Source organism: Eurosta solidaginis, chromosome 1, assembly GCF_040869045.1.
Source record: "Eurosta solidaginis isolate ZX-2024a chromosome 1, ASM4086904v1, whole genome shotgun sequence".
Classification (NCBI taxonomy): Eukaryota; Metazoa; Arthropoda; class Insecta; order Diptera; family Tephritidae; genus Eurosta; species Eurosta solidaginis.
The window spans coordinates 38,360,202-38,504,380 of NC_090319.1; the positions used below are offsets into that span (position 1 = coordinate 38,360,202).

Consider the following 144,179-nt stretch of genomic DNA (forward strand, 5'->3'; position numbering starts at 1 on the left):
TCTCGGTTCATAAACGTAACTTCTGGTGTTCTCAAGGCAGCCATCTTGGTCCGGTTTTGTTCCTGTTGTTCATTAATGACCTTCCTAGTGTTTTGAAGAGCTGCAAGCCGTTGATGTACGATGATGATGTCAGACTTGTAATGCCTATCCGCTCACCCGTGGATAGGGCGTGTCTTCAGGCTGATCTGAATAGTCTTGGTGACTGGTGTAATGTAAACGCCATGTCACTAAACCTACCTAAATGTAAGTTCATGTGTTTTACAAGGAAGTCCTTTCAATGTTATGTTATTGGCGACTATGTAATCAAGCAAGTCACTAATTTTATTGATTTAGGCGATACAATGGACCCAAAACTCGATTTTAAACTTCATATTGAATCTTGCGTGAATAGTGCTAAAGGTACTTTGGCTTTCATTAAACGTTGGTCTAAAGAATTTAATGACCCATACGTTACAAAAACTCTTTTTATATCATTGGTCAGACCTACTTTGGAATATGCTTCAATAATTTGGAATCCGCGTTAGAGGTTCATTCTGACAAGCTGGAATCGGTCCAGAAACAGTTTTTGCTTTTCGCTTTAAAACACTTACCATGGGATCCTTCTAAAAATCTTCCCCCCTATTGCAGCCGGTTAAAACTAATACAGCTGCCCACATTGCAGAGCCGCAGGGAGATGCTTGGTGTCTTATTTATTGTTAAATTAATAAGAGGGTCAATAAATAGTCCATTTTTGCTTTGCGAAATTAAGTTTAACCTTCCTATTAGGCCATCTAGACATTTTCAAACAATTTTTGTAGCTACATGCAGGTCGAATTATGAAATGCACGAACCACTTCACTGTTTAGGTCGTGATTTTAATAAACACTGTAAAAATTTAGACGTCTGCGACTCGTTTCTTGGTATTAAAAAATACCTTTTAACTACATTAAATTTGTAATTCGAAATGAAGCAAAGAACGCTAAACCGTGATATACTGTTCAACCCTCTGTTTCAAATATGAAGTACCAGTTACTTGAAACTTGTTTGCAAAATTGCGTTGTGATCATTATTTTTATATGTATGCAATCAAATTTACTCTGTATAAATTCTATTCTGTATATATTTTATCTACTATTAATTTGCTTTATTGTCAATTTCATAAATTATTATTTACTAGCTCCTTCATGAGTACATTTTAACACATTTACATCATTTTAACTTTTGCTTACTTCTAAGTTTTTAATTGAAATTGTCAAGCGTTTAATTCAATACTGTTTAAATATTACTTTAAAATTGATGGCTGCTTATGTTGTTTATATCGTGTATTACATCTGAGAATTAAGTGTCGGTATATTTGGTCTGTATAATTGTTTAATTTGTAGACTGATAAATAAATAAATACACCTAGAATCTTGAAATTTGACATGTGGGCTGATACTAAGACTTTGATAAAAATTTCTCAAAATGGGCGTGGCACCGCCTACTTACGACAAAATAAATTTTACAAATATTATTAATCATAAATCAAAAATTGTTAAACCTGTCTTAACAAAATTCGGCAGCGAGGTTGCCTTTACTGTAAGGAATGATTTGAATTAACGAAATCGGTTAAGGACCACGCCCCTTTTTATATAAAAGATTTTAAAAAGGGTCGTGGACGAATAAAATAAACTATATCTTTGCAAAAAAGAGCTTTATATCAATGGTATTTCATTTTCAAGTGGATTTATAACAATAAATAGGAAAAACTTCAAATTTAAAAAAATTGGGCGTGGCACCGCCCCTTTTATGACTAAACAATTTTCTATGTTTCGGGAACAATAACTCGAAGAAAAATTAACGGATCGTAATAAAATTGGGTACACAAATTTTCCCTATAGCAGGAAATATGTCTAGGGAAAATGGACGATATCGGTTAAAGACCACGCCCCCTTTTATATAAAAGATTTTAAAAAGAGTCGTGAACTAATAAAATAAACTATATCTTTGCAAAAAAGAGCTTTATATCAATGGTATTTCATTCCCAAGTGGACTTATAACAATAAATAGGAAAAACTTCAAATTTAAAAAAATGGGCGTGGCAAAAAAGAGCTTTATATCAATGGTATTTCATTTCCAATTGGATTTATTACAATAAATAGGAAAAACTTCAAATTTAAAAAAATGGGCGTGGCACCGCCCCTTTTATGACTAAGCAATTTTCTATGTTTCGGGAGCCATAACTCGAAGAAAAATTAACGGATCGTAATAAAATTGGGTATACGAAATCTCCATATAGCAGGAAATATTTCTAGGAAAAATGGACGAGATCGGTTAAAGACCACGCCCACTTTTATATAAAAGATTTTTGAAAGGGTCGTAGACGAAAATAATAAGCTATATTTTAGCGAAAAAGAGCTTTGTGTCAATAGAATTTTACTTTCTAAATTGAATTATAACATTAAATTGGAAAACACTAAAATTTTTGAAAATGGGTGTGGCACCACCCCTTTTATGATCAAGCAATTTTCTATGTTTCGGCCATAACTCGAAGAAAAATTAACATATCGTAATGAAATTGTGTACACATATTTTCCTTATGGCAGAAAATATTTCTAGTAAAAATGGACGGGATCGGTTAAAGACCACTGGAACTTAGATATAAAACAAGTTTAAAAGGGTCGTAGACTAGAATAATAAGCTATAACTTACCAAAAAATAGTTTTGAATCAATGATATTTCACTTATCAAGTTTTATTGTAAGAGGAAATGGGAAGACATTTTTTTTAAACGGGCGGTGCCACGTGCTATGTAGAGAAGTAATTTGTCTGAAATGAAATGTACAATTGAAGCTCACGCTGAGTATATAATAGCCGTGTTTTTTAACACGCGTATATCCGTTTACGCTTAAACTTTATATTGACTGCTAAGAGACAAACTATAAATACACCTCTGAAATTGCTGCGCATAAATTTTGTCCTACTAAATTTCAATACGCATTATACTCAGATGTAACTGAAATATGTGTCTTTGTTTCACCCTGTACACTAATTCTATGTATTATATGTGTGTCCACAATTCATCGCAACTGATTCAGCTATATGTTATACCCTATGGCCATCAGAGCGTTGCGTCTCCGCTTTTCGGTACACCCTGTTGCTGTAGCTAGTTGTTTTACCACAGCCGCTAGATGGGTCTCCTAAGCATTATCTAAGCGAAGATAGGCGTTTTTTAACACGCGCAAACGAAACGTATACGCGCGTGTTAAAAAACACGGCTAATGTTGGGTTACACCCGAACGTAGACACCTTTACTTGTTTTCAAGGGTAATTTTTTATAAGCGCAAACGAAAGAGTTGTAAAGCTTGTATAGATAGCAAACGTTATCGATAATTTATCAGTTTAACATTGAAAAGTTATCGATATGTTTTGGAAATATTCTAGATTTTTTACAAAAAATATTGGTTCACTATCGAAAAATTATAATTTGGTTATAGAAAAATATCGATTTGTCATCGAAAATTTATCGATTGTGTATTCCAAAAAAATTTTAAACGTAATCGAAAAAATATCTATTTCATATCGAAGTTATTGAAAAAACATCGATTTTAAAATAAATCGACATTTTTTCGATAACAAATCGATGTTTTCAAACATTTTGGGTCTGTCAAGAAAAATTTGCAAATGAAATTGAAAATTTTCATGTGGGTGCTGTAATTTTGATGATTTTGTTGTACTAACAAAAAAAAAAAAAAGTGAACATATGTAATTGTTTTGCGCGGATATAGTTTTGGTCTCCAAACCCAGGGTAATTTTTTATAAGCGCGGCCGAAGGTCGCCAATGCAGAAAGGTATTCTGCGCAAAAATACTACGGATCCCACCTACGCTTTCGGAGCACTCCAGGGTCACTTTTCGGATTTTTGTTAATATCTTTTAAACGAAAATTACCAAAAGTAGGCTTCTTATCGACTTTGTTGCATGCAATCATTGTACGCCCGTATACATAATTCAATTTATGGAAATTAATTGAAAACATCGACCAATGTAAACACTCACATCCCCTATATTTGTATGTGGGTTGTTTTTTTATAAATTTGATAAAATTTCAGACAAGATGCTCTTAACAGTTGCGTTCCAATGAAGCGTAATACAGATACGGATAGCAATTTAACATGCAAATGCAACGTTAAATTGATGCATATTGATCACGCTGAACAGGAGGAATGTGTCGCACCACAATACTTTCCTGAAAAGTTGGATTTAGGAATTTCTGCAAAGACCAAAGATGAACGTACCTTTAGCAAGTCAGCTGATGTTGCGCCCGGCATAGCGATTTCAAACGGAAATTTTTAAGCTATCGATAATTTTACAGTGCAATCGCCGGTTGTGCAGTTTATTTTGTTATTGCTTATTTGATTTTATTTATTGGTACATATTTATTTAACATAAAATGATACGATTTCAACGATTGCAAACAATTGGTCGACAAATAGTTCGCGAAGAAGAGCGTTTTGTTTCCACAAGTAGTTGCAGAAACAAATCATTTCGCAAAATGTATCAAGAATTCTGGACACCACAGCCAATAACCAAACCTCCCTACGGGCATTTTACACAAGTAGGTGATCCAGTGTTACGGCGTAAAGCAGCCGAAGTTCCTGAAGACCAAATTCACAGTAAAGAAGTTAATTATATAATTGAACAAATGCTCTATGTACTGAAGAAGTTCGATTGCGTTGGTGTAGCTGCACCACAAATTGGAATATCGCTGCGCATAATTGTAATGGAATTCCGTGAAGAACTGAAAGATAAATTTAGCAAAGTTGTTTGCGAGGCAAGGAAAATGTCTACGCTGCCATTAACAGTAAGAATGTCTATAAATCAATGGACGACTAAGCATGTAATGTATGTATGTATGTATCTACAAACTTAAATTCACAGGTTTTAATAAATCCAACTATGACCGTTACCAACTATGAAAAACATAAACATCCTGAGGGTTGTATGTGTGTTCGAGGTTATTCAGCTGAGGTTGAACGTTATAATTCTGTCTTAATAAGTGGAAAAGATCAAAGTGGTTCAGACAAAAAATTTAAATTAAGTGGATGGAATGCAAGAATAGCGCAACATGAAATGGACCATTTAGATGGAAAGCTCTATATTGATCGCATGGATCCTTCAACATTTACGTGCACAATTTGGGAAACTGTTAATGCTAAATCTGGGCGTGTTGAAATACCTTTTTATAAATGAGTATGTAGAAGTAAGATGATTACATAATAGCGTATAAGCTCAGAGGTTTATGTTAATAAGAGCTACCAAAACATTACTTTTATCGAAAACAAAAATAAATAAATAACAGGAAGTCATGCTAATGTTGACCGTGGTGGATTTTGAAAGGCTCCTCTGCACATTTTTGAAAGAGTTAATTTCTTATATAGATATTGTGCCTGTAGAAAAGAGGATACATTAATTAACTCGATCTTGCAATAACTATCATTAAAACCTCATAAGCCATGACTTTTTGGTTCTCCTTAAAAGTAACGTGCTGGTAGCTCTTACTAACACAAAGGTATTACATAAAGTATACTAAGAACCATCATATGCTTAAAACTGTATAAGATACTGATCAGTTTTGAGCAGTTCTTTGAGCTTAAGCGATAAAATAAATCGCAGAAAAGTACCAGCTACAATTTTTTTAATTTTTATTTTTAAAAAATGACTTGAATACACGTTCGCGGTCCAAAAATTTGGTTAAAAACCCGTCATATAACTTATAATGGTATATGTAACTTCCTGGTGTGCAAAGCCTCTCATTTAGCTGAAACCGATCGAAATGACTTAGGTTCTGACTGACCCCTTGAGCGGGTTGCGCTACACAATCCCTTACACATGGAGTCAGTACAGGGCTTGGTTGACAAATCTAAAATCTCACACATCTTCGATCCACATTCTCCTGGAACCAATTACATAAATTATAAATTTAATTATATCAATAAACTTACTGAGGTCCTTTATGGAACATTTTCACAACACCCTTAGATAGGGCAGCACTAAACTGCCTAGAGTTCGGAACCTCGTGTTCACTGAGGCTGGTCCCACGGAGAGTAAAAGGTGGACTAACTCTTTACAACCGTCCTCATTACAGCTTCTCGAGGATATACACGGCACTGATATCTCTGCATCCACTCTGGTCCAGAGTCTCTGGAAAGTTGTTGCTATAAGCGTTCGTTCCAGTTTTCAACTGAATAGAGGGGTAGTCTCACGTGAGAGCAGAGAGTAGAATTAAATCTGTTACTGTACCAAAATCGAAACTGAGCCAGAAACAGTACGTATTCTTCAGAAGTGAGCTTTATTTTTCGAAACCGACTCTGTTTGGATAAGACTGAGGACTTCCCGGGTCTGAGTCCGGAACTAACACCGGAGGCAAAACTAGAACTGCAACCGTAACTGAAACTTTGAGGCAATTCCTGAAAACAAAGGAAATAAGGCTTCCGCAACCCAATTGTCAACTTCACTTACGCCTGTTTAGCAGGCGAGGCTCTCGGGACCCCAAGTTCATAATGGCACTTTGGGGTGGGGCGGCATGACCTAGAAGGTTTTATGTTGTAATATTAATCGTTCCCGAGATGGTCGGGCTAGTACCTTGATAGTGATTTGTTACCGGAACGTACCGGATCTGTATCCGCCAAAGGATCATCAACATCGATAACACTCCCCTAAACCGGTATAGCGCCAAATCCGGAATTAAATGGGAATCGAATTCTAGATTGAATTATAGGACCAATATGAAAACCGGGACCAAAACTGAAATCATGACCAAAACCGAAACAACATACGGAACTGAAACAAAACCAGATCGAAATTAAAACCAAAACTGATACTGCAAATAATACCAAAATCCAAACCGGAATCGTCCTCGTGTTCTTGAAATTAAAGTGTAAATGAAAATGGATGCACAGTCAGACATGAATTACAAATCTTTATCGGAAGCTTTATAACGAACTTAAATTGTGAATTAAAACTTCTATCAGATGTCAAATCTAGCTCGAAAAGGTAAAGCATCAGACTATGCTAAGTACCAGGCTATGCTATGGTCTATTAGTTATTGTGATTATCATTCGGTATAGTATAGAAAATACTGTTGTAGTCGCACTTCAAACTCTGGGCGAGCTCTTGTTTATTCAAAAAACATAACTTTTCTAACCTTCCTTTTATATGTTTTCACATCAAACTCCAGCGGTATTGGAACACGCGCGTTGTTTTTTTTTTTTAAATCACTAATACGTAATACGTTATTAAAACCATTTATTGGAAATGCGGATCGGCTTAAAAAAATTACGTATACACAATTACACATGCACATATAAGTGCATATTTCATATTTTTCTATATAAATGTTCTTAATTAATTCTATAATTTCGTTTCTTAAAATAGACCCTCAATTTCACCAGTTTCAGTATTCAAATCAATATCATATATGGCAGGACGAGTCGAAAGTCCAGGCATTTTGGAAATTTCTCCACACATAGCCACAACAAAACCTGCGCCTGCTGAGACATACAAATCTTGTACAGTTAGAGTGAAACCTTTGGGAGCACCCTTAATAGCAGCATCGCCTGTTAATGAGCCCGATGTTTTAGACATGCATATGGGTAAGTTGTTGAAACCCTTTATATACATAAAAATCAAAAATTAATAAAAATACAATATTGAAAAGTCGAAAGCAACAAGTCTTACAGCAGCATTTAGTTTTTGTAATGAGGCTACAGCTTTTGGTGTCAGTTCTACTTTTCCTGCTCCATACATATTTTTGGCAATCACTGTCATTTTATCCTCTAGCGGCAAATTGTTTTCGTATAAAAATTTAAAACCAGATGGACGTTCACAAGCTTTTATTACCGCATCGGCAAGTTCAGTGGCACCTTCGCCGCCATCACTCCAATGTGTACATAAAACAGCAGCGAAAGCGCCAGCTTTTAAAGCAGCATCCTTGATCAATTTATGTTCGGCATCCGTATCGGAACTAAAAGCAAATAGTTTAAAATTATTTACACTGACAGATATTTACTGGAAAATTGTCTGGAATTACACTTATCTCAATTAGGATGCATATACTATGCCCTAAAGTTAGATTTTCAAGTCAATTTTGCTCCTTTATACTGTCATCCTTGAAATCGTCATCGAGCTGTGAGCTATGGTCCAAGCATAGAGTATCTACACCTTTTCCAGTTTAAGATCAGAAAATTACAATTCAAGTTAAGAATTTCCAATTTAAATTCAGAAATTTACAATTTAGGTTCAGAAATTTACAATTCAAGTTCAGACTTTCCAATTCAAGTTCAGAAAATTACAATTCAAGTTCAGAAAATTACATTTCAAGTTCAGAAAATTACATTTCTAGTTCAGAAAATTACAGTTCGAATTCAGAAATTTATAAGTAGGGTGTTAATTTTCAAAAGTTATTTTAATTAATTAATTTTATACTTATATGTTACTTGCGGAAGTGTTGATGCTTCGTTGACCATGTTGCCAAAATGGTGGCTTGGGTATAGTAGTGTACCCCAAGTTTTCTTCAAGGTGTGTACATCCCGTACCTTGAAATCAAATGGAGGATAATTCTTTCCAACAAGTGCATGATGACGCTACGGCCAAAAAAGTACTTCAGTCGAAACAGCAGTTTGGAAGCAGTGGAAGGGAGAGACCTCCACAGAGTTGCGAAGGTGGAGGAAGACTTGACTTCTCATGGTGCTCCCAATCGCCGTCAGTTACCGCGAAACAGGGAAAGCTGGCATGATTTGTTACGAAAGTGCCAAAATCGCGATTAAGTTCATGATGAAATGCGATGATGGCGGATAAGTTGAGATATTTTGACATATGGCGCCAAGATCTATGCAGACAGTACCTCTACGTTACTTCCGGGGGTGTAGACGCTCCGTTCACTGTTTAAGTGGTCATATCTTCTGCATCACTGCTGTCATACTCAGTGCAGATCAATGGTTGTGACGCTAAGAATATAGCTGGATGGCATTGTAATTGCTTCTTATGAGCGAGACTTTTTTTCTTCGCTATCTCGCAAAATTGATTTAAACGAGTTACGATGTCCAATGCTTCCTTAACACATAGATACCATCTTACATACATTTATTTCCATTGGATGAAAAAAAAAACCCGACAAATTTTCTGAACTTGAATTGTAATTTTCTGAACTTGAATTGTAAATTTCTGAATTTAAATTGGAATTTCTGAACTTGAATTGTAATTTTCTGAACTTGAATTGAAAATTTCGAACTTGAATAGTAAATTTCTGAACTTGAATTGTAAATTTCTGAATTTGAATTGGAAATTCTGAACTTGAATTGTAATTTTCTGAACTTAAACTGGAAAAGGTGTAGTTTGCCGTTAAACCTTTTGCATTATTCCCCTATTTCGCGTCAATATTTTAAGATCGATTTTGTACCAGCTAGCTGTATTGTTCGTCTACTTACAATTCCCTAAATACAGGCGCCACCTATAGAAATTGCTTTTTACTTGGTCATCGGGCACAAACCTACATTTCTATTATCCAGTCCCTAGCTCACTGAGAAATAACTTATAATCCACATGATTTTCGAACTTCACTAGCTCCTCATTACCTCGACACGCGCGCCACCTAGCGCAATTTTTCCGCTTATGTATAGTATTTTCATCGGTTTCTAAAATATATTATATAACTCAAGTACCCTAAATTTAATATCAAGATTATCCAATGTTGCGTTGTCTTTATTGAAACGTTATTAATATTGTCACGGCTATTACCACCCCTATGTTATCCCATCACTAAGGCGATGCTAAGGCCATGCCAAGCAGTATTTACGTTAATAATCAAATCAAGTATACACATATATAAAGCAGCCCAGAGAGATGTCACACACAGATGCATTTACTTATACGGCTATGTGCGCGCGAGAGACTGTAAACTACAAACATTCACATCAATAATTCAATCTTTATGTGTTTACATAAACGAATAAATAATTGCGTCTACACATATGTACGTATACGAGCAGCGGAGCGGCAATGCACAAACACATGCATATATCTTATCTCAGTGGTCACAAGAGAGGGCAATAATTTGTGCACGTAGTTGTGGCTGGCGATTTTGTAGCCGAAACAACTAGTAACTTCTGGAAATCGAAGAGCCTAGAAGTATACAGCGTAAACTATAAAAGCAGTGCAGGCGAGTAAGAAGGAATTCAGTTTGATTTGAGTTGTCAAGCAGTTGCGATTAAGACGATATCTAGCAATAGCAGTATTATTTTGAATAGTAGAGTTTCATTGAGCTATCAATCAGTGTGGTTATTAAGCAAGCTATTCGTTGTACAGTTTGAGTGTTATTGTGAAGTACTTTAATAAAGGCCATTTTGCATTATTACAAATTGGAGTTATTAATTCAACAGTTTAGTGATTCGAACTTAGCAGAGGATTGCAAATAAGAGGATTTGCAAGTAAATTCGTTACAATTGGTGTCAGAAGAGGAATTGTTGAATAAATTCCAGAGGACAACAAGGACATGGCAAAGTTCAGTGAATTGAAGATCCAGCAACTAAAGAAGGAGTTGGAGAGCCGTGGATTGAATACAAGCGGCGTTAAACTTGAACTTCAGGCACGGCTACGAGAGGCAATGGAAGGAGAAGGAATTGATGTGGAAGAGTATGACTTTCATCTTGATGGCGAGGAAATAACAAAAATCGAAGAAACACCGCAGACAATGGCGAACACAGACTTGAACATGATTTTGGCTGCAATATCTGCTCAAACATCGACAGTGGCATCTCAACTAGAAGAACAGAAAACGTATATGTAAGCGTATATCCGAAATGTCGTCGCAAATGTCATCTCAGCTGGAATCGCAGGAGAACCGTATAACAGCGAAGATTGAAGCACAAGAGGCACGGATATCCGAAATGTCGGCTCAAATTTCAGCACAGATATCATCGCAGATCTCTGCTCAACTGGAAGAGCAAGAAGGACGTATTTCCTCGAAGTTGGAGGCGCAAGATACAAAAATTTTACAGTTTGAAGAAAAAATCGAGGCCGAGGTGGATGCTTTGAGAGGACGTATCGAGCAGTTGCAACTGAATCGCCCAGCAGTTTCAACTAGTAATTCAAAGGTAAAAACACCATCCTTTGACGGTTCTGTTCCTTTCCAGGTCTTTAAGCTACAGTTTGAGAAGACCGCAGCAGTGAACAACTGGAATGTGGAAGATAAAGTTGCCGCACTCTTCGTAGCATTGAAAGGACCAGCTGCCGAAATCTTACAGACTATTCCAGAGTACGAACGGAACAGTTATGACGCACTGATGGCTGCTGTAGAACGGCGATACGGAAGCGAACACAGGAAACAGATATTTCAAATAGAATTGCAAAACCGCTACCAAAAAGCTAACGAGACTTTGCAGGAGTTTGCTTCGGACATTGAAAGATTGGCTCATCTTGCAAATGCGGATGCACCCGTGGAATACACGGAAAGAGTGAAGATTCAGAGCTTTATAAATGGCATAAGGGACGTCGAAACGAAGCGAGCCACATACGCGAACCCAAAGCAAACATTTTCTGAAACGGTATCCCATGCATTGACTCAGGAAACGGCGTCATTATTGAGTAAACCAGCATACAAAGCTCATCGTGTGGAAGTAGAAAGGCCAGAGTGGGTAGATACAATTTTGGAAGCTCTGAAGGGATCACAACAGAAAAATGCCGGAGTTATGAAATGTTTCAAGTGCGGTAACCCAGGTCACATTGCACGTCACTGTAGTAGCAATTCCAATAGTTCCAACAATGTGGGTGGCCGTAAACGCAGAGCTGAAGGAGACGAGCAAATCTCCAAATCCACTCAATCGTTAAACTAAAGCGAGTCAGCCGCAAGGGGCGACAGCTGGCTCCCTCAATTGAATGCCCCATAATCTCTATCTCGCAAATTGGAAGAAGGTCAAGCAATCTTACTGTCGGAGGACATGTGGATGGAAAGGAACGTTTACTGACTGTAGATACGGGTGCATCCCATTCCATCATTCGATCAGATTTAGTCAACAAGAAGATAAGACCATTGCTTGGAGCAAGATTACGTACAGCCACGGGAGAGGACACCCAGGTAATTGGAGAAGTAGAATGTGAAATAGCAATTGGGAACGTCTCGGTACTTCACAATTTTATAGTGGCAGGTATTGTTAATGAAATCATAATTGGAGTGGACTTCTTAATCAACCAAGGCATCAAGATCGATATGCAAAGCAAGACGATGCGATATAAGAACATGGATGTGCCACTTAATTTCGGCTACGAGAGATTCTACAGCAGTAAACGAGTGCTGGTGGAAGAGAGTCAGCGAATACCACCAAAATCCGAAGCAGTCATCTGGGCAAAGGTTGATGGAGATTGTGGGACAAACAAATTGTGGGTTGTCGAAGCAGCAAACAAATCAGCACTAAACATACTTGTAGGAAAAACCCTGGCTATGACAAAACAAGATGGACGTATTCCGGTAAGAGTACTCAATGAGTTCAAGTCACCACTCAAACTGACTAAAGGAGCTATTTTGGGAAGATGCCAAGAGGCTGAAGTAGTTATTAACTGTGAACAGCTCCAGGAACACGTTTCAGCTAGTAATACTGATCTTTCAAATGACATCACGGCATGGACACAGGGGCTAGAGGAAGCATATCAGAGTAAGGCAAAACAACTGCTCCTAAAGTACGCGAACATATTTGACCAGGATGATTCTAAACCAGGCCGCACCAACGTTGTGAAGCATCAAATTGACACTGGAGATGCGAGGCCGATCCGTCAAGCTCCACGTAGTGTTCCACTGGCGAAGCGGGAAGTTGTGAGTCAAATCATTCAAGAAATGAGCGACAGCGGCGTCATCGAACCATCAGCTAGTCCATGGAGCTCACCGGTAGTACTTGTAAAAAAGAAGGATGGAAAAATGAGGTTTTGCGTGGACTACCGGAAGTTGAATGACGTAACGAAAAAGGATAGCTACCCATTGCCAAGAATTGACGACACTCTGGACTCGCTATCTGGTACGAAATGGTTTTCCACGCTGGACTTGAAAAGCGGCTACTGGCAAATGGAGGTGAAGGAGGAAGATAAAGAGAAAATAGCCTTCAGTGTCGGTGATGGTCTTTGGCAATTTACAGTGATGCCTTTTGGACTTTGTAATGCACCAGCTACTTTTGAGAGACTCATGGACCAGGTACTGAAAGGACTACATTGGAAAACATGCTTGGTGTACCTGGACGACATCATCGTATTGGGCAAGAACTTTGATGAACATCTTAAGAACTTAGAGGAAGTTTTCCAGAGAATAGCTGGCGCTGGTCTGAAGTTAAGTCCCAAAAAGTGTGCGCTGTTTAAAAAGGAAGTCAATTATTTAGGTCACAAGGTAACGACAGAGGGCATCTGCACTGCGAACGAAAAAATAGAGGCTGTACAGGATTGGCCAAGACCACAGAACCTACATGAATTGAGAAGTTTTCTTGGGCTGTGCACATATTACCGCCGATTTGTACCAAATTTTTCCAGCGTAGCCCATAGCCTCCATGAGCTTACAAGAAAAAACAAAGCTTTTGAATGGAAGAAGGAGCAAGAAGTGGCTTTCCAAACATTGAAGGAGCGTTTGTGCACTGCCCCAATGTTAGCATATCCGATTCCAGGAGCAACATTTATTCTAGATACAGATGCAAGTGGATATGCTATAGGAGGCGTTTTATCGCAACTGGTCGATGGACAGGAGAAGGTAGTTGCATATTACAGCCGTTCGATTGGAAAACCAGAGAGGAACTACTGTGTTACGCGGAGAGAGCTGTTGGCATTGGTAGACTGCATTAAACATTTTCACAAATACCTCTACGGCCAGCGATTCCGTGTCAGGACAGATCACGCAGCGTTGAAATGGCTTCTGCAGTTCCGTAATCCGGAAGGACAATTGGCACGGTGGATCGAGCGACTACAAAGCTACGACTTTTCCATTGAGCATCGAAAAGGTAGTACCCATGGAAATGCTGATGCAATGTCACGAAGACCATGTAGTTTGGAATGCAAGCACTGTTCAAAAGCCGAGGCTAAAGAAGACATTATAGATGTCCGGCTAATGAATATAACATGTACAGATGAATGGGACAAGGAACAGCTAAGAAAGTGCCAGCTAGAAGATGCAGATCTGTCACGTGTTATGCAAGGGCTCGAACGAAATGAAAGACCAAACAGAGAAGAGATGTCAGCAGAGAGTCCCATTGCGAAGTCATATTGGGCACAGTGGAACAGTTTAGAATTGATATCCGGTTGCCTTCATCGAGTATGGGAGAGTGAGGATGGTAAATACAAGAATAAACTGATAGTTGTTCCCAGAAAGAGGATTCCTGACGTGCTCAGCGAGCTGCATAATGGTCCAAGCGGAGGTCATCTTGGAATCACGAAGACGCTCGAGAAGGTTAAACAGAGATTCTATTGGGTTGGTTGCCGTCAGTCGGTCACTGAGAGGATTGCGAACTGCGAGGTTTGCAGCAGAGCGAAAGGGCCCAGAACACGAAGTCATGGCCAGATGAAGCAATATAACTCAGGTGCGCCATTTGAAAGGATCGCCATGGATGTCGCAGGTCCATTTCCTACTAGTAACCGCGGAAACAAATACGTACTGGTGGTTATGGATTATTTCAGTAAATGGCCAGAGGTATACCCAATCCCAAACCAAGAAGCAGAAACAGTAGCAGAAGTGGTTAAAAACGAATGGGTTGCAAGGTATGGTGTACCAATGGAGTTACATTCTGACCAAGGCAGGAATTTCGAATCAGCTGTGTTCCAGGAAATGTGTAAGTCATTGGGCATTCGAAAAACACGGACAACTGCATTGCATCCTCAATCCGATGGTATGGTAGAACGATTCAATAGAACATTGGAGGAGCACTTAAGGAAAGTAGTAGACAAGTACCATAAAGAATGGAATACCCGCATACCATTATTCTTGATGGCTTACCGATCAGCAGTGCATGAGACAACGGGCCAAACCCCTGCAAAAGTAATTTTTGGCAATGACCTTAGACTGCCAGCTGATTTGAAGTTTGGGATAGATGCCAATGCGGAGAGAAATGTCAGGAAATCCACTAGTGATTTGGAAGAAGAGCTAAGAAAAATACATGATCTGATAAGGCAACGAACAAAGATTATGAGTGACAAGATGAAAGCCAGATACGATAAAGCAATTAATTCAGAAGGTTTTCAGGAAGGAGATTTGGTGCTGTTATACAACCCACAACGTAAAAAAGGTTTGTCCCCGAAATTGCAGTGTAATTGGGAAGGCCCATACAAAGTTGTAAAACGGATCAACGATGTAGTGTACCGCATACAAACCATCGGTAAACCACGAACCAAAATGAAAGTGGTCCATTTGGAAAGGCTGGCAACGTTTAGATCGAGAGATTTGTCTGATCGGGACGATCAGACTTAGGTGGAGGGCAGTGTCACGGCTATTACCACCCATAAGTTATCCCATCACTAAGGCGATGCTAAGGCCATGCCAAGCAGTATTTACGTTAATAATCAAATCAAGTATACACATATATAAAGCAGCCCAGAGAGATGTCACACACAGATGCATTTACTTATACGGCTATGTGCGCGCGAGAGACTGTAAACTACAAACATTCACATCAATAATTCAATCTTTATGTGTTTACATAAACGAATAAATAATTGCGTCTACACATATGTACGTATACGAGCAGCGGAGCGGCAATGCACAAACACATGCATATATCTTATCTCAGTGGTCACAAGAGAGGGCAATAATTTGTGCACGTAGTTGTGGCTGGCGATTTTGTAGCCGAAACAACTAGTAACTTCTGGAAATCGAAGAGCCTAGAAGTATGCAGCGTAAACTATAAAAGCAGTGCAGGCGAGTAAGAAGGAATTCAGTTTGATTTGAGTTGTCAAGCAGTTGCGATTAAGACGATATCTAGCAATAGCAGTATTATTTTGAATAGTAGAGTTTCATTGAGCTATCAATCAGTGTGGTTATTAAGCAAGCTATTCGTTGCACAGTTTGAGTGTTATTGTGAAGTACTTTAATAAAGGCCATTTTGCATTATTACAAATTGGAGTTATTAATTCAACAGTTTAGTGATTCGAACTTAGCAGAGGATTGCAAATAAGAGGATTTGCAAGTAAATTCGTTACAATATGTATCTCGATTAGCGTGCCACCTAACGAAGTTTTTTTTCCTATATATTGCGTTGTCGCAGAGGGCTAAGCTGTGTTTCATTCTTTAAGTCTCTGTCTAACAGGGAAGGTATCCAACTTTTGATCGCAGTATGACTCAATTTTGCATTGTCAATTTCGGAATTATGTAAATATCCCCATCCGTACGCCATCTAGTGGTGTTTTTGCACTACACATTGCCATATGGAACTGGTCTAGTTATCAAATTTCAAGTTTCTCACCGCTAAGCTACTTAAAAATGTGATACTCCACAATCTCGCTCGAATTTCTAAATATATCGATCCGTGCGCCAACTAGCGGCATTAAGGATGGAAACAATTCGAATCTTACAAATAACATTACCCGACGAATAATTTTCTACTACATTTAACGCTCCAGTTCAGAAAAATATATCGAAGCGTTTTCAAAATAATTTGAAAATAGTCCCGAAATAAAACCCATAATTATCGTAAAACCAATCCCGATACGATCTTAAATATTGTATACGATAGCGGGTTAGGGGGCTTAGAATATACCCGCGGTAGGTATGCCTGTCGTAAGAGGCCACTAAAATAGCAAACTGATTCAAGGGGTTGCCAGCGCTATATATAGCTCCTCTAACCCAATTGTCAACCTCAAATATCCGTGCCCAATTCTGTTTCGTTAACAGCCGAGGCTCTGGGGACCCCAAGTTCTTCATCGAACTAGGGGGTGGGGAGGGCGGGATGGCCTTGAAGGTTTAATGTGGTCATATAAATCGTTCCCGAGATGGCCGGGCTAGTACCTTAATGGTGCTTTGTGGAACGTACCGGATTTATATCCGGCAAAGGACCATCAACATCGATAACACTCCCCAAAGCCTTCGGGGAGTGTCTTTATCGTTAATACAGCAACAGCATCTCGAGGCAGACAAGAAAAAAAACACCGGAATGATATACGAAAACAATCACAAATGGTCCTTAAATTATTTCAAAAACAACCCCAAATTATTTTTGATCTCGAAAGAGTTCCGAAAAAAGTACCGAAATTATACAAAATTAGTCCTTAAATGATCCTAAAACATCTGTTCTTGTTGTTGTATTAACGATAAAGACACTCCCCGAAGGTTTTGTGGAGTGTTATCGATGTTGATGGTCGTTACAAAGCACCATTAAGGTACTAGCCCTGCTTGCAATGTGTCCCCACATGACACCAACCATCTCTTCAACTGTATTGTGTATTATGGTCCACCCCTGTTGAAACAGCAAGTTGATGACAATTTGTGATCGGTCACACCTATTGGATGGGGCGAAGCACTGCTACAACAACAACAACAAGGTATTAGCCCGACCATCTCTGAAACGATCCTAAAACATCTCGAACATAATTGCGCAATGGTCCCTAAACAATTTCAAAAATTTACGAAATAGCCCCGAAACGATCCACGTAAACGTGAACAACTAAAAAGTGATCCTAAAACAGTCCCGATCGAACCACGAAAACAATCCCTAAATGGTCTGAAATTATCTCGAAAAATAACCCAAAATTTGTCTGAACTATGTATAGTCTGAACTATTCCCTAAAATTATTCATTGAAACATTCTCGAAATGATATCAAGGAGGAAAAGAGAAACCTTGTGTTTTGTCTTTATTTTATCGGCCTAAAAGCTCCAAATAATTACGATCTCACACTATGTCAACAATCCGAAAAAGAACCTGAAATTATCTTGAAAAAATCTGCAAAGCATACGGAAATAGTTCCCAATAGTTCTCCAAAAAGTTTCGAAGACAATTCACTGTAAACACAACAACTATTCCATAAAGGCCCCGGTAACAATCACGAAAGTCTTAAATGGTGCCAGAAAAAAATAACTTACGTATGGCGATTAATAGCGACGATAACCGGAAAACCGAACGTTTGACCATTGGATATGTGCTGTAGAAGATTTGGTAAACCTTTTTCTAGCAGCTCCAAATTCTCCTCCGTATATTGTTTGTTGAGTGGCGCACCTGGTGTAACAGCAGCACCACCGCCATGCATTTTCAGCGCACGTACAGTCGCTACTAATACCATAGCATTAGGTGTGAGACCAGATGAACGACATTTTACATTACAGAATTTTTCCATGCCAATATCGGAACCAAACCCAGCTTCGGTGCATACAAAACCTTTTGCACCTACCAATTTCAAACCGATTTTATCAGCAACAATCGAAGAACAGCCATGAGCGATATTTGCAAATGGTCCGGTATGCACCAGAACAGGTGTACCTTCCAAAGTTTGCATGAGCGTCGGCTCCAAAGCATCTTTCAGCAGTACAGCCAAAGCGCCAGTAACAGCCAAATCATCGGCAGTCACTGGTTTACCGTTGCGATCGAAAGCTACAACCATATTCGCTAAACGTTGTTTCATATCCTCCATATCTTTAGCTAATGCCAACACAGCCATTATTTCGCTAGCCACTGATATGGCAAATGAAGTTTTACGTGTAAAATTCTTTTCAGTTGGCGATTGTCCAATTGTTACTTCACGTAAATAGCGATCATTAATATCAACAACACGTTCCCACATTATTGTATCGGGATCAATATTTAAACGCGCAAAGCTACTTTGCTCTTCGGGAGTCAGCGTATCGGGATCAGTTTTGTTAATACCCAAACGTTGTAAACGACGCAATTGTATTTTGGAAAATTTACGTTGTCCCTTAATACGTGGCACGAGACGATCATAGAGCGCTTGATCCTTTTGTGTATTTTCATGGAAAATACGTGTATCGAGTTGTGCGGCTAGCAAATTGTTGGCAGCTGAAACTGCATGAATATCACCAGTTAAATGCAAATTGAATTCATCCATTGGTATAACTTGAGCATAACCACCACCAGCAGCTCCACCTTTGATGCCAAATGTTGGTCCCTGTGATGGTTGGCGTAAGCAAGCAATCGAATTTCGTCCTTTATGTGCACAAAGTGCTTGAACTAGACCAATTAGGGTGGTACTTTTACCTTCCCCCAAAGGTGTCGGTGTGATGCTGCAAAAAAAGGGCAAGAAATTAAAGATCTAAAATAGTAGTAAAATAATAGTAAATAAATGGACTCCAAAACTAACCACAAGCGGTCTAGGGACCGCCATATACCAAAGAATTTTATTTATGTCCTGATTTGCCTGAAATTTGGTACATAGGTAGAATAATTTTCTTCTGAGCAGGGGCCCTATGGCCCTATTGACGAATATAATTGAAGAATTGATACTTATTTTTCCGAACAGTGAGAGAGAGAGAAAAAAGAAAGAGTTATGAGTTATAATAACAGAGGGAAAGAAATGGAGACAGACAAGAAATGGGGAAAAAGGAGAGAAGAATTGGGGGAAGAGAAGAAGACAGGAGTTCCCCAGCGGGTTTGGGGATCAGAATATACCCGCGGTAGGTATGCCTGTCGTAAGAGGCGACTAAAATACCAGATTCAAGGGGTTATGTAGCGCAACCCTTTCAGGTTGCAAGCGCAATATATAGCTTCTCCAAACCCAAATGTCAACCTCACCTATCTGTGACGAATCCTGTTTCATTAACAGCCGAGGCTTTGGAGACCCCAAACTCCTCATGGATCTAGGGGGTGGGAGGGCGGCATGGCCAAGAAGTTCGCATGTGGTCATAACAAATCGTTCCCGAGATGGTCGGGCTTGGTACCGGAACGTACCGGATTTGCATCCGGCAAAGGACAACGACAACAACAACAGCATCGATAACACCCCCAAGGCCTTCGGGGAGTGTCCTTATCGCTACAACAACAACAACAGGGAGGAGAGGAGAGGTAGAGCGAGTTATGCCACTTTATGTAAAGTAAAGGTGAAAGTGAACAGAGGAGAAGTGGTGCAAAAAGGAGAGAGGAAGAAAGAAAGTGAGTTATGAACTTTTAAACTTTCTTGAAAATCTCTGGATAAACGAAATATCGAGCAGAAAAACGTACCCTTTCCAGGAAGTTTAAAATATCTTATTTCTAGTGCTACTGAATAGAAAATTTGTAGATAGGTAGCTAGGTTGATGTTTAGAATATCTTTGTTAGAGGAAATGAACCAGGGGCCGATATATTGGAAAAAAAGAAAAATCTTGCTTATGGTTAGTGAGTGAGAATTGTGAGGGAGAAGTAAAAGAAGAGCGCAAGGGTGACTGATAGATCGAGGAAGAGAACACAATAGAAAGAGAGAGATATGGAGATAGGATGAAAAAAGTGGCTTAAGAAAGAGTGATGGAAGGGAAAATGATTGAGTTTGCGTAAGTATCTACCACCGTCGGCATAGACTTACTATGCACCAATGCACACTGGTCAAAACAACGTTCCACCAACGCCCAAGACTCCAAATTGTGATGTGAGTGGATACACAATCACCTTGGTAGGTTTCGAGGCCTATCTAAAAGCTCTTCAAATATATGGGTCATGGCAACCGCTTGCAATGCAACTCAACATTCGAATTTACTCTTTCGCATTTGGATATCGACCACAGCCACCACGATGCTCCCGAAGGGCCTATCCCGGAATGAGCAGAAATGGAGCAAGCGCCACGGGCTTATCTGCTCTCCGTGGCACCAACTTTTAAGTCTTTCGCCTGACTTTGTAGAAGAGGAGAGGAGGACTCAGAAAAATAAAATTGAAGCTCTTTTAAAAAAGACTGGTAAACCTAAATCGAAGTTCGGGTAGCACAACGTTTACTGCGCCCGCTAGGTTACTCCTTTGGAACCCATAGATGTTTAGGAATCAGCTAATTATTCTGGAGCCAGTTACATTTTTGAACCGTTTGCTTTTTGAACAGGATCACTTTTTTGAACCCGTTACATTTCGAATTTTTTTTTGGTGGAATCCGTTAGTGTTTTGCAACCGACTATACAAGAAAGTAACGAAATAATCCGACCAAGTGCCGACCACTATATCGAAGTAGTTCTCAAAACAATCTCGAACTGGTTTTAAAACCAGTTATGCCAACAAATTTGGGATCTTGAACTTGAAAGGGTTTTCTTAAAATATACATTAACGAAACCAATTTATTTAACTTACCCAGCAACAACTACATAAGATCCATTTGCGCGACTCTGCAACCGGTCGATGGTGCTCAAGGATATTTTAGCTTTTTTATCACCATACAATGAGACCTCTTTGCCTATAAGTCCAATTTCTTTGGCCAAGTTAGAAATATGTTTGGGTTTTTGCGAGCGTGCAATAACGATATCTCTGTAAAAAATATAAGTGAATACATAAATATTCATCTACTCAATCCCTTATGCTGGCTCGAGAAACTTACGAAGGCACTGGCCTAACTTTGGTTAATGAGAGTGGCGCTAAATCCCATGTGGTTTGTAATAATTTGTCCGCTGCTGCTAAAGCTGAACGTACAGTATTTTTCATCAACATAGCTACTGTCATTGGTCCAACACCGCCAGGCACTGGGGTTATGTAAGCTGCAACTTCTCTTGCTTCGTCGAAAGCAACATCACCAACTAAACGAGTGCCAGACTTCTTTGTGGGATCTTTGTAAAAAGTTTTGTAAAATTAGCGTTCATTTTAAATTGATATGAATGCATTGAAATATAAGCATAATTAAGCAATTGCAGCTTATAGACATGCTATGCCACTTGTTGGTGGAATTTTATTTCCCATTTTGTTGTGATAACTGATAGAGCAATTCTGCTTGGAAGTTGCTAAAACCAACTAATTTACAAAACAGCTGAAAACCAGTGGCGCGTAAAATAAGTGGGAGTTACAGTCGCTCTTTGAAAATATATTCCAACCTGGCAAACTTTTAAGAGCTGACCATCTCCGCAACAAAATTCCGTCCATGGATGTCCTGCTCGACTAAAATATCGGGGGACGCCTGGCATGGGGCCCTCAGGCGGAGGAAGTATGTCGAAGATACCCGAGTAAGACAAATCGTGGGCATATCCCATCTGTCGACAGATCACAATAGAGATAAATCCCGCATATCGAGAGCTGCAATGCAAACGGGCGGAGACATACACCAAAGAGAGGGCTCGGAGAGTAACTGAGAAGCCAATACGGCTTATTCGGAGTAGCAAAAGAGAGATAACACGGATACTCCATGTTACTCTGGGAAGATGAGGTACATGACTAAATATTCCTAACCGTTACACTGCTTGATCACAGCCATTCCTATGGACAAATGTTGGCAAGAATGTGGATTTTCTGTATAACAACAGCCATTGTTATAGATTCTGTGCTTGGTGAGGTTGAAGGAACCGCTGTGCAAGGTGCAGGTCCTGATGTCGAGTATACCGACACTGGATTAGAAATTTAAAAAAAATTTCCTATAAAATGAAAAAAAGCTGTTCACGATCCGTAGCATGGCGCAACGATACAAGGTGGCAGCATGGAACAGCTGATTATAAACTTTTTTTATTTGATTTGATACATCAACTTCCGACGATTTTGACATTTGTCCATCGAATTTACAAAAACAAAGTACATGGAATTTTATTTGTTTGTAGGTATGTCACCATGCTGCCACCTTGTATCATTCCGCTATGATCCGTAGCTTTCATTTGCTATAGTAACGTTATGAATCGGAAAAAAATCAATCACTGAAAGGCAACATATCGTTCGCTTAATGTGAAAATGTGCTAAGTCAACTTTTACGAATTTTACAGGAGACGAAAAAAATGAATAACTTTTGAAATGACCTTTTTGCAAAACTGTGAATGAGGATACCTTAATTGCAATGCTTTTAAGTATAGAAGCTTTGAAAAAGATAAATAAAAATTATGTACGCAAACCCAGCAGCTATCTTATGACTTAGCACAATTTCCGCACTCATAACAAATTTTTTTTCCTCATTTAGCACTTTTTACTCAATATGTTTTCCCATCACTCCTCACCTTTAATGATTGAAATAATACACTAAAACTATATATTTCACGAAAAATACTATTTATTTGTCAAATTATTTCTAACGATTCTGATCTGGACTCTTTTGCCGGATGGTGCGCATAATAATAATAATTTATATTTAAATTCAAACAAATGCTGTGTTGTGTCTTATTCCAAAAAGACAACTGCCACATACTTTATCTACAAACTAAATACTAAATCTCTTAATCGTTTTTAAGAGAGTAAAGGCTTGAGTGTAATTTTTAAGTCCAAACTCTCTTTTTCAAGTACCATTGACTTGGTGACCGATACCAAGATCGAGTGGGCAGTGAAGACGTTTTCTAAGTTTAAATCGCCGGGCCCAGATGGTATATTCCCGGCCATGCTACAAGTCTCAAGTACGGAGGTCGTGGAATGGCTTAAAATAATATTCGATGGGTGCATATGACTGAATCATGTACCGCACTCTTGGAGAACTGCTCGTGTAGCTTTTCTACCAAAGGCGGGGAAGATCGGTCACGTGTATCCCAAAGACTATAGACCCATTAGCTTAACATCATTTCTGCTCAAAACCTTTGAGAGGCTGATAGATATGTACATAAAGTCCAACGTGGATGAAAAGCTGCTCTCCACAACACAGCATGCGTACACCAAAGTCAAGTCGGTAGACACCGCATTGCATAGGGTGGTAATAAGCATGGAGAAATCCCTGGAATATAAGGGGTATGCTCTAGGAGTCTTCTTGGACATTGCCGGGGCTTTCAATAATGTTGCAAAATGGGCGATTATGGATGGTCTTAATTACATTAAAGTACATCCTGCCTTAATCAGATGGATCGGCTGCATGTTAAATTGCAGAAAGATTACATCACAATGGGGATTGTACGAGGCCACGAAATCAGTGGACAGGGGCACGCCGCAGGGAGGGGTGCTATCACCTCTGCTGTGGACGCTGGTCATCAACCAACTGCTCAGGCAATTCGATGAGGGACCCGTAAAACTTACGGCTTACGCAGATGACGTTGCAATTGTCATAAGTGGAAAGTGCCTTCCAACGATTAGTTATTTGATGGATCGGGCGCTTCGCGATATTCATACCTGGGCATCTAATGTCGGGTTGAAAGTCAATGCAGAGAAGACGGATATGGTCTTGTTTACAAAGAGGTACAAGGTCCCAAATTGGACCAGGCCTAAGTTAGGAGTGGTGACCTTACAGGAGAAGCCTTGCACAAAATATTTAGGAATCATCCTAGACAGTAAGCTGTCATGGAAGCTCAACGTGGAGGAGAGGGTCAAGAAGGCCTCAACGGCACTCTACGCATGTAAAAGAATGCTGGGGTGTACGCGGGGCCTATCGCCCTCTCTTTCTCATTGGGTTTTTACAGCGATTGTAAGCCCTATTCTATACTATGGAGTTCTTGTTTGGTGGAAAGCCACACAAAAAACAACATACCTCAAAAAATTAGAGGGGGTATGCAGACTATCGATGCTTAGCATTACGGGAGCCCTGAAAATAACCCCGACGGCTTCACTGTATGCCATTTTGCACATCCCACCTGTAGACCTGGTAGCAAAGAACAAAGCGTTAACGACCGCAACCAGGCTCGGTGCTTCGGGGCAGCTTGAGCGCCGACCATATGGCCATAGTAGTATAGCGTCATCAATCACAAGACGAGCAGACTACATGATTCCCTATCTGCGCTTCGAGGGAGATCTTAAGGCCACAATAGAGGTGGACGGTTGGCGCAAGGGTGCGCAAATGGCGGACGAGGCGATACATGTGTACACCGATGGTTCCAAAGTAGTGGAAAGAGTAGGGTCTGCGGTATACTGCGCTGATCCGGAAATAAGTAGATCCTACAGGCTGCCGGATTACTGTAGCGTTTTCCAAGCGGAAATATTAGCCGTAACCAAAGCAGTAGAAACCCTGGAAGAGAATAGCTTAAGCTGCAACCGTGTTAACTTTTATACTGACAGTCAAGCAGCAATTAAGGCAATAATCTCGCATAGCACAGCATCTAAATGCGTGTTAGAGTGTAAGCAGTCTCTGGAGAGAATCGGGACAGGGAGAAGCATACATCTATATTGGGTCCCAGGGCATATGGGAATAGATGGGAATGAAAAAGCGGATGAACTAGCTAAAAAGGGCGCATCCCTTGAAGCTTGCTCCGTAGATGTCCCAATTAGATTGGGCTAGATTAAGCGAAGGCGAGAGGTGCACATGATCGACCAAGCGGGAAAGGCGTGGGTTCAAGCGCGGGGCTGTAAAGTGTCGAAGATTATGTGTAGGTCTTACAACCTTAGACTAACACAGTTGCTCCTATCATTAAAAAGAGAGGACTGTAGACTCATGACGGGTATTCTGACTGGACACTGCCTTCTGGCGTCACATGCCTTTAAACTAGGCTTGGTCAGTGATAGCAGATGTAGGAAGTGCGGGTTGGAGGAGGAAACGATCGAGCACGTTCTGTGCTTATGCCCTGCACTTGCCAGGCTAAGACTCCAGCTATTAGGAGTGATAAAGCTGTCAGATCTAGAAGCAGCAAGTGGCTTAAGTCCTAGGAAGCTTCTAGTATTTGCCAAGAGGACGGAGTTATTTTATAACATAGGTCCCGGTTTTTGATAGGGTTTTTCAGTTTGGTCGTTAAAACAAACTTCTGGCAACACTACGGACTCAGTCAGTCTATGTGAGGTCCTCATGGACCGGCCAGTTCAACCTACCTACCATTGACTTCGTTGTTTCAAAATTTGTTGCAATGGTTGGGTTCAGTAGACGTAACACCAGTGACTTTAAGAACCCTATGACGTTGAAGGCACTTTATATATCATTGGTCAGAAGTCGTCTTGAATATTGCTCAATAATATGGTATTCTTTCTATGAATCTAACTCCTATAAAATTGAGAGAGTTCAAAAAATTTTTACAAAATTTGCTTTACGCATGCTTCACTGGCCAGACGGCCTCCCATCATATACAAGCAGGTGCAAATTGCTTGGTCTTCAGGCTTTGCATGACAGAACAACTTGAATCTCACTAATGCTTGCCTATAATGTAATAAACGTTAGCACGAATTGTTCTGATTTATCTAATTTGTTCATTCCATATATTCCAATGCGTGATCTTCGGCATAATAGATTATTTATCTAAATAACTAATAAAACGAATTATGCTATGAATGAACATATAACTAGGACTATACATCTAGCAAATCGATTCAGTAATGTTCTTAATTTTAATAACAGCTTATATAAGTTTAAGCTTGAATTGTTTTCTATTTTTAACTAGACTGTTACAAAGCATCTAGTTATCGATATGTAAGAATTGAAGTAGATTATGCTCAGCGCAAAGCATTTATCAAACACCAAAGGTATGTCTAATTGGGTGAATCCAATTTAAACGGGTTGTGTAGGCAACCCTCTCAAGGGGTTCCCAGCGCAATATATAGCTTCTCCAACCCAATTGTCAACCTCACCTTCCCGTGGTGAATTATGTTTCATTGACAGCCGAGGCTTTGGCAACCCCAAGTTCCTCATGGAACTAGGGGTTGGGGGGGACGAGATGGCCTAGAAGGTTTAATGTGGTCATATAAATCGTTCCCGAGATGGTCGGACTAGTAGCTTAATAGTGCTTTGTTACCGGAACGTACCGGATCTATGTGCGGCAAAGGACCATCAACATCGGCCCAAAGCCTTCGGGGAGTGTCTTTATCGTTAACATAACAACAACAACAACAAAGCATGTACAAAAAGACTTAATGAATTAAATAAGTAAATAAAATGTGCGCGCAAAGAAATGACTAGTAATTCAGATTGATATTATTGACTGGTTGACTTAGCACAATTTTTTTTGAACAGTTGACGACTTAGCACATTTACAAATCATTGAAAACAGCATGTAAAAATTAAAAATTAAAATATTTTTTCTTGTGATCGACGTATTTTGAATTCAGTTTTAAAACTGCATTAATATACAATTTTTCAAAAAAAGTGACTTAGCACATTTTCACATTAAGCTAACGATATATTCACGATATGAATCGCCCTGCATTGATAGCTTAGAAAACCAAGTTGTTAATATAATAAAAATCGAATGACGGTGCACTGTACAAGTAGCACGAAAGATATATACAGTTACTGACAGTAAAATAGAATCATGTCCGCATTTGCGAAATAATTAGCAGCCTTTGCTTACTGCAACTTTTGCTTGTAATTGAATAATTTCACTATTTGTCATTTAGATGTCATAATTGCTATATTTTTTCGCACTTTCGTTATGTAAACAAGGCCGGAGGACTATCATTTCATGGAGATGTTACAAAACGTGACCCTTTCATATCGGCTGGGGCCATTCAAAAGGAAATGAACGTCGGAAAATCTCGAAGAATTGTTGCTCATTGCTATAGAGATGAATCTGTACTGTAGATCTTCACGAAAGGTCCCAATGTTGAGAAAAAGGCAAATACTTAGTTATGTTTAGAAACTCAACTAAATGCATGTTTTGAACTGGTTAAAAATCTTTCTGTAATACGGGAATAACATGCGATTTTATTGTACTGTCAGTAACTGTAACCGCAAACAGTCTGCGGACGACATAACCCAATATGGCGCAACTAGTTTAGTCTACAAACTCAAACTCCATTGCAACAAGAGCAAAATATGGCGAAGAAAACTGCATCAACAAATGTGAAACGAAACTAAAAGTAACCACGAAACCATAAACCACAAGCAGTTAACAGTACACCAGAATAAACTGTCGACAATTAACCTTGTTAGGCCCGATTTTTCACTGCTAGTTTAAACTACAGTTAAAGTTGAGTAGAGTTTAACCCTCCCTGCCAATGGTCGAACCTGAGATGAGCAGCATAATTTTATGTTATTGAACAAAGCGGGCCATACTGAAGCAACAATGACAGACAGTGTAACTAAATAAGGCGCTACATGCACAGAACCTGACTTTATACAAATATCTGCAAATAAGGAGTTTTGCAGCGAATTCACCGCCCTAAACGTAAACGTATAACAACAAATGCAAAAACTGCCGCACAACGCTGAAAACATTGGCTCATAGTCATAGTCAAAGTAAAGGGCTAGCTAATGGTGACTTATCCATAATCAGATAAAACAGCTGATCGAACCAACCTAATGGAAATCAATGTAATCGATTAAAGGGTCTGGCAAAGTTGACATAGTCATAACGCCATAGTCATAACCAGATTTTTACTTATCCATATCAATTGGCATCAGTTATTGGTGCCTTAACCTAAAAATCGTGATATTTTCATAAAAATGAAGAAAACGTAAAAGATTACCACAAAAAATAAGTCTCTTAGTCGAAACATATCCAAAACAGTAAATAAAATCTACAAAAAGTTAAAAAAATCTCCAACTGAAATATTTTTAGGTTATGGATATGGCGAAAAACCAAAAACCAATTGGTTGGCTATGGTATGGTTATGGCTTTAGCGTTTTAACTTTTTGTAGATTTTATTTATTGTTTCGGATACGTTTTGACTAAGAGACTTATTTTTTGGGGTATATGTTTGTAATTTTTTGCGTTTTCTTCATTTTTATGAAATTTTTACGATTTTTAGGTTAAGGCACTAATAACTGATGCCAATTTGATATGGATAAAAGTAACAATATGGTTTGACTATGGCGTTTTAACTATGTCAACTTTAACTTGGTAGTAAAATAGGTTTTATATTTAGTTACAGCTTGTTTGACATTTAGCTCATAGAAAATTAGATATGTTAAAAAGCTGTAACTTAATTTAAAACCTATTTTATTTTGACTATGACCATGCACCATAGTTTTTTTCATTCATTAGGTGGCGAAGTAAGTAAGTAAGTTGGCCATTAACGGTCAGCCGATTTTGACCGTTTAGTAGTAAAAGGCGTTATAATTTACTCCCAATACTATATTATCTTCTCTCTAACGGACCGTACACCAATATGGAGCGAGAACTATACTTTTAAAGACTTAACTGCATTCAATCAACTCCATTTAGCTTCGTCAAAAACTATTTTGGAGTCGATAAAAAAGTAATGCGAGCCGGTTCTCTTAGCGTGGGTCATTAGAATTTCGCGTATCGTGAAAATCTAGTAAATAGTATATTTAGCAGAGCTGAAGTCGCATTGATAAGGTCCAATCCGATTGTGCTTTGGACTTCTGCCTTTCGCACAATACTCCGCATTTAAGCGGGTTGATTCTGCAGTAATTAGAAAGGCTTTTTGGAGCGCATTTTCTTTGGATCGGACAAATCACATATTAATTATGGAGGCATGCACTCATCCCACCATATTATGCATAGCAGTTGATGTATGCTCTTTATCAACAATTCGCCTTTCTCTTTCTTTTATTTCTTTGCCGGGATGTTGGTAATTTCACATAACGCTATGGTGGAACTTAATTCCGTCCAACGTTTATCATCGTACCACTTCTTTTTCTGGGCTTTATAAACCTATGGTGTTCACAAGGGCAGTACGTATGAAAAGGAATGCACTCCAACTGCTCGGCTACATCGTCAGGTAAAATACTGCTCTCAGTGAGCGAGTGTGTACGCATACTTTCTCCGTCTTTTATATCCAATGTATTTAATTAATGTTTTTAATTATTTCTGTAGTACATTTGCCCATTTTTCAAAAACCTTAGCCCTTTTCTCATGTTCACCAGCCAATATCTCAAATACATCTGCCCGTTTCTCGAATACATTTGTCCATTTCTCAAATACATTTATCTTTTTCTAAAATACATTCGCCCTTTTCTCAAATAAATTTGATTTTTTCTCAAATACATATGATAATTTCTCAAATACATTTACCCCTTTCTAAAATACATTTGTCCTTTTCTCAAAAACATCTGCCCGTTTCCCAAATACATTTGCCTTTTTCTGAAATTCATTTGACCATTTCCCAAATACATTTTGCCAATTTATCAAATACATTTGCTAGTTTCTCAAATACAGTTGGAAAGTGTGTAGTTCCAATTCTGTTCTATCGCAGTGCTTTCAACTGATACCTTTAACATTATGATGTCCTACGAAATGGCAATTGTCCCCCTTTGCCAAGCACTTGAACGCATTTTTAACTCTAATATATTTCTCCAATAAAATTCTAACAAGCATGTCTCCTAATCCCTCTCGACTCGATTACTGCGCAAGTATTTTCATAGATATCGCACCTCAACGAAGACGTCTTATTGAAAGGAGCTTTTACGAATCGAGTCTCAAGCTCATTACACAAACCAGATACGAGATAGAGAGGCAAATTTATAGATCTTGCTCCAAGGGAATCGAGTGAAATCTTCGAGGCTTCTTCCCTTTGTGCCACACTCTTGGTGCCACACCGTGCGCAGTGTGCATAAATAATAGGGGGACTCATGTAACCGTATAAATGCCTTATAAAGTGTGTAAACGTATAAATTTATCTAGTTTACGCACGAGCTGTCAAATTTTGTATGAAAAATCATTTACACAATTTGTATAAATTTACGCGCACATTTCGTTGTGTAAACGCGTTAAACTCAAAGGAATGCAACCTTGCAGACATTACAGACGGCATTTTCATCAAAAATCTGCAACATCAGCAAGTAAAGGCGTTTTAGTTTTGATTTTTAACTTAATCTTGGTATTTTTTAATTTGTATAACAATCAAAAAAATTTTTTTGGAAATAATACAGCTGAAAAACAATCAAGTTTATCAAGAGTATTACTAGGTGCGTTCATATAACCGCGTGTGTAAATGGATATAATTTTACACCTTATAAGTTTATATGCTATCATGAGTCCCCCTAATAACTCACCAAGTCATAACGCATCGAAAACGAAAAAAATTCAAAAGTACGATAACTCCTAAACAAATACATTATGAATTCCGTCGAATACGTAAATTAACTTAGTTGGCTAGGTTAATGCGTTATGACATGGCCCTAATAATCATTTATTTTGATTTCTATAGGGTTGATGGGGCTGCAGTTTTAAATGGATTTTGTTAAGTCACAACTAATTAAACATTGACATATGCAAATTAAGGCAAATAACAATATTAGTTAAATTAAATGCATATCACCGGAATTGCTTATCAAAATATGTATATAAATCACATCCCTAGAACTACGTTTTTTTTGTTATTATGACTGACGTGTTTGAAGTGATGTTTATAAATACTAAACATGTAAATATTTTGATACTCTTTTTAAAATCATAATCACCACTTAATTTTTATAAATGCAATCTTAATATGTACGTCAGCGCTGACCGAAGAGGTCAAATCAACAAAACCGAACTGATAAGGAATAACAAAAGTAGAGACCCATGGCAACAATAACTTGAAAACAAAACGAATTATTATCTATTTTTTGTGTTGCATTAGTTACGGAAAATGCAAACATGTAAACGAATTATCTAAGAGATATATCTAAATGTTCATTTTAATCCTCGTAAACAGACTCAAAGCGAACTTGAAAAACAATAGTCATGCTTAAATAAGTACATTAGACTGTTTCAGAAGAAAAAACAAATGATTTGTGTCTTCTTTGAAGTACTCTCTGTTTGGGTTTTGAAGGAATGTTACAAAAATGTACATACTCTTAAAGTAAGTCGCTAACTCATTGTTTACTAAGACCTGCCCCCAAATTCCAACCTTCGATAACGCTAAAACTCAGTATCAAGTGCGCAGAAAAGCATCCAACATTTAGTACCATATAGTCGTAGGGAATAACCACCTAAGTCCAAGATATAAGTATAGGAGTTAAGGGCCAGTTAAACTTCCTTAAACCTAACGCCACAGTCGTAACCATACCTATATCCATAACCATCTCCATTGTGATCGATTAATGGTGCCATAACCTTAAACAGCTGACATTTTCATAAAAATGAAGAAAACGCAAAAAATTACAAACATATTCCACAAACAATAAGTCTCTTAGTCAAAACTTATCCAAAACAATAAATAAAATATACAAAAAGTTAATAAATTCACCAACACAAATATTTTTAGGTTATGGATATGGCGAAAAACCAAAACCACTTGGTTGGCTACGGTATGGCTATGGCTTTGGCGTTATGGTATGGCACCATTAATCGATTACATTGATTTCCATAAGGTTGGTTCGATTGGCTGTTTTATCTGGTTATGGATAAGTCACCATTAAATGGCCCTTAAGACTGTTATTTCTTATGACCGTATGGTACTAAATGTTGCATACTTTTCTGCGCACTTTATGCAGTTTTAGAGATCTTTGGCGATGGACCTTTAGCATTGGGGAAGGTTGAAATTTGGGGACTCAGCTCACTTAAGTTTTGTCTGGGCCTTATAATAGTTCGTTACAAACATACTGTTGTCCTGAATGTAGAACTTGAAGTCTGATCTCCGCAAGCTGGGAAAACAGGAGTTCCCGATATAACATAATTTTGAAGCAACATCCCAGGTTTTAGTCATTCTACACTACCATTCTACTCTTTGGGTAAGAAAAAGGCAACTCATGCCAAGATAATATTATATTACTAATTATACAACTATATTACTAATTTTCTGTTTAGCAAAATGTGTGATAAAGATAACGGTGAAACTTGTTCATGTGCAATTCATAGAAATTTGTATGTTATAAAAAAATTTTTAACTTAACCTTTCTCTTCATCAAACCTGTTAATTTAGTTTGAACTTAATAACAGGCGTCGTTCTAGAAGAGTTTCGCAAGGTCTAAAAAACTGCTTTACAACATGCCTTCTAAACGGGTTGTTTTTATTTAAAACATACATACTTATTTCTAAGTAGCTCAACCGAAGAACCTTTCGGAATTGTTAAAGCCGTTCCATGGAGCTTTTTTAAATACCTGTTACGAATATTCTTAATTTATGTTCCACAAGCGAATTGTGTTGTATTTATATATTCAATATTGATTTACCTGGTATAACATTGATGCCACAGTCAATGACGACAGCTCCTGGTTTAATCCAGCTTCCTTTCACCATGTTAGGTACACCGACTGCAACGACGAGAATGTCCGCGAAACGACACTGTAATAAATATTTAGTTAAAATACAGGTTTTAAATTATTTTGTTTGCTTTTATTAGGTAATTCGAAGCATATAAACCGAGCTCAAACTAGAACTACCATTATAAGTGGTCTTTGTATTTGACTGTATGCATCTTTTCTCGTGTGAGAACATAAACTTAATCTTCAGAATATGTCATAAGCCAACTGAGAACGGTAGGAATATTAAAAGAATAATGAAATAAATAAAAGAAGAAAAGTTTTTCACAGTCGTTGAACCCGGATGCGAAAGCTGTTAAACTTGTTTCGAATCGCAATACAGACTAAGGTGTCAGGCTTGCTTGGGTACTCTAATATTTTTAAATCAAAGAATGGAAGTTCAAAGGGATGCGTAACTTCATTCAAAAAAACAAATTAAGGTACTAAGTCACAGTTTTGTAGCAAAGTTAAAATGTGGTATCTTTACCCAGATAAAACACTCCATGATGAAATTAATATTCAAATGTTTTGATTCATTTGATCTAACAAGATTGCCATGAATATTTTAGAGGATTCATACATAACTGCTTTTGAATTCGGCTACGATCGGAGTAGATTTTATTATGCTCAGTACACTCAGAGAAAAACGCTGTTCTAAAATCCAGCACCACCGGACTCAATTCAAGCGTTTCATGTTCTTACTTTTCTGAACGACCTGTTCTTAAAACAACAACCTTGTTCTTCAACTGACACCATTTTCCTGAAAAGAGAACGACTGGTCTTAAAATATGAACAAATGTTCTATTAATGAGAACAATGTTCTTAAATTAAGTTCAAGAAAAAAGAAACGGTATAATTCGTGTGTACTACAATGTTAAATACAACATTTGGCACAAGCTATCAAGCAGTTGTAGTGGTGTAGTGACCCAGCGGCTACGATGTTGCGATTGCGATCGTGTGGCGCGAGTTCGATTACCGTCAAACTCTTGAAGTTTTTTAAAACAATTTTTTTATATTCTCTTTTTTTAACTCTTATTTTTCGTTGAGTTCCATTCACATATGCACAGGTAATTCCCAATCTGGTTATGCAATGTTTTAAATATATATTCAGATTGCATCATCAAATAAGAAGAATTTCTCCATAAGAGAAATATACGAAAAAATGCATATATGCGTTTTTTCTAACCTTTTGGAATTTTAATAATAATTTTTTTGTGGTTATTATTTTTAATTAATGACAAAAAAATTATTTATTAATAAACAAAATAAATAAATGGTACCTTGCCACCATTGTTTACTATATAGTTTGGCAGTTTAAATTGAGGTTATGTTGCGAATAGAGTGGAAGGCACTCGAATTCAGTGAAAGAGACACTCGAATGGAGTGGAATGAAGAACATTAGGAAGAGCAGACTTGCATTGGATTAATATAACTTCAATCATTGCATCAATATTAAAGACAAATTCAGAAAAAATAATTAAATACTTGAGTATAAGCAAACATTTTCTTTCAATTACTGCAATTAAGGTGTCCTAGATGCTATATATTCCAAAATTATAACATTTTATGTCTGTTTAAAAATGTAACTTCAATTACCCTAAGATTTCCGTAATATGGCCATTAGTGATGTTTGTGTGTGTGTGCAAATTTTGGGCGATCAGCTGTTAGTTGCGCTACTTGGTAAAGTTTACAATGCTTCCCACTCCCACCAATGAACAAGCACAAACCGTTTTTGAATTAAGACCGAAAAATGTTAAATCTATCACAAGTCGTTCTCGAAGCTTGAGAACAAAAAATCTTAAATCAAGCCCAAGCAGTGCTTGAAAAGAGCACAGAAGGTTTACACATCAATACCAAAGTGGTCATAAAATACGAACGGTGTGCTTGGAAAAACTGTTCTTAAAACAAGCCCATCGTACTTAAAAGACTTTTGTCAACGAATGTTCTTAATTTTGAACTTGTTACGTTCGTTTTAGAACGATTTTTACTCTGAGTGTAATTTGACTTAAAATCTCAACCGTTGTGTGGATCAAAAATACTCAACTGTGCGTTCAGAATGTTATCACTCAACGATTGATCAACGGTTGTGTTCGCTGAAGGCACTAAATGCTAATGACCTAAACAACAACAAAATGCAGTTATCAAAGTTAATACGACAAATTGACTTGAAGTGTTTAGGTGCGTTCCATGGTTCAACTATACATGGTTGGCTCATCTGTAAAGCAACAAAATATGTCTGTTCAAATTGTCAAAATCTGTGTATTGGTGTTGGTGCGAATGGTATGGAATGGGAACTAAAACTTGGCAGTTTTTGTATGTGTAAGTATAATGTTGCCAATGTGTTGGTTTCATTTTGAGTTTGCCATCTCCTTTTGACAATCCCTTCGACCATGCAATGACATAAATAAAATCAGCTGATGAGATGAGCCAACCTGTATAATTGAACCATGGGTGCGTTCCTACTAGGGCTCTTGTTTACAATTTGTTATTCGGCTAGTAGTCGATTTGTCAAGTGGCAAATTTTACATCAATTGAAAATCAGCTAGCTGGTACCTATTCATTTACTCTAACTCTTAATGCCTTCGAAACGCAGAAATCATTAAAAATTTCAAAATAAGGAACAAAAATATTCGAATAGTCCCAACTGTCACTAATCAAATGCAAACAACCATTCGATTAATGATCATCGAACATTTACTGAACAACGTGTGCTAATCGACTAATCGATTCGAATAGTTGATTATCAAGATCCCTAGTTTCTACAGATTTATAAGAGGTGTCAACTGCTTAACGCAATAAAACTTTCTTTACATTTCTTAAAAAAAAACCGATGAATGTGAACACTAAATACAGTGTAGTACTAGTGCAAGTCAATGTTTCCCCGAAAAATTCCACATATGAAGACTATTATGGATGCCTTACAAATCGACCCACTCTATTGAGCTTGAGTTTTAGCTCTGTCAAATTTCGAATTTTGATTATCATCTCTCTAATAAAAATAAAAAAATATTGATTAATTTTACTCACAAGGACATCCAAATGTTTCGTTTTTGAGTGACAAACTATTACTGTAGCATTTTCCCACTTCAACAATTGTGACACTGGTGTACCAACAATTTTGCTTCTACCCAGAACAACAGCTTGTGCACCAGCGATTTGTACACCAGTGCGTTTGATTAGCTCCATACAACCCCATGGTGTACAAGGTAGAAATCCACTCATGTCACCAATAGAGACACGTCCCTCGTTCATCGTATGCAATCCATCGACATCTTTATCCGGACTAACAGCGTCGGTTATCTTGTGTGAATCAATTTTGTTGTCGGTGTCAAGCGGCATTTGTACAATAATGCCATGCACTTTGGGATCATTGTTAACTTCCGTTATCTATTAGAAATTTAAGAAATTTTAAACTTAAAAAATTTAATGCTTGACATTTTCGGAGCATTTTCCTTGCATAACTTTACTACAAATTATTTAAATACACGCCTAAGAATATTTTTTTAAGCCGTCTTACATGACATTTCGGCGGTAGGACGCTCTACTTCAGAAAAAAATTTGATTTTAGGGTGAGACAGGGCATTTTTGAAACAATTCGACTGCTGAGTGGAATATCACCTTATCTCGGCTGCCGTTTCGAAAACGCCTCATTTCATCTGTCTGAACTTAAATTCAATACGTATTCACATTACCTGAATCATTTATGAAAAAATTTCTAAGATAGAGCTTTCTTCAACCGAATTTTGATATAGGTCATTTTCGCACAAATTTTTTTTCTCAAACAGTCTAATGTACGTACCTTTTCTATTAAATCAGTTTCGGTAACGGTGCGTGGAAGTTTGATATGTTCTGCAGCAATACCAATTTCTGTGGCTGCCTTGATTTTCATGCGAATATAAACATTTGAGTCTTCACGGCCGCCCACTTGCAAAATTTTCAAACCAGGCGTAAAAGTTGGTATTTTAGTTTTAACATTCAAAACTTCTTGTTTCAAAGCTTCACGTATTTCACTAAATTTTCAGATGTTTTTTTTTTTTGGGATGAAGAAATGTTAAAATTCACAGTCAAGTTCTCAACATATTTTTATCTTTTGATGTCAAAAAACACTTACTTAGCCACTTGAGTGCCTGATATGAGTTTCGAGGTCCCCGGCATATTTATCGTATCTTGAATAGAGCTAAAGCATAAAAATTGCCGTTTAATAATATGAAATCTTTTCAAAAGTGATCCAATGTTTAAGCCGTGCGTATCAATCACAATTAAATTTAATATTAATTTTGTGTTAAACGGATTTTGTAGCTAAGATGCTTTAACCGCAAATATTAAAATCAATCGGTTCATCTGGTGTATTTGTGTTTTTATTTATTAAAAATAAAAAAAGGTCAACAGATCACACAAGCATGGGCGGATCTGAGCAGGGGAATATAGTAGACTGTGTCGAAAAAACAGTTGTATAAGATCACCCAAAAATATTTTTAGAATGATTCTTAAGAAAATTTATTTTTTTATTCGTCTAAACATAGCGGTCTCTTTCGATAAGCATACAAAAAACTGCAAGCCGCGATTATCTCCGAAGAAATTTTGGGTGGAGCTTCTCTTCCAAACATTTTTTTCTTATCGAAAAAACTTTTTCAAAATTTTTTTATTTTCCTTTTTCCCGGGCGTGAACCGTGGATCTTCCGTGTGGTACGCGGAACACGCTATCACCACATCACGGCGACAAATAAATAACACGCCAATAATAAACTGGTAACACTAAGAAAAGAATCAAAAGTTTTCTATAACACACACATTTGAAAAACATTAAAAAAATCGATAACTTTTTGATAATTTGATAATAGCTACAACAACAACGCCGATAACAAATTGATAACTTTTCGATACCAAATCGAAATTTTTTTCACAAAATATCGAAAACTTTCTGATAACATATCGATAACTTTTCGATAAAAAACGATAACTCATCGAACATCTTTTTTGTCGAAAGCAAGTTTATAACACCTAATAACTCGTCTATACCACGTCGATAACACACCTCTAACAAACATTTCCTGTCCTTTCCTTTTCTTCACCTTCCTTTCCCTTGTTTTCTCTTCTTTTCTTTTTTTCCTTGATTTTGTTTTCCACTGTTACGACGTAATGCTACAATGCATTAGTTGCGGTTATATTCTGTATTCTCCCATACAGCATACCAACTCCGCACGCTGCGCCTAAACTCACCTTCAATATTCCCTCATAAAGCATACCGCTTCCTAACACTGAACTTACGCACGCACTTGCCTTAACCCAGATAACCCTAATGTACTATATGTAGGACACCAATTTCATGTCGATTCACACACGCTCCCGATGGCCAGGAAATAACGGGAATGTATTTTTGCATGCAGTAGAAATTGCGCAACAACGTTAGTTAGTGTTTACAGTCCCTTAGTGAGAGAAGTGCTCGTTGTCTTATTCAGAAAATTACTAATTTTGAAAAATGCAAAATTTTAACATACGATTTCAAAAGTGAGTTAAAATATATATGATAAAATTTAACAAATATATTTTATTAAAAAAAAAAAAAAATAATTGAGAAACAAACGAGTTTTTAAATGTGTAAAATTATAGTTAAATACATTGAAAATTAATTAGTAGTAAAAATGAGCAAATGTTAGTGTCCTACATATAGTACATTAGGAAGATAGGTGTCTATAAGAAATAAAATTTAGTGCAGCCGGGCCTGAAAGCTCATCCGATGAGTCGGACGATAATATACCGTTATATATGTAGAACAACCGCATTTGATTTATATGTATAACTCTAACATGTGAGTAGTGGAACGTTCTGACCAAAATATAAGCTTATATAGAACTTCAATGAGGGGCAAATGGTACCTGCCTTTTCTAGCCCACTGCATTGATATGGCGCTTCAAAACGCTTGGATCATACATCGCGAACGGGGCGGAAGTTTTGACCAACTGAGCTTTAGGCGTGCAGTGGCTACCATGCTGCTGACTACCCACCGAAAGCAATCAACCTACCAAAAAGGCCATCCAAGTTGCCCCAAAGAAGCCCAGATTCGCTATGACCGTATGGATCATCTTGTAGAGCCACAGGAAAAACAAACCCGATGTGGATATTGCCATAAAAAAACCACTACAAGATGTGTAAAATGCAATATTGGTGTACATACCAATTGTTTTGTAAACTTCCATTCTAATAAATAAAAATATGTTTTTATCCCTTATATTCCTATATATACCTATATATACACCTCTAATATAATACAAAAAAAAAATTTTTTTTAAAGTATCAGAGTCTCTTTCTATAGCGGTTTTAAACAGACATTTCGAAAAAAAATTAAAAGTTTTCGCCTGAGTAACTTTTAGGGTTATCTGGGTTAAATGTACATTCTGCATTCGCCCATACTTTGAGCATAAAATGATAATAAAAATAAAATAACAAAAATTTTAAGCACTTCCTTTATATACATAAATGGGCAAAAATCAGCGAAGAATGTCTCCTTTTATAAAGACATATTCTTGCTAAACTTTGATTTTTAAATTTTGATTGATTGGTGTGGAAAGTTGGTAGGAAAGGAGATAGTATTAGTCAATCAATTCCGCTCCACCTTTATTTTTTACTTCTCATAAATATTTTTGCAATTTCTATGTCAAAATTTATATAAGGAGACACTTTTCGCTGGTTTTTGTCCATTTATAAATGGAAGTGCGTACAATTTTTTTATTTTATTTTTATGTTCTCCTTTTCTTACACTTTCTCAATGTCTTAACCTATCTGTTAAGTTCTCCGCTTGTAGCTCAATGAGAACTTACATAAAAATCAATTCCAAAATACCCTCCGTTCCGTTTGATTTTTCTAAATATCTCTGTCTGTGCGAAACTTTTTGTATTGTGTCATCGGCTATCATCGACCTCTGAATTAAGCTCTAAATTTTTAGAGTCTAGCTCATCGAGAAGTTACTTAAAACCTGGTTTAAAATTTCCAAGTTATTATCTAATGTTTTTGATCCGTGCGCCACCTAACGGAATTTTTTTCACCTTTTGTTCCTTTGTCTCGGTGTCTTAACCTGTGTTTCCTGTTGTAAAAACGTTAAAAGTTTTTTGAAAAAAAAAAAAATTTTTTTTTGGGTTTTGGGGAGTGTTTTGGTCGAAAAATTGACCCTTTCGCCATTTTTTGTTCGCAAGCTCGAAAATTATTTTTTTGGGTATGCGTATTGGAACTTTTGTTTTCTGAGCCCAAATCCTATCGAAAAATCGATGGTGCGATATCGGTTAACTTTTGTCCTTACAAAACGACCCGACCCACCGGATATATTACAATAATTAAAAATGGTTAGTACACGTTATTGGTGTATATTACAATATACATTTTGGATATATGCATATGTATGTATTTCCATCCAAATATTTATATGACGCCCAATGCCAAAGGTTTCATATCGCATTAACGGTACATTTCAAAGTTGGAACTATAAAAAATGAGCTATTCGAAAGAACATAGGGCTCTCAGGTAAATACCGCTCTTATCAATAAATTAAAGTTCGCAATGCCGTACAAATGGTCTGGACGGCAATTAATATAGAGATTATATATCGTTACGGGTGAGACATTTGTACGCAATACGTCTTTGTTGACGGATTCTGATAAAACATGCTAAAGATTTCAGGTTCTGATAGATAGATTGAGACACTTAACATTGAATCAGTACTGCAATGTAAAAAAACTCACAATATATTAGTTTATATGCAAATTATAGTAAGCTTTATAATTGTCACGGGTGGGACAAAAAAAAAAGACGCCATCCATTAGTGAAGTTACAAATTATAAAAACATTGCAAATATAGGGAAGTAGCTTGTTATGCTTAAATTCTTTTAATTTCTTTTTTTATGGTTGGTTTCATCAAAGCTGAATATATTTAAAACAGACCTGTTAAATGATGATTACTAATGGTAATGATTAGCAGTTCCATTGATTATTTTCTTTAAACGCCATTTAATGATAACTTGCCAATATTTTCTATTTTTAATGATTACTTTTCAATTTATTAAAAAAAATAATAAAATAATCATGATTTTTTACGATTATTGAAAAAAATCAAAAGTAATCAAAAATCAAAAAAAAAATTAAAAGTAATTAAAAATCAAAAAAAATTAAAAGTAATTGATTATTTTTAATTTTTTTTATTTTTTTTTATTTTTTTTTTTATTTTTTTTTTGGTTATTTTTGATTATTTTTCCGCTTTATTGAAAGAAAAATTCTCGTTTGTTGCATGCAGGGGATAATTTCTACATACAAATACATTTTATTATTATTATTATTATTATTATTTAATTCATTCAGTCTAAAAGTACATGCTTTCTTACAGACTAGTTAAAAATAAAAAACAATTCAAGCTTAAACTTATATAAGCTGTTATTAAAATTAAGAACATTACTGATTCGATTTGCTAGATATATAGTCCTAGTTATAGGTTCATTCATAGCATAATTCGTTTTATGAGTTATTTCGATGAATAATCTATTATCTTCTGGATGTAATGGTAAATCGTATGCCCCTATTACCGTTTACAACTCAACTCTGGTTGAGTTGAAATTTCGTAATTTGGAATTACAGATTACAACTCAACCTGTCAAAAAAATGTCGGTTGAGTTGTCTAGTTTAACAACTTTTTGTGGCATTACCGTTTACAACCTTGTGTTGGTGTAGTTGTCAAAGACATCAAAATCTTACAACTGATTACTAGCAGTTTCTCATACAATTTGCAGGTATTTTAAAAAAATATTACGTCTTAGAAGACGGTTCACCACCTAATTTTTAACAAAAATTTTCAAAGTTGGTATCAAAAGGCACGTTTCGACCTCCGATTTAAGAATCCGGAAACAAAAATTAAAAATTTAATTTCTGTCATATCATTTCGGTTCAAATTTTCATGTGGTTGTTGTATTTTGCCAGATTTTTTGTACACACTAATGCAGAGAGGCGTTGGACCCACCAAGCGTTATTTTTACAAATCGCGGCAAAGGCCGCCAACGCAGAAAGATGTTCTGTGCAAAAAAAAACTGTGGATCGAGCCTCGTATTTCGGACCCTCGGGCCATTTTGTGGGTTTTTGTAAATATTTTTCGACAGAAATTAAATTTTTAATTTCCGCTTTCGAATCCTAAAAACGAAGATCGAAACGCGTCTTTTGATACTACCTTTGTTAAGAGTTAGATGGTGCACGGGCTCATAAAACGTTACTAAAAAAACAAAAAATTTAAAGCCGGTAGTTAAATCTTTTTTAATCAAACAATAATCAAAAACTTCGTACATATTTATAGAAAAAAACAACGTTTAAACGAAGGATTACATTGAATAACTTTTTGACTTTATAGAGCGCCATTCCGAAGTTGGACGAGGCTTGCCGCAGTTCGGATGCAGCCAAAATAGGTGAAATTATGCGTACTTGAGTCCCATTGATACTAATCACTACTCCTGGGAATCCTGTTTTAGAGTAAAATACAATTTTTGCTGTTTGGGTTTTAATCCACTTCGCACAAATACGCTCCTCAATAATATCTAAAACCAGTCCAACACCAAAATCATTTCCACAGCATTTTTGATAGCTACCATTAGCAAGGAATCTGAGTGTGGCGCATAATTTTAAAATAGGGGTACATCCTTCCCTCGAAAGCGTTTGTGGAAATGGTCCTTAATTTTGTTTAGTAATGAGAAAATGCTTCCTTTCAAATCTGGGAAATAACTTCATTTGAAGCTCATCATTTGTCACTTAAACATTTTCTTTCTTGGCGCTTGGTAGTTCCAAGGGATTGGCATGATCACGCGAATGTTTTCCGTATTCGCGACATGTCAAACATTTTCGCAATTATAAAATATATTTCATATCATATAATATCTTGTAATAACAAAATCACTTTTGCAAATGCTTAAATTTCCGCCACAAATTGATCAGCTGTTCGTTTATCTGTCAAATCATCACTTTCTTAGGTTGGCAACACCAATTCAACTTCAACTGAAATAAGTTGTAATTCGTAATACCAAACAAGAGTTGAGTTGTCTGAAAGTTAGGTTGTTTTAATTACAACCCAACTAAGTTGAGTTGTATACCGTAATAGGGGCAGTAATCACTCACCGAGGCGAATATATACATGCAATATATAGGGCGAATAGTATAGGAGCGTAGATTCAAACATATTCTCAGGTAAGTATATACACATGTGCTTTATTTGTTACACTCATTATATGAAATAATAATGGTTTCATCCTTAAGTCAAGCCAATTTTGTTTTGTATCCAAAATTAATATATCCGCTATTTTGGATTAAGTTATGGCTATGCACTGATTGTTTTGTAATCAAAGTTTATCATATTGTTCGCTTTATTTTAGTAATATTGGTTTCATATCATCGCCACTATGTGAGTGTTCTTCGTTCGATTAGAGAGCTTTATCATAAATTTTTTTCGTTAATATCTTTTGAACGACTCAAAAATTTTGTTTTCCTTCTTCGGATTATTAATGCTGAGATCAAGCCAAGTCTTAATTTCCATTGTTAGTAATAAAAATATGGCTCACTATGCAACATTAAAAATTTTATAGGAAATATCCTAGACGTAATCATAAGGAAATAAAAATAAGTTTCAATCTAATGTACATGGACATTAGGGTGACCCTTCGTTGTATGGAGGGAAAAAAAGTGTTTGGATTCTTGATCTCACCCCAAAATATGCGAATAGCTCAAAAATGAATATATACAAAGTTTTAGGCCAATCAAAAAAGATTTAGAGGTGGCGCAAAGGGCTTGAAATCCTGAAAAATGACGAATTTTTACAATTCCGTGTTTCAGGCTTCCATATCTCTAAATCCTACGAAAATTTACTGCTTTTCCACACCGTAATAAGATCTGTATTTTCTTACTTTTTTAAAATGGCCACAATCACAAAATCGGTCGGTCAATAACAGAGTTACAGGGCAAAATATATATTGCTTTCGACAAACAAATATGAAAAGTAAATTAAGTCTGTGCAAATGTGTTTATCAGTGAATCGTGGTATTCGGGTAAAAAACGTTCAAATAAACTTTTTTATACACCAATACATATATCCCTTGAAGCCAAACTTGAAGTTTATTTATTTAAAAAAGTATACACATATATTTTTTTATAAATTTTTTTTCGAAATGCGTGATGCCACAACAAATTTCAGCCTGCACTGCAACTTGTTCTTGCAACAAGCATGTCGAAGAAATTTAAAAAAAGTATAAAGAAATGAAAATATATATTTTAAAATTGCAAACTACTACAAAACATTTCTTTGACGTTTTCTTGTTAAAACTATACTGCTCTTGAATGAACAAATTTTGAATAGTAGGTTTTTTTTAAATAGATAAATTGCGGTACTTTGAATTGGGATGGAAAACCACTTCTAGAAATAACAGGTCGTGAAAAGGTGAAACGACTTCCAGTTGTTGTTACTTAAAGAAATGGCGAACAGTTAATAGGAGCTCCAAAATTATATGCTGCAACAGGCTCGGAAATAGCTGATACGTTGTATGAACTGTTATTTGAATGGGATCTGAAGGATGATATTGTGGCCTGTTGTTTTGATACATCGGTTAACACAGGCGTTATAAAAGGAGCTGCAACGTTATTAGAAAAAAAACTGGAGCGAAATCAAGGTATCTACCTTGTCGTCATCATATTTATGAAGTTCTGCTGAGAGTTATTTTCCAGTAAATACTAGTAAGGACGTTCAGTTATTTCGGCGATTTCAAGAAAATTGCAAAAACATCGACAAAAATAGTTTTAGAGATTTGCTATAAAATAACGAATTGAAATTACTTTTAAGCGATAGCAAATATACTATTTTAAAAAACCCTCTAAGGAATAGTTGAAAAAGAAAATAGTAAGAGATGATTATAGGGAATTATTGGCATTAAGGTTTATATGTCTAGGAGCAAGTGATGGCATAAAATTTCGTGTACCAAAGCCCACTCATCATGCTCGGTGGATGTCTAAGGTAAATCTATTTATTTCGTGAACAGTTTAAACTAACGGAGTATGAAGAGAATTCAGTAGCAAGTATATGCGCGTTTATTATACAATTCTATGTTAAGCTCTGGTTTCACTGTACCAATCCTCATAGATCACCTCTTCAAGACTTATCTTTTATTAAATATATTATATATTATATCATGTTTATAAATACAGAAATGTTAATAAAAAAATATCTGACATTACAATAAAAAAGTTTTGTAACCACCTCTGGTACCTGTCTGAAGAATGTATTGCATTGGCATTGTTCGATGATGACGTCTCTTGTACCATGAAGAAAAAGATTGTGGAAAAAATCAAAAGCATAGGACAACTGCGACAAGGAAACAGAAATTTAAAGAGGTTACACTTAAGGCCCAGTGAAATTAATAAAGTCATAGAAAAAGAACTAGGTACACGATTTTGTAACAGGAAATACAATTGATTTTTTTGGTCGGTTTGGGATATCATCTCAATTTCTGGAGGTAGATCCACTATACTGGGGGGATACAGGAACCTATAAAAAAGCTAAGAATACTGTTATAAATATAAAAGTAGTTAACGACACAGCAGAACGGGGAGTAAAGCTTATAGAAGAATATAATAGAATACTTACAAATGACGAACAAGAAAAACAGTGTTTTTTACAAGTTGTAACTGTCTAAGTCATCATTAGATCTTAGGAAATAATATCATATTATATACGTGTCAGCTAAAGTTTCACAAGATATATGTATATGTTTTAAAAATGTATTTTCAAAAAAATTTATAATAAACAAGTAAGGAAGGCTAAGTTCGGGTGTAACCGAACATTACATACTCAGTTGAGAGCTATGGAGACAAAATAAGGGAAAATCACCATGTAGTAAAATGAACCGAGGGTAATCCTGGAATGTGTTTGTATGACATGTGTATCAAATGAAAGGTATTAAAGAGTATTTTATGAGGGAGTGGGCCATAGTTCTATAGGTGGACGCCATTTAGGGATATCGCCATAAAGGTGGACCAGGGCTGACTCTAGAATTTGTTTGTACGATATGGGTATCAAATGAAAGGTGTTAATGAGTATTTTAAAAGGGCGTGGGCCTTAGTTCTATAGGTGGACGCCTTTTCGAGATATCGCCATAAAGGTGGACCAGACGTGACTCTAGAATTTGTTTGTACGATATGGGTATCAAATGAAAGGTGTTAATGAGTATTTTAAAAGGGCGTGGGCCTTAGTTCTATAGGTGGACGCCTTTTCGAGATATCGCCATAAAGGTGGACCAGGGGTGACTCTAGAATTTGTTTGTACGATATGGGTATCAAATGAAAGGTGTTAATGAGTATTTTAAAAGGGAGTGGGCCCTAGTTCTATAGGTGGACGCCTTTTCGAGACCAGGGGTGACTCTAGAATTTGCTTGTACGATATGGGTATCAAATGAAAGGTGTTAATGAGTATTTTAAAATGGAGTGGGACTTAGTTCTATAGGTGGACGCCTTTTCGAGATATCGCTATAAAGGTGGACCAGGGGTGACTCTAGAATTTGTTTGTACTATATGGGTATCAAATGAAAGGTGTTAATGAGTATTTTAAAAGGGAGTGGGCTTTAGTTCTATAGGTGGACGCCTTATCGAGATATCGCCATAAATGTGAACCAGGGGTGACTCTAGAATGAGTTTGTACGACAGAGGTATCAAATTAAAGGTATTAATGAGGGTTTTAAAAGGGAGTGGTGGTAGTTGTATATGTGAAGGCGTTTTCGAGATGTCGACCAAAATGTGGACCAGGGTGACACAGAACATCATCTGTCGGGTACCGCTAATTTATTTATATATGTAATACCCCGAACAGTATTCCTTCCTAGATTCCAAGGACTTTTGATTTCGCCCTGCAGAACTTTTTCATTTTCTTCTGCTTAATATGGTAGGTGTCATACCCATTTTACAAAGTTTTTTTCTAAAGTTATATTTTGCGTCAATAGACCAATCTAATTACCTTGTTTCATCCCTTTTTTATATTTGGTATATAATTATGGCATTTCTTTCATTTTTCGTAATTTTCGATATTGAGAAAGTGGGCGTGGTCATAGTCGGATTTCGGCCATTTTTTACGCCAATACAAAATGAGTTGAGGTAAGTACGTGAACTGAGTTTAGTAAAGATATATCGATTTTTGCTCAAGTTATCGTGTTAACGGCCGAGTGGAAGGACAGACGGTCGAATGTGTATAAAAACTGGGCGTGGCTTCTACCGATTTCGCCCTTTTTCACAGAAAACAGTTATCGTCCTAGAATCTAAGCCTCTACCAAATTTCACAAGGATTGGTAAATTTTTGTTCGACTTATGGCATTAAAAGTATCCTAGACAAATTAAATGAAAAAGGACGGAGCCACGCCCATTTTGAAATTTTCTTTTATTTTTGTATTTTGTTGCACCATATCATTACTGGAGTTAAATGTTGACATAATTTGCTTATATACTGTAAAGATATTAACTTTTCTTTTAAAATTTGACTTTAAAAAAATCTTTTTTTAAAAAGTGGGCGTGGTCGTTCTCCGATTTTGCTAATTTTTATTAAGCATACATATAGTAATAAGAGGAACGTTCCTGCCAAATTTCATCATGATATCTTCAACGACTGCCAATTTACAGATTGCCAAACTTCTAAATTACCTTCTTTTAAAAGTGGGCGGTGCCACGCCCATTGTCCAAAATTTTACTAATTTTCTATTCCGCGTCATAAGTTCAACTCACCTACCAAGTTTCATCGCTTTATCCGTATTTGGTAATGAATTATCGCACTTTTTCGATTTTTCGAAATTTTCGATATCGAAAAAGTGGGCGTGGTTATAGTCCGATATCGTTCATTTTAAATAGGGATCTGAGATGAGTGCCCAGGAACCTACATACCAAAATTTCATCAAGATACCTCAAAATTTACTCAAGTTATCGTGTTAACGGACGGACGGACATGGCTCAATCGAATTTTTTTTTCGATACTGATGATTTTGATATATGGAAGTCTATATCTATCTCGATTCCTTTATATCTGTATAACCAACCGTTATCCAATCAAAGTTAATATACTCTGTGAGCTCTGCTCAACTGATTATAAAAAATTTGAAACAAACCCCTTTACGTATACTCATTATATACACATTCTTGAAGTAATGACACCGTGTTTAAGGCATAACTTATTTTATAACTTTATTATTATTTGACCAATTTTTGTTATTTTAGATTTATTCGAAAGTCAAATATCTCTAGAACTTACTAATAAAAAAAATAAATGTAAGGCGCGATAACCTCCGAAGAGATCTAAGGCCGAGCTTCTCTTCCAATTTGCGTCGTGCTCCTCTTGATTTTCCCTACAAATTGGCCGGACGGGACCTACATGTTTTATGCCGACTCCGAACGGCATCTGCAAGGCAGATGAGTTTTCACTGAGAGCTTTTCATGGCAGAAATACACCCGGAGCGCTTGCCAAACACTGCCGAGGGGCGACCCCGCTTAGAAAAATTTTCTTCTAATTGAAAAACCTTATTTCTAAAATTTTGATGTTGCTTTGCCCGGGAGTTGAACCCATGGCATACGGTGTGATAGGCGGAGCACGCTACCATCACACCACGGTGGCCGCCTTACTAATAGCATGATAAATTACGTTTTGCCCATAACAAATGAAGTAGGGTTGACCAAAATTAAGAAATTGTCAAAATTCGTTATTTTTCAGGATTTCAAGCTCTTTGCGCCACCTCTAACCCTTTTTCGATTGACCTAAAACTTTGTATATTCTAGTTTTTAGGCTATTCGCATATTTCTAGGGGGTGAGATCGAGAATCGGAACACTTTGGAAAATAAGGGCCACCCTAATGGACATATGTATGTTAATTTTATCTGGGATATAACAACCTTTGGTTAGACAACTGATCAAGATGATGAAAGACAACTTAGAGGATCGCTCCAGTTGGAAGTGAAGCTATCAAGCTGAGTAGTATTACTCATACATATTGTTTTGTCGTGAAACAATACGCACTCCCCCGCAAGGTATTCGTCGCATAGGTGTTATAACCAGATAAAACAGCTGATCGAACCTACCTTAGGGAAATGAATGTAATCGATTAATGGTGCCATACCATAACGCTAACGCCATAACCATACCATAGCCAACCAATTGGTTTTTGGTTTCTCGCCATATCCATAACCTAAAAATATTTGAGTTGGTGAATTTAATAACTTTTTGTAGATTTTATTTATTGTTTTGGATACGTTATGACTAAGAGACTTATTTTTTGTGGAATATGTTTTTAATTTTTTGCGTTTTCGTCATTTTTAAGAAATTTTCACGACTTTTTGGTTAAGGCACCATTAATCGATCGCATTGGAGATGGTTATGGATATGGGTATGGTTACGACTATGGCGTTAGAGTTAAGGAAGTTTAATTCACACTTTAATCAGTGCATAGCCATAACGTAATCCAAAATAGTGGATATATTTATTTTGGATATAACAAAATTGGCTACACTTAAGGATGAAACTATAAAGGATCGTTGCTAAATGAAAGATTTTGGACGCCAACCTATGAATCCAACTTTTTTTTACATATTGTCGGGCAATTAGAAAAACAGCCGCTTTGGATCCCACATTATTTTATATAAGAAGTGTAGTAAAATATGCACATGTGTATATACTTACCTGAGAATATGTTTGAATCAACGCTCATATACCATTCGCCCTATATGTTGCATTTATATATTCGCCTCGGTAAGCGCTTACCATTTACTATTGCATCCTAAAACGTACTTGTATGTAGAAATTATCCCGCGCATGCAACAAACGAGAATATTTCTTTCAATAAAGCGGAAAAATAATCAAAAACAATACAAAAATCATAACAAATAAAAAAAAAAAAATAATCGAAATAATCGAAAATAATCAAAAGTAATCATTTTGATTTTTTTTTCAATGAGTGACCTCGACAACAATAACCCGAAGGCGGAAAAGAAAAATTGTATCTCTGTCCGGAGATATTTGCAGTTGAAGTTGGCGATTTTCATGTCGTTGTTGTAATGTTTTTGTGCGTTGAAAAAAAATTGTGTGTACAAAGGGATTTTGTACGCATTTAATTATCCCACCTCATTGGTGGACCGGCCAGGGTAATTTTTTATAAGCTCGGCTGAAGGCCGCCAACGCAACCCGGGGTCATTTTTCGCTTTTTCATCAATATCTTTTGAACGAGCTAAAATTTTAATTTTCGACCTTCTGTTCTATTAATTCCGTATGTTCGGAACATTCGTCTCCATTTAAGAATTTTGGGAATCAGTTTATATTTGAAATATTATGTATATACTTATTTGATATATTCGGACCTCGTGAGGTAGTATCAAATGAACGTATTCCGTGAATACTTAACGGAAAAGAGCTTTCCGAAATTTCAGAATAAAAAGGTGAATACTCCCTGTGTAGCAGGACCGCACAAAAGCTTAACTCTTCTGTCAAAGTCAAGGTAGGAATATAAAGTTCTAAGACAATAAGCCATTTTCTTTTATTTTTGTTTTTGTCAGTTCATTGCGGCTGCCGAGTAGCGTATCACCCCATGTCGGCTGACTGTTAAAAATCGTGCTATCTCAAAATATTTTTCAAAAATTTCTCAATTCAGGATTTGTGACAAAACCGCCTTATATTAGAGTTAGATTGAAGAACGCTTCATCTTAGAATGATTTTCATTAAAAGAATGACCAAACCAACATAACTTTATCAATTCACGAAGTACTTAGTAGAAAATGAATTATTTTCCCAAAAACTTTTGGCATTTACAAATTTATTATCACTACTAATATACTAGCAAAGATACTTTTCTACTACAATTTTCACTGAAGGGTATTGAATTATCCCCCGCTTTACTTACTTCGTAAAAGAAACCAGTCCAGATTTTTCAACTTGGGAGTGTCAAAGATCTCTCATCATTGGAGAACAAACATCTAGTAATTGCATCATGGTTTCTAGCATTGTATAATAAATGTTAAAAAAGGAGACAAAGATAACACTTTTCGATAGATCTAATAATAACAATATAGGTCTTATATGATTTGGTATTTTAATCAGCTCCATTAAACAATATTGAGTTAATGCAGTTTTTTTGTATTAAAATAAGTCGATTGTTAAGTGAAACATTTTTTGACATCTTTATTAAATCACGCTTTTTCTACTTAATTGATATAGTTCAAACAGCACTTTACTTTAAGAGAAAATATGGTGTTGCAAATGCATTTAAAGAATAAATTTAATATTTCCACCAAGGATCACTTTCTCCCTATACAACAAAAAGTAATGGCCCTTATTTGCATACGCATTGTACAGCATTTAGAATAGTGAAAATATTTCTTCATTTCAAAAAAATTTAATTTTTAATGGCAGTCCATTTTCTCATTAAGTATGTTATGGAAGTAAAATCTAATGAATTGCTAAAACATGGCCACGACCCATCGTTGAAACAGCAACCACCTTTAAAAGGGATGTCCATTATTCCCATCTGTGCCCCCCGTAATAGTAGCTGTCTTATGGCTTACACCTCTACAAGTTACCCGCTGCAAAATCATGCCTTGTAGGTTATTTCCTTTCACAGAAATCTGTGATCGAACAGCAAAAGTTAAATAAATGTTGAATTTGTAAGGTGAGTTTCGACGACGGCTGGGGTAGCACTCAGCCAATCCAGATTCGAAAAAGGACACCTTTTGTAATGAACACACGTCGATTTGTTGTTGGTATTTTGGTCAAGCACACACACCTTAGCAGAGAGGAAGCCTGGCCGAGGAATAGAAGGTGGTGAGTCGGTGGATCGATTTCCCCGAATAACCGGAGGTCGGTGGAATGGATGCACGTCACAAGTTGGCAGCTGGTAGATTGCAGCGGGCCGGTGGACACGGTTGGTGGATCTTTGGATCGGTTTCCAAGCAACCGAAGGTTGGTGAAACCGATACACGTCGCTGGTTGACAAATTGGTGGATTCCGGCGGATCGGTGAATACAGAGGTGGATCGATTTCCAAGAAATCGAAGGTTGGTGAAACCGATACATGTCGCTGGTTGACAAATCGGTGGATTCCGGCGGATCGGTGATTTCGGAGGTGGACCGTTGAATCGGTTTCCAAACAACCGAAGGTTGGTGGAACCGATACAAGTCCCTGGTTGACAAGTTGGTGGATTACGGAGGGTCGGTGAATACGGACGGTGGATCGTTGGATCGATTTCCAAGCAACCGAAGGTTGGTGAAACCGATACAACTCCCTGGTTGACAAGTTGGTGGATTACGGCGGGTCGGTGAATACGGACGGTGGATCGATTTCCAAGCAACCGAAGGTTGGTGAAACCGATACAAGTCCCTGGTTGACAAGTTGGTGGATTACGGCGGGTCGGTGAACACGGATGGTGGATCGTTTTCCAAGCAACCGAAGGTTGGTGAAACCGATACCCGTCATTAGTTGGTGGACTCCGGTGAACAGAAATTTAGTTGCAAAAACCCAATTTATTCGGTGGTTTCTTCCAGTAAATGGGGAGACGACGCCCCAGTGTCGGGGGAAAACTGTGACGTGGAAATGCATTTCCTCACTACCTATTCTCCTGACACACAAAAAGAAGGCGACCAAGGTCGCCTACTGCACACAGGATTGAAAGTACCAGACAAGGTAATGTTATCCGCTCACTCGCATGGGGTGCGGATCTTACCTCGCTGAAGGTTACGCTCTCCATCATCATGAAATGTAAATTATTTGTACTAAGTAGATATGAAGAAGTTGAGAATTAAACGCAGTCTTAGCTATACGATCGGTGCGCGAGTAATATGCTTGCCCATTATTTCTTGCGTTTGTCAGTGCCAGTCATGTGCTTTCAGCCAATGAACTGCAAAAATCGAACACAACAACGTTCGATTACATTCGGCAACATGATCGTATTCAATGATCAAACTTGATTATACGAACATAATCGACATTGATTTAAAATCAACCAACTTTTTGCATGCGTGAATATAATCAATTCAGGCGTTTGCTCGTTTGCCTCAACGGCGATTACATTCATCGGAATGAAAAGGCAAATATGAAAACTCCATTGGCGGCCACCGTGGTGTGATGGTAGCGTGCTCCGCCTATCGCACCGTATGCCCTGGGTTCAACTCCCGGGCAAAGCAACATCAAAATTTTAGAAATAAGATTTTTCAATTAGAAGAAAATTTTTCTAAGCGGGGTCGCCCCTCGGCAGTGTCTGGCAAGCGCTCCGATTGTATTTCTGCCATGAAAAGCTCTCAGTGAAAACTCATCTGCCTTGCAGATGCCGTTCGGAGTCGGCATAAAACATGTAGGTCCCGTCCGGCCAATTTGTAGGGAAAAATCAAGAGGAGCACGACGCAAATTGGAAGAGAAGCTCGGCCTTAGATCTCTTCGGAGGTTATCGCGCCTTACATTTTTTTTTTTATGAAAACTCCATACGTCTGAATATTGGCATGATTCTTCTGCCCTTACGTCACGGCGACAAGCTTCATATAAATATACATATAAACACTGCTTGCGATTCTGTTTGTTTGCCGAACTAAACGATAATAATTCTCGTGCTTTGATTTTATTCTCCGCTTGCCTTCGTTCGATCAATACAATCGTACGCAAAACCTGTTCGGTCATTCGATCGCAATCATGCTAACAGAGTCTTGTAAAGACAGATGCTGAGTTTATTCAATTACGAGTTTATTCAAATATGAGTTAATTCAATATGAGTTTATTCGCATGAGTGAATGTCAATGCAAGTTTTAGTGTTTGATTAAATCAAGAAAATTGTGATTTTTGCAGTTCTCTGCTTGCAGCCAGCTGTTTCAGTGGTGGCGTATGTAATGGGGACAGTGCATTGGTTACAGTGGGGTGCATATAATAAATACTTGTAATGCAGGTAAAACAGCATTACAAATTATTTGACGTTGAGTTTTAGCTAGTAGGCATTTATTCCTTTGTATTTAGAAGAAAAAAAACTTATAACATAACCATCTAATTATATAAAAAGAATTTTAACGAATTTCATTTGACCTTAATCGCCGCACGAAGTTTAGCCGAACGGCTGCGACTGTTTCGCGCAACCTCTGCTTCATCGGGAACTATTACATGTTTGTGCAGTTGTTGCCAACTTGATGTTACAAATGTATCAATAAACTCTCTATCATGTATCACATCATGCCCGCAATATTTCAATGGCACAGGATTGGCAAGCCCTTCAATTACGTTACCATTTATATGCCTTTTAACTATGGTGTCCTCCAAAGAATGAAATGTGATAGCAACTAATCTACCGTGATGGCGTAAGTACTCATTTGCCAAAATCATGCCATAATTAATCTCATTCAATTCATTATTAACAAATATACGCAATGCCTGGAAAGTTTTTGTAGCTATGTGTGTTGGTCTTTGAAGTTTGTCCAGTCGAAATGTATTCTGCAAACAAGAAGCGACCAAATCCGCTAATTGCTTAGTACTTTCAATCTTATGAAATGCTGAACGTGCTTCTACTATAGCGCGTGCAATTTTTTTTGCTCCTTTCTCTTCACCATAGATGCGTAAAATTTTCACTAAGTCAGCCTCTTCTGCGCGTGCAAGCACATCTGCAGCTGTAATTTGTTCGCTCTTACCATCCATGCGCATGTCTAAGGGACCATTTTTTGAAATGGAAAAACCACGTTCAGCTTCATCGAATTGCATCGATGAGCAACCAAAATCGAATAGTATGCCATCAATTGAGCGCTTTTTTACATTATGTTCTTTTAAAAGTTTCGGTAAATCAGAAAATTTGCCTAGCAAAGGTATTAATTTATTCGGATATTCTACACTTATTGTACGTGCTTTTTCAAAGGCTATGGGGTCACGATCAAGTGCGAATACCTTAATCTCGTTGTGCTGTTCCAACAATTTGCGTACATGGCCACCATCACCGAATGTCATGTCAATAAAAACCTTATTAGGTGCTGGATCAAGATAACAAATTGCTTGTTCGCATAATACAGGTACGTGTCTCGCTATTTGTTCGTTAGAACTATTAGCAGACGTGCTGTAGTTTGAATGCAGACCAATTGCGGTACGATAAATCCGGCGATACATATTTAGTAAATGTGTTGGGGGTAAGTTTTTTATTTGATTTATATATTAACTAGTTCCACTAAATGTTTTGTTTTTTTTTACTATTTCTCAACCACTGTCGTCCTTTTTAGTTGATTTCTCATTATTCAAATATTGTAAAAATTCAGATGAAAGCACTTGGCTGCACTGTTCTGCTGTCAAACCTGTTGCAGTAGAAGTAAAAGCTCGTTGATACTTTTTACCGTAAATGTTATTCGCTAATCTTTCCAGCGAGTCTATTTGTACGCTTAATTTATCGCTGGCTTCAGTGTTGAGACTAGCCGGATTTGTTAGCTCTTTGATTTGTTTTCTTATCTGCTCCCCCAAGTCCCTATTGGAATTTGGTAAATTCAATTTAAAAATGGCGCAATGACAATATAGAAATGGATGTGTCAATGAAATTTATTGAATCAATCCTCCTTTTGTAGCAACGCGATCTTTAATGTTATACTAATGAGATTAATGTGCATGTTCTATGTACATATATAAAGAGAAAATGGAATACAATACAATATACTATGGGGTGGGGAGCGGGATGACCTATAAGGCTCAACGTAGTCAAATTAAATTGTTTCCGAGATGGTCGGGTTAGTACCTTTATGGTGCTTGTTACCGAAACGTACCGGATCCAGCAAAGGACCATCAATATTGACAACACTCACCAAAAACTTCGGGGCGTCTTTATTGCTCCAACAGGAATAACAACAAGAACAACGCCCACTTGTAAAGCTTCCAAAAACTTTTGAAAATTATCTTCGTGGCTACTACAACAACAGTATTGTCAGACCTCAGATGGCACCCAGCGGGTTAGGGGGTCAGAATATACCCGCGGTAGGTATGCCTGTCGTAAGAGGCGACTAAAATGCCAGATTGAAGGGGCTGTGTAGCGTAACCCTTCAGGTTGCCAGCGGAATATGTAGCTTCTCCGAACCCAATTGTCAACCTTACCTATCCGCGGCGAATCCTGATTTACTAACAGACGAGGCTCTGGCGCCTCCAAGCTCCTCATGGAACTTGGGGGTGGGGAGGGAGGGATGGCCTGAAGGTTTAATGTGGCCATATAAATCGTTCCCGAGATGGTGGGAATAGTACGAATTTTTCGCAGTTTAAAAAAAAATTAACTGCAAAGTTTTCATATCGACGCTTTAGTAGAATGTCTCCCTATTTGAACTGCGAGATCGAAATTAGCGATCTGAGAAGTTGATTCCGAAAGTTTCTATCTCAGAGTATGTTTGAAGAGCGCTTAGTTAAGTTTTTTTATACATACATGCACTGTCTCAGCTCAAAATGTTTCTATTTAAGCTGAAGTTGGGAGTTTTTAAAATCAGTTTTGAAATAGGACGTTCTTCAGCCGAATCTAAAATAATGCGCTATACAAGAAATACCAGAGATAGACCGTTTTTGAAAAAGAAACTGATGCAGGAAATATTTTCAGCGTTTTCGCAACCCCAGCTGATATCATAGTTGTTGTTGTTGTAGAGATAAGGTTACTCCCCGAAGGCTTTGGGGAGCGTTATCGATGTGATGCTTCTTTGCCGGATACAGATCCGGCACGCTCCGCTAACACAGCACCTTCATGGTACTAGCTCGACCATCTCGGGAACGATTTATATGGCCACATTAAACCTTCAGGCCATCTCCCTCCCCACCCCTAAGTTCCATGAGGAGCTTGGGTCGCAAGAGCCTCGTCTTTTAGTGAAACGGGATTCGTCGCTCGAAGGTCAGGTTGACAATTGGGTTGGATAAGCTATATATTGAGCTACACAACCCCTTGAACCCCTGAGATAAAAGTAATTATCCTTTATATAAAACAACTCAAGATATCACATCCAAATCATTGCAAGGTCAGGAAATGCTTGTTAATATGAGATTTTTTTTAAATTGGTTGCTTTATGACCCTAAGTATTGTCTTCTTATCCAAATTTTGGTACCATTTGGTGAGTACGGAGATAATATATTTGTTGCGATAGCCAAAAGCCATCATAAGGGTGTGAAATAATGCACTAGAAAATACTTAATTAAAACTTATTCACAGCTATCTTTCGCATAGTAAGACTAAGGACGCGGATTCATAGGCTTCGATTTTCTTATATCTTATCGACTATTTTGTGTACATACATACGAAGAGAGATAAGTGGTTATGTGCGTATTGTGATAGGTCTTTGTACTCTTTGGTTAGATGAAGATTTCAGTTCGTAATTTTTTTTCTACTCTTACATATTTATAAAAAAATGAACTGATTTAAGAAATTTACTCGTAGTGTTTATATCACTTAAATTTTCAAAATTGATGAATTATCCCAAAACCACAACCTCTTTCAATACCCGCCGTTGGAATCACGACAAAGTCCATAAATCGTTCGGAGAACGTAGGCCTAAGAATTTCTATCTTTTAAGAATGAATTAGCTGTCAAGATGATAATGGGTATATTTTTTCTTAAAACACAACACTTTCCCTTTTAGTACAGAATTTTCATAATCGGAAGAAAACGTGTTCCTTTCAGCACCTCATAGAAGCATAGGAATCATCCATATCTTAATATTTCCGACTAAAAATTTGGTTCAAAAACGTGCTTGCTCTCGGGACGGAACAGCCATAAATTAAAGCAGAAAGTTTTTGTTTCATTTGGTATTTTGTGGCCCTCTTATGGCGACCAACATATCTTCTCTATTTTTTCTAGTTGTCCATACCCCTTTGAGATGAATTGTTTCCCCGGAAAGAGGGCAGCTCAAACCTCATAACTCAGCTAAAAATTATCTTAGATTTGTCATGATATCGAGCCCAGCAATTTTAGTGTAGCCAAGCAAAAAATTTCCAGGTGAAAGTGTTTTAAGTGCCAAGACATTGCTCCAAGAGCCATAACTCCAAGGAAAAAAGTGTTACTCAACATGGCATGAGAAAGTCCCAACTTATTTGGTTAGAGTTTTGTGTCTTAGAAACTTGGAAGGACACCTTGAAAACCTTCTCCTGTCGAATTATATTTCTGTTCGTTACATTAAAGTTGCACTTAGGGCGCAATATATCTTAAATCTTTAACATACTGGGAGATGACTCTGATGGACAGTATGAAAGCTTCAAATTGGTGATTATTATACTTCTGACAAGGCTTGTCAATGGCACTTTTTAGCAGCTGCATTTAACTAGCGTTTCATAATTTTATCTCTGTCCGGAGATATTTGCAGTTGAAGTTGGCGATTTCCATGTTGCTGTTGTTGTGTTCGTACCCACAAAAGAAATTGTGCATCACCGTGGCGGTAGCCACGGTTACACCACACACCCGGACTTGGCATGGCGTAGCCCAGGGTTATTTTTTATAAGCGCGGCCGAAGGCCGCCAACGCAGAAACGCGTTAAAATTTTTATTTTCCGCCTTCGGATTATTAATACTGATGTCAGGACGCGTCGTTTGACACCTCTGTCGATATTTTTGGTAGCGTATTAGCATTCGACCCCTCAACTAGACTATTACCCAATGTAATAAAGCAAATCCTTGTTTTAATGTCGACATCGTTATATTCAACATCAGTTGAATTATCAAATTCGTTCCCAACAGAACTTAGTGAAAATCAATTGAATTAATATAAATCAACTTACTCGGACAGACCTTCACCGAGAATATACTCCTCGGGAATCAATTGATATGCATATTTGGAAGTCATTTTTCTTTTTCTTTTTGAGGAATTTCAACACCTGAATACGCTGAATATTTAGTAAATGCACAACTTGTTTTGAACGCTAGAACTGTACTGACAAAATTTAGAACTTTAGTTTGAATATATTCCGTATGCAATCTATTCGTCTGGAAAACGGTCGCGTGCTAGATAAAATAAACGTGGTCGTCTATCGAAGTAACTCGGTTGAATAATACAATATTTGAATTGCTAGAAAAGTTACAGCTATTGCTGTTATACGGCTGAGTAATACACAATGCACTTTTAATATGTATTGAGCCGTATTTACTATTCATATTACAATTACTACAATCGAAATTTGATTAGCTTAACGATATATTGCTTACATACAAGGGTACATTAGATAACGTGTTGCTACAAATGCGAGAATGTTTTAGTGATATGAGCCGGTGGAACTTGATTTGGTACGTACCTGCCAACTTTTGATTTATCCGTGGGCCACTTTTCCAAAACTTTTAAGAATCTTTGATATTGAGCCGACATAACTTCAACAGGTAAGAAGAGGTTTGACTTTCTCAGAACGCCAATTCTAGTTATGAATTAAAAAGCATTTTTACTAAAAATAATTTGAATTCATTTCAATTTCATAACAACAGCTGATTAAAAGAATGCTGTTTAGCTTGAGAGGCACTGTTACAGTTTGGTTACAGTTTTTACTCTGTATATTTTCTCTAACTCAATATAAAAACATGTCCACACGGTTCTCAATTATTTATTTATTTATTTATTTAAAGTCGACGCAAACACAAAGCGGTCGACTAATTATTGTAATAGACAGATATATATGTACAATACAGAGCCATTCTTAAAATTAAAAAATTCAAAAAAGGTACATAGAAAATTTGTATGTTATAAACATTTGACATCGCATTGTATAAAAAAAAAATAAAATTAAAATATCAGGCTAAACACAAGAGTATAGCAGTATGTAAAGCAGCAAACGAACATTCAAAGCCAATGCAGTTATACAAATCATTGTACCGCGAGCACCAATGGCGCAGGGGACTGTTTCTAGCAAAATTTTGCCGGCATAGAGGTAAATGAAAAGGCACAAAATGTTTGGACGCCCTAGCAGGAACCGCAAAATTTAGTTGACTGATTAGGTCAGAGGAGTCAATCACACCAATGATGAGCTTTTGAATGAACATAACGCCAAGCAATACTCTACGATTCTCTAGAGATGGCAAATTAATTAGAAGAAGTCTATTCCTGTATGGTGGAAGATGAGTACTTGATTCCCAGTTGAGACCTCGTAATGCAAAAATTAAAAACCGTCTCTGGACCGACTCAATCCGATCAACATGGATTTGATAGATTGGAGACCAGACACATGAACAGTACTCGAGAATAGGACGTACCAGCGAGGTATAAAGGATCTTTGTGAAATAAGGGTTATCAAACTCTTTAGCCCAACGTTTGATAAAACCTAATACACCAGTTGCTTTGTTTATAGCGGTTGAAATATGTGTGGTAAAACTTAATTTCGGATCAAAAATAACTCCTAGATCAGTTACAATAGATATCCGCTCCAAGGGGTTGCCGTTAAGTGTATAAGATGATAGGACCGGCTTCACACGGTGAAAAGTCATTTGCTTACATTTAGAGTAATTCAAAAAAAGTAAATTTGCAGTACACCAGCTTTGAAATGAGTCAAGATCGGCCAAGATCTCACTCGATATAATTCCTTAGTATATTCGCGAAGGCCTTAATTAACACAAAATTTATAAATTCCTTTTTTTAATGCTTTTCCTCCATTTCATTCGCCTAACACAAATACTCAGATTTTGATAATTTAACCAGAAAAACTGGCATAAGTGGTTGTAAGCAATAGGGGTAATTCTATACGACATGACACTGCTAATACGCGTTCAAAAATTTCGAGAGAGGTTTCAAAAGACGCGTTTTGACCTCGACAACAGTAATCCGCAGGCGGAAAAAAAATTGTATCTCTGTCCGGAGATATTTGCAGTTGAATTTGGCGATTTTCATGTGGTTGTTGTAATGTTGGCGTACCCACAAGAAAATTGTGAACATAAGAGTTTCTTGCGTAGATATAGTTTTGATCTCCAAACCGGTGTTGGACCAACACAGGGTAATTTTTTATAAGCGCGGCCAAAAGCCGCCAATGCAGAAAGGTGTACTGCGTAAAAATACTATGGATCCCACCCCCCGTTTCGAAGGGACCCGCGGGTCATTTTTCGGGTTTTCGTTAATATATTTTGAACGACTTAAAATTTTTCTTTGTCGGTTTCGGATTATTAATACTGATGTCAACACCCGTCGTTTGACACATTTCTCGATATATTTAGACGTGTATTAGCACTGTCATGCTGTCGTATAGAATTACCGCAATAAAGAATACTATTTCTAACAGACAAGCCTTAGAATAAAGTAAGGATAGTACATATATGCCTTTTAATAACGCCTTATTTTAAATTTATATATGCTACAGTAGTTTTAATTAGTTACTCTACTAGTTTCAATAGGCAAATCTACCCATTAGAAGATATAGATGATAAAATTCTCGCTGTCTGATATAGATACATATGTACATATGAAAAATGACATTCAGTAAATGAATTTTTGAAGAGAATGTTTTCATGGCTAATATACATTTTCTGGTCATACCGAGAAGTGACCACGTTTAGAAAAACTTCCAAAATGTATTTTTTATGTTATTTGTCCCATAACTTGAATATAAGAACTGCAAATGAGTTTTCGAAAATCGATTACAAATCTATACTCAAACAAGTAAAGGTGTCTAAGTTCGGGTGTTACGAACACTATATACACAGCGTGGGCTTCAATTGTACATTCATTTCAGATAAATAACTTTTCTACATAACACGTGGCACCACCCGTTTAAAAAAAATGTCTCCCCATTTCCTCTTACAATAGAACTTGATAAGTGAAATGTCATTGATTCAAGCCTATTTTTTTGCTAAGTTATAGCTTATTATTATTATGGTCTATGACCCTTTTAAACTTGTTTTATATCTAAGTTGCCGTAGTCTTTAGCTGATCTCCTCCATTTTTACTAGACATATTTTTTGCTATAAGGAAAATATGTATGTGTACACAATTTCATTACGATATGTTAATTTTTCTTCTAGGTATGGCTCCCGAAACATAGAAAACTGCTTAGTCATAAAAGGGGCGGTGCCACGCCCATTTTTTTAAATTTGAAGTTTTTCCTATTTATTGGTACAAATCCACTTGGGAAATGAAATGCCATTGATATAAAGATCTTATGCAAATATATAGCTTATTTTATTCGTCCACGACCCGATTAAAAATCTGTTATATAAAAGTGGGCGTGGTCCTTAACCGATTTCGTTAATTTTTCTCCAAAGCATTCCTTATAGTAAAGGCAACCTCTGCCGAATTTTGTTACGAGAGGTTTAACGATTTTTGATGTATGATTAACAATATTTGTAAAATTGATTTTATCACAAGTGGGCGGTGCCACGCCCATTTTAATTTTTATTTTTTTATTTTTATCAATAGTCTCAATATCGGCCCACACGTCAAATTTCAATATTCTAGGTGTATTATTTACTAAATCATCAGGTTTTTTGTGTTTTCCAAAATGTTATATATATAAAAAGATTTCGCTCATTTTCAATACCAATCTATTCTGGGTCCAGATAAGCTCGTGTACCAAATTTGGTTAAGATATCTCAATATTTACTCAAGTTATCGTGTTAACGGACAGACGGACGGACATGGCTCAATCAAATTTTTTTCGATACTGATGATTATGATATATGGAAGTCTATATCTATCTCGATTCCTTTATACCTGTACAGCCCACCGTTATCCAATCAAAGTTAATATACTCTGTGTGCAAAACACGCTGAGTATAAAAAAAATTTGAAATAGGTGAACTATAAAGTTGAATAAGAGGCGGTGTTTCATTAAAGGCCTAATCACGCTTGGTTTTATATTTGCAATAAAACTTATAATATGGCTAAAAATAACATATTATTCACTATTCTTCCTGGTTCATAAACCTTATAATGAAGCTATTTTATGTGGGCTAGAAGCCTTTTATATAACGGTATCATTCAGATAAACCTCATGCCTGATGGCATAAGTACAGAAGACTCAGTAGTATTGTAAAGAAATGCTTTTATATATGCAATATTAGTACTGATCATTCAAATCCTTCATAAATTTGCGAAAAAAACAAGATAATGGAATCACAAATTTCTAAACAACTCCCTTTCTTGATTCATTTATTTCATTTTATAATTACTAGATTTTTACAACACTGCAACTGTGTTTATTGGCTTGTGTGTTTGTAAAATTTTTATATGGAATTTGACCAAGTTCGGCCCGTGCTTGAAGGGCCCTGATTTTATATATGTTAAAAGAATTCTGAATTTTTCTTCAAAAAAACGAAAACAAAATCATGATAATCTTCGTGAATATAAAAAGATAACTGCTCACTAGGTGAATACTTTTTGAACGCACCTCTAAGTATTTTTGATTCACTCAACGGTTTGGATTTTACTTTAGTTTGTTGATCATACATTTTTAACGCTAAATTCACTTTACGGGGTTTGATCGGTACTGTGGTAGTTATTTGACAGTTGTAAGTGTTGTTTACGAACTATTTTCTCTTTTTAATATTATAATGAATGGTCCCTTTCTTTAAAGATTAAGACTAACAATTAATTCATTGGACAGTCGGCTCAACTCGCCGTTCACATAAAAGAAATTCTTCACTCAATCGACGTAAACATGTTCGAAATGTACCAATAAAAATTATGTTCGTGGAAAGAGAGGATAAGCGAGGATAAACGTTTTTTTACCCCCAAACGCGTGTAAAAAAAAATGTTAATAGCAGTTAAGCCGGAGTCATTGGTGCCGTATGTCGTATCGCGGTATCCGTATCCCTAACGTAATCAGCTGTTTATCGTTACGACGGTAAACCAAAACCCAATTGGTTGGCTACGATACGGTTACGACCTTAGCGGCACCAATAATCGATTGCATTGATTCTCATAAGATTGGTCGAATCAGCTGTTATAAGGTTACCGATACGGTTACCGATAAAGCACCAATGTCTCCAGCTTTAAGAAGCTAATTTGATAACATAGAGCGTGTAGCGTTCGTTTATAACTGTTAAGGGTAATTCTTAACTTCAGCTCACAATTGCTAAAACCCACCCATAAATACCGGGCGGGGGTAAAAACTCACGTATTAGACCCGGGGTCACGAATTTGAAATAAAAAATTTGTATTTCAGTCAAACGATATTTCCAAAAAACTGAAAAATTACCCCGTGCCGCTCCGGAGCGAGTGGTTGGTTTTCAAAGTTCTTTTGCGCAGAATACTCTTCTGCTGCAGAGGCCTTCCCACACTCTTATAAAACATCACCCTCCCCGGTCCCACAATGAATTGGGATCACAATCAAATCTGTGGAGAATCCCGCTGTATACAATATTTTTTTTGTGTACGACAAATTTGCAACAAAAATATTCCAAGATCTTATGCAAATATATATTCACAGTAGTAAAATTTTCAATTACCGCTTTTGTATTCTTGGTTCTGGGTCCAAAGTACCTGCCCCTATATTTTTGTAGTTTTAGCAGGTGTGAGCTAAAGTAAAGTATTATCTTTTTGAGCTTGTCTTTTCGCTGGCTTGTGTTCGTTGCAATCGCCCATTGTTTAGAGCGATAATAACAGTTATGCAGCCAGTGTGATAAAATAGAGCTGGCAGCTCTATATGTGTCTCGACTTTGCTATGACGTTCGCTGTCAAATGTTTTTTTTTTTTATTTATTGATATAACAGCTGAGCTAATTTGCTTTCGATTTCTACGTTCGTTGAGAAGTGTGTGGCGTGGAAAGTGGAAATTAACAAAATTTTTCGGCATTCCGAAATCGTGACGATTAATAACAAAATATTTTAAGATTTGTAATGTCGGGCTTGATTTCCTTGACGGTTCGGCGACTGCCTCGCAATGCTTTTAAACTGGGGATGCAAGAAGCATGTAGCGAAAAAGTGAGTAAATTTGTCAATTGCAAATCTTCAGAGGGGTTCGTCAAAAGAGACTAGGGACAACTTTTTGGAGGCCGTTGCGGAGTGAAAAAGTAATGGCTTTGCAAATAGAAGTTATGTAATGTACCAAGTAAAACTAAATGATTCTCTAGAGGAAGTTACATGTTTACGGAGATATTTGTTAGACTCACGTGACGCTTCAGTTGTGTTGTGCAATCCACTTTCATCCAATGTCTTCTGTAATAAAATTTTGTTTTTGCTATTTTAGGTTAAATCAGCATGTGTAATGCGTCAGTTTTCAAGACTGACGGAAGTGGCTCGAAATCAGCCACAGAAACGAAATGAAGCTTCGTCAATATCTGCATGCTCCTCATCGCAAAGGTACGCTTTAACGGCGCTAGCTTAATAAAGTAAATAATATTATCTCTTGAATTTCCTTGCAGAAATTTGATTTCAATCGATAGTCAAGGGTTCCACACCAGCAGTAATTTGTGGCAAACCGAAACAGTAAAAACGCCACCTTTTCCTGAATCCGTAGCGGAAGGTGATGTTAAGTGAGTACCTGTTCGTTATATAAATTTGCTTGCTCTTAAGCATAACAAATAAGCAGTAATAAATCTAATAAGAATATCTGAGTTCCAATAGCTTTGGTTGCAATATTGCTTTCTTATTACAAGTGGGTGGAATTTAGCATTTATTTGAATGAAAATTCTTATCTAAAAAACAATGCTTCACATAAGATGTGTGTTAATCAACTAAGTATTCGAAAAGTTCTTGTTACACAATGTTGTTGTTGTTGTTGTAGCGATAAGGTTGCTCCCCGAACGCTTTGGGGAGTGTTATCGATATGATGGTCCTTTGTCGGATACAGATCCGGTAACACAGCACCATTAAGGCGCTCGTCCGCCATCCCTCTCTCCCCACCCCAAATTGCAGGATGAGCTTGGGGTCGCCAGAGCCTCGGCTGTTAGTGAAACAGGATTTGCCGCGGATAGGTGAGGTTGACAATTGGATTTGGAGAAGCCATATATTGCGCTGGCAACCTGAGGGGTTGCGCTACACAGCCCCTTGAATGTGGTATTTTAGTCGCCTCTTACGACAGGCATACCTACCGCGGGTATATTCTGACCCCCTTACCCGCTGGGTGTCTTGTTCATAAATGTTATTAGCTAACGTTAATTAAAATCTTATCTCTACTTTAGGTTCACTGTAAAAGTTGGTGATTATGTCGCCCAAGATCAAGTTGTTATGGAAGTAGAGACCGATAAAACGGCTATGCCTGTTCCTGCACCTTTTGCTGGAGTAATACGTGAGATTTTAGTAGAGGATGGATCTACGGTAAAAGCCGGACAGTCTTTATTCAAAATAGAGAAAGCGGAAGGTACGCCATCGGCTGCTGCACCAGCAGCTGCAGCTGCACCACCATCACCACCAAAACCCGCTGCTCCAGCAGCAGCAGCTCCACCATCAAAAGCAGCTGCTGCACCCCCACCACCACCCCCACCACCAGCGCCAAGAGCAGCTCCTCCACCGCCACCACCTAAGTCAGAAGCACCCACTGCACAAATTCCCATTGCGAAAGGTGTACCACCTCAACAAGCTGTTCCACAAATTAAGGTGCCACCAGGCGATTATTCACGTCAAATAACTGGAACACGTACCGAACAACGCGTTAAAATGAATCGTATGCGTTTAAAAATTGCTGCGCGCTTGAAAGATGCCCAAAATACAAACGCTATGTTGACTACATTCAACGAAATCGATATGAGGTGAGTGGTAGTTAGTAGGTAAATAGTAGTTGATATTTTATTTTGTATGTTTCTTAATTGCATAAATTTCAATTAGCGCTGCCATGGAATTCCGTAAAGCAAATTTGGAGGCATTCCAAAAGAAGTATGGCATTAAGATCGGCTTTATGTCAATATTTTCTAAAGCTTCTGCCTATGCCCTGCAAGATCAACCTGTAGTTAATGCTGTTATTGATGGACAGGTATGTTTAATACCTTTCCGTGATTCTTACAGATTTAAATGTTAATATATGGGTCATATGCATAAAATTAGTGAACTCCATTGTGATAGTGATCACGTGAAAATTATATTGAAATTTCATGTGAATGCTTCGAAAAAGGCGTTCACTGGTTTTATGCACCGCTAATGCTCTTTATATTCTTATTTAATACCGTAATACGCCTTCCTCCAATAATTCAGAAAGTTTTTTTCATCGGGAATTTTTTTGCCTTAGCTAATGTCGCTCGGAAAAGGCATACAACTCTCAACGTTTTATTTTCTTGATTATAGATAATAAGTTATACAATATAATCTATATAACATAATAGATAATCTTTGCTTATTTTTAGGAAATCGTTTATCGCGACTACGTCGACATTTCAGTGGCAGTTGCTACACCCAAAGGTCTAGTCGTTCCCGTGATAAGAAATGTGGAAGACAAGAATTATGCTGATATTGAAATCGCATTGGCTGCGCTTGGGGAGAAGGCAAGAAAGAATGCAATCTCAATTGAAGATATGGACGGTGGCACCTTTACCATTAGTAATGGTGGAGTGTTTGGTTCATTAATGGGTACGCCAATCATCAATCCGCCACAAAGTGCTATACTCGGCATGCATGGCATATTTGAACGGCCAGTTGCTATAAAAGGACAAGTAAGTATAGAAATACAATTAATAATTTTCTTATATAAAAATGTTTCTTTTACTGTATATTATCAGGTTGTTGTACGCCCAATGATGTATGTCGCTCTTACTTACGATCATCGACTTATTGATGGACGTGAAGCTGTAGTATTCTTACGTAAAATCAAGGCTGCAGTAGAAGATCCTAGAATAATGTTAGCTGGTTTATAAATAAATAGAATGCTCTAATATATTGTTTGGCAGATTGCATCTTAGACGTTAACAAAAAAAGTAACAGCCAAATGATTAAACAAGCTTAACTCATAAACAACTAACGAATTGCAAAAAAAAAAAAATATCAACTTCGATTTTTATTTATTCCCAATCTTAGCACAAACGTTCCCACTCATTTTGTTGGTTTGCAAACATTTTTTTTTTGTAGTATATCCTCACATCACACATCTATTATTGTATTATTTTGTAAAAATTTTTACTTATTTACTTTAATCTTTGTGTTCACGTAAATTGAAATTAAGTTCTTAAATTGGTGTTTGTGGCCTAATATTTATATACACAAATTTAGTCATTGACATAATGAAATAAACGTGGCATTAGCATATGCTAAACATACTCAATATAAGCAAATATCTGCAAAAATTTACTTTAAAAAGTAGTATGTCTAAAATCAATGATATCACTGAATCCACAAGTAAACAGAAAATGAATAAAATGAAAATTCTTTCACTATGTCTAATTAATAAGTAGTTAACAAATCAATTTAGAAGGCAAGTTTTTTGGAACGCATATAGAAATCTCAAGTTTTTGCTGTATTAATCTCTTGGAGAAACGTCGCAATTTAACAACTTTACCGTGGTCTTATTATAAGGCCTATGAGGTGGGTTTTGTTGTTGTTGTTGTAGCGATAAGGTTGCTCCCCGAAGGCTTTGGGGAGTGTTATCGATATGATGGTCCTTTGCCGGATAAAGATCCGGTACGCTCCGGTACCACAGCACCATTAAGGTGCTAGCCCGACCATCTCGGGAACGATTTATGTGGCCACATTAAACCTTCAGGCCATTCCCCCCTCCCCACCCCCAAGTTCCATGAGGAGCTTGTGGTCGCCAGAGCCTCGTCTGTTAGTGAAACAGGATTCGCCGCGGATAGGTGAGGTTGACAATTGGGTTCGGAGAAGCTATATATTGCGCTGGCAACCTGAAGGGTTGCGTTACACAACCCCTTGAATCTGGTATTTTAGTCGCCTCTTACGACAGGCATATCAACCGCGGGTATATTCTGATCCCCTAACCCGCTGGGGTGGGTTTTGTCTAAGGCTGGGGTAACGCTCAGTCAATCCAGAGTCGAGTAAAGGTCCCACAAACCCCTACTGAATAAAAACACAATATTTATGTGTTACGAACACACGCACTTACGGCTGGAGATATTAGGCGGGCAGCAGCTTTCGTCAACAAGATGGTGAGGGGGCGGAGCGGCGGCTAACGGTCGTCGGAGCAGAGGAGGTATCGGTAGGACGGTTGAACGGTGGTTGGGTAACGGTCGGATTGGTACGGCGGCATGGAAGCATCGGCGGGATAGAAGCAGCGGCTTAACGGCGGTAGGATGGCGGACGGCCAACGGTCATTGCGGCAGCGGCGGGACGGACACATCGGCTTAAGGGCGGTAGGATGGTGGACGGCGAACGGTTGTCGTAGCAGCGGCGGCTGAATGGCGATAGGACGGCGAACGGCCAGTGGTTGGTATTGCAGCGGCGGCACCAGCAAGATAGGATGGCGGACGGCCAACGGTTGTCGTAGCAGCGGCGGCTGAATGGCGATAGGACGGCGAACGGCCAGTGGTTGGTATTGCAGCGGCGGCACCAGTAAGGCGGATCGGCACGGCGGTAGTATGGCGGACGGCCAAAGGTCGGCGTAGCACCGGCGGGATGGAAGCAGAGGCGGCACCAGAGGGGCAACGATGCGACGGCAGCGGCGGTGGGCTACGGAGCGCGTACCAAGGTCGGGGTGAGAGGGGAAGTGGGCTGTCGATGGGGTTTACCTGGACAGCGGGGGATCGTTCCGGGAGGGGTCGGTTGATGGTATCGGCGGGATCGGATTGATCGGTAGTCTTCGGCAGGATCGATAGTCGGCGGGGTCGATCACCTGGGGAAGATACTGCGAGGACTTAGGTTAGTGCTGGTTTCACTGGACACCCCTGCCTCCCTACTTGCACACTAGTAGAAGGTGGGCGGAGGGGAAGTACACCTTAACGGCACATCGGTAGCCCCTTGTGCGCACCCATCGGCTCACGGCCGAAACCAGAGCTGCGGAGAGGGGGTCGTGCGGCGACTCATTCCTTACCAGACCAGAACGACGGAGGGAAGGGTAGTCCGAAGACACCACTCGCGTCGTCTTGGTGCAGTAAGGGGTGACCCGCGCTACGGCCGCACCCTCTTCTCCCCAGCTAACTAGAGGGAGTGGTCCCTCCGCTCGGGCCAGCCTACTAAAACCAGAGCTGAGGGGGAGGGGGGTTATTTGGTCATTAAGGCAGCGGGCCGCTCAACACCGAGGTGGCGACGAAGGGAAGGATAGTCCGAAGACACCACTCGCGTCGTCCAGCCCAGGTGAAGGGTGACTCGCGCCATTACAGCGCCCCCTCCTGCTCAGTCCGAGCAGCGGGGGTATTGGTCATTGAGGCGGCGGGCCGCTAACACCAGGGTGGGCGACGGAGGGAAGGATGGTTAGGTTAGGTTGAACTGGCCGGTCCATGAGGACCTCACATAGACTGATTGAGTCCGTAGTGTTACCAGAAGTTTGTTTTAAAGACCAAACTGAAAAACCCTATCAAAAACTAGGACCTATGTTATAAAATAACTCCGTCCTCTTGGCAAATACTAGAAGCTTCCTAGGACTTAAGCCACTTGCTGCTTCTAGATCTGACAGCTTTATCACTCCTAATAGCTGGAGTCTTAGCCTGGCAAGTGCAGGGCATAAGCACAGAACGTGCTCGATCGTTTCCTCCTCCAACCAGCACTTCCTACATCTGCTATCACTGACCAAGCCTAATTTAAATGCATGTGGCGCCAGAAAGCAGTGTCCAGTCAGAATAGCCGTCATGAGTCTACAATCCTCTCTTTTTAATGATAGAAGCAACTGTTTTAGTCTAAGGTTGTAAGACCTACACATAATCTTCGATCATGTCGAATCATGTGCACCTCTCGCCTTCGCTTAATCTCGCCCAATCTAATTGGGACGTCTACGGAGCAAGCTTCAAGGGATGCACCCTTTTTAGCTAGTTCGTCCGCTTTTTCATTCCCATATATTCCCATATGCCCTGGGACCCAATATAGATGTATGCTTCTCTCTGTCCCGATTCTCTCCAGAGACTGCTTACACTCTAACACGCATTTAGATGCTGTGCTATGCGAGATTATTGCCTTAATTGCTGCTTGACTGTCAATATAAAAGTTAACACGGTTGCAGCTTAAGCTATTCTCTTCCAGGGTTTCTACTGCTTTGGTTACGGCTAATATTTCCGCTTGGAAAACGCTACAGTAATCCGGCAGCCTGTAGGATCTGCTTATTTCCGGATCAGCGCAGTATACCGCAGACCCTACTCCTTCCACTACTTTGGAACCATCGGTGTACACATGTATCGCCTCGTCCGCCATTTGCGCACCCTTGCGCCAACCGTCCACCTCTGTTGTGGCCTTAAGATCTCCTTCGAAGCGGAGATAGGGAATCAGGTAGTCTGTTCGTCTTGTGATTGATGACGCTATACTACTATGGTCATATGGTCGGCGCTCAAGCTGCCTCGAAGCACCGAGCCTGGTTGCGGTCGTTAATGCTTTGTTCTTTGCTACCAGGTCTACAGGTGGAATGTGCAGAATGACATACAGTGCAGCCATCGGGGTTGTTTTCAGGGCACCCGTAATGCTAAGCATCGATAGTCTGCATACCCCCTCTAATTTTTTGAGGTATGTTGTTTTTAGTGTGGCTTTCCACCAAACAAGAACTCCATAGTATAGAATAGGGCTTACAATCGCTGTAAAAACCCAATGAGAAAGAGAGGCCGATAGGCCCCACGTACACTCCAGCATTCTTTTACATGCATCGAGTGCCGTTGAGGAATTCTTGACCCTCTCCTCCACGTTGCGCTTCCATGACAGCTTACTGTCTAGGATGATTCCTAGCAATTTTGTGCAAGGTTTCTCCTGTAAGGTCACCCCTCCTAACTTAGGCCTGGTCCAATTTGGGACCTTGTAACTCTTTGTAAACAAGACCATATCCGTCTTCTCCGCATTGACTTTCAACCCGACATTAGATGCCCAGGTATGAATATCCCGAAGCGCCCGATCCAGCAAAGAACTAATCGTTGGAAGGCACTTTCCACTTATGACAATTGCAACGTCATCTGCGTAAGCCGTAAGTTTTACGGGTGCCTCATAGAATTGCCTGAGCAGTTGATGATCAGCGTCCACAGCAGAGGTGATAGCACCCCTCCCTGCGGCGTGCCCCTGTCCACTGATTTCGTGGCCTCGTACAATCCCCATTGTGATGTAATCTTTGTGCAATTTAATATGCAGCCGATCCATCTGATTAAGGCAGGATGTACTTTAATGTAATTAAGACCATCCATAATCGCCCATTTTGCAACATTATTGAAAGCCCCGGCAATGTCCAAGAAGACTCCTAGAGCATACTCCTTATATTCCAGGGATTTCTCTATGCTTATTGCCACCCTATGCAATGCGGTGTCTACCGACTTGACTTTGGTGTACGCATGCTGTGTTGTGGAGAGCAGCTTTTCATCCACGTTGGACTTTATGTACACATCTATCAGCCTCTCAAAGGTTTTGAGCAGAAATGATGTTAAGCTAATGGGTCTATAGTCTTTGGGATACACGTGACCGATCTTCCCCGCCTTTGGTAGAAAAGCTACACGAGCAGTTCTCCAAGAGTGCGGTACATGATTCAGTCATATGCACCCATCGAATATTATTTTAAGCCATTCCACGACCTCCCTACTTGAGACTTGTAGCATGGCCGGGAATATACCATCTGGGCCCGGCGATTTAAACTTAGGAAACGTCTTCACTGCCCACTCGATCTTGGTATCGGTCACCAAGCCCGGCGCTACTAGCTCCGTGATCGAAGTGTATGTCTGCTGGCTCTTCTAAACCGTCTCCCGATGGGAAATGTGTATCGAGAAACACCTCAAGGGATTCCTTACTATTACGTGACCATTCCCCGTTCTCTTTCTTTATTAGTCCCTGGACTATGTTTCCCTTTGCTAGGACTTTTTTCAACCGTGCTGTTTCGCTGGAGCACTCTATGTCCGTACAGAAACTTTTCCATGAGTTTCTCTTCGCCCTGGTAATTTCACGCTAGTAGATCCCTGTTCTCCTCCCGACACGCTTCGCTTTCCGCGGTCTTTGCGAGCTTAAACATTTCTTTTACCTGTCTTCTTAGAAGACTCAGCTCATTGCTCCACCATGGCGGCTTTGCTTTTTCTCTGAATCTTCTTAGAGGGCAAGCTTTGTTATACGCAGTCATAAGCGTCCTTGTTAGGAATTCACTCGTCTCCTCCAGTTCCTCTACATTAGCAACCTCTTTGGGTTGTCCCAGTTTTGTTTCTACATGTTTCTGGAATTTAGTCCACTTCGTTGACCTAGGGTTTCTAAAGGCTCCTCCCTTCTCGATCCTCTTTAGGGGGATGCTGAAGCTGATATACGCATGGTCGGAGAAGGATGGTCTATCAAGAACCATCCAATCATACCTTGATATATCACGCTCGGAGCTCAATGTAATATCCAGAACATTGCTGGATGTTGGACCAATGTATGTAGGGACATTTCCCCTGTTGGTTATCTGCAAATTGGTTTGCAGGATGTAACAAAATAGCGATTCGCCTCTCTCGTTCGTATCTGCTCCTCCCCACTCATTGTGGTGCGCATTTGCATCTGCGCCTATGACCAACCGCCCTTTGTGCCCTTCCTCCTGTACTAGCCTTTTGTACTCCATCTGTGGAACCTCCGCAGCATGGGCCATGTAGCAGGACGTCAGGATAAATGCCTGCTTATTCTTTTGCTCAACGGCCACCGCTACGAGATCCTCAGTGGTGTAATTAGGCAGCATATATGAATGCAGCTGTTTCCTTATCATTACTACAGCTCGCCAAACCTGCGCGCGCTAAGTCCAGAAACCTTTCCTGCTGATGAGAGCCACGGCTCCTGGATCAGCGCCACGTCAAACGAACCCTCCTCAAGGTTAGGAGGAGATCGCTCGACGCCACTTTACTGTGTTGGAGGTTTATCTGTAGGACTCGCAGCACCATTGGGCTGTTTGTCCCCCTCCAACACCTTCGTCTTGACGTCGGAGTGAAGGATAGTCCGAAGACACCACTCGAGTCGTCCAGCCCTGGTGGAGGGTGAACCGCGGGTGACTCTTGCTGGCAGTACTTGGGGAAAAGATAGAGAAACGGTCATTACTACTTACAAAGCAATTGGCCAGCCCATTGCATTCCACGCGTCCCCTATATGGTCGCCAAGCCTAAAAACTGCTCACTGGAAGAAGCTACAGGCCTGCCAAAATACTGCTCTCAGAACCGCCACGGGCTGTCTTCTTATGTCCCCAGAACATCATCTACATAATGAGGCGAGAATACTCCCCATCAGAGAAATGAGATACTAAGCAAACAGTTCCTGCTGAATACCCAGAAACCTGGGCATCCCAACAGGCATCTGATTGATGAGCCAACACCGCCCAGGAGCTTAAGGAGTAATCTCCGTAAGCATTATGAGGAAATACGGCACCTGAGAACTCAGCCGTATGAAGCCAAAAAAAACAAAAGCAAGTCATCAGTGAACTCCACAAACAGGCGTCGGACCTTTATGCCGGGAACTGCCCGGTGAATCCAGTACTCAAAGAACAGTACCCAAAACTTGCGGAAGAGGAACGCAAACTCCCCAGGGAAACACGAGTCTCTCTAGCTTAACTTTGATCTGGATACCGTAACAAGTTAAACTTTTACCTATCCAGAATCAACCCCGACATATGAAATGTATGCCCCGCTTGCAATGTGTCCCCACATGACCTCAACCATTTCTTTAATTGTAATGTGGAACCAACGCCTCTGAAACCCCTCTCATTATGGTCCACCCCTGTTGAAACTGCAAGTTTCCTTGGACTCCCGTTAGAAGACATTGATGACAATTTGTGACAGGTCGCACCTATTTGATGGCGCGCAGCACTGCTACAACAACAACAACAACGGATCGCATATTACGATTCGGCCCCAGGATTCACCACGGGTAGGTGAGGTTGACAATTGGGTTGGAGAATCTATATATTGCGCTGGCATTCCCTTGAAAGAGTTGCGATACACAACCCCTTCGTATCAATTTGGTATTTTAGTCGCCTTTTACGACAGGTATACCAGAGGCGGGTATATTCCAAGCCCCCTAACCCGCTGGCATAGTTGCTCAAACGGAATTTTGCATATGTTAACGGGGAGTGGTATGTAGTTACCACCACGCAGCAAGCGAATAAAATGCCCAGAAACTATGCAAGTGAATACTTGAAAACATTTAACTCGCGAGATAATGGCCAACCACGAGAGCATTAACTTCTCAACTATACTTACGTACAAAGATTAACAGCTTATACGCGATCGAAAGCGCAGATCTTACCACGAAATCGTGTGTGAACAAATCCCTTCTTCTTGTAGTAACAATTCAATAGTCAATCACAAATTTTCATTAGGATACTCATAACGGTTAGAGTATCCTTATCCTGCACAAGCCTTCAAGTTTCCATATTTACTTCGATTGGTGCCTAAGGACTGGTAGTGAATGCACGCACCCAATGGTAACTACTTTACTAATCTCCAAGACACATCGGTTCGGCGTTCACCGATCCACCAGCATCGGCTCATGATTCAGTGATCTCTCTCTACTGGTAAAATTGCAACTAAGGGTCAATAGCCGTTTCACCATGCATTAGCTGAAAATTCTCCATCCACCGACTCGCCGCTCTACACTTACTGATAGCTCCACTGATTCACCACTCATTGTGCTAACTTTAAGGGGGGGGAGGTCGACCATCCACCAACCAGTAACCACCTACCATTTACCATTAACCATCAACTAGTCGAAGCTTCATCATTCAACACCTAACATCAGAATGTTCAAAACCACCCAACTTCATTGGTCGTTCTAGACACTAGTCACATGCTCACCTGTTTACTGGCCGTTAACACATTACACCAGCTGGTTTCGGCGTCAGACATACGCCGTTTTCCGATCCACAAGTAAATTTGGGTATACCTCAAACGACTAACCGTTCCCCGACTATCCATCTCGCAACCATCCCGACTAGTTACAACTCTTTGTAAACGTGCACTCATTTGTGAAGTAAGTGGGACCTCTCCTTAATAATAGCTCCGGCCTTCGACGTAACTCACCTCACTACATTAATAAAATTCGTTTATTTGAAATGGGTCAGAGCAGTCCGCTTAAGAAAGTTGACGGTGAGTGCCGTTCTCTCTAAATTATAGCCTTACTCTAACATCGAGATCCTAATCAATCGAGGAAATTTTATTAAATCAGAGAGAAAGATATTGTTAAGGCCTTGAATAATGAGAAGATCCTGCTCATTATCTTAAAGCCAAGAGCCTTGCACTTTCTAAAACTAAAATATTTGGAACATTATTTACTACCTAAATGCTGTAGGTTTCTCTAGGATTGAGAAATATGGTTGAATTCCTTCCGTAAATATAGACGCAACAAATTAAATGGGGTTACACTGAAATGACAGCCTTTGGTCGGAGGAAAAAATGTCGAGTCGCTCCGGTACATAGGGTAATACAACAACTGTTAATACAACAACAACAGCCAAGTACAAAACGGATTCAAGGGGTTCATAAAAGCATTGCGTACATTGGTCAATCCCAACGCCGTAAGGTGACAGCACCTTAATGAATGCAACTGTCAAGTCAATATAATCAACCTTTGCAAAATCTTTCCTGGAACATTTTTGTCGCTACCCAAAAAGTCAAACGTTCCCGAGACGGTTGAGATAGTACTGTAACTGATTTTGGGGAAATTCTGCTCATTTGAAACCTTCTGCTAATGTTCGTACCGCTAAACTTGAATAAATCACTCCAATATTCTGTACTGCAAAATGGTCTTTGTTAGACTACTTTGGGAGTAGTTCAATTATACTTCACAATTAAACTTCACTGCGCAACTGATAGCGTGTTTAAATCAAACTGATTACTGACTACTCAGCTTTCGCTGCTTTTATATTCTCTGTTGCCTCGTCCACCCACCCATTTCTCCTAAGCTCTAGTAACTTCGCGAACTTCATGCTCGGTTACCAGCCATATATGTACATGTATATAGCAATATGCGTGTGTATATGTGAGTACTACTTCGGCTGATGGTGAGTATCTCTCTTCTACCTTGTATGTAAGTAGCTTAAGGACCAAACACCAAAACCATAAAGAGCGCTCTTAGCCTCTTGTAAATATAATGTCATTCATACTCCCCGTGGTCCGCGCCGTTGTGCGACAAGTGTCAAACATATTTTCCATCATCGTCATTAAACGTTTAACCGATTTTGGCCGTTTTGTATCAAGTGTCGTCATTCATTTCGATATCTCCCCTATCGCCAGCGAGTATGAAACTTGAAGCAGTCCTACTCCCTTATTTCACCGCAAGCCTGCGACTTGGCAAACTCCGCCGCTGCTTCTGAAAATTACACAGCACCGCGCCCGCAAATAAATTGCGGAATGGACCAAGAACCAATGGTGAATGATGATAAAGCGAAGTACCTGCTGCCATCGAGCAAAGAGTCAGTCAAATTTCGAAATAAAAAAATAATGCGTTTACGGATTGAATCACAAACCCCACCACAGAACAGTACTCGTAGCGCTAAATCTATTAAACTCATTTGATACAGTCAACCACGGTACGTTACTGCAAGACTTGGAAGCGTCCTCCTTCCTCCAAGTCTCCAAAAGTGGACCGCAAATTATCTGTGCGGTCGACAAGATCGGTGCAATTCAGGAACGTAACATCTAAACCCAGAAGAATTAATTAAGGGGTCTCACAGGGTGGTGTCTTATCCCCGTTTTTGCTTAACTTCTACATATCGAATCTACCTTCGCCACCAGAGTCACCATTCTATCCTACACACAATAATGGCCACAGATCCAGGCCCACATATCGATGAGCTTTGAAATAAAATAAACAGCTATCTCCCTGATATCTCCAGTTTTTTCGCCTCGCCAAACCTGTCATTGTCAGCGACTAAATCACTAGAACACCCACACAACGAGGGAGAGAAATGAATTTCGGAACAAACAGTTTCTATTGAGTACCCACAAATCTGCGCATCCCGGCACACATCTGATTGAAGAGGCCACACCTCCCATGGGCTTAAGAAGTTATCACAATAAGCATTATGAGGAAATACAGCACCTGAGAACACAGCCATATGAAGTAAAAACATACAAACTGGTCCTCAGTGATATCCACAAACAGGCGTCGGACCTCTATGCCAGGAATTGTCCGACGAACCCAGTTTCCAAAGAAAAATACCCAAAACTCGAAGAGGAGGATCGCAATCTCCCAGGGAGACATGCGTCACTCTAGCTCAACTTCATTCTGGGTACTGTAACAGGTTAAACTCTTACCTATCCAGAATCAAAACCGACATAGATAATGTAAGTAAAAAAAAAAAAAAAAATGTAAGGCGCGATAACCTCCGAAGAGATTTTAGGCCGAGCTTTTCTTCCAAATTGTGTCGTGCTCCTATTAGTTTTTCCTACAAATTGGCGGGACAGAACCTACTTGTTTTATGCCGACTCCGAACGGCATCTGAAAGGCTGATAAGTTTTCACTGAGAGCTTTTCATGGCAGAAATACACTCGGAGTGCTTGCCAAACACTGCCGAGGGGCGACCTCGCTTAGAAAAAGTTTATTCTAATTGAAAAACTTCTTTCTAAAATTTTGATGTTACTTTTCTCGGGGCGTGAACCCAGGATCTTCGGTGTGGATGGCGGAGCACGCTACAATCACACCACGGCGGCCCCAATTTGAGATAATGTAAGTCCTGTTTGCAATATGTCTCCACATTACATCACCCATCTCTTTAATTGCAATGTGGAACCAACGACTCTAACCCACTCTCACTCTGGTCCACCGCTGTTGAAACTGCAGATTTCCTTGTACTCCCGTTAGAGGATATTGGTGAGAATTTGTGATCGAGTACTGCTACAGCAACAACAACAACATGACAACATCACATGAAGCGACTCTGAGAGTGATTGATATTGGAACGATTTTCCGTCATCCCTTGTGAAATTTGGTTTTGAGACAATCTTTTGACATAAAAGATTTATACCCATCAATACCACTATCGGAGACTTTGGACATAGTTAGCTCAACAATAGTTCATAACACAAAAAACAAAGTGAAAAGTATGCAAATCACAAATACGCTAAGAACGACTTTACGTCAAAACTATTTTCAATTCAATAATAAAATATATAGACAAACAAACGGTCTTGGAATGGGAAGCCCCACATCAGCAATTATTATGGAAGTGTTCATGCAAAATCTGGAAGAAAAGTACATACAGGAGCTGAAGTCCAAATTAGGCATGTCATTTTATGCTAGATACGTGGATGACATAATATGCGTTTTAACTACTAATAACGAAGAGCTTGTACTGGAGTACCTCAACAAGCAGCACGGAAATATAAAATTTACAATGGAAACCGAAAAAGACGGAGTAATCAAATATCTAGAACTCACGATAAATATTGATAAAGAAGCCAAAAGATTTAACTATGACATATATAGAAAGTCAACGGCCACCGACACAATAATACACAATACCTCAAATCATCCTCAACAGCATAAAAATGCAGCATTAAGGCACTTGGTACATAGACTTGAAAGAACACCTCTTACACAAGAGGCATATAAGAGAGAACTAGAGGTCATATATAATATCGCTGCAAACAACGGATATAAAAAAGCACTAGTAGATAAGCTCAGAAGGACAAATGGAGAACCAAAAAGAAATAATGAAAAGGAAAATAATAGCTGGACGACTATGACATATACGGGAAAAGCAACATATAAATTGGCAAACTTCTTTAAAACATTAACACAGCATTCAAAACATCGAACAATCTAGGGCGAAAACTAAGAACTAACATTAACTCAGAGTATCCGTTTAGCAGCCACGGCGTATACAAGCTTACCTGCGGATGCCAGCATAGTTACATAGGACAAACAGGACGGCAAATAAGAACGAGGTTTAGAGAACATATTAGAGATTACAACAAAAAAATACGGAATCCCAACATTATACCCGAGTCTAACTTCGCGAATCACATGGTCGAGAATGAATGTTCCCCAGCAAACATCAATAAAACAGTTAGGGTTGTTCACATACAAGAAAAGGGCCGACGTCTCAACGTACTCGAAAACATGGAAATCTACAAACAGAAAACATTCGACGGTAGAATAATAAACGAACAGAAAAACACAATTTCTGACACAATATTCGAGCCTTTAAAACTTGTTTACAGGAAACAACTTAATCACACAGGTACAACAGACAAACACACAACAACAAATAAACACAAAACAATTAACACTTACTTACTTACTTAATTGGCGCTTAACCGTCTAAACGGTTATGGCCGTCCAACAAGGCGCGCCAGTCGCTCCTTCGCTCCGCCAACCGGCGCCAATTGGTCACACCAAGGGAGTTTAAATCGTTTTCCACCTGGTCCTTTCAACGGAGTGGGGGCCGCCCTCTACCTCTGCTTCCATAGGCGGGTTCCGATAGAAACACTTTCTTGGCCGGAGCATCATCTTTCATTCGCATAACATGGCCTAGCCAGCGCAGCCGCTGCGTTTTAATTCGCTGAACTATGTTGATGTCTGCGTATAGCTCGTACAGCTCATCATTAAATCTTCTTCGGTACTCGCCATCGTCAACGCGTAGAGGTCCATAAATCTTTCGAAGAACTTTTCTCTCGAACACTCCCAAAGCCGCTTAATCTGCTGTTGTCATGGTCCATGCTTCTGCCCCATATAGCAGGACGGGTACGATAAGTGATATGTAGAGTATGATTTTCGTTCGCCGAGAGAGGACTTTACTTTTCAATTGCCTACCTAGTCCAAAGTAGCATTTATTGGCAAGATTGATTCTTCGCTGGATTTCAGTGCTGATGTTGTTGCTAGTGTTGATGCTGGTACCCAAATAAACGAAGTCTTTTACTATTTCGAAATTATGGCTGCCAACAGTAGCGTGGTTGCCAAGGCGCATATGCGCTGACTCTTTGCTCGATGACAGCAGGTACTTCGTTTTGTCCTCATTCACCATCAAACCCATCTTTACCGCTTCTTTTTCCAGCTTGGAGTAAGCAGAACTAACAGCGCGGGTGTTTAGGCCGATGATATCAATGTCAACAGCATATGCCAGTAATTGCACGCTTTTATAGTATATTGTTCCAGTGCGGTTAAGTTCTGCAGCTAGTATAATTTTCTCCAGCATCAAATTAAAGAAATCGCACGATAGGGGTTCACCCTGTCTGAAACCTCGTTTAGTTTCGAACGGCTCGGAGAGGTCCTTCCCAATTCTGACTGAGCTGATGGTGTTGCTCAACGTCATTTTGCACAGCCGTATAAGTTTTGCGGGGAAACCAAATTCAGACATAGCGGCATATAGGCAGCTCCTATTCGTGCTGCCGAAGACGGCTTTAAAGTCGACGAAGAGGTGATGTGTGTCGATTCCCTTTTCACGGGTTTTTTCCAAGATTTGGCGCATTGTGAAAATCTGGTCGATGGTAGATTTACCAGGTCTGAAGCCGCACTGATAAGGTCCAATCAGCCGGTTCACGGTGGGCTTCAATCTTTCTCACAATACACTTGAAAGGACCTTATATGCGATATTAAGAAGGCTGATTCCACGATAGTTGGTGAATTTTGCAGTATCCCCCTTCTTGTGGACTGGGCAAAGAACACTTAGATTCCAACCGTCGGGCATGCTTTCGTCCGCCCATATTTTGCTAAGAAGCTGCTGCATGCACCTTACCAACTCCTCGCCGCCGAACTTGAATAGCTCCGTAGGCAATCCATCAGCGCCCACGGCCTTGTTGTTTTTCAATCTGGTTATTGCTATTCTAACTTCGTCATAATCGGGCGGGGGGACATATATTCCATCATCATCGATTGCGGGATCGGGTTCTTCATCTCTGCGCGGTGAATTGCTGCCTCCATTTAGGAGAGCAGAGAAGTGTTCCCTCCATAATCTAAGCACTCTCTGGACATCAGTTACAAGGTCGCCATTTTCATTCCTACAGGAGTTTGCCCCGGTCTTAAAACCTTCCGTCTGTCGCCGTATTTTTTGGTAGAATTTTCGGGCGTTATTCCTGGTGGCTAGCATCTCAAGCTCCTCGCACTGACGCCTTTCTGCTTCTGCTTTTTTCTTCCTGAAAAGGCGTCTCGCTTCCCTTTTCAACTCACGATAGCGTTCACACACTCCTCTTGTCGCGCTCGCTTTTAACGTAGCCCTGTAGGCAGCGTCTTTTCTTTCGGTTGCAACGCGGCATTCTTCATCATACCAGTTGTTTTTTCGTGGCCGCCGGTAACCAATTTTTTCCTCGGCGGCAGTACGAAGTGCTTTGGAGATATTCTTCCACTGCTCCTGTATTCCTTCAGGATGAGTTGTGCCCTCAGAGAGCAGGTGTGAGAGTCGAGTTGCGAAATCATTGGCAGTCTGTTGTGATTGAAGCTTTTCGACGTCTAGCTTTCCTTGTGTTTTTTGTTCCTTGTTTTTAGCCGCGTTGAGGCGGGTGCGTATTTTGGCTGCAACGAGATAATGGTCCGAATCGATGTTAGGTCCTCGGATCGTGCGCACATCTAAAACACTGGATGCATGCCGACCGTCTATCACAACGTGATCGATCTGATTGCGAGTATTTCGATCAGGAGACAGCCATGTAGCTTGATGTATCTTTTTATGCATGAACCTCGTGCTTGATATGACCATGTTTCGAGCACCGGCAAAGTCAATCAGCCTCAGTCCGTTAGGAGAAGTTTCATTGTGTAGGCTAAACTTTCAGACTGTAGGGCCAAAAATACCTTCTTTGCCCACCCTGGCGTTAAAGTCGCCAAGCACGACTTTTATATCATGACGGGGGCAGCGCTCGTATGTGCTTTCTAATTGTTCATAAAAAGTGTCTTTCACCTCATCGTCTTTCTCCTCTGTCGGCGCATGGGCGCAGGTGAATGATATATTAAAAAATTTTGCTTTTATTCGGATAGCGGCGAGACGCTCGTCCACAGGCGTGAACGCCAGCACTTGGCGACAAAGTCTCTCTCCCACCACGAATCCGACGCCGAAACTGCGCTTATTCGCATGGCCACTCCAATATATGTCACAATTTTTGATCTTCTTTCTTCCTTGCTTCGTCCAACGCATTTCTTGGATGGCGGTGATGTCAGATTTTGCTTTGACGAGGACATCAACCAGCCGGGCATCTGCACCAATCCCATTCAGGGAGCGGACGTTCCAGGTGCATGCCCTCAATTCATTGTCCTTCAAACGTTTGCCATGGTCGTCATCAATAGAGAGTGTATTTATCCGAGGCTTGTTGTTATATTTCATTGGAGTATGGTTTTACGTGGCGGGTCCCAAGCCCAGCGCACAACCCGCTCAGCGGGGGTGAAAATATTACTTGGCACGTTTATATAGCGAGCCGCTTGCTCCAAGACAGACGCCCGCTTGCAGCCGCACCTAGAGGTGTACAGACGCTGCCGATGAGATCTCCCCCGGCTAGCCCTTAAACCGATTATGTCAGAGTGGCCTAGCCAGGTTGTCGCCTTCTCACATTAGCTCACCGCTAAACGGGTGTTTAGCGGCTACCCAGAGGATACTTGGCCGCAAGCGACCGGCAGTAGTGAGCTACTGGAACCGCATGCAAAAGAATCGCTCTGGCCATTCCCAGGTGAATGGCGGTCAGAAGCTTTCCCCACTTTCGTGGACTTCTACACACGGCCCCACCCTCCAAAACAATTAACACACCAAAACAAAAAACCGACAAAGAAGGTCAAACGACTAAAATCACAGATTTCTACCTACCCCAGTCAGCCACACATATCGATTAGTAAACCACCCTCGGTTCTGAATGAACAGACAGCACATACACATAACTAAATATACACAAGCATCAATTTGACAATACCTGCTCATATACCTACGAACTATAAATACAGGACAAACGACAACAACAGATCAGAACGAAAATCGACACTGATGATGGCACAACGCCGAAACCGGTTTGTCTCAAAACCAAATTTGACAAGGGATGACGGAAAATCGTTCCAATATACATCATTTATCCACCCTGTCAGAAAACCAATCAACCAAGACTCTGAGAGTGTTCGGAAGAAAATTTCTTCGAAAGATCTACGGATCTCTACGCGTTGGCGACGGCCAGTATCAAAGAAGATTTAATGATAAGCTGTAAGAGCTTCACGCAGGCATTAACATACTGCAGCGAATTAAAACGCTGCGGCTACGCTGGCTAGGCCAATGAAAGGTCACGCTCCGGCTAACAAAAGTATTTTTATCGGACCTCCCCTATGAAAGCAGAGGAACAGTGCGGCCCCTACTCCACTGAAAGAACCAGGTGGAAAACGATTTAAATTTCGTTGCTGTTACCACTTGGCGCCAGATAACCTAGCCAAGAAACGTCTACTCGCTCAATACTGGTATCGTTTTATCACTACACAAACCCTCGTCCTCTCTGGTACAAATATTTGAATCTGGTTGGAAGCATGATACAAAAAAGAAGTTAGTTCCACTCTAAATTTTTTGACGTATTTGGGGATTTTTGAATTTTCATAATGTTTGTTGTTTTGCCAGAAGCGTTGCCATATCGTTACTGTTTAAGGCGAAATTGTGGTTTTTCGGGATGGATATTTCCTTTAGGATGAAAACGCAATGGTTATCTGAGATAATAATAATATGCTTTAGCACGATTTAGGTGCATACATATCGATTGAGAATACAGTAATACATGCAATATTATTGAAAAATAGCGGATAATGACTCATACATTGGTTAATGACTCCTATCCTTATGGCAGCTTGACCCCTAGACAGAAAAAAAACACGAAAAATCCTGTTGTTCTAGCATGGCCCTATTATCATGCCCCTACAGTGAATATTTGTCAAGGCATGTTGAGAAAAAGTGTGGCTCCAAAGTCTGCAAATTTATGTCAATGCTAAAAGGGCATAGAATTCTATAGCCGGGGCTGCCCCAAGGTGACCCCTGGTACAACGGGCTAAAACACTCTTATAACTAGTGGCTAACCTGCAGAGCTACAGAGTAATGCTCTCCCTAAAAAATAGTTTAACAATTTCCTCCTACAGCGCAGCGCTCGAATTATGCAATAAATAAAAAAATACAAAATGTGGACCTGTAGCCAATTTATCAAGAAATTACAGTGTCGGTTTATAAGGACCTCCTTTGAGCAAGCAATTGACAAACGTGTATGTTTTGTCAAATTGTTCTGAGCAGACGTACGGGCAATACTCCCTTGCTTTGCATATTTCGATCCATGTTTCTTCCACCAAAACCATTTTCGGGAGCTCGAAAAACTTATTAAAAACCTTCATTTCGAGGCTGATATTTCGTATTAAAATATTTCCAAGGCATGGGGCTCATTGTTTTTTCTTTTTATTTAAAATAACTATGAAAGTAATTTAGTCATATTCGCTAATATGAAATCCATCAAAATTCGTAAAATTTTTCGATCTGTTAGCTTGTTTTTGGTGAAATTGTCATTGTCCCCGCAAAAGTCAAGTGGCTAACGTCAGACTAAATGGAACTACCTCCATTTTTTGTATCATGGTTGGAAGTATAGCTACTCAAATAAAAAAAAAAACAATACAAGTTTTCCAGATAGAAAAGTTAGGTTTATTTTTTGTAATATTTTTTGGCTTTAGAAGCAAATTGGTTTGTACAATTTTATTGTTAGATACATAATTAAATTTAGATTTCTGACTTGTTCTTTTTTTTTTTTGTATTTTAACATTATAAAATTTTGGTATTCGTAGGTATGTAGGTATTTTTGGTATTTTCAAGGATTACATATTTTTATATATTTGTATATAACTGTTACGAAATTTAAGAAATGCTTGAAGCTTGATTTGGAATTTTATTTTTATTGATTTAAGGTACATTAATGTTTATATTTATGTATATTTTCATTTGTTTGTATATATATTTTATATATAGAATTTTTTATATAGATCCATCAAAGAGATTGATTTAACTGTTTTTGTTTGCTAAACATAATCATAAACATATAAATATTAATAATTTTTGTTTTTGTTTTTGCATACATATGAAAATAAGAGGAACATTTGTTAAAAAATGCAACAATCGTCTCATCTAAAATGTTTGCATACGCACTTAAATTAATAAAAGGAGTGAGTAAGTGCATTTTAGATAAAAGGATTTGCATTTACTTAAATTTTTTTGTTTTTCGTTTTTTTGTTTTGTTTTGTGTGCAGCACACAAGTTTTGTTTTTGTGCTTTGTTTTTTGTTTTAAGTTTTGCACAAATGACCTGTATGCGTTGCATTGTTGTTGTTGTTGTTTTTTAACGAGTCGAAATGCATAAAATATTTTCTTATGTCAAATATTGTTTACAACAATAAAAAAGCAAATTATGTACATATGTTGTTAATTACATATTTGCTTTTTAAATTTTTTTTTTTTGCATAGTGAGCACATTTTCGTGTTCACAGTTTTGAGGGGATACAGAGTGTAGTTACATTTTATATTTTGTTTGTTTATTTGGCGAAATGAAATTTTAATTTTAATTTTTGTTTTTATTTATTTTTTTTGAATTTGATTTTTATTAATGTTTTTTTTTTTTGTAATGGAGTACATTTTTATGCTTTTATTTTTTTATTAATGGCAAAAAAAAAATATTGATTTTCAGTAAATTTACTGCAATTAGTTTTTTTTTTTTTGAAATATTATTTTTTTTTAATTTTTTTGAAATTTAAATAATTTTTTTTCAATTGTTATATTGACTTGTAAGATCGAGTGTAATTCTGTAGATTATTAATTTTTTTTAAATATTTTTATTTATCATTTTTTGTTGTATATTTTATATACCTTCTTCCTTTATGCCACTTTCTTTGGCCTTTAAAGTAATTTTCCAGCTGATTTGCCGTTTATTCTTTCATTATTAATTGCATTTTTGATTTGGTCGTTGTTGTTGTTGGTAGTGCGCCACGTGAGTACAATCAACGTCATATTTTAGCAATTACACTAGGTATCCCCCCAATGTTATTTTAAAGCACAATCGTGCTATATACTTGTTTGTATGTATGTTTGTAATAATATCGCATGGCAATCTCTCTGGACAGATCCCAACCACAAATAACTTTTTGAAAAATCATTGAACGAGAAGATGTTGCCAAATGTGAATGTACGATGCATGTATGTATATATATGTGTAGGTAGGTGTGTGTGTGTTTATGGTCTTAAGATGCCATATACAATTTGAAGATATATTTGTATGTATATTTGTACTGCTAAGTTATGTTGTAAGTTTTTGTACGCTTGCATTGGAAAATAATAATTTTGTTTACCCTCCGCTCATACGCTTTTACGCCAACATAAAATAATTTAAGAAATTTTTCATTCAGAAATTTTAAAGAAATGTTCACAGAAAATGCAAAATTTTAGGAGGAGGTAGTATAGCGTGTGTTGTATATAGTTAAGAAGCCTTTGTTGTTGTTTTAATGCAGAAATTGTACAAAATACCATATGCTACATTTTTGTTGGTTAAAAAAAGGAGAATCGAAAAAGATTTCTTTTTTGTTTTTGAATTTAAAATTACACACATTTTAAGATGTTTTTGAAACAAAAATAAACAAAAGTTTTTTTTGTTATGTATAACAATAATTTTATTTTTACAAAAATAATTTTTTTTTTGTGTAAACATAAATAAATTATTTGTGAAGAAAGTAAAAAAATAATTTCTGTTGTTTTAGTTGTGTAGCTGTAATTGTTCTTTTTTTTATTTTTTAAAAGTATAATTTTTAGTTGCGTCATTTGTTTTGGTGTTTTGTTTTGATTAGAAAAAAAAATTTTTTTAAATTTTCAATAAAAATATTAAAGCGTGTAATAAATTTTTGTTTGTAGAAAGAAAAAAGTTTTTGTTTTTGTTATTGTGCATAGCTATAAATTGTGTTTTTAGTTTATTTTAAAGAATATTTTTTTGTCTGAACAGCTCTTTTTGGGCAGAAAGAATTTTTTTTTTTTTAGTTTGCAATGTAAATTCCATTTAAATATCATAAAATTTTATTTGAAGAAAGAAAAAAAATTTTAATTATTAAATTATGGAGCTATTGTGCATAGCAATAAATTGTGTTTGCTCTAATTTTAAAATAATATTTTTTAGCCTGAACATTTGTTTTTTTTTTTGGGTACGAGGAAAGAATAAATATTTTTTTTTTCGATTTTTCATTTAAAATACCATCGCAATAGAAGAAAATTTGTTTGTTATATTTTTAAGAAAAAAAAAAAAAATGTTGCTTTTGTTGCACACAGCTCAAAACTTATGGTTTTTCAATTAAAAAAAGGAAGAAATTATATATTTTTTTAGTTTAAACTTTATAATAGGAAAATAAGTGTTTTAGAAAATTAGAAGATAGTTGTGTTGCTGTTTAGAACTACCGTTAAAGTTTTTATTGTTTATCAAAAATTGACAAAATTTTATGTTTTAGAAAAAAAGAGAAGAGAAAATGGAAAGTTAATTTTGTTGTTATTTAGAACTGCTATAAAGTTTTTTGGGCACTCAAGTTCATTTTGTGTAAGAGAATACTTTTAAAATTTACTCTTTTAGAAAAAAAAAAATTTACAACTTATTTTTAATTATTACAAGGATCTTAAACATAAATTTTTCTCAGTAGCAGTCAATAAAATTTTTAGCATAGCTAAGAAAAGAATTAAGAGAAATAAAAATAAGTAATAAAATAAATTAAAAAGAAAGTAGTATTTACTGTTATTTGTTTTGAAAGTTTTGACTTAAGAGTTTTGAATGTTAAAATTTTTGCATTTTGAAATGTTTCTTTTTATATAATGTTTAAGAACTGTCACTTTCTTCATCTTAGATTTTTTTGTTGAATTTTACTCAATTAAATTTTTTTTATTTTAAAACTTAAATATCAGTCAATTTGTTTTGCGAACACAGAAAAGTAATGAACATATGTTATTTTTGTTGTATAGAAGTTTGCCTGAAGTTTCCTTAACATTCCAAGTTTATTAATTCGAAAAAAAGTTTTTTTCTAATATTTAGTTGATAAAATACATTTTTTGTTGTTGTAAAGAACTTTAAGTTGAGTTTAGTTGAAGATTTTTAAAATCTCAATGTCAGTCGATTGCGCCACTAAAAAACAAAGCTAATGCGGAGCGATATATAATATTTGTAATTGTTTAGGGTTTAAGATTAAGTACACCAAGTTTTTAATCCTTTTATTTATTTTAAAAACGTATTTTACAAATTCATAGTTAAAAAGGACTCTTTTTTGTTTTCTGAATATTGAATAATAAAAAACTTAAAATTTTTTGTTTTAGTTGCATGAGATTTTGCTCATTTTGGTGTTGTTCTTATGCTTTATTTTTCTTGTTTTCTGAATTTTTATTTTTTCATTAACAAAAAAAAAAATTATCAAAATTTATTATTTGAAGCAGAAAAGATTTTGTAAACTTCGTTGCTAAGGTTGTGTAGTAATTTTGTTGTTAATTTTTTTTGTTTTCGGAAAATGTTTTTGATCGCAAAAAAACTTTTTTAATTGGAAAGATTTTGCTGTTCTTTTTGGCAATTTTTTTGCTTCGGTTGACAAAAAAAGAGGAGAAAAGTTCTTGTTTTTTATTTTTTTTGTATTGAATTGATTTTGTTTTTTACTTTAATGCTTGAGATATATTTTTTGTTGTTGTTTCGATGCCGAGCCTCAACTTAGGTTTTGATCTAATTACAAAAATGTTTTGTTCAACGCGGTTTTGCTGTTGTCAAAGATGTTTGACTTGAATGTATGTTTACTGAATTAAAAATTTTGCTTGTTTTAAATTTTTTTAAGGGATCAAAAAAAAATTGTTTTAAAACTTTTTAGAAAAGCTATCGAATACAAATTTAAATTTTGTGTTTATAATGTTGTTAGTTTCTTTTTGTTGTTACGCACACTTTTATGTATTTGTATAGAATTTAAAAAAATAAAATTTCTGCATTTCTTTTATATTTGTTGTTGTTATAATTTTTGTTATTTTTGTATTTTTTTTTTTTTTTGAAATGCATATATTTGTTATGAGTTTAGATAAAATTTACAAAGTATAAATATTTCCATGAAAGAATTTTATAGGCTGTGTTACGTTTTTTTAACATTGTTGTTGTTTTTTTACTTTTCTCTGAACTCCACATATTCACCTTTCAATGTCTAATTGAGGCTTTAGCTGAGAAAAAAAATAAAAAATTAAAAAAAAAAAATTATTTTGGTGCAGTTAAAAATATTTCATAAAAATAATAATAACGTTTGTTGATTTTGTATAAATTGCTTGATAAAAACAATAATAACGTTTGTTGATTTTGTAATTTTTACTTTTGTTTTTGTCGAAATGAAAAAATTTGAAATATTTGATTATTTTTATAAATTGCAGATAAAAAGAATGTTTACAAATTTGTATTTTTGTTGTTGTTGAAATGAAAAAACTTGAAATGTGTATTTGTTTTTTGTTTTCATCAAATTGCCTTAGCAAATAAAAAAAAAAAAGATTTTTAAAAATTTGTATTTTTGTTGTTGGAATGAATAAATAACGAAAAATTTGTTTTAAAAGTTGCTGTAGCAAATGTTTTTTTTTTAAATTATTTGTTGTAGTTTTTTATACTTCTTGTTTTGTGTTTTTATGCTAATAACTTAAGATAAAAACAAAAAATTCCAGTACTTATTAAAGTCATTGTTTAGAGTGTGTTAAAAATGTGTTGTTGCTGCTTGTTATTCTCGCTGGTGCTGTTGTTGTAGTCTTTTGTTGTTTTTATCAAAAGGAACCGTTTTTTGTTGCTACTTGTGTGTTTCTGTTGTTATATAAAAACAAATTTGTTATTGTTGTTGCTTGTAACATTTGTCTTTTGTTTTTCTGTGTTGTTGTTTTTTGTTATTTTTGTAACTGTAATGCACTTAAGACGGTAAAAAGTGACCGAAAAAATATTGTTTGCTGTTTTTTGTTTTGTAATTTTTTATTTTAATATTTAGCTCTTACAAAAGTGAAATCTAAATGGAAATATTATACAATGATTTTGTTGTTATACATAATCTAATATTTTAAATGAAACAACAAATTTTTTCTGTAGCCAAGTTTGCTAATTTATTTTGTTGTCATTTATATTTTTTTGTTGTTTTTTGGTTTATCTATAACTTTAAATAATTTCTTTCCAAATTTTCATAAATTTGTTGCGGTCAGACCGATCTAAGTGAGCATTTATAATAAATAATATAATTTTGCATATGTATAAATGTTTGTTGCGTGTGTGTGTACAGAAAAATGTATGTGTGTGTGTGTGTAGTGCATGCAACATAAAATGAGTTCGAATTTTGTTTTACTTTTCTTAAAGAATTTTGACTTAAAATACACTTTTATGTATTTTGTATGTATGTGTTTATGAGTATGTATGTAAGCAAATATGTATGTGTGTATATCTTTTGAAGTTTGTTGCGCGGTCTTTTGGCTCTGCTTTCTTAGCTACCGTTACTTACATCTTGTCTGCCATGTTCAATAGAAACATTATAATTTCATTTGCAATTTGTCTCTCCAATAACCCTCACTTAAGTATGCATGTATATGAGTATGTGTATGCTTTTGTATATATGTGCATGTGTGCGCCTAAGTATGGCCAAAAAAGGCACGATGTTTGTTGTATTTTTTGAGAGGGTGGAATCGTCGTTTTGGTGGCTTGCTTGACTTCACTGGTTTGTATTGAATTTTACTTGCGAATAGTTTTGGCTTCAAAGCTGCTTGGTGTGGGTGCTTTTTTTGTATGGATATTTCAAACGAGTAAGATGGAAAATTAAAGAAAGGGGGACTTTTGAGTGTGAGTAGGTGGGGTTGATGTTTTATTGATAGCAATTACGATGACTGCTTGCTGCTCGAATGGTTGGTTGTTTGTTGGTTCATAAATTTATGATGCAAAGTTTAAATGCTGTTGCGCTTCTGTTGCTGCTGCTTTGTTGTTGTTATAAAGTTGTTTTTTGTTGTTGTTGTTTTGTTCCATATTTTTATATAGTTTGAGTCGATAGTAATTTTGGTTGCGCTGTCTACGATTTTGATAGCTATGCATGTATGTGTGTGTGAATGTGTATGTTTTCGAAGATTGAACAAAACTATCAAAGACTGATGCTGATGCTGTTGTTAAATTGTTGTTGTTCTTGTTTTTTCATTTGCGTTTGATAATTTATTGAAAGTTATTTGTATATATGTATGAAGACGTGTAAGTGTGTATGGTGGTATGTTCGTATATTTGTATGTAAGCTTGATATCTTTGGCACTGCCATTGAGCATTGAAATTTGTTTTTGATGTTGACGATTTTGATACACGAAACTAACTTTTCAAACAAATTTCAAAAGAGATTTATTTATTTATATAGATATGTTAACATATGCCCGCATATTTATTAATCCAGATTTTGGAGATTTTCTTTAAGAAAATTGACCACAATTTAAGCACGCTACAAAAACGCTAAATGTTCTTTTGAATTTATGTTGGTCTACTTTTTTTTGGGGGTTAGTTTTCGAAATATGCACACATGATTGCTTGCATGAATGTTAGTTGCTTTGGGGTTAAGTGGCGTTTTTTGTTTTTGTACGAAATCTAATTTCAAAGTTGTTTTTGATTTTGATTTTAATTTTAGATTTATCATTTTATTTATGCTGTCAAACGTAAGTAATTCAAACAGTCACAGCCATTCTCGTTGTTTTTTGTGCGCTAACAATCGATGACATGAAAATTTATGTTTGTGAATATTTTCTTCTGAAAATGAAATTTTGATTGCATTTAAGCTTTCGTCAATAGAAATAATTTGACCAATTTCGTTTTGAATAATTTGCTATGTAGAAAGAGTTATGCATTTAAGCTTAGTTTTCATGTTGAGACTTAAATATTCGGTTTACAGCATATTTCTACCACAAAAGCAGTGATGCGCAACGTTGCTAAAGGTTTTTATTTTTACTCCCAGCGCTTTATTACTGTGTGCTTTTAATTTGCAAACGTAGCGTGCATTAACTCATTGTTGCATCTTAATTTTGATTTTCGAAAATAGAAACTTGCGCAACTCCTCAAGACTCACGTGTGTGTACTGCTCGCGAAACTTTCTTGTTATAAGGGGAGCGCATGACGCCGCCAGGTGTTTGGTGTAGATTTTCTTAGTGTACATGCAAACTTAGCGTGAGTTGATTCATTGCTGCATCTCAATTTAGTATTTTCCAGCATACAAACTTGCGCCAGCTCTTCAAGATACGCGCGTACATCACTGTTCGCGACAAACTTCCTTGTTATGTGGGGAGCGCAAGACGCCGCCACTGTGCTGCCAGGTGTTTGGTGTAGATTTTCTTAGTGTACATGCAAACTTAGCGTGAGTTGATTCTTTGCTGTGTGTCAACTAAGTATTTTCGAACATACAAACTTGCGCAGCCCTTTCAAGATACGCGCGTGCGTCAGTGTTTGCGAAATTTTCCTGTTATGTGGTTAGCGCATGATGCCGCCACTGTGCTGCCAGGTATATTGTGTAAATGGTTTTTTTTACTTAAATTCAAAACGGGTGTATATTGATTCATTGCTGCATCTCAATTAAGTATTCTCGAACATACAAACTTGCGTAGCCCTTCAAGATACGCGCGTACATCACTGTTCGCGACAAACTTCCTTATTATGTGGGGAGCGCAAGACGCCGCCACTATGCTGCCAGGTATATTGTGTAAATGTTTTTTTGCTTAAATGCAAAACGTGCCTGTTTTGATTCATTGCTGCATCTCAATTAAGTATTTTCGAACATACAAACTTGCCCAGCCCTTCAAGATACGCGCGTGCGTCACTGTTTGCGAAATTTTCCTGTTATGTGGTTAGCGCATGATGCCGCCACTGTGCTGCCAGGTATATTGTGTAAATGGTTTTTTTTTACTTAAATGCAAAACGGGTGTATATTGATTCATTGCTGCATCTCAATTAAGTATTCTTGAACATAAAAACTTGCGTAGCCCTTCAAGATACGCGCGTACATCACTGTTCGCGAAAAACTTCCTTGTTATGTGGGGAGCGTATGACGCCGCCACTGTGCTGCCGCCAGGTATTTTGTGTAAATTTTCTCAGCTTTTGCTGTCATTTCCGTTTGCTCCTCCTCTCATCGGACATTTTTTGGAATTTAGTTGCGCTTAATTTGAAAACAAAAATTTGCTTACTTATCTGAAATTTTTTTCTTACCAAACATTTTGCGCTTTGCATTTTCTTTGTTATAATTTTTTTGTTTGCTATTCTAAAGACGATTTTGCTCTTGTTTTTATTTTTATTTTTACTTTTCCAACATTTCACATTGCGTTGCTTGCCAAAAAGTCTATTTTTTATTGCGTCTTTCCGGGGAGACAAACGAAATGAGCCAAAGTCGTTATAGCCAAAGTTGCGTGCATGAATTTGTTGAGAAATTTTCTTGCGCATTTGTCTCGCATAACGACTTCCGTGCTGCTTTCTGCAAAGCATTATTTATGCCACATTATTCATATATAATAATTATGTGCGTTTTATGATCGCTTTAATGGTGTTTTATGGGTCGCCAGGAAAATATTTGTTGCTCAAGTGAAAATTTGGGTGTCGTTGTGTGTGTGTGTGTAGAGCTTTAAAAAGCACGTTTGTTCGTAAAAAGTAAGCAGTTGTTTTTGTTTCTGCTGTAATTTAGCACATTAATCTAAATTAATTTTGGTTTTTTTTCGTAATATTTTTTTTGCAAGTTTAAATGCTTTAAGTGCGTCAGTCTTCTTAAGGGTGAGGATTTTAAATTTATGTAATATTTTTTGTAATATATATTTTGTGTTTCAAAAGGCTTTTTTTGATGTAATTTCCATATTTAAATTTTTGATTTTGGTTGTTTTTTGTTGAAAATAGTTCAAATCGTTTTGTCGCCAAATTAAATTTTTGCAAAATTTTTGTTGAATTTTGTGTGATCTAAAAATAAAAAATTTAAAATCCGAATTTGAGAAAATTTCATATACCAAATACTTTTCAATTTTGATATTTTTTTCTTAATATTTATAGCGAAAATATTAATAAACTTGCAGTTAATGAAATCCAATTTTGAATAATCAAATATTTAAAATTTCATGCGACCAATTAAAGAAAAATAATAATTATTTTTTTAAAACTAGCAATGAGAAAAAACTAAGTTTTAAATTTAGATTTCGGTTTTAATAATTACCAAACGAAAAAATTTAGCAAATTTTTTAAGATCAGAGTAAAAAAACATTAATTTGCTTCAGTTTGGTATTTGTTTTAAATTATGAATTTGCTATGAATTTTTAGTTTTCATTATAAAATGAAAAATTTAATTAAAAAAAATTTTAGCTGTGATAAATTTGAAAAGAAAATAAAATAAGAATGTATTATTTTTTTAACTTAATTATGTGAATTTTTAAAAAAAAATTTTTTTTTATTACCAAATAGATGCTAATTAAAAATAAAAATTTATCCAACTTTACCAAATTTCAGTTAAAAAAAAAAGCAATAAATAAATAAAATAAAAGCTAAATTATAATTTTTCAAGCTTTCCACGTTTTTCAATTTCATTATTCATTCGAAACAAAAAAATAAAAAAACAATAATTATCATAAAAATTTTTGTTCTGGCCTTGAGCTCGAATCGAGCTTTGAATCTTTATCAGCTTTATAGCTGATGAAAAAAATAAAAACAACTGAATTAATTATGTGAAAATTGCTTACAATACAAAAAAAAAAAAAAAAATAATAAAATTATATGAGTTGTATCTTAAATTATCAAACTCTTTTTGCTTTCCCAAAAACAAAAAATAAATAAATATACCAATATAATTGTTTAACCTTATAAGTAAGAGAAATTCACCTTAGTATAAAAATGTTTTCTTTTTATTTTAAATTTTAGAAATTTTTAAATTCGTCATATTCAATGCGTTTGGCATTTTTGCACACTAGCTAAATGACTAAAATATTGAAAAATGTGTTTCTACAAAACATTTTTGATGCAAACATTTTTTAAATATTTTTTTAAATTTTATTACAAAAAAAATTATCAGAAGTAAATAATTTTGCACTTAAAGTTAGACTGAGAACGAGTCTGATTTAAAGCTTAGTTAAAACATTATTTGCAAAACTATTCCTTTCAGACCTTAAATTTATTAATATTAATATACATACTTACATATAAGTATTTTAAATTTGTACATTTGCTTATCTTTGTGTTATTATAATTTTATTAAAAAAAAGAAAAAATATATAGAGAATTCATAAAGTTAGATGTTAAATTTAAGGAAAAATGGATAGTTTATGTATAAACCTTGTGCTCATATGTTGTTGTTATTTTGAATTTCTTTATAATATTTAAAACGTTTTTTGTATGTTTGTATGTATGTAACACTTTTATGCCAAATATTAAAAAATGCTACCAATGCGCAATGGTAACCGTCTTTTAAGTTGAAACGGATATGTTTGCGTTGTTTTGGTTGGTTTCTAATAAAATAATAAATTATAATAAAATAGTGTAAGTTTTAGAGTTTAACAAAATTTTCAATTACTTAAAAAAAGAATTTTCATCAATATTTTAAAAAAATTTCGAGGTTAACTATGATTTAAATGATTTTAAATTCTAATTCCGTACAAAAATTGATTTTATTGTAAACTCAAGCCAAACAAAATTTTATGCCGACTGCCACTTTATATTTTGCCCAAATTATGTATAATCGTGAGTGTGCTCAAAAGTTGTTGTTAAATTTTTGTTAATTTCCGTTGCATCCATTATACTGCGTTTCTACCAAACTAAAACTCCTTGTTTGCATATTTCGTACGACCGCTAAAACAAGTCTAAAAATATCGAGAGTGGTATACAAAGACGCGTTTTTATTTAGCTCAGGATCAATAATCCGAAAACGAGGACCAAAAATTTCAGTTTTTGTCAACACATATTTTGTATAACAGAATTTTAGAATTACGGCATATTTTCGAATATGAAATTATTTGCATAAAAGAGTTGGTAAACACGAAGTTTGAGCTCGGTGGAAACGTAGCATTCATTATATGCCATTAAAAAGTAAAATTGTAACTTTGGTGCACAATTTTTAATTTTTATACATAATTTTTAATTTTCATATATAATTTTTACAGCAAAACTACTCACGTGGTGATTTTTATTCGAAAATTTTTTACTCACAGATTATATAATTTTTATATATTTTGAATTACGAAGAGCATCAATTTAACTATCATTCTTGAAACTTACCAATCCCACGGAAATTGTTATAATTTGACAAAAAATATTGCAAAACAATTTTTTCGAAGTTCAATTTTTAAAAAGTCCACTTATAAAGCATAAATTTAGTTTAGAGAAAAAAAAAAAAAGAATTTCAAATTTAAAATTGAAAATTAATTTAGTTTATTTATTATAAGACTTATTAAAAATCTACTAATTAAAAGTCAAATTAATTTAGTTTTGTTTTGTTAAATTCTTGACTACTTTTTTGGCACATTTTCGAAAACTGAATTTAACCACCAAAAGCAGGTGTTTTTATAGTTCAAAAAAATAAATTTTAAAACGTTAAGTGTTCATAAAAGAAGTAATATAAACTGATAAACAAATGTCACTTAGAAAAATTTTCATAATTTTTTCGAACGAAAAAAATTATACATTTTAAATAGCATCAAAGTAATTTTTTCAACTTCAATTTGAAGTTTTTAATTAAATTTGACTTATTTTTAAGTATTTTGAAACCGATTTAAATTTAATCAGTATTTTTGCTGTTACGAAATTTGAAAAATATAAAACAAATTTTAATGAAGATATTAAATTTCAGATTCTTCAAATTATACTTGCAGACAAATTTGTGTGGCCGCTGACTAAAAATTAAAAAATGCCTTTTGTACAGTCTCGAATGGTTAAAAAACTTATTTAGCAAGATTTCTTTTAATTTTTTATAATTTGAAAAACCTTTTTGGACTAGTGCCTAACTCTGAATTTTCAAGCGTTTCTCCCAATTAGGTAAAAGTAAAAAAGAAAAGATTTTAGTACATATTCGACGTAACATTTTGGGATGGTTTCCATTAAATATATATATATATATATATAAATATTGTTTAGCATATAAACAATGAGCGCACGAGAGCAATCGAGCGTTTGATGATTTTGGAAAAACAGTTCAACTTCGAAACTTTTTCGAAATTAGTTTTTTGAACAAATAATTTAAACTCCAATATTTTCGGAATGCATTTATTTTTAAGATAATTAATCACGATTACTTTAAAAATAGCGTTATTTTGGAGAAACTATCAAAGATGTATCTAATATGTAAATAACGTAAATATGTTATGTAAATATTTGAAAAATGTACGCAAATTTTGAATTTAGATATAATTATGTAAATTAGCTGGCTTGCAAACTACGAAAGTTGAATTTATTTTCAAATTTACGAAATTAATTTCAAAGTTATATTTTTTTAATTTTCTCATGGCAATAAAAATAACAACAAAGTTGATTTCGAAAAACTTTTGCAAACAAGTAAGTAATGGAAATCATAAATTTAAAATTTTTCGAGGCACTATAACTAAACAAAAATTTTACCGTTTGCACACTTTTAGTTTTTCTGCATATTGACGAACATGCAACTATTTTAGAAGTTTTGATTATTGAATAATTTTTATAGAAATTAAAATACATACTTCGAAAGCTTGTTCGAATGTTTGTTATTTTTTTTGCAGTTTTTCGCTAAAAAACTTTATATAAAACATCACTAGTTCTGATTCAGCAACGTCACATTTTTATTCCTAGTCAAAGCACATTGAGACGACTGCAACTCAGCAACAGCAGCTCATAGGCAAAATTTGTTTGAAAGCGGTTCCTCAAGTTTTCTAAACAGTAAGTAGCCTTTGTGCTTGAATTTTGCGCAATACAATTTTTTTATTATTAAAATGGGTAAAACATCTTTTCGATTAATATTATATAAATAAAATGCAATCATTTACATAGATATTTATTTTAAAATTTATAAAATTTTGACTATTTCAAAGTGAAACAAGTGCTGCAAAATTTGTTTAGTTACATATCGTCACAAAAACTGTGCTTCGAGTTTTGTAATCGGCTATAAGCTGTTGCTTTACTTTAATAAGTGTTGTCAACTCATTCAGTTTTGTACAAAATTTATTGGTTTTTGTATATTATAGCGTTCAGCGCGACTTTCAAAATTTCTTCAGTGAAATGTTTCCAAAACCATCATCAATACCAGTTAAACAAGGAACACATTTAACGAAATTCGTATTCGATGCTGTGTATATATCGAATTTTTGTTGGTATTACAGGTTTTTGTCGCTTTGTGCAAAAATTAAAACTTTTACATATTTTTCGAACTTAAAATTTTGTTGAACTTCGAATTTTTTCGAAGTTGTGGTTATTGGAGATTTTCACAAAAATAATACAACTTCGAAAACCTTTCGAAATTCGAACTATTTTCAAAGTTATTATTTTGTTTATTTGCACTGTTGTTCCTTGGTTTTTCGGCTCTTTGTGCTAAAATAGAAGTTTAAAATGTTTATTTACGCTTTTCTCAAAAATAATACAATCTCGAAAACTTTTGGAAGTTCGAAATATTAAAAAAAAAAAGAAAAAGAAGTTTTTGTAGGCATTTCTTTTGTATTTTTCGAAAGCGAAATTTTTTTTATATATCAGCTAATTTTCAAACTGGAAGCTTATTTTGCTTCCAATTTCAGAAATGAAATCCAAACTTATTTTTTGAAAAAAAAAAAATTTGTTTTTCTGAGCTTTTTTTGCTTTCAATTTCTGAAGTAAAATTCAAACATATTTTTTTAAAAATAAAATTTTTTTTCTGTGCTGTTTTTCTAATTTTGCAGCTTTTCATAATCGACAAGTTGGCTACACTATTTATATTGTTGTATTCAATGTGTGCACACTTCAATGCCAGGTTTTAAGACGAAAACGTAGAAGGTTTAAAAAAAAGTAAATAAAAAATATAAAAAAAAACTTAATAGTTATTTCTTAAACTCTATATGGAACACTTTTTAAGTACGAACAACAAATTTAAAGCGCTAATTTTTACTTAAGATGCACGAAAGTTATTTTTACTGTATGCTATGCGTTTTTGTTAGCGTTTTGTAAAAATTTCTTTTAACACTTTGCAACTTTTACAAAAAGGTCTATAACCCGTAAAATTAAAAATTTCAAACACCCAACGGTTTTATAAACACTTCAATAAGCGCAAATTGTTAAAAGAAATTTTTCAATTAACGTTTTCGGAATATCTATATTTTGAAAGCCGGTCTATTTTATTCTTCAATGACATCCAAAAAGCAGCTGCCATTTTTAATGGGTAGAGAGCTACGAATTGGGTGGTGGTGGTGTTTGTTGTATTTGTATTGAAAGGATTAAAAAAATCACGCATAAAATATTTTTTATTTCGAACTTAAACAAAATTTATTTACATTTACATATCTAACTATTGAAAGTTAATTTTGTTTTCTTAGGAAATTTAGTTTTTGCATAGCTTCTCAGACGCCGTTGAAGAAGTTTATGTGTGTGTGTATGTATGTTTGTATGTATAAATGTGTGGGGTGCCATATTTGAAATGTAATTTTTTTATTATAATTTCACAGAATATTTGTATGGATGGAAATATTTACCGTGCTTAAAATTATATGTAAAAATTATGCTTACATATACATATAGATATACATATGTATGTATATATGTACACTCCCTTTTTGTTAGTAAATAAGCGAATTACACACAAATAAAAAAAATTAATTTTAAAATTCAAAATGGTTCACACTTTTAAAATTTTGTATATCTTAGCCAAAAACCTAAGGCTCACCTTAATTTTCGAATTTTCCTTGTTTATTTGTATTTATATTTGGAATTTGTTAACTTGTTTTTCTTGCTGCAATGCGAAATCGAAACCAAATTTGGCCGAAAATCAATTGCCGGTCATCATAATTTATCACAGCCAAAATACGATGCCAAAATAGTCCAAAATCTAAGCATTGCATTTCCGTTATATTTTAGAAGGGTGTTTTTTGTTTTCTTCGAAAAGAGGGTTTTTGTGCCTGCTTATGTGTGCGTGTGTGAGAGAGGCTGGGTGCAAGTTTGTGTCTCACGCGATTTGAGTGAGTTGTATGTGTGTATGTATGTGTGTAATTGAAGAGTATGTTGCTGTTAAGATGAGTTGAGTTGATGTTATTTTTCTACTGCAGAGTCCTTTGAGTCCTTAAATAGTTGTTGTTGTATTTAGAAGGGGTAACTTTTATCTTTTTTGTTTATCTGCATTCTCCACTGTGTTTCTCCTTCGTGCGTTGTATGATTTCTCCGCTTGGTTATCTTTATCTGCCTGCCATCTTTGAATTAGAAAATTTTCGCCGTAAATGCGGCATGAGTGAGTGTTTGTTAATCAAGTATGTATGTATATGTAAAGCTTATTTTCGGCGCCAAATATAACTCAAGATTTCATCTTAAATTATCACTCATTTGTAAAAGAAAATATAGAATTTTGCGTCGTATATGTTGTGTATGTTTAAAATAAATAAGAAACGATTTTTATACAACTTTTGCTATGTTTTTTTTGTTCATGTTTGTTTTTAGTTACTGGAATGTATGCATTTTTCTGCTGACAGATATATGTAAGTAAAAGTCATCTCTCCTTGTTTGAGTTTCATATGATCATTGTTGTTTGTAGAATGTCCGTGATAATTTGATGGTTCCTGTGAAGGTATAGAAATTGCATTAGTTTCAAGTTTTCAAAATCATAAAAAGGAAACTTATCATGGACATTTTTTTCGAAGTTCAGGTTCGATTCTCTCGAAATTACGGAACTTTACAATAAATATTTTGCTGAACTTAGAATTTTTCGATGTTATATACATAAGCTCACATAATTTTCGAAATTCGAATAATTTTCAAAGTTCGAATAATTTTCGAAATTTAAATTATTTCTAAGCCAAATTAAAAAAATACATGCTCGCATTATTTTCGATATTCGAATAATTTTCGATGTTCGGGTAATTTTAGAAATTTGCATTACATTTTAAGTTAACTTTTTGTATGCAAGCTCGCATTATTTTCGAAGGTCGAATAATCTTCGAAGTTCGTATAATTTTCAAAATTTGAATTTTTCTCTAAATTTCTTTATATTCGAACTCATTTCAAACGTCAATTTATTTCACTAAGAACAAACTTAAATAAGTACAATAGAAAAAACTAACCGTAACCAAAATAGAATCATAAGCTGACTCAAAATTAATGTTTTGGATGAGCATGTCGTATTTTGGCTGCTCTTATTAATCTGAAACTTTGGTTGACTTGAATTTCTGGATTAATACTTTTCTTTGTTCGTAGTGATTTGTCTTTAATTTTTTACTTCGGATTTTTCAAAGATATGATAATATATATTTTTTGCAAAAATAAGTTACCTTCGAAAAATTTTCGAAGTTCGAATTATTTTCGAAACCCAATTAAAAATAGAAAAAAAAAATAAAACTCAACTAATAAAATAAATTTTTTCGGGCAGCTTAACACGATTAACCTTGTTTAATTCTGCATAGCGCGTAATTATACTCAGCGTGCTTGGCACACAGAGTATATTAACTTTGATTGGATAACGGTTGGTTGTACAGGTATAAAGGAATCGAGATAGATATAGACTTCCATATATCAAAATCATCAATATCGAAAAGAAAATTTGATTGAGCTATGTCCGTCCGTCCGTCTGTCTGTTAACACGATAACTTGAGTAAATATTGAGATATCTTCACCAAATATTGTAGACGAGCTTATATGGACCCAGAATAGATTAGTATTGAAAATGAGCGGATGATAGCCACGCCTACTTTTTAAATATATAAAATTTTGGAAAACACAAAAACCCTGATTATTTGGTAAATACTACACCTAGAATATTGAAATTTGACGTGTATTGAGACTCTTGATAAAAATTTGAATTTTTTTTTTTAAATGGGCGTGGCACCGCTCACTTGTGATAAAATCAATTTTACAAATATTATTAATCATAAATCAAAAATCGGTAAACCTATCGTAACAAACTTCGGCAGAGAGGTTGCCTCTGCTATAACAAACGCTTTGAAGAAAAATTGACGAAATCGGTTAAGGACCACGCCCACTTTTATATAAAAGATTTTTAAAAGGGTCGTGGACGCGTAAAATAAGCTATATCTTTGCAGAAAAAGCTTTATATCAATGGTATTTCATTTCCCAAGTGGATTTATAACAATAAATAGAAAAAATTCAAATTTAAAACAATGGTCGTGGTACCGCCCTTTTATGACTAAGCAATTTTCTATGTTTCGGGAGCCATAACTCGAAGAAAAATTTACATATCGTAACCAAATTTTGTACACATATTTTCCTTATAGCTCACCCGAACTTAGACACCTTCACTTGTTTTTTGATGCCCTTATTAACCTAAATCTTTTATATTAATGTTATTTTACCTCCTGATTTCGTTGTTGTTTTGCTACATTTACAACGTTATTATAACTGCCGTTTCAGTTTTCACTGCCTTTGTTTGCGAATAATTTAAAAACAAGAAGAGACGAATTGCAATTCTCCTAATGTGAGAAATATATTTTGATATTCTTTCAAAAATAAGATAATTAGATACATTTTATTCTGTACGAAAAAAATCTAGCAAGGAGACCCTCTTCTTCTTCTTATAACATATTTTTTTTTTCAAAACTAACAACTTTGAAAATGTTACGAAGTTTGAACAATTTTCGAAGTAAGGTAAGTTTTTTGATGATTTCCTCTTATATTATTTTTTTTCATTGTACTTCATTCCTTACGAAAGAAAAAAATCCTAAGAAATTCTTAAACCCATTGAAAAAATGTGTCTTTGTAGGAGACAGGGAATAATTCTAAAAAAAATATGTCATCCCAAGGTATACATTGAGCAAGAATCTGTTATTTTTAAGAAAATTATGCACTTGGATATTTTTTCGAAATTGCAATTATTTTCGTTTCTCACAAAAATAATACCACATCGAACAATTTAATTATGCCTTTTCAAAGTTTTTTACATACACAGGGTAATCCAAAACTTCGTTACATACTCTGCTCACGTATTCCTGGGACCAAGACAAACAAAAAATATTAGATACATTTTTTTGAGCTCCGAACAATTTTTTCGAGAAAAAGCTGCTCGAAACTATCATGTTAACCGATTGTCACTCAGCACATCTCGATCGATTGCCAGCGTATTTTTTATATTATAGAAATCTCAGATCATGGGCTTCCCGTTTATTTATGAAACTAACTAAAGATAAATGCGATGACCCAGATATATTTCCTTTTTTACATGCAAAACAAAATTTGCAAGTCCGCCGGGAAAACAAAATTATTAAAAACCAAGTCTGCTTTCCACTAAAAATTCAAACTTGCACTTTATCAAACATCACGATATAGAAAAACTATGCCAAGAATATAAGAAATTTTGAACAATTCTTGCAAATTTTTCTAGGTTTGAATATTGGGAATTTTCTACTTATGAAATTAGTAAATGTAGTAAACTGTATAAAAACCTTTAAAAAAATTTTAATTTTTATATTGCGAACATTATGACCAGAGCTGCTCAACCCCTGTACACTTATAGCACTTTTATTTTTGTTTTGCGCCAAATCAAAGGCACAGATACCAATTTACACTTCAAATATAAAACAAAAATTTCAAAACACTTCCGTATGCTCTCACATATAAGAAAAAATCATGTGGAAGTTTTGGATTTTTGGATTTTCATATGCTAATGCAAAGCAAAAGCAGTTTCATACGATGAACGAGCACTTCGGTATAAAACACAAATTTACACTAACAAATTGACAACTAAAAATTATTCAATACTATTTTAGCACTGAAAGAAATTTGTATTCAAAATTGATTCATTAAGAGAATTAAAATTACTCCAGCCATCTAAAGGTTTGACCTCGGAATTTGAGATAAGACTTGGAAACTTGCATACGCATTTATTTTGATATTATGTAAATGGTATTAAAAGTTATGAAAAGTCGCATGTGGGTGTCTTGAGATGTTCATGACCGCATGTCGCAAAATATAGTACTCCGCAAATATTCCGCATTCTAAGTCTTGCTCGAGTTTTGCGCTCAGTTCGAAGTTGAACATTATGAAATTCTCCACAGGCCCAGCCTAAAGTTCTCTTTCATGGTCTCAACCATTGCTGAGTTAAGCCTCGAGCATTTGCTGAAACTTTGTATCGATTTTGATTAGATATAAATGAAGCGAACTTGTTGAAATATTGTATTTAGACTAACATATGGGTTGCCAGCAACATCGATTAAAAATTAAAAAAATGGGCGTGGGTTCGCGCTTTTTAGGATCAGTTTTTCACAACAATTCCGAAGCTGTAACTCCGGTAATAATTCAGGTATCGTAAAAAAATTGGTAGAGATGATCTGAATGCCATAAAAAAATATCTTCTAACTAACTACGGGAAATTTCAGCCTAAATTTGATTAATTAGCACAACTTATATATTATCCACAAACAAATATTGCTCAGGCCTTGAACCCAAATTCGAAGCCACAATAAAAATTATCTACCCCGATTCATTCATTCTTTATTTATTTACTTAGTTCTAATTCCCTCGAAAAACATATTTTCCGACCAATTCGAAAAAATTACCCAACTTTTTGAGATAAATAAAAAAATTTAATTAAATAATCTTCTATAGGCGATTATGAAGGGGAAATCTTGTTCGGTGAAGTGTTGAAATGAAATAAAATTGTGATTTTATCACATATTTATATCAATAAGGAGCTAACTCAAAAATCTGAAAATCTGAAATCTTTTGAAGTTATGCGTACCTCCGGGTTTCAAAATTCATTACCTATCGGCGAGAAAGGGCCTTGTAAAATACAAAAGTTGCATTGGCGTATATGGAGGAGGCAGTAATTCTTCTGAATATAGCTTTTTGTTGTTGGAAGCTTATTTGGTCTAGGTGTGCGACATGTTTTTGCGTTAGTTTTGTTGAAAGCAGTTATCAGCTTTCACATCGGAGACGACGATTTACATTACTTAAGTATAAGTTTTATACTCAGCTGAGCAGAGCTCACAGAGTATATTAATTTTATTCGCATAACGGTACCCCATAACGGCATAAACTTATCGAGATAGATATAGAGTTCTATATATCAAAATGATTTGAGCGAAAAAAGAAACTCATTTAGCCATGTTCGCCCGTTCGTATGTCCGTCTGCCTTAAACACGACAACTTGAGTAAATTTTGAGGTATCTTAATGAAATTTGGTATGTAAATTCCTGGGCACTCATCTCAGATCGCTTTTTAAAATGAACAAAATGGGACTATAACCACGCCCACTTTTTCGATATCGAAAATTTCGAAAAACCGAAAAAGTGCGATAATTCATTACCAAAGACGGATAAAGCTATGAAGCTTGGTAGGTGGGTTGACCTTATGACGCAGAATAGAAAATTAGTAAAATTTTGGACAATTTAAAAGAAGGTAAATTAAAAGTTTTGCAAGCTGTGTATGTATACGTTACACTCGAACTTAGCCTTCCTTACTTGTTTGATATGATGATCTTCAATTTATTAAAAATAGTTATTATTATTCTATTGTTAGTATAAATTTGAGTTTTGTTTTCGAATAGAGATAAAAAAAGTGTACACAAATGATATAGCTACGCTGATAAGATCTATTTCGGAGGCCGTCATTCCTCGATCATTTGACCTATCCAAGCGGTGTTTTTGTTTCTTCTGCCAAATTCATATTTCCGTACTCCTGAGCAACTTTTTTCACACGTTAATAAGAATATGTTAACAAGGCCAATGCGAATGCTCGATTTTTACTTGCCACTTTTGACACCACGAAGATGTTTAAATTATTTGGCAATTGTCAAAAATGACAAATAAAAAAAATAAAAAAATAATATACTTTTGTACTGATTGTTTTTGTATAATTGAAACTAGCCAAGACGTTTTCGAAAAAATGTGAAAATTCGAGAAGTTTTTAAAAATCTGCATGAAAATTTCGACTGGTTTATTTAAATTTTTTAGAATTTTTTTTGAGTATGTGGTTTAGTTACCCATACAACTTTAGTCTAACGATGTGTATGTTTTTGAGTCTCACACATTTCATATTGATATTTTTTTTAAAAAGCATGTTGCAGATTTTCTTCCATTTAAAAATTAAATTATGCGCTCTTCGCATGGCAGCAAATATAAATCATTATACGAAACAAAAAAAAAAAATTTGTGAAAAATTATTTTTAATTTTGAGAGAAATATAACTAGCAGACTTTTAAACACTTTTTGAATATTTCTCGAATTTCCCAACTTTTTCCAAAAATAATTGAAATATTGGTTTGCAGATCTACTGTCAGTTACACAATTAATTAAATTAACGAAAACTACATTAGCAGAACATAATTTATAAAATTTGCTAAGAATTTTCCCTGCTATTATCGTGTGCGCAGCTGTAGATGTCTTTTTGAAGCGTCGTAAAAACCAAATATAAAAAGATATACGGGGTATTCCATCCCATTTCAACCAATTTTGAACCCGACCCCTTTAGAATTGGCTGAAAGTTTATCTTCTTTTTCTAGCTTACGAAAGACGTTTTTCAGAATTTTTTCAAATTTTTTCATCCAACTCAAAAAAAGTTATGAATTTAAAAAAAAAACACCGGTTTTGTTTTCAAAATGCTATAACTTTTTCAAAAATTGACCGTTTGGGATCTTTTTTTTTTTAAATTTGTTTTTAAATGTACTTTTCGGAAAAAATAGTTTTTTTTTTTTTAATTTTTCAGTTTTTCGAGATATTTCGAATTTCGCCTTTTTTTCATAAAAAACTTCAATCAATTCTGCAATCATTCCCACTAATCCCGGAGTGGGCCAATTTTTTTTTTATATTTGTTTTATTTAATTGAAGAAAAAATTTTCAAAAATAAAATTTTTGTTATCAATTTTATTTATATAACAAAAAAATGTAAGAAAACTATTTTTAAGTATTCTTTTCTTTATATATTATGGTAATCCACGATTAAAATAACCAGGATTAATGCTGGACAGCGAAAGCGAGTCATTTTAATCGTAGATTATCATAATATATAAAGAAAAGAATACTTAAAAATCATTTTCTTAAATTTTTTTTGTTATATAAATAAAATTGATAAAAAAAAAATTTTAATTTTTAAAATTTTTTTTTCAATTAAATAAAACAAATATAAAAAAAAAATCGGCCCAATCCGGGATTAATGGGAATGATTGCATAAGTGATTGAAGTTTTTGATAAAAAAAAAAAAATGGCGAAATTCGAAAAATCTCGAAAAATTGAAAAATTAAAAAAAAAAATTTAAACATTTTTTTGTATTTTTTCCGAAAAGTACATTTAAAAACAAATTTAAAGAAAAAGGATCCTAAACGGTCAATTTTTGAAAAATGTATAGCATTTTGAAAACAAAAACGGGGTTTTTTTAAAAATTCATAACTTTTTTGAGTTGGATGAAAAAATTTGAAAAAATTCTGAAAAACGTCTTTCGTAAGCTAGAAAAAGAAGACAAACTTTCAGCCAATTCTAAAGGGGTCGGGTTCAAAATTGGTCGAAATGGGATGGAATACCCCATACACTTTTTGTTTAAAAAAATGTCACAAATTTTAAAACTTGAAAAAACTGTAAAATTTACAACACTGCAAATACACTTTTAAAATATATAATTTTATGCACTCACCTGTGAATGAAAATGTAAAAACGATAATATTAGGTTAAATATGCCCTTTTATAGCACAAAACAATCTTAATTATGCTGAAGCTTGTTGATCCGTGAAATATTGCTTTTTGAAAATCGAAAATAATCTTTTTTGAGTTATTATATTTTTATTTTTTTTATTTTTTTTTATTTTATAACCTGAACTTATTATTTTGAGTGCCGTTAAGAATAAACTTCTTTGTATAGATTTTTTTTGTATGCTTCAAATTAATATTTAATTACTGTCAATCTGACTTTCGGTGTTGCAATTTTTATTGAACTTGGCTTGCTAAATCCAACTGTGGGCCGCCAGGCGCACATATATTCGGTTAAGTGTAATCGCGAGCACTTATTATGTGCTACGATGAGTTGTAAACTTTAAACCAACGATCCAAGGATCTGAGTGATCCCATCACACAATGGACAGCCTGTGACTGTTAGTATGACTGTGATCTTTTTGTGTCGATGTTGAATGTTGGATGATCAAAATGAAACTGATCGTAACTGCGCAAATTCAACGGTTTATAAAGCAGCCCATGACTGCAATGCAAGGACGCTGTGAAATACGACCTCATCCCCACAAGGATAGCACAAACAAAGAAGCGCCGCACGCACAATGGTCACACACATTATTTTTGTGTGTTTTTTTGTTTGTTTGTGCATTATATCAAAAGACTTTGGTTATTTGTAGTAGCTTCCAATTTAAACTTGAAATTCAAGTTTTGTACAAAAAAATTTATCAGATCTCACAACAAAAACGTTTAAAGTTCAATGTTTTTCCTTTGTCACTTTTTCTAGTATTTGTTGTAATTTTTTTTTGTTGCAAATTCTTTTTTGTTTTTGTGGTGTGAATATTACAGTACAGTTTGCACGCATATTAGCTTTGCATTGTAGCGAGTTTGTGTGTGTCCTTGTTGCGCGTCCAAAGCACACCTGGACCAAAAAGCTGGACCAGCATCAATTGCAAATAAACAATAGAAACATTGATGAATTAAAACCAGTTGTGCTTGTTGCGCTCATACATACATGCATACATATGTATGGATGTGTATAAAGGTAACGTAGTTTTGCAAAGTATCCTTGACCATTGAACTGTCTATAATTTTTTTGGGATATTGTGCTTAAAAAAATATACACGAAAAGAGGGTGAATAGGGGAAAAGGATGCAACAAACGCAAGAAATTTTTATGTTTACAATTTTGCGTAAAATGCATGAAATTATTTTGTCTGATAACAAAAATTAGATTTTGAATTGAAAAACTTTAGCAATGCGTATATCGACATTGCTTTTCGGATGGAGTTTTTAAAAGGGATCCAAAATTAGGCTTAACCGAACGGAAGGACCCCAATAAAGTGCTAGGACTTATGTTATAGAATAAAGCCGTCCTCTTGCCAAATACAAGAAGTTTCCTTCGACCAAGCTTAATTGCTGCCTCGAGATCCGGCAACTCTTCCGCCCCTAATAACTGGAGCTGTCGAGCGCAGGCCACGAACACAGAACGTGCTCAACCGTTCCTTCCTGCAGCTCGCACTTCCTACGCCTGCTGTTACTGACGAGGCCTAACTTATAAGCATGTGACGCCGGAAGGCAGTTTCCAGTTACTATGGTCATCGTGCGCCTTAAGTTTACTCTCTTCTGAGATATGAACCACTTTGTGAGTCTACCATTTTAGGCTTTACACATGATCTCAGAAATTTTGCAGCTACGCGCTTTAGTCCACGCCTTTCCTGTTTGATGGATCATATGCAACTCCTATCTCCTTTTGATTTCCCCCAAACGGATTGGGACGTATATCATGTTGCAAAGTTTTTTTTGCCAACTCATCGGTTTTGTCGTTATCTTCTTTCTCTTTGTGACCAGGATCCCAGTAAATATATATGGTGCGGCCTCAGCGAATTTTTTCCAATGCTTCTTTGCATACAAGAACACTTCCTGATAAAGTACCTGACTATCAATATATATATTGACGCAACTGCCGCTTAAGCACGCTTTCTCCAGAATTTCTGTTGCTTTCTTCACGGCTATAATTTCCACCTAAAAGACGCTGCAGTAGTCAGGCAAGGATCTACTTATTTCTGGATCAATACAGTAAATAGCAGACCCCTTCACTTAACTGGGAGCTATAGGTACAGTTTGTTCTGTCATTTCTGCACACTGGCGCCAACCCTTCGGCTCAATTGTGGCCCTCGGAACTCTTTCGAATCCCAGGCACGGTACCATATATTCCGTTTGCCCGATATTTGATGGCGTCATACTGCTATGGCCATACGGTCTGCACTCAAGCTGCCTTGTTATAGTTGCTAACGCGATATTTTTGGCCATTAGGTCTGCAGCACGATCTGAGAAATGGCATGTAATGCTGCTGTCAGGGTAGTTTCTTGGGCTCCCGTTATGCTAATCATTGACAATATGCATACCCCGTCTAGGTTTTTGGTATACGTACTTATATGTGTGGTTGCCCACCAAAGAAGGACCCCATAGTGAAGTATGGGTTTGGAAATTGCCTTAAATACCAAATGAGAGGGGCGCTAGGCGCCACGTGCATTCACTTGCATGCATTGAGGAGGCTTTCTTCACTCTCTATTCAATATGGAGTTTCCACGACAACTTACTATCTAGGATGACTCCTTGATATTTGGTGCTACATTTTTGTTGTAGGGTTACCCCTGCAAGCTTAGGCGGTGTCCCTTAGGAACCTGTTCTAGGTCCAACGCTTTGGAATGCGATGTATGACGGTGTGCTACAAATCGACCTTCCCGGAGGCACAGAAATTGTCGGCTATGCATATGATATTGTCGTAGTAGCAGTGGCCAAGAAACTTGATCTGCTCAAGCATTATGTAATGACGCCGTGGGAGACTAAAGGAATGGCTGACGAACATGGGGCTGGAGATGGCCAGCAATAACACAGAAGTGGTTTTGGTGAGCTCAAAGCGGGTTGTGGATGAGTTAGTCCTAACGATAGGAAAATAAATTCAAAGCCTTTGTTGAAATATCTAGGAGTAAACATTGACTCAAAACTAATATTTAAGGAGCACTTCAGGGCGGTGGAGGAGAAAGGTTTTAGAGTTGGTGGAGCCCGCGAATAATGTCCAACATCGGCGGCCCAGGCGAGGCTACCCGTCAGCTGTAATATTATATGAATTGTCCACCAAAAAGATAAGCTAGCAGCCTACCATATTACTGCTATACGAATAGCATGTGCTTATCGGACGGTGACCGACGACGCAATACATATTTTATCCAGAAAAATCCTAGTAGATCTACTCTCAGGTGAAATGGCCGATCTATATGGCATTGGAATCAGCCGACCATCTGAAGGTGCTAAGAAAAGCGCAAGGTCACGAACAACAGTTAGGTGGCAAGAACGGTGGGAAGGATCGAGAAAAGGGCGCTGGACCTTCATGATTGTTCGGAATATAGCGGAATGGTATGAGCGAAAACACGGCGAACAAAATTACCACCTCACACAGATATTGAGCCGGCACGGCGGCTTCAACGAATATCTACATAAGCGGGGGATAGAGGAGGATGCTTTCCGTCAACACTGTTCCTCCGAATTGGAAAGCGCAGAACATGTAATGTTTCACTGCCCTCATTTTCACGGCGAAAGACTCTCTGTACACAGAGTTTTTGGAGAGGAGCCTTCCATTAGGAATTTAGTTCCCCGAACCTTTATAATTATGATGAAATTGATGCATGCTGAAAGGGAGCGCAGAGAAATGCGCATACGAAGTATGCCTAACGGCGGTCCCACGGGGTGCGGGCACATGAACAGGCCTGAACATAACCTGGTTTCATTGGGCCACTTGAGGGTAGTGCGCTACCCCAACGACCAATAAAAATAAAAAACCCTTCAGAAGGTTTTGGGGAGGATTAGCGATGATGAGAGTCCTCTGTCGGCACTAATACACGGGCCATGTTCTCATTGAATCTTCTAGGTCTATGGATTTAAGATACGTCTTTCGCCGAGCATGCCTTTCGCGCGAATATGCAAAGCCGCTTAACCCTCTGGGGCCAAGCAACATCTTTTAAATGAGGTAAAGACAACGATTTCGAATTTTTCTTCGAAAACAAAATCGATAAATACATAATTATCACACATCGCTAATTTCTTTCATTTAATCATTGTGAATAAAGTGTCCCATATTTGAATTTAAGCTCCCATATACAAGTCCTTGCACAAACATTTATCATATTTTTACCCTATAAATGTATGCATGTTTGTATGTAAGTATTTGGATTCAAGGACAAAATGCGGCTATGCAGCGAGATCGCATAAACAAGTCGTGGCCCAACCTCTAACCTTGTATCGCAAAAAAAAAAAAACATGTTAGGGGTTAACAGCAATCAAAATAGCATAATAAAACGGCTATCGCGACTGAAAGGTCGTTGGAGCGCTGTACATGCTTGCAGAAAGGACTACATACATACAGACATTCTATCGTTAAGGGTTGCGGCGTGGAAAACGGGTAAATAGTTAATGGTGCAAATGACAAAATAGAGCGGCGCTTGACAATAGGCAAAAACTTCATCCCCTAGTTTGTGATTTGATGCTAAAAAATTTTGCAAATTAAAATAATTTTTAACAGAACTGTAGACATACTAAAGAGTATGCGAAACGACCTATAAACATGCGAAACTTTTCTTGAGAAAAAAAAGAACTCGTCAGAAATGTCAATGTCGGCAAAATTTTTGCAAAAAGGCAGCGGTTTTTAGTTTGATTGCTTTCATTGGATATGGAAAATATGCGATATATGTCTTTGCTCCAAAAGCGAAATTTCACGTTTTTAAATTTTACAGGAAGTGATTTTAAATATCTTTACAGATTTTTTGTTTCAATTCTTAAATCTAGCATGACCTAGTCAGCGAAGCCTTTGCGCATGAATTCGTTGCGCTGTCTTCATATCTACATAAAGCGCATCATTACACCACATTCGACACTTGCCGTCGGCATTACGGACAGGCCCATACATCATTCGGAGAACTTTTCTCTTGAATATTCCATAGGTCATCTCATGTTCTCTTAATGCCATCCATGCCTCCGAGCCACACATCCCAATCGTAGACTTATTTACTCAGAGAAACACGTTAAAAGGTACACTGAAAGAAATCGTGCTAGTAAAATCGACAAATCGGTTCTGTTGTTCTTGAATTAACGGAGATTCGGTGAAATTGATCGAATTACGGTTAATTCGACCAAGTTCTTTGTCAAACGAACAAATTAGTTCAGTCACTTCAACAGAAGAGAAATTGTCGCACTTAAGTTAACAAAATTCTGTAAAATTGACAGATTCCTGGTCAATCTAACTGATTTTTTTGTTAACACAACTGATCCCACTGGTCATTTCAAAAGCGATCAACAGTCATTACATGAGCAAATTTCAAAGAGAATTTCGCTCTCACTGCGATCTCTACTTTGTACTTATGACGATGGTGCCACTTGTTAAAAAAAAAACCCGAAAATAAGAAAACCACCAAATCGAAAAAAACACACTAAATGGGAAAACAACAAAAAACTAGTTTTTCAGTTATCAATACAAAACGAAAAACCCTTTTTTGAATTTACTGTGCAAAAAAGTATGAGATACCGGGACACCTATTTATCGGGTACAATTTTGCAACTTCTCCAAGCGAAATGCAAAATTGCGTCCTCTTGTTGCAAAAGTTTTGTTTGAACATTTATACTTAAAGTTTTGTTCGAAACAATCAAGTGTGGCAACTACATGCGAGAGAAGAAATTGAGAATGAGCTGAGCTGCAACTGAAAGAATTGAGAAACAATTTTGTGACTACTATTTTCATTTCTATTTGCAAAGTGAAGTTCAAAACTATAAAATAAATAAATTATAAAATATAAAATTTGGCGAAGTGCGTTTAACAAAACAAAATAATAATGTGTATAATGTTTAATGTGTGCCAGCATATTTGATGTAAGCCCAATTGACTTTCGGTTAGTAAATGCCACCGTGGTGTGATGGTAGCGTGCTCCGCCTGCCACACCGTATGCGCTGGATTCGCACCCCGGGCAAAGCAACATCAAAATTTTAGAAATAAGGTTTTTCAATTAGAAGACAATTTTTCTAAGCGGGTCGCCCCTAGGCAATGTTTGACAAGAGCTCCGAGTGTATTTCTGCCATGAAAAGCTCTCAGTGAAGACTTATCTGCCTTGCAGATGCCGTTCGGAGTCGGCATAAAACATGTAGGTCCCGTCCAGCCAATTTGTATCAAGAGGAGCACGACGCAAATTGGAAGCTCGGCCTTAGATCTCTTCAGAGGTTATCGCGCCTTACATTTATTTATTTATATGGCAAGGTACCTTCGTACAAAGCTGTCGCAACACCTTTTTTTGTTCATTTCACTACTAAAACGGTCAATTACGAATCAGCGATTTGTTGCGATGGATAAAAATTAACAGAAATTTCGGTTGAATTGACCCGTATTTCGGTTGATTTTACCAGTCTTTTTCATTCAGTGTAGAGAGCCTTAACAATTTACATACGTTTAATTTCTTCTTCTTTCTGCGAAGTTTACGAATCTAGATGAAACTCAAGTAAACTTTTTGTGATAGGTATTTCACTCCCTTTAGCCTCTGAAATTCATTTAGGATTTCAGCTCACTAGCTAACCGTGAAGATACTTAAAAAATCTATGGCAAGATTCCAAGTCTTCTATGAGTTTTCAAATTATTTTGGCCCGTGCGCCATCTAACGCACATTTCCCCTTTTATTGCATAGTCTTTGTGCTCTGAGCTATGCGTGAAATTTAAAATTTGTAGGTCGATGGGGATGCCGCGCCCACCTTTTGTGATAGGTATTTTACTTCTTTCGGCCTCTGAAATAGGTTTTAAATTTCAGCTCTCAAGCCTACGAGGAATATACTTTGAAAGTTATTTCGATCCGTTCGCCATCTAGCGTATCATTTACCCATTATATTGCATGGCTCCAGTGCTCTAAACTATATGGATAGTTCCAAAATTTCACGATTTTAGCCTTCCTAGAAGTTACACGAAAATCGATCGAAGGATTTTAAATCTCATAGGAATTTTGTAACTATTTCAGCCGTTGCGCCACTGAGCGAAGTTTTTTTTTTTTTTTTTGTTGCATTGTCTTTATGTCTCTGAACTATGTGCGAAGATCAGATTTGTAGCTCACGGCGAAGTTTCTTAAACTAGATCGCAAGATTCCAAAGTTTGGTACGATATTTCTCGCCCTAACGGGTTTTCCTCCCTTTTAATGTATGTGAGGTATTAAGTTTGAAGCTCAATGGGAAGCCGATTCTGAAATTTCAAATCTCGTATGAATTTTTGTAATTATCTCGAAGAATGCGCCTCCTAGCGGATATTTTTTTCTTACCCAAGTGTAAGCGATTAAAGATTCCACATGGTTTTTATGATTCTCTAAATTTGGCAGTAAGGCTACTTTGCTTTTTCGCCAACTGCAGACGGCAAATGAAGATTTTAGGAAGACTAGTAGTTAATAGTATAACCTCATAGGTGTGGATATCTAATTCTAGCCTTCTCTGTCGCGTCGTGTTTAGGGCGACCAGGACTTTAGACGTTGGTAATAGCGAATCACACGAGGTGGTATTCGGGGCTTACTATTTATTTTGAAGCACAGCACATCTTTATCGTACTGTAGCCAACATAACAAAGTTTCAATATATGGCTTAGGACACCACTTGCCACACTTACGGTTCTCTTTGAATTTGAAGGAAGTGGAGTTTCCTCCAGGCCTTATTATATGCAGCTGAGCAGAGCTCTGAGAGTATATTAATTTTGTTCGCATAACGGTACTCCGTAACGGCATAAACTAATCGAGATATATATAGACTTCTATATATCAAAATAATCTGGGCGAAAAAAGAAATTCATTTAGCCATGTCCGCCCGTCCGTCTGTCCGTGAACACGATAACTTGAGTAAATTTTGAGGTATCTTAATGAAATTTGGTATGTTAGTTCCTGGGCACTCATCTCAGATCGCTATTTAAAATGAATGAAATCGGACTAACCACGTCCATTTTCGATTTCGAAAATTTCGAAAAACCGAAAAAGTGCGATAATTCATGATCAAAGACGGATAAGGAATGAAATTTGGTAGGTGGGTTGACCTTATGACGCAGAATAGAAAATTAGTAAAATTTTGTACAATGGGCGTGGCACCGCCCACTTTTAACAAAATCGGATGACGAAAACTACACGCCCACTTAAAAAAAAACAATTTTAAATAAAATTTTAACAAAAAATTTAATATCTTTAGAGTATATATGTAAGTAAATTATGTCAACATTCAACAGCAGTAAGTATATGGTATAAAAAAATAAAAAAATAAAAGAAAATTTCAAAATGGGCGTGTCTCCGCCCTTTTTCATTTAATTTGTCTAGAGTACTTTTAATGCCATAAGTCGAAAACAATTTACGAATCCTTGTAAAATTTGGCAAGGACATAGCTTTTAGACGATAACTGTTTTCTGTGAAAATGGACGAAATCGGTTGAAGTCACGCCCAGTTTTTATACACAGTCGACCATCTTTCCTTCTCTTGGCCATTAACACGATAACGTGAGCAAAAATCGATATATCTTTACTAAAGAGTTCGATGATCCGTACCTCACTAAGGTTCTTTACACATCGCTGGTTCGTCCAATACTCGAGTATTGCTCATGCGTTTGGTCCCCTGTTTCTCAAAAGCATATAAAGTGTCTTGAGTCAGTTCAAAAGCAATTTTTGATATTTGCATTGAGCGGCCTTAATTGGGACTCAAGTCTCCACCTTCCTCCATACAGAAGTAGACTTCTTCTTATTAACTTACCCACTCTGGAAAATCGGAGAATATTACTGGGGGTATTGTTCGTCCATAAGCTCATTATTGGAGAAATTGATTCCGCGGACCTCCTCAGCCGCTTGTTTTTTGCAGTTCCCCCTAGAGTATCCAGACACTACGTTCCTTTCTATTTACCCCTTTGTCGACGAAACTTTGCTAAAAATAATCCTCTTCTTATCTGGTGCGCGCACTACAATGACTTGTATAGCTGCATCAGTCTTGAATGTACTTTTCCACTATACGTGATGCAATACTTGCCTATCTAATTTAAGAGATACAAGCTAATTTAATTTGCCGGCATTTTATTCCTTCGATAAAAAACGGGAACTATTTCGCTTAAGGATGGAGGAACATTTATCAACATGTATCATTAAGAAGGAACAAGACAGTACTGTGTTGATTGGAATCTGGTGCATTCCAACAACGTAAAAAACATGCTTTTTCATGAGTCACTGACCGGAATCGTATGCATTCCGGCAGTATAATCTTATGGGTCAGGCATCCAGCTGATTGGAATCCGGTGCATTCCAACAACACAGGTCATGTTACTTTTTTATGCCTTGTGATGGCGTATCCTCATTACACTACTCTTAGCACTGCCGGATTCCCATGACATGCTGATTGGAATCTTGATGCATTCCAACAGGGAGATTGGAATCCACTGCATTCCGATATCATGCTGAGCGGAATCTGATGCATTCCGCCAGTATAAGATTTCGGCATAAGATCTTATTTCTACTCATATTTCTTATTATTATTATATTTTGAAATTAAATAGTAATGTTCATTAATATTTCTTTGTTTGTAATATAACATTGTTGAAATCTCGATATATCTTAAATTTTATCATTTGAGTTGTATATTTATATATCTTTTATATTATGCAGTCGACCGTAGTTTGTCGTCGACTTTAAATAATAAATAAATAAATAAATAAACTCAGTTCACGTACTTATCTCAACTTACTTATCTTGTCTTGTTGATTTTCCGACAGGGTGGATAAATGATGTATATTGGAACGATTTTCCGTCATCCCTTGTCAAATTTAGTTTTGAGACAAACCGGTTTCGGCGTTGTGCCATCATCAGTGTCGATTTTCGTTCTGAAAAGAAAACGAGAACCAAAATCGACACTGATGATGGCACAACGCCGAAACCGGTTTGTCTCAAAACTAAATTTGACAAGGGATGACGGAAAATCGTTCCAATATACATCATTTATCCACCCTGTCGGAAAATCAACAAAACAAGATAAGTAAGTTATTGCTTCACAGGCTTTTAAGTTGAAGAGAACGAAAATCGACACTGATGATGGCACAACACCGAAACCGGTTTGTCTCAAAACCAAATTTAACAAGGGATGACGGAAAATCGTTCCAATATACATTATCTCAACTTACTTTTTGTTGGTATTAAAAATGGGCGAAATCCGACTATGAACAAGCCCACTTTTTAGATATCGAAAATTTTCAAAAATGAAAAAATGCCATAATTCTATACCAAATACGAAAAAAGGGATAAAACATGGTGATTGGATTTGTTTGAGAACTTACTTGATGGTTGTCCACTCTTGATGGTTGTCCACTCCTGTGAGGAGATAATTCCCTTGAGGGTTATCCTTGAGTTAAAGAAAAAAAACGATGATTTCCAGATAGTGTGGTTCACTACCACTTTCAATGAACAAACTTTATTAATAACTAAAATTAGTGATAAGACAAAATGTGATCTTATTCGATATATCTAGCAATAAAAATCGATAAAATATCAGCACCAATCAGGTGCAGACCCAGTCGGACAGTTGGTGTCACAATCTGCGGACGATCCGTTGACTTCGGTGTGCAATCTGCAAACATAGTTAACAATCTCAAACATCCTGCCCGGCCGAGCGGGTACGTTCAGGCTGATCCACAAGTCGGCACAACTTCTGAATTGGTCGCGTACATTCTCCCATTGCATGTTTGATGGTAACCACTCGTACCAACCCGTCCTTGCCCGGATGTAGCTGAATGACTCTACCGAGTCGCCAATGAGTAGCGGGTAGATTCTCATGTCGAATAATGACAATATCACCTACTTGGACATTGTTTCTAGCCCCTTCCCATTTTGAACGAGTCTGCAGAGTAGACAGATACTCATCGTGCCAGTGCTTCCAGAAATGTTGTTGCATTTGTCGTAGCTGGCGCCAGTACGATAATCGGTTAGCAGGTATCTCGCCAATTGGTTTTTCTGGCACTGCCACAATTGATCTACCGATTAGGAAGTCCGCTGGTGATAATGCCATCTTGTCGTCGAGCGTATCGTGTAATGCAACAAGGGGCCTGGAATTAAGACATGCTTCCACATGCACCAAGAGTGTATGCAGCTGGTCGTAATATATCGAGTGCGTTCCCACTATACGCAGGATGTGTTTCTTTGCGGATTTTACCGCAGCCTCCCAGAGTCCCCCATGATGGGGTGCTCCAGGTGGTATGAAATGCCACCGAGTGCCCTTGTTCGCCAAACTCTGTTTAGTATACTCGCCTAGCCATGCTTGCAGGTCCTCTGACATCATGCGATTTGCGCCTGCGAAAGCCGTGCCATTATCACTGTATAGATCGGAGTATGGGCCACGTCTATTCACGAAACGGGTATAAATGTTGATAAATGCTTCAGCTGAAAGATCTTCTGCAAGCTCGATGTGCACTGCCTTGGTGGACATACATACAAAGATTCCAGCATAAGTTTTCTTGACCGTGCGGACAGATTTCGAACCAATCCGAATATTAAATGGGCCGCAGTAGTCCACACCGGATATCGAAAAGGGTGGTGCGGAGATAACGCGTTGCTTTGGCAAAGACGCCATTCGTTGAGTAACCATTTTATGCTTATGGCGTCTGCAAACTGTGCATGCATGAACACATTGCTTAACCAAACTTCGCCCGCTTAGAATCCAATATTTTTGACGAAGAGTGTGTAGCATGAGTTGGATACCTCCATGCAACGTGTCCCGATGAACTTGCTGTACGATAAGTTTAGTTAAGGAGCTTTCCCTTGGAAGTATGATAGGATGTCGTTTTCCCTGCTCAACAGTTGCATTGTCTAATCGGCCAGCCACCCGAAGAATGTTGAATGTAGAAACATCAATAAATGGAGCCAAAGTGAGAAGCCTACTTGATGAAGGAATATCTCGGCCCTTTAGGAGCGATGCAATTTCCGGTTGGAAGAACCTGTATTGCTCTGCGTATATATGCCAGTAGAGCGCAGAGTCAATCTCGGATGCGGATACGTTGGAGGTGGACCGATAGCTCCAATTACCTTTCTTCATTCTCATGATGTATGCTGTTGTGCGTAGTAGCTTTCCAAGATAACTGAATCGGTCTAGCAAGTCTATGACCATTGTGTCCTCCCCCTTGGTATATTGAGTTTGCAATGTAAAACCCATAGTAGTATGCACTATAGTTGATTTGACCGGTCTGAATTCAGCTTCCATTTGGACAATCTCCTCCGGTGCCAAATAATGTATTCTATCGATTGGGTAAGCATCTAATGCGGGACCCTGCCACCATAGTTGATGCTTAATCAAGGCCGACGCAGGAATACCTCGGCTTGCCACATCGGCTGGATTTAATGTAGAGGGAATGTGCTGCCAATTTTCTACCCTTGTGATTCGCTGAATCAGGCCAACTCGATTTGCCACATACTGTTGCAACTGTGACGTATTTTTATGCAGCCAATGTAGGACAATATTCGAATCGGACCATAACTTATACGGTAGATGCTGTAATCGTAAACTTGCCTTGATCTCATTAAGTAGCGTAGCCAATAGGTGTGCGGCACACAACTCCAGTCGTGGAATAGTGATGTGATGTAAGGGTGCCACTCGTGTTTTCGCTGCAATCATCCGGTTCACGACCTTCCCGTCAGCGTTTTTCGTTCCCAAGTAGAGAACGGCCGCATATGCCTTTAAACTCGCATCACAAAATCCATACAGATATGACGTTTCAGGGGGCTGTGTGCCAAGCCATCGGGGTATTCGTAACTCTTGCAGTTGCTTCAGATGGTTACGGAAGGTTAGCCAATCATGTAGTAACTCCGATGAAAGGGGTGAATCCCACTCTAATCTCGCTTGCCATAATTTTTGTACAAACAGTTTTGCGAGAAGAAGTACGGGACACAACATTCCAGTTGGATCATATAATCTTGCCGCATCACTAAGCGCCTGTCGTTTCGTTATGAGGACGGATTCGCTCAAGGCAACATGATAAAATAGCTCATCCGTGGAGGGATCCCACTGCAGACCAAGTATAGATGTCTCCGCCAACTGCAAGTCTGGTTGAATTGTATCTAAGGTGCCAATCAGTTTACCTTAGACCTCAACGCAATTTGATCTCCACTTTCGTAGGTGAAAATGGCCCTCCCTTAAAACTGTGGTGACATCAGTAGCCAATTCGATCGCCTCTTCTGGTGTAGCGACACTAACAAGGTAATCATCTATATAAAAGTTGTGTATAATGGTGTCAAGAGCCCGTGTGGCTCTTTCTGAAGGTAAAATTTTGGAGCTGTTGTCTCTTCCAAATTGCTGCATAGCGCGAACTGCTAAATAGGGACCACTCCGTGTGCCACATGTCACAGTAGCCAGTTGGTAAGTGTGAATAGGTTGGGAAGGGTTCTCGCGCCAGAAAATCTGTTGCCATTGTCTGTGCCGCGCGTCCATCCTTACCTGCCGGAACATCTTTTCGACATCTGCAGTCAATGCGATGCGATATAACCTAAATCGATGTATCAAGTCGGTGAGAGAGTCTTGTATGGTTGGGCCCGCCAGCTGCGTATCATTCAGCGACACACCATTCGATGATTTGGCGGACGCATTGAACACAACTCGAAATTTCGACAAAACCGCGTGATGCGGAATGTAATAGGCCTGTGAGGGGTCACCTGATGGTTCGGAAATAGGGACCATATGCCCCAGCTCTTCATATTCTCGCATAAATGCCACATAATTCGTCCTCAATTCCGGATTTAAAGCCAATTTGCGTTCCAGTTGATGGAATTGTCGAAGAGCCATTGTGGCGGAATTTCCTAGGGTAGGTGCATCGGGACGGAAGGGTATTTGTACCACATAGCGGCCATCACGGGAGCGCCGGCAAGTCTTACTGAATATTTCTTCGCAGGTGCCAAGGCCAGCCAAGTTCGTGCCATTACCGTTGTTCCCCAGCTCAGTCTCGAATAGTGTACGTAGCAGCGAATCGAGACTCACATCTTCCTCAGTGGTTCGAAGTGGCCTAGCTTGAAGTGGGGTACTGGGAGTAGTTGTCCCCTCAGCTGGTCCGAAGACAACCCAGCCTAGTTGTGTTTGTTGTGCAACGGGATCGTTAATGCCACCACGGCAAATGCCATCTTCTTTTAATTGGCCCCAAATATCGGAACCGAGCAATGCGTCGATGCGACTAGTAGATCCGAATTCCGGATCAGCCAAAGCCAGGTCGCGTAAGTGTTGCAATGGTCAGTTATGGGAGCGACAGGGGTAGGTGTTGTGATAGAATCGAGAATATAAAAGTTAACAGGGAGAGTAAAGCAAGGGTTGGTACAGGAGACGATGTGGATAACTGCCATGCCTCTTACCTGCGAGTATACTGTGCCACCTATACCTTCGACTCGTAATGTGCACTTCTGCCTCGGAAGAGACAAACTATTAAAGAGCCGTGACGTTATAAAACTAACCTGTGATCCAGGGTCACAGAGCAACCGACAAGAATGTGAGCCACCAAAGCCATCTATGATATGTACGCGCGCAGTCGCCAAGAAAATAATGCGGTTGCTGAGAAGGGTGAATGTCTTGACGTCACCATGTAGTCATTGATGAATTCGGGGAGGTGTAGGAGTAGTGCTTCCCGCTGCCATGGAGGAAGTCGGTGTCTTACTAGAGGTAACGGACCCGTTAGCTGATTGTGGATTGCGACACAGTAGTGTGTGATGGCGTCCGTTGCATACTCTACAGTTCGTGGAAGTGCAAGCCTTTGTTGCGTGGCCAGGTCTCAAGCAGTTGAAGCACAGATTGGAACCTTTCAATTTGTGGAACCTCTCCTGCACCGGTAAAGCCAAGAGTTGTGGGCAACGCCCGATCCTATGTGTATATAAATTGCAATATTCACAGTTTCCTGGAGTCGTTGCGGCCAAATTCGATTTCACCAAACGTGATGTACGTGCTGCGTGTTCGCCTTGTGAATGTCGTTGAGGGCACGATGTACCCTTTATGCCAGTAATTGAATGCTTAATGGGCCATTGTAGAATATCAGCTGTTAGACTATGTGCTCGTTTCTCTATGAATTTGAGTAACTCATCCAGCCGAGGTATATCCTGTGTCGTGCGGCTCATACCCCAAGCCTGCTGTGTGCGAGTTGGAAGTTTTGAAACCACTATGGGAACCGCCAATGCATCCCATTGCTCGACTGGAACTTTCATCACCATAAGTGCCCGCAGCGATTCGCGCACAGTGTCGACCACAGATAGCAGGGCTGATGTGGACTCGGTTGAGATGGGTTCCAATCCGATAAATTGCGCAACATGAATATCAGCCAGTTGTCTCGGACTATCATAACGGTCCTTGACTGCCTGCCAGACGTCTTCATATCCACCACTGTACATGCCACCTACCAACGAAACAGCATCCCCTTGCACAGCTTCTCGCAATTTTCCCAGCTTGTATGCCTCTGGAAATTCCTGGGAGTGAACCAATGTCTCGAACGCGTCCTTAAAAGCTAGCCAGTTTCGTAGTGTGCCATCAAATTTCGGAACGGATAACCGCTCCAACTTAAGATTCATAGCCGTTGTGTTAGGAAAAGTGACCGGGACGTGACTACCAGCCCCCGGCGAGGTGCTGTGTATGAGCGGATTGTGGGTTGCCTGCAATCTATGAGCTTTAGCCATAGCCCGATTGTATAAATCTTCCATTTGATCCCACAGTGCTAGGTGAGCGTCGAGCTCCTTCTTTTTAGCATCTGTGATTAAGGCATCATGACTCTGGCCAAATCGTTCGAAATGAGATTGCAATGCAGTCTCTTCTTGAGCAATTTCGAAAGCATCACCACAATAATCCTCTGCGAGTATTCTATTTGCTATGCGATTTATTGCGGTAACTGCAGCAGTTCGTTTGTTTAATGAACCCATTTTGGCGCAAGTGGTAATAAAAAAAAACCAAGTAAGCTTATGTCAGCGCAAATGTGTATTAAAGAAAAAAAATGGTACACCTAATGGGGCTTCCGTTAACTTCACCGTTCGTATAACGGTGGCTTGTATTGGTTGTTGTTGGTTATATATGCGATGAAAGCCGCTCACGCCACGCTAACCAAGATTATTCCGCCAGTTCCCGGGTTTCGGCACCAAAAAATGTTTGAGAACTTACTTGATGGTTGTCCACTCTTGATGGTTGTCCACTCCTGTGAGGAGATAATTCCCTTGAGGGTTATCCTTGAGTTAAAGAAAAAAAAACGATGATTTCCAGATAGTGTGGTTCACTACCACTTTCAATGAACAAACTTTATTAATAACTAAAATTAGTGATAAGACAAAATGAGATCTTATTCGATATATCTAGCAATAAAAATCGGCAAAATATCAGCACCAATCAGGTGCAGACCCAGTCGGACAGTTGGTGTCACAATCTGCGGACGATCCGTTGACTTCGGTGTGCAATCTGCAAACATAGTTAACAATCTCAAACAGGATTGGTTTTTTGACGCAAAATATAACTTTATAAAAAACTTTGTAAAATGGGTGTGACACCTACCATATTAAGTAGAAGAAAATGAAAAAGTTGTGCTGGACGAAATCAAAAGCCCTTGGAATCATGGCAGTAATACTGTTCTTGGTATTACATATACAAATAAATTAGCGGTACCCAACAGATGATGTTCTGGGTCACCCTGGTCAACATTTTGATCGATATCTCGAAAACGCCTTCACATATACAACAAAGGGCCACTCCCTTTTAAAACCCTCTATAATACCTTTAATTTGATACTCATATCGTACAAACACTTTCCAGGGTTACCCTAGGTTCATTTTCCTACATGGTGATTTTCCCTTATCTGACAAAGCATGAAGGAAAATCGTTCCAAAAAACTTCAGCCTTGGTCTACAATTTCGGGCTCTTTTGGATTCGGAGTATCCAAAGCTCTCAACTGAGTATGTAATGTTCGGTTATACCCGAACTTAGTCTTCCTTACCTGTTTATATATACACATATACCTCTTGCGGCAAATCATTTATCAATATATAAGAAAGTCCAAAAAGTTGTTGCATTTTAATTGGTGTATATTCTTTTTTAGTGCCTATTTGTGATATTTTATTACGTTATTTGAACAAAAATCTCACACGCCTTCATAAAACGGCGCTTGAAATTCCGCCCTTAAAATTTTGCTTTATCTATCAAAATTTGACATCTCGTTCATCATTATGCTTTCTCCGGCCTAGGTTTTAAAGTCAAAGTTTAGCGCATTCCCCCACCCTGTCACAATGTACTATAAACTTACATACATAGTTGCCCTACGCACCTTTCCAGTAAAATTTTATACCACTTTGTGTATGTATGTACATAGCTGTCATTGTATTTTCAACCGTTACAAATTGGTGATATCAAATTTTGTTCGGTTTCAAGTTCCCAGAAGGCATTTCAATCTACTCACCACTTGTGTCTCCTATTTCTCCTACATGCTACATACATACCTACATTTGTATGTAATATCGGATAGTAACAGCAGCATTGAGCCACCATAATACTCGTTAACATCTGTGTGCATATAAATATTCTAAACTTTATCGTCCTTGTGCCCTTATAGTTAGTTAGATATCTTTTGTAGATTGCATGTGCCTTCTCGTTTTGCTTCATCATCTTCCGCATTCTAATTTAACTTCAACAAATACATTGACAATCATTTATGTTTACCAACAGTTATAAATTCATATAAAAGCTCATATTTAAACAGCGTTGTGGAGAAATACGACTTGTAAGAGAAAATACTAGTTTACAATTGAAATTTTATGGCTAATTACGAACTAGTCCGATAGAAACCAATATTGTACCTAGTACAAAACCAAAGTTTTTAGAATGTTGGAGTGTCCGCAAAAAAAGTAGTTGTGCTTTTTGTATAAGCTTTGCTTATACGGCAACAGGAGCTAGACTTCAAGCCTGTTCTTAATTTCCCCGATCATCACTTAGCGCCCGCCGTGGTATGGTGGTAGCGTGCACCGCCTACCATACCCAAAATCCTATGTTCATACCCCGGGTAAAGCATTATCAAAACTTTAGAAAAACTTAGAAGAAAGTTCTCCAAGCGGGGTCGCCCCGCTGCAATGATTTGGCAAGAGCTCCGAGTGTCTTTCTGCAATGAAAATCTTCTCAGTGAAAACTCATCTGCCTTGCAGAAGCCGTTGGAGGTCGGCATAAAAATATAGGACCCGTCCAACGTATTTTTGGGAAAAATTAAGAGGAGCACGAAATTGCAAATTGGAAGAGAGCTTGGTCTAAAATCTCTTGGGTGGTTATCGTGCCTTATATTTACATTTTAATCTTCACTTGTCATGATTGGACTTTGTTGTTTATTTTGAGCCTGTATCGGACTCGTATATACATAACTAGCAGACCCGGCAGACGTTGTTCTGCCCTAAATTTGGTCCATCTGAATACATCTTAATAAGCGTTTTCCGTCTAACTCTGGCTCCCGCCTCTTATATTTTTCTTAATCCTTTTATTCACTCCTCCCACCATCTTTTTCGATTCATCTATCTCACTCTATCTTTTTCTCAGTCTCCTTCTCGTTCCCTTTTTCTCTTCTCTCAAGTTCTTCTCATTCTTCTTCATCTCTTATTGCCACTCCCAGAGGGTGGTATGTATGTGGTTCCAGTCCTATTCCGAGTCCCAGACCCACTCCGAGTCCCAGCCTCAGTCCAAGTCCTAATCCCAGTCCCAGTCCGTCTCAGGTCTGGTTCCCGGAAAAAAGGATCGTAAGTATTAAGACAGACAAATTAATACACAAAATTTCAGGCAAATCGAATAGGACGTACATATGTATATAGGCATGTGGGTATTATTAATTCATGTCTTTATTTCTGCTTCGCATGCTTATTTATCAGTTTTGCCAGGTTGATGCGACTAAATCGAATATGACAATGGAAATTACTTTAAAGCTCTCAGCAACAGCTTTCATTTGATATCCATATTACACACACATTGTAGGGGTATCCGAGTCCACGTTTTGGCCTATGTCTCAAGACCCTAGTCACCCAGCGATATAAAAATTACTCTGTACTAAGGCACACATAAACAGCTTTCATTTGATATCCATATTACACACACATTGTAGGGGTATCCGGGTCCACGTTTTGACCTATATCTCGAGACCTTAGTCACCCAGCGATATAAAAACTACTCTGCAATAAAGCACAGATCAGCAGCTTCAATTTGATAACCATAATGTAAAAACACATCCTAGTGTTACCCTGATCTACGTATTGGCCTATATATCGAGAATTTAGTCACCAATATGTATGAAAACTACCCTCTACTAAGACATTCATCAACAGCTTCAATTTGGTACCCATAATGTAAAAACACATCCTAGTGTTACCCTGATTCACGTTTTGGCCTACACCTCAAACCCTAGTCACCAATAGGTGTGAAAACTACCCTGAACTAAAGCACTCATCAACAGCTTCAATTTGATACCCATATTGTACAAACACATTTCAGGATTACCCAGGTCCATGTTTTGAATCCAAGACCCTAGCCAGAACGAGATAAAAAGTATCCTATATCTGTTCCCTGGTTCTAAGCTACCTCTCCACCAATTTTTAGCGAAATCGGTTCATCCGTTCTTGAGTTATAAATAGTGTAACTAACACCACTTTCTTTTATATATATAGATTGATATCTCGTAGAATACCCCCTACAAAACAAAACAAAACAAAAAAAAACAAAAAAAAAAAAACAAAACAAAAGAAAACAAAGCAACAAAAAAAAAACAAAACAAAACAAAACAAAACAAAACAAAACAAAACAAAACAAAACAAAACAAAACAAAACAAAACAAAAATTGCTTCAAAGAAATGTTTTCATACATTTGAAAAAGCAATATGGGCAATCCCCGATTATTAAAATCATACAAACAGACAAAATTGGTTAATTCGTTGTAGTTCTATAAATAGAACGAAAACAGCAACAAAAAAAACCAAAGTTTCTTTGAAAACCGCCGTACCAAGCATAGCTTTAACACATAATTGCATACGAAGTATGCAATGTGTAAAAGATTAAAATATGCAAAAAAGAAGGCAATTGGGAAGAACTTTACAACAGGCATGACGTAGCTGAATGCGTTTACAACCATTTCAACTATCGTAGGAGTGCGAGTTCGACTCCCACTCCCGGGAGAAAAGGCTTTGAAGAGATTTACAAGGTATAATCGAAACAGCTGTCGCCTTGTCCGTCCTGATGTCACGTTGTTTAAATTTTTCCCAAATTATTAAATAAATTATAAAACAAAACAAAACAAAACAAAACAAAACAAAACAAAACAAAATGAAAAAGCAAGAACCAAAACCAAAAAACAAACGACAAAAACCAAAAACCAAAACCTTAAAGCCGGAAGCCAAAAATCATATACCAAAAATAAAAACCCCAAAACTAAAAAAAAGTAAAATCCAAACCAAGATCCAAAACCAAAAAAACCGAAACCAAAACACGAAAACCTATAAACCAATAAACTTAAATCCAAAAACCAAAAACGTGAAACCCAAAACCAAAGAAAGGACAGCTTGAATTTTTGTAAAATCACTATCTATAAGTTCGAATGTATTTTAATTTTTGATAAGTTGATGTAGATGTCCATTCCACTTGACTCTCATTCTCTGATACATTTGACTTATTAGTTCGGTTTCGAACCTATTCGTTCTACTTCAAAGGTAGTTTACCACTAAGTTTTTACATACTGCGTTGGACTGCAGGGAATATCTGCTATATGCGTTTGTATATGTTGTAATTTTGCACACACAACTAATACAAACAAAAAATTAAAACCTTCCAAAATGGATGAAATTAAGTAGAACTTCTTGTGTGAATTTGTGTTTGTGTGCGAAAATGTTGGCTTTTGTATGATGGTATATGTAAGTATGTGTATTTGTATCAGTTGCTTATACACCCATAGTTGTTGGTTAGATGGTTTTGAATTTTGCCTTTATTTGCTGTTGTTGTTGTTACACATCTTGTTTTAAGTTAAATAACAGTAGTTGTTGTCATTTGTTAGTATATTTGTACTAGTTGTCTACTTTCCATTTTAAGCAATTTTCATAAATTCAAAATTGTGTAAAGTTGTCCTCTTCTTTTTTATTTTTATTCTTTTTTAATTTTTTAACCTTAATAGCCCAACTGCCTTCCGGTCGTTTGGTTGATGCGAAATCGGGACAAACACATACCGTTACTCTTCTGGTTCCTACCTTTTTCTTATTGCTTACATATAAACTTGTATCAAAGGCAATTCAACGTTAAGTTCTAGGATGAACAGAGGCTGCCCAATGGAATACAGTCGCATTCTTATGTACACTTGTATATAAGTATGTAATGGCTAAATTGTGTTTAAGTTAGAAACGATTGAATCAGTAATTTATTCTCCTCAAATTATTAATAAAAAAGTAAGCTCAGAATAAAAAAACCAAGATGCAACACTTTCGTATATTATGTTCTATGGAAATCTCTCTTAACGGATCGAACTACTCTTTTTGGATGAAAATTTGACGATATGTTTGAACCTCGATGAGCCTTTTTAAGCCCAGTCTAACAGTATATTTTGTTTTAGTCACTTGATCTAGTACGATTCGGCTCTTTTATAAACAAAATAAATAAAAAAAATAAAAATTTTTTCGCCGTATGTAAAGATTAATAGCCTCATAGAGCTTACAGCTGAATGATATCAACCGCAGTACGTAAGTACGTCTTGTTTCTGGCATAATAACAATGCTTTGAAAAAAACAATCATGTGAATAGTTTGACCAAAAGGATGAAAAAGGTTGAACTTGAAACGTATTTATAGAATACACGAAAAATCGATTACACATATGAGTATTTTCGATTGAACTCTTTTGAATCAAACAATAGACATTCATGTCAAATGAATGATAATTCTTCCAGCTATAAAAAAAACCGGAAGGAAACTCTGAAGAAGGAAAATTGACCTTTGACTGGTTTTGACGTCTAAACAACTATGAGAGTATGGGTGAACCCAGAATGTGCCGTAAGGTTAGTGTAAGAATAGTCTTTGGGATTGGTATGGCATATGGGGAATACAGCATGTATTAATACATTGAGGAAAGCGTAACCGGAAGAGAAGGATCCCCATCCCTGGAAGGGAAGGAAAGGAAAGGAAAGGAAAGGGAATGGTAAAGGGCAGGGAAGGAAAGGGAAGTGAAGTGAAGTGAAGTGAAGGGAAGTGAAGTGAAGTGAAGTGAAGTGAAGGGAAGGGAAGGGAGGGGAAGGGAAGGAAAAGGAAAAGAAATTAAAGGCAAGGAAAGGAAGGGAAAGGAAAGGAAGGGAAAGAAGAGGAAAGGAAATGAAAAGAACACAGAGGTAAGAGGGTAGGGATAATGAGAATTCCAAACCGTAGCCGAAATCAAACTTGTAAACTTTTTATCAAAGATTTGACGGTTTGTTATCGATAAGGAAAGGAAAGGAAGGGAAAGGAAAGGAAAGGAAGGGAAAGGAAAGGAAAGGAAAAGAAAAGAAAGGAAGGGAAAGGAAAGGAAAGGAAAGGAAAGGAAAAGATAAGAACACTGAGGTAAGAGGATAGGAATAATTGGAAGTCCAAACCGAAGCCGGAATCAAACATGGGCGATTTCTTGTAAATTTGTTATCGAAGATTTGACGGTTGGTTATCGATGAGTTATAGGTTTTTTTATGGACGGGTTATAGGCAGTTAGAAATTTCTTGTCGATGACATTTCGTGTTATAAGCATGTCATACATTTCTTATCGATTCGCTATCTGTTTGTAATAAGTGTGTTATCGACAAGATCATATCAATATTTCGATTTGTGGTCGAACTGTGATGAAATTGTATTGATAACAGAGGCTATCGACTTTTTTGTCAAACAAATGTTAGACGTTTGTTATCAAAAAGTTACCGATTTGTAATGGAAAAACTATCGATTTTTTATCAAAAAATTATTTGTTTATTATCAAAAAATGATCGATTTGTCATTGAAAATTTATTAAAAACTTATCGATTAGTTATAGAAAAGTTATAGAATTACCATAGAATGGTAATAGATTTATTTAAAAAAGTTATCGATGCTTTGTATAAAAAATATCGATTTTTTATCGGAAAATAATCGAAAATATTTCGCATGGAAGTGTTACCAATTTGTTATAGGCGTGTTATCGAATTATTATCGGCGACACTTTGGGTTGTTATAAAAAACACATTCCGATAAAACTGCAATATAAAATCGATGACACATCTGTAACACGCCTATAATAAACCGATAAGAAACCAATAAGCAGCCGATGATTCGGCAATAATAAGCCGATAATAAAAGTGTAACTTGCCGGTATCGGCTGTTACCGAAAAGCAGCCGTTGAAGATCTTCTCAAATGCCCCAAATTATTTGTATGTGGTAAAGTCACCTATGTTGTGGTTAAACATCAACCACTGGGCGAACTCTAAATAAATAAATGCAAGGCGCAATACCCTCCGAAGAGATTTTAGGCCGAGCTTCTTTTCCAACTTGCGTCGTGCGCGTTTTTTAATATTTCCTACAAATTAGCGGGACTGGACCAACATGTTTTATGCCGAATTTGAACGGCATTTGGGAGGCAGAAGAGTTTTCACTGAGAAGTTTTTAACTTTGTTTCCAAATATTTGAAGTAGCTTTGCCGAGATGTGAACCCAGGACCTTCGGTGTGATAGGCGGAGCACGCTACCACCACACTACGGTGACGAACTCTAGTTAGCTTCAAAACATTCATTTTCTAGACGTGTACCCGCATGCACACACCTCGAACTTCACGAGTACTTGGTATTCACGGTACAGTAAAATTGCTAAATAAGATGATAATGTGCATAGTAACGGAGACAAGCAAAATGCTTGGCGCGTTGGGTATCTTGCTACTGCTAGAACTTTAGGATACTTATTATCTACAAATGTTAAATAGAACAGAATAGCACTATATATGTATGTATGTATCTGTCTCTAGCAATTGTGGTTTAACTGTGTTTTTTTTTTAAGTGGTATTATATCCTACCTCGAGGGACTTATAACAAGAAGGTGGGGTGGTTAATGTCAGTCAAGACGGGTCAGGAACTAAATAGCAACAATTCCGGAGGCAGTTCCGATTTGCATTACATGCTTTAAATATTTCTATACAATAGGGTACTATATTAGGCTGTTCTTTAGATCAACTGCACACAAAAATATTAAGGATTTTTAATCAAGCTTGTCGAGTTTTACCAATGGTACGTATTAAAAGAGTCGTTGTTAATTTAGACAAGGTGTCCTGAATATATGTTTCGATCCTTCTTATTTCGATCGGTTTAATTTATGTATTTTACATCCGATTTTTATGTTAGGTTGAACTCGCCGGTCAATAAAGATATCACATGGACTGAATGTGTTCATTGTGTTACCAAAATTTGTTTGACGAACAAACGCAACAGCTCCAATAAGATGGAAGGCAAGGGGACTAATAAATCATTGTTCCCGTCTTGAGAAACTCTTTTTTTCGTTCAAACACGTCTTCGATGTTGCCGATGTCTTTTTCATTTTTTTATTTAGTTGTACGCCTTAAGATGTCCTTTCATATTCGCCAAACGCAAGAATATTTCGGCTGCTATGTGGAATATCACGCTATCTCAGTTGTCCTTTCGAAAACGCCATATTTCAGAAATTCTTCGAAAAACGCCATTTTTAGAATCTGTCGCCCCTCCCAGGATTTTTCTCAAAAACGCTCTATTTCAGAATTTGCATCACAAACGCCATACCCATATCGGATATACGGAGCACGCTAATGTAGTCCATCTATGTGCTTAAGTATGAACGCAAATTATTGCTCAGGAAGCTACTCAGTTCTCCTATCAGCAAACCTTTTGTTTCTTTCAATGTTTATAGTGATGTTGTAAAATTTGCTTATCAGATTTCTACACCACATAAATATCATACATAATTTTACGACCAAATAGTAGAGATGTTACGAATAATTTGAATCGGTTTTACATCTCTATAACGAAGATTGAAATGCATACTTAGCATAGAAAAAGTTTTGGCGTGAAATACTTCTTATTAACGATAGTTTTTTCATATTTGGTTAACGTTTCTTTTTTGACAGATCACCCAACGATTTCTGTCATATAAAGTGTCAGTCAGCGTTAACTGAACACCATCTAAAACGGATCTAAATGTACAAAGATGGAAGAAAAGTGTCAAATTTAGGATTCGATGAGAGGTTGGGGCCAATGTGCCGGGTAAAAAACACTTACTATTTGGAATAATATCAGTGGGTTTCACTGAATACTGGCACACAAAACATAACCGTGTTTGTACATTTGGCCTAACTCATCTATAGACATATTTTTCGACTTGCTGAATCCGAACTTTGGAGCCCTTATAGCTCAAACAATCCCTTAAACTTGACTGATGTGGCGAAAGCCATTAGAAATCGTAATCGTAACCATTTTTGCTGGTGTTTGAGCTAAAAGGACTTCAGTTTAGGATTCACCACGTTGAAATAAACTGCGATAGATGGTTCTGGTCAAATATACAAATCACTTTTTTTTTGGAAAAATTGTGAAAATCTCATAATGTTTCGATACAGAGAAAAAATATTTTATCTTATCCATTCACCAACATCTAGTTTAGCGAACAGCCTAAGCTGGTGTCCATTTAGCCTCTATCACCTTAAACTTTGTGTAAATTGCGAAAAAGGTTTAAAAACTGAAAATGGTTTTCTTCTTTAAGCAAATCACTCAGACTTTTAGAGGTGTTAGAACTAAACTGATCTCAGCCCGGTTGGGATCAGTGTGATGTCCTAAGCTATTAACCCTTAGTGTACAGCTACCGCGGTTCAAACTACTTTGTGGAGCCAATAAATTTTACTATCTCCTTGATTTTGGGTCTCCGCGGAATCATTGGAAGCAGCTGACTAAGAGCAAACAACTTTCTTGACTTAGTGCTGGACAGTAGAACAGAAGATGCTGCATGCTTTGCTCCTCCTCAATACATCTGCAGCTGTGGCAGTAATCGTAAAACTCAGTGCCTATTCTAGTGGCGTAAGTAACTCTCAAACAGTGACCAATAAGAACACTTACCAGAAACGAAATATTTAAATTATTAAGGGTCAAATGAGTGTTAGTTTGACATTAAACATAACAAGGCCAAACTAACCTTAATTACTCGCATGTAGGAAGCGCTGATCAGGGCATATTTGTCATGCTTATAGTGTTCGCACTCGCACGGAATTTGAAAGACGTCATAGGTATACCTATAAGATAATTTTCGGTAAGAATGTGGGCCATCCTAACCTTCATATCCAACTCATCTGCTCTTCATATTCTTCTTTCCAGGAAACCGTATAAGGCTGATACTGAAGTCTTTCTTATTAGAAGATCTGCGGCATCCGAGATAGTCATCACCCTTTTTCCGTCCATAGGCCAAGGTGCCAAATGATTTACAGCATAGCTTATTGCTAACATTACCCCTTTATATACGCTACAAATATCGAAAAGGCGAAACAAGATCTCTACTTCCAGGTCCAGTGAAAAGCAATGTAAGGAATGTTTGGAAAAGTACGTTAGATATCAACTTGAGAGTTATAAATTTCTCAAAGGTGTGGGAAATAGTTGTTGGATGTTTGTTCAGTATAACCTTTTCAGTGTCTATTGCGTGTTCTTTCGCAGCTCGACAACAAAATGATGAGGTCTTATTATTTTAATTTATTCTTATAATTTTTGAGGCATTTACATTACGTTCTTGATAATCGAATTTGAAAAACTGAATTCTGACGCCGATTCCAACACAAGCTTCTTCGCTACATCCCTAACACATGTTTATATGAATATCATGTATGTATAGGTATATGTTTGTGAGTATATTGAACCGAGTTCATAATCCCATGAGCCTGCTTCTGCAACCAGCAAATATGAGCGACCGACAATTCAATAGCATAAAAATGACGTTAATAATTCTTGGCTTCCTTAGCGTTCGTTGTCAGCAATGAATGTACATGTAAAGTGGTCACTCACACATTCACATGTAAAATTGGGGTGGTTTCCATTTGCTGCAAAATGGTGACTTTTCTTATTAGAATATCGTCTTGGTGTTATACATAACGACATACGAGAAAGGGATTGACGCCGTTCGCATAACCATTTCTACCGCTTTTTTGTTGTTAAGGGGTGAGTTTTTACAGCAACAAAATTCGTTCAAGTTCCTGTCTGTATGTTGCGGTGTTTGTTTCTCTTTGTGTTTATTGTTTTGTAGTTGCATTTGATACAACCATTTGCTAAACTAACCACGCCTCAAACCTATCAATATAGGGGCTGAATTATAAGCGACCGGAATGATGCTACAAACGCACGCATCAAAATAGTTTCTTTGACTGATCGTATGGCTGCTGAGATTTAAAATTTGACTTGGATGGTTGATGGGTTTTCCAAAAAGTTTAAAGTGCTACTAATTTTCGAAAATAGGTTCCACATCCTGATATAAGAGTTATACCACTTTTTACCCTTAATATAGGGAGAAAGGCTAAGAGATATTTTCGTTAAGGCGGTTTTAGATGATGTCCGTTAATACAAGGTAGCTCGGTGTGCAACAAGCTTTTCGGAAAAATGGGAATCGCTGTCAATGGTTCGAGTGAGTGGCGATATAGTAAAACGTTAATTAATCGGCAAAGGCCCATCAATGAAAGACCGTACTAAAAATAAAGTGATGACGCGAGGTGAAGACTCCCGCGTTGTTGCTGTAACTGTGCACGTGTTCACCGTAGATGATGCCGGTGTAGCAGCGCCTGACCGGATATGAAGCAATGTAAGTGCTTACATCTGTGACCTGTGGTAGAAGAACGTTCATGTTCCAGCAGCTAAACGCTAGCAATAAAATTTCATTCATTTACCCTCTTCCTTGCTTAAAGAAGGTAGTTAGTTAGAGCTTACAAAGGTGATTCAAACTTATTTTCATAAAAACAGAAACAACTAGGTAGGAAAAAGGGCCAAACGGCAGCGAAGAAGGATGTAATCTGCCCTTGACCGGTTACGTTTTATATTTGTTTACTCCTGCGCTCTGGTAAATAAGCAGCTTAGGCTCGTACGACTTCAGGCGGGGCTCTGCGTATCAAGGAGGAAAAAAATTGCTAGAGACGTTTAGAAGGGCGGTTGAGTTACGACACGGAAAGTAAAAACCTGTAGTACGAGTACGTTCATTAAGCCGAAAAAAGAGTGAGAGAAGGTGGAAGTTTGCGATGGTCAGGCCGGATAAATATTCATAATTGGCTGGCACCATACCTATCCTGCCTCTGAATCTACTTAAAAGACTGAAAGCGATGGAAGGTACTTGAAAATTGGATTTCGCACGAAATATAAAAATCACTCTCTGAAGGTGCCTTAAAAACTGAAGCTAATTTGTCTCCCAACGAAATTTGACAAATTAAAACGGAAGTTTAAATCAGGCACCTTTGGCATTTTAGAATCACTTCTCAAACGGCTCGGCGCCCACTGTGGTCTGGTGGTAGCGTGCTCCGCCTACTATGCCGAAGATCTGGGTCCACGCCTCGGGCAAAGCAACATCAACATTTTAAGTTTTTTTCAAAAAGAAGAGCGTTTATCTAAGCAGTGATTTGGCAAGCACTTCGAGTGCATTTCAGCCATGAAAAGCTTCGCAGTGAAAGCTCATCTGCCTTACAGATGCCATTCGGAGTGGACATAAAACATGTAGGTCCGGTCCCGCCAATTTGCATGATATTTATTTATTTTTCTCAAACAACTCAAATAACCAATTACGGAGATCTTAACGAAATTGAATTGATTTTCTTTATGCTGGCGTTGAGGGCTTAAGAGCAGTGGCTCTTCGACTAGTGGTGCTACCGTGATATCGTATGCGTTTTGTTATAAGCTCGTACTTATTTTGAAATGCCTTGGCTTACAACCGGAGCTCTTCATACATAGACTTACCAAGTTTCGAAGGCTAGATACTGCAGCGAGACTTCCGAGTGTGATACTCCATTATGTTGAAAACGGATTTTCAACAAAACCAAACCCACCACTGGCATGAGCGTTTTTTTTTCACGTGATTTGTCATTATATAAAGCACTGAAGAGATCTCTGATGCGTGAAATCGCTTTTCCGTTACATAAGCCAAATATTCCCCACGTATCTGCTGACCATATCCTATCTGTCAGTCGGAGTTTTCAACAGGCTCATTTTGTTGAGATATGCTCTTCATGTGATCCAATTATGGCTAACCAGATCAGAATCCTTGTGTTGTACACAGACTTATTTAAGTCTAATTGAAAGTTCACAGAGAAGATTAGGTTATGCTCTAGCTGCACGCAAGGTAATTCGTAGAGTCGAGTTTTTCTACTTGCTGATCCCCAATAATGATGTTAGAAATTTGCCTCCCTTAATGTTGTTGTTGTTGTAATTGGAGCAGAAAAAACATCCTACAATAGTATAGGAAAATTTTGTAGATATAGACAGACAACTACCGGAAAAAATCCGGAAACCAGCGTCAGCAGGACCGTCTGGGACTTACCGAACTGTGGTGGGATCGATTTCTTTGACCCATTGAACCTTGAGATCTATGCATTTTAGTCACCTCTTAGGACACGCATGCTGGCTAATTCTAAGCCCCTCAACTTGTTTGAGTCTCTTTCGCTGTGAAAGCGATAAGAAAAGTACTTCCTGACATGGGTTGCACCACCTGTTATCCTTTTTTTTTCTCTTATACGTAGTCTCTTTATGAGTGTCGTTAGTATGAGCGGACTTTGAAAGAGTTTTTTAGTGCGTCGCGCCTGTCTCGCGGAGTTCAAAGCATTAAAAGCTACCAGTATTCGCTGCAGAATTTCCTTGTGAAATCAGTAGCTTCTTTAAGTTAAGCCTCATGTCTGTTCAACCTCCCCCTCCCCCTTCCGTTTCGGCTCTGTTGTCTATCTTTTATGCGCTCACTTTTACAAAAGTGAAAAACCTTAAAGCATCAAACTTAGACACCTCTCATCTTACTCTCTTGCGCCGCGTTTTCCATGAAGCAATAGTAGCCAGTTTTCTGATACCTAGTATGAGGTATAAGTTTGGCTTATCTCTGAGCTACTGAACAGTTTCGTACAGGTAGTAGCTGTCAAGTGTGGTAGGCGCCACAGTCAAAATCTGGAGTATTAAGTTATTACCCAAGAAAGAAGAAAGTTACTTAGAGAAATATTTCAACAATTTTATAATGCCATAAATTGCCGTTGTGTACTAAAAACTTTCAACTTTCTAATTCAACTGTAAATTATGGCGGCGGTAGTCTCCGATGGCACTTGCGTTAAAGGGGAGTCGGTTTTCTACCATCGCTTCGGCACTGCCTTTTGATATGCACTGCACTAGAACTACACTTGCCAATGTTTATATGCCATACACCAACACTTTTCTCATACTTACGCCCATCCATACACTGTCGTCCTTTTATCTTTTTTTAGGTAGATAGGTACTTTGCAAGCCTTTGGATGCGGTCGATAAAGTGTGAGCATCATTGAGATAGTACCAGCTTTATAAGTAAAATTGAGCAATTAAAAACACAAAATCTCAAATTAAAACAGTAAAAAAAGAAAATTTATATTTCTATTTCTAACACTAAAAAAAAAAAGAAGAAGTAGAAATTCCCCATTTTGACTACCACTTACACCATCACCACAACCAACGTCAGCCTTAAGCCTGAAGACATGATTGTCTGCAGAGAGGAATGCAGAAATGTTGTGTCGTCTCTTGAATTGCAATAAGAAGGGGGTTTGCAAGAAAACTTTCTAACACGTATAGACATTGTTCTTGTTGGAATTTTCATTTATAATATTTACTCTACAACAACAATTACAGTTTTATAGACATATAGAAGTAGGCATGTCTATGCCAGGGATGCTAAATAGCTGTTATAGTTATGGTTTAACTCAAAAAAATCATAGGCTCCATACAACATAGACTAACGATAATTTTTATTTTTTGAGATTTTTATTTCACTCCGATAATAGCGGTTATTTTTTTTATATCACTTTGAAATTAATATTTATTTTTTAAGGTTTTTATATTTTGGTCCGGAAATAATAGTTATTTTTTGAGATTTTTATTCCGTTCCTGAAATAAAGTTATTTTTCAGGAGTTTTTTTCTCTTTGGGAATAATAGTTACTTTTTGTTTTTCTTTGTTTTTCGTTGAGTTTTTATTTCGCTTCTAAATCAACAGTTTCTTTAAGCCTTTTGTTTCGCTCCGAAATATATTGGTACTTTTTTTTTGTATTTTTTATTTCACTCCGAAAAAGCAGTTATCGAGATTTTTACTTCGCATTGAAAGAAAATTAAAGTTTTTTTGGGTGTTTGTTTTAGAAATCGGTATTAATTTTTTGAGATATTTGTTTCACTCCCATAATAGCAGTCATAATTTTTATTTCGCTTCGAAAATAATATTTATTTTTTAAGATTTTTATTCCGCTCTGGAAATAATAGTTCTATTTTGAGCGTTTTCATTTCGCCTCGGAAATAATAGTTATTTTTAGAGTCTTCCTATTTCTCTTCGAAAATAATAGTAATTGTTTGATATCTTTATTTCGCTCCGGAAATAAAGTTATCTTTTAAGAATTTTTTTCGCTCCGGGAATAATAGTTACTTATTGAGTCTTTTTTCTTGCGTTGAGTTGTTATTTAGCTTCGAAAATAAAAGTTTCATTAAGTCTTTTGTTTCGCTCCGAAATATGTATATATATTTTTTAGCATTCTTTATTTCACTCCGAAAAAACAGTTCTTTTTTGCGATTTTTATTTCGCATATTTAATAAAAGTTTTTTTGATTGCTTTTCTGTTTTAGAAATCAGTAATAACTGTTATTTTTTGAGATATTTGTTTCACTCCGATAGTAGCAGACATTATCTTTATTTCCCTTCGAAAATAATAATTATTTATTTCTAAGATTTTTATTTCGTTCCGGAAATAATAGTTGTTTTTTTTAGTTTTTTTTTTATTTTTTTTGTAAAATAATAGTAATTTTTTCAGTTTTTAGTTTCGCTTCGAAAACAATAGTTATATTTATAGTTTTTTTATTTCATTCCGAAAACAATAATTGTTTTTTACGTCCTTTTATTACATTCCAAAAATTATAGGTATTTTTCGAGTTTTTTATTTTCATCAGGAAATAATATTTATTTTTTGAGTCTTATATTTTGTAGTTTTTTTATCTCGCTCCGAAAATAATAATTGTTTTTGGAGTACTTTTATTTCACTCCGAAAATAATCTTTATTTTTGAATTTTTTTTATTTCGCTCCGAAAATAATAGTTATTTTTTGAGTATTTTTATCTGGAGTCCTTTTATTTCACTCCGAAAATAATAGTTATTTTTTAAGTCGCTTCGAAAATAATAGTTATTTTTTGAGTATTTTTAACTCGAGTCCTTTTATTTCACTCCGAAAATAATAGTTATTTTTTGAGTCTTTTATCTCGCTCCGAAAATAATAATTGTTATTGGAGTACTTTTATTTCACTCCAAAAATAATCGTTATTTTAAGATTTTTTTATTTCGCTCCGAAAATAGTAGTTATTTTTTGAGCCTTTTTATCTCGCTCCGAAAATTATAATTGTTTTTGGAGTACTTTTATTTCACTCCGAAAATAATAGTTATTTTTTGAGTATTTTTATCTGGAGTCCTTTTATTTCATTCCGAAAATAATAGTTATTTTTTAAGTCACTTCGAAAATAATAGTTATTTTTTGAGTATTTTTAACTCGAGTCCTTTTATTTCACTCCGAAAATAATAGTTATTTTTTGAGTCTTTTGTCTCGCTCCGAAAATAATAATTGTTATTGGAGTACTTTTATTTCACTCCAAAAATAATCGTTATTTTAAGATTTTTTTATTTCGCTCCGAAAATAATAGTTATTTTTGAGCCTTTTTATCTCGCTCCGAAAATTATAATTGTTTTAGGAGTACTTTTAGTTCACTCCGAAAATAATTTTATTTTTGGATTTTTTTTATTTCGCTCCAAAAATAATAGTTATTTTTTGAGTATTTTTATCTGGAGTCCTTTTATTTCACTCCGAAAATAATCGTTATTTTTTTATTTTTTTATTTCGCCTCGAAAATAATAGTTCTTTTTGAGTCTTTTTATCTCGAGTCCTTTTATTTCACTCCGAAAATAATTGTTATTTTTTAAGTCGCTTCGAAAATAATAATTGTTATTTCTTGCGGTTTTTATTTCGATTCGAAAATAAAATTAAGTTTTTAAGTTTTTTATTTCGCCTCAAAAATAATAGTTATTTTTATTTCGTTCCGGAAATAAAGTTATTTTTTAGAATTCTTTTTTCGCTTCGAAATATATATATATTTTTTTGTATTCTTTGTTTCACTCCGAAACTAACAGTTATTTTTGAGATTTTTTATTTCGCCTCGAAAATAAAAGTAATTTTCCAGCTTCATAATCCATTTAGAAAATAATAGTTATAGCTAAATAAAAATCTAAAAATTTTTTTATGAAAAACCGAGTCTCATAATAAAAATTTTAACTGTCACGATCCCTGATGCATAGCCAGATTTGTGAAGATAGCATGGGGGAAGTGCAAAATATCTTTGTTTATTAAGTGTTGCTTCTATAAACTTTTTGCTTTTGTACATTTCATCTATTTCAAATTCATTAGAAATTTAAGAAGTTTGGCTTTACTCTCCTCAACTCTTCTATCTCAATTTATAAAACTGTCGTCCTAGAGCTGTATTATAAAGTTTCTGGAATTTTGGTGTTGAATTTGACAATATAAAGAAATTGCAAATTGTAGATATGTCTGTATATTTATGTGTATATGAACATTTATTTATTAGACGTTTACATTCACTTTTTGCTTCGCCATCTTGTAGAACGAAGAAATCCAACATTTCTAATAAAAGCATAAAACAACTTAGTTTAGTATTTTAGAATTCTATGTTCAGAGGCGTCTAATGATTATTAAGTAAAATTTTCGACTTAAATTTACTAAAACATTTTAATACCGTGGTAGGCCAAAAATACCCTTTCCCAAGGACCTAGGTTAGGTTATGTTAGGTTCAGGTGGCTGCCGTCCACATCGGAGCGGCACACTTAGGCCTTTATAGGCCCATTGTGAAACCACACGGATTTGTTCCTACTCTCCTAATCAAACCACTTCGTCGAGTTTGTGAAGCTAACTTATCGTCATGTATTGACCTCAGCTATATCAGTCATATCTACGAGAAACATCTTGCTCATAAAACGGTGCCTTCTTCTACCGAGCGCTGGACATTCACAGAGTAGATACCTAACAGTTTCAAGCTCCTCTTCGTTGCCGCAGTTTCTACAATAATAATTAAATTGAGCGCCAATCCTTTCCGCATGCGGTCCAATACAAACATGACCAGTGAAAAGACATACAACTAAGGAAAGATCCCTCTTATGGAGGGTGAGAAGCTCTCGCGATCTCTTCTCATTCCATTCCGGCCATGTGAGTTTTGCCGTGTGGCATCTATCATGATGCTTCCACTTGGCTCCCGCTTCCATCAGTAGAGCCTCCTTTATCTTCAGCTTGCAGGTGGAGAGCGGTATTCCCAACCTCTTCCAGGATGGCGAAAGTGGAAGGAAGGTACCCTTTCTTGCAAGCTCGTCCGCCATCTCATTACCTTGTATGCCCTTATGTCCCGGAACCCATACCATGTGCAGAGTAAACTGTTCAGCTATCACGTTAAGTAATCTGCGACAGCCTACTGCTGTTTCAGAATTAGTTGTGACAGAGTCAAGGGCTTTCAGTGCTGCTTGACTGTCTGAGAAAATATAAATGTGCTTCTGAGAGACTGCCTTCTGCCTAAGGCAGTCCACAGCGTCTTGTGTGACCACAGGCTCGGCCTGAAATACGCTACAGTGATTCGGAAGACGAAACGATCTTTGTATCACAAGGACCTAAATATGATACTAAAAAATTTCTCGTGAAATTTAGCTTTATACATTGTACAGTTATTCTTTGATCCACTGATACCACATTTCCACTGGCGTACTTCAAAATTAGTCTTCTGAATTTTTGTCCATCGCAAATAGCTGCTGAATCAACTTTGCACAATTGTTGCTTTTGAATTGACAGTTTCAACAGTCAAATTAACAATTGTTAATAGTTAATGACAGAATATGAATGAAAGTTGTTAAAATAACATATTTCGGTCAATTTATTTATATTTTAAAAATACAGTGCTGTTGGTCTGAAGAGATTTCTATGGCACTATGGACATACGTGGAAAGTAGTGAGCGCCGTGAGCATAAGTTGCAATTGTTGATGTATTTGCATGTTATCGCTTTTGAAATGACTAACAAAATAAGTACTTTTAAGAAAAAAAATCAATTAGCATTATAGAGAATCTGTAATTTTTTACTGAATAATGCTAGATTGAGACAACAATTTCTCTTCTGGTAAAATAACTAAACATTTTTGTTCTTTTGACAAAATAATCGGTTGAATTAACAATAATGCTTTCAATTTTACCCAAAGTCTATTAATTTAAAAAAATATGCAC

At 36.8% G+C, this 144,179-nt stretch overlaps 4 protein-coding genes and 1 long non-coding RNA gene across 9 annotated transcripts; 2 read left to right on the forward strand and 3 right to left on the reverse strand.

The window, feature by feature from the left end:
* The first annotated feature begins 4,319 nt into the window (after positions 1-4,319).
* Positions 4,320-5,648, forward strand: LOC137252113 (peptide deformylase, mitochondrial-like). The gene is made up of 2 exons (XM_067787376.1): positions 4,320-4,819; positions 4,897-5,648. Exons 1-2 carry the CDS (start codon positions 4,409-4,411, stop codon positions 5,206-5,208), a joined length of 723 nt encoding a protein of 240 aa, XP_067643477.1. The 5' UTR covers positions 4,320-4,408; the 3' UTR covers positions 5,209-5,648.
* A 1,598-nt stretch (positions 5,649-7,246) lies between these two features.
* pug (pug C-1-tetrahydrofolate synthase, cytoplasmic) lies at positions 7,247-59,478 on the reverse strand. 3 transcript variants are annotated; one of them, XM_067787309.1, is made up of 10 exons: positions 59,273-59,472; positions 37,122-37,187; positions 36,810-37,020; positions 36,038-36,397; positions 32,942-33,053; positions 21,461-21,686; positions 21,217-21,390; positions 18,048-19,199; positions 7,696-7,981; positions 7,247-7,626 (listed from the first exon to the last, which is right to left on the reverse strand). In XM_067787309.1, the coding sequence occupies exons 1-10, from the start codon at positions 59,341-59,343 to the stop codon at positions 7,384-7,386; spliced, it is 2,901 nt and encodes a 966-aa protein (XP_067643410.1). In that variant the 5' UTR covers positions 59,344-59,472; the 3' UTR covers positions 7,247-7,383. The 3 variants fall into 3 exon arrangements, with proteins under 3 accessions (XP_067643410.1, XP_067643418.1, XP_067643428.1); XM_067787317.1 differs by lacking the exon at positions 59,273-59,472 and adding an exon at positions 58,763-58,998; XM_067787327.1 differs by lacking the exons at positions 7,247-7,626; positions 7,696-7,981; positions 18,048-19,199; ... (4 more) ...; positions 36,810-37,020; positions 37,122-37,187 and adding an exon at positions 55,217-55,500 and having other exon boundaries at positions 59,273-59,478.
* On the forward strand, positions 38,405-68,261 carry LOC137252102 (dihydrolipoyllysine-residue succinyltransferase component of 2-oxoglutarate dehydrogenase complex, mitochondrial). Of its 2 annotated transcripts, none has more exons than XM_067787348.1 (7): positions 38,405-38,518; positions 65,136-65,248; positions 65,311-65,421; positions 66,070-66,636; positions 66,713-66,857; positions 67,225-67,530; positions 67,597-68,261. In XM_067787348.1, the coding sequence occupies exons 2-7, from the start codon at positions 65,154-65,156 to the stop codon at positions 67,729-67,731; spliced, it is 1,359 nt and encodes a 452-aa protein (XP_067643449.1). In that variant the 5' UTR covers positions 38,405-38,518; positions 65,136-65,153; the 3' UTR covers positions 67,732-68,261. The 2 variants fall into 2 exon arrangements, with proteins under 2 accessions (XP_067643449.1, XP_067643438.1); XM_067787337.1 differs by lacking the exon at positions 38,405-38,518 and adding an exon at positions 64,684-64,870.
* On the reverse strand, positions 53,989-55,151 carry LOC137252108 (probable methyltransferase-like protein 15 homolog). The gene has a single exon (XM_067787361.1). The coding sequence runs from the start codon at positions 55,149-55,151 to the stop codon at positions 54,081-54,083; it is 1,071 nt and encodes a 356-aa protein (XP_067643462.1). The 3' UTR covers positions 53,989-54,080.
* Positions 68,262-87,872: 19,611 nt separating the features above from the next.
* Positions 87,873-109,087, reverse strand: LOC137252122 (uncharacterized). Of its 2 annotated transcripts, XR_010953453.1 has the most exons (4): positions 108,597-109,087; positions 100,702-101,584; positions 91,357-94,808; positions 87,873-90,677 (listed from the first exon to the last, which is right to left on the reverse strand). It is a non-coding gene; the product is annotated as an uncharacterized lncRNA (long non-coding RNA). The 2 variants fall into 2 exon arrangements; XR_010953452.1 differs by having other exon boundaries at positions 87,874-94,808.
* Positions 109,088-144,179: the final 35,092 nt, after the last annotated feature.

Coding starts and splice junctions, on each gene's coding strand:
- LOC137252113 (XM_067787376.1), top strand. CDS start 4,409: ATGATACGATTTCAACGATTGCAAACAATTGGTCGACAAATAGTTCGC. Junction 4,820..4,896: donor TGTCTACGCTGCCATTAACA/GTAAGAATGTCT, acceptor TTAAATTCACAG/GTTTTAATAAATCCAACTAT.
- LOC137252108 (XM_067787361.1), bottom strand. CDS start 55,151: ATGTATCGCCGGATTTATCGTACCGCAATTGGTCTGCATTCAAACTAC.
- LOC137252102 (XM_067787337.1), top strand. CDS start 64,787: ATGTCGGGCTTGATTTCCTTGACGGTTCGGCGACTGCCTCGCAATGCT. Junction 66,637..66,712: donor TTCAACGAAATCGATATGAG/GTGAGTGGTAGT, acceptor AATTTCAATTAG/CGCTGCCATGGAATTCCGTA. Junction 66,858..67,224: donor ATGCTGTTATTGATGGACAG/GTATGTTTAATA, acceptor GCTTATTTTTAG/GAAATCGTTTATCGCGACTA.
- pug (XM_067787309.1), bottom strand. CDS start 59,343: ATGTCGGCTCAATATCAAAGATTCTTAAAAGTTTTGGAAAAGTGGCCC. Junction 36,398..36,809: donor AAACTGATTTAATAGAAAAG/GTACGTACATTA, acceptor AATTTCTAATAG/ATAACGGAAGTTAACAATGA. Junction 7,627..7,695: donor TACAAAAACTAAATGCTGCT/GTAAGACTTGTT, acceptor ATGTATATAAAG/GGTTTCAACAACTTACCCAT.